General features: G+C 44.1%; 3 protein-coding genes and 1 long non-coding RNA gene across 10 annotated transcripts; 2 read left to right on the top strand and 2 right to left on the bottom strand.

Moving 5' to 3' along the window:
- Positions 1-2872: 2872 nt before the first annotated feature.
- Positions 2873-60818, bottom strand: LOC110490373 (uncharacterized). 3 transcript variants are annotated; one of them, XR_016486807.1, is made up of 5 exons: positions 60552-60818; positions 13904-14059; positions 11218-11305; positions 3935-3986; positions 2873-3680 (listed from the first exon to the last, which is right to left on the bottom strand). It is a non-coding gene; the product is annotated as an uncharacterized LOC110490373 (long non-coding RNA). The 3 variants fall into 3 exon arrangements; XR_016486806.1 differs by having other exon boundaries at positions 3931-3986; positions 60552-60789; XR_005036135.2 differs by lacking the exon at positions 60552-60818 and adding an exon at positions 14166-14301 and having other exon boundaries at positions 3931-3986.
- Positions 60819-62015: 1197 nt separating this feature from the next.
- On the top strand, positions 62016-103983 carry LOC110490371 (muskelin). 4 transcript variants are annotated; one of them, XM_090200531.1, is made up of 18 exons: positions 62016-62183; positions 76137-76206; positions 79336-79478; positions 79581-79669; positions 79839-79948; positions 80598-80790; positions 81184-81318; positions 81523-81588; positions 85826-85938; positions 86334-86546; positions 86917-87138; positions 87520-87649; positions 97472-97619; positions 98366-98480; positions 98827-98966; positions 99274-99376; positions 100683-100737; positions 101126-103983. In XM_090200531.1, exons 3-18 carry the CDS (start codon positions 79342-79344, stop codon positions 101245-101247), a joined length of 2091 nt encoding a protein of 696 aa, XP_090056657.1. In that variant the 5' UTR covers positions 62016-62183; positions 76137-76206; positions 79336-79341; the 3' UTR covers positions 101248-103983. The 4 variants fall into 4 exon arrangements, with proteins under 4 accessions (XP_090056657.1, XP_090056658.1, XP_021419404.2 ...); XM_090200532.1 differs by having other exon boundaries at positions 62020-62183; positions 81184-81261; XM_021563729.3 differs by lacking the exon at positions 62016-62183 and adding an exon at positions 62609-62743 and having other exon boundaries at positions 81184-81261.
- Positions 103984-104091: 108 nt separating this feature from the next.
- podxl (podocalyxin-like) lies at positions 104092-121848 on the bottom strand. Of its 2 annotated transcripts, none has more exons than XM_021563731.3 (8): positions 121233-121848; positions 108280-108936; positions 107884-108080; positions 107745-107768; positions 106539-106671; positions 106285-106328; positions 106023-106145; positions 104092-105876 (listed from the first exon to the last, which is right to left on the bottom strand). In XM_021563731.3, the coding sequence occupies exons 1-8, from the start codon at positions 121273-121275 to the stop codon at positions 105682-105684; spliced, it is 1416 nt and encodes a 471-aa protein (XP_021419406.3). In that variant the 5' UTR covers positions 121276-121848; the 3' UTR covers positions 104092-105681. The 2 variants fall into 2 exon arrangements, with proteins under 2 accessions (XP_021419406.3, XP_021419407.3); XM_021563732.3 differs by having other exon boundaries at positions 107884-108077; positions 121233-121757.
- Positions 121849-133325: 11477 nt separating this feature from the next.
- Positions 133326-140885, top strand: LOC110490365 (histidine ammonia-lyase). Its single transcript, XM_021563714.3, has 18 exons — positions 133326-133607; positions 133865-133939; positions 134048-134120; positions 135937-136003; positions 136151-136188; positions 136560-136685; positions 136864-137003; positions 137174-137221; positions 137379-137526; positions 137705-137800; positions 137961-138019; positions 138120-138200; positions 138408-138473; positions 138653-138818; positions 138904-139038; positions 139143-139251; positions 139364-139433; positions 139543-140885. Exons 1-18 carry the CDS (start codon positions 133521-133523, stop codon positions 139618-139620), a joined length of 1662 nt encoding a protein of 553 aa, XP_021419389.2. The 5' UTR covers positions 133326-133520; the 3' UTR covers positions 139621-140885.
- The last annotated feature ends 3294 nt before the right edge of the window (positions 140886-144179 follow it).

The raw sequence follows: 144179 nt of genomic DNA, 5'->3' as shown, positions 1-144179 counted from the left end.
GGCCAAAGGAGGTGTTGGCTTTGGGGATGACCAGTGAGATTTACGTGCTGGAGCACGTGCTACGGGTGGGTGTTGTTATCATGACCAGTGAGCTGAGATAAGGCGGAGCTTTACCTATCATAGACTTATAGATGACCTGGAGCCAGTGGGTCTGGCGACGAATATGTAGCAAGGCCAGCCGACTAGAGCATACAGGTCGCAGTGGTGGGTGATATAAGGGGCTATGGTGACAAAACGGATGGCACTGTGATAGACTGCATCCAGTTTGCTGAGTAGAGTATTGGAAGCTATTTTGTAAATGACATCGCCGAAGTCAAGGATCGGTAGGATAGTCAGTTTTACGAGGGTATGTTTGGCAGCGCGAGTGAAGGAGGCTTTGTTGTGAAATAGGAAGCCGATTCTAGATGTAATTTTGGATTGGAGATGTTTAATATGAGTCTGGAAGGGGAGTACAGTCTAGCCAGACACCTAGATATTTCTAGTTGTCCACATATTCTAAGTCAGAACCGTCCAGAGTAGTGATGCTAGTTGGGCGGGCGGGTGTGGGCAGCAAATGGTTGAAGAGCATGCATTTAGTTTTACTAGCGTTTAAGAGCAGTTGGAGGCTACGGAAGGAGTGTTGTAGGGCATTGAAGCTTGTTTGGAGGTTAGTTAACACAGTGTCCAAAGAAGGGCCAGATGTATACAGAATGGTGTCATTTGCGTAGAGGTGGATCAGGGAATCACCCGCAGCAAGGGCGACATCGTTGATATATACAGAGAAAAGAGTCGGCCTAAGAATTTAACCCTATGGTACCCCCATAGAGACTGCCAGAGGTCCGGACATCAGGCCCTCCGATTTGACACACTGAACTCTGTCTGAGAAGTAGTTGGTGAACCAGGCGAGGCAGTCATTTGAGATACCAAGGCTGTTGAGTCTGCCGATAAGAATACAGTGATTGACAGAGTCGAAAGCCTTGGCCAGATCGATGAAGACTGCTGCACAGTACTGTCTTTTATCGATGGCGGTTATGATATCGTTTAGTACCGTGAGCATGGCTGAGGTGCACCCGTGACCAGCTCGGAAACGGATTGCACAGTGGAGAAGGTACGGTGGGATTCGAGATGGTCAGTGATCTGTTTATTAACTTGGCTTTCGAAGACTTTAGATAGGCAGGGCAGGATGGATATAGGTCTGTAACAGTTTGGGTCTAGGGTGTCACCCCCTTTGAAGAGGGAGATGACCGCGGCAGCTTTCCAATCTTTAGGGATCTCGGACGATACGAAAGAGAGGTTGAACAGACTGGTAATAGGGGTTGCAACAATGGCGGTGGATAATTTTAGAAAGAGAAGGTCCAGATTGTCTAGCCCAGCTGATTTGTACAGGTCCAGGTTTTGCAGCTCTTTCAGAACATCTGCTATCTGGATTTGGGTGAAGGAGAAGCTGGGGAAGCTTGGGCAAGTAGCTGCGGGGGGCGCAGAGCTGTTGGCGGGGTTGGGGTGGCCAGGAGGAAAGCATGGCCAGCCGTAGAGAAATGCTTATTGAAATTCTCGATTATCGAGGATTTATCAGTGGTAACAGTGTTTCCTAGCCTCAGTGCAGTGGAGGTGTTCTTATTCTCCATTGACTTTACAGTGTTCCAACATTTGGGGGAGTTTGAGCTACAGGATGCAAATTTCTGTTTGAAAAAGCTAGTCTTTGCTTTCCTGACTGACTGTGTGTATTGGTTCCTGACTCCCCTGAAAAGTTGCATATCGCAGGAACTATTCGATGCTAGTGCAGTCTGCCACAGGATGTTTTTGTGCTGGTCGAGGGCAGTCAGGTCTGGAGTGAACCAAGGGCTATATCTGTTCTTAGTTCTACATTTTTTGAAAGGGGCATGCTTATTTAAGATGGTGCGGAAATTACTTTTAAAGAACGACCAGGCGATGCTAGTTATCAACTAGAATAAACGTGAATCTGTTTAATTTTCATGAATACAACTTGTCCTTACCTATTTTGTCTTCAACCTAGCCAATACAGGCTCCACAGGAGGCTGGTGAGGGGAGAATGGCTCATAATACCACAGGTTTGATGTGTTTTTTACCGTTCATTCCATTCCAGCAATTACAATGAGCCTGTCCTCCCCAATTAGGTTCTAAAATAATGATATGATTTGAAATTGCATAGTATCTCAGCTAATAATCATGTACACAGAATGACCTCGGGTCCAAGTTGTACCTCTGTAGCGCTCGAATGTGGAGAGGCACTTATTTTTCTTCCTTTGCCTCCTCCTCTTCCTCTCCCAGTTCAACTGCATTCTCTGGGATGGTCTCCAAGTTCAACTCCATGATCATGTTCATGCTACCATGCTAACCACCATCAATGCCATCGCCCACACCTTTATCTACACCTAACAACACACCAAATGAATAGATACCGGTTGTGCACTGCATGTCTTGCCAGACCCGGAGAGTGACATGGTAACACAGGCGACAGAGACGCCGAGCAGAGACAAGATAAACTTCCACAACTTTAAAATCTTATTGAAAACATCAGGCTTCCTTGGAACTCATTCATCCCACATTACAGAACAGGAACCTTCCCGGTTTAACATTCTGTACTCAGTAGACGCCATCTTCTGTGGTTCTGTGCGGTGTCTGGTACAAGCCCAGCAATAAAAAGCCTTTCCTGTTTCCATGATCATGTTATAAAGAACGTGTTGGATTGTGTTGAGTGCTGCTAGGTATAACAGTGATTAAATCTGTTATGAGTGAGGGTATTGTGAAAAGACTTGTTATGATCCCTTGAGCTCTGATAAGTTTTATACATAGCAGAGCAGGGTTATATAGGGTTACATGCAGGTTCAGAACCACGGACACAAATATGATAACATACACACAGAAAAATGTATAAGTATGCACTATCAATTCAGTTTTATTGAACATTTATTCAATAAAAACTTTAAAACTGTCCCACTGGAAATGAGCTCCTGTCCAACTGTCCAATCTGTAGAGCAGACCCTGTGACACGTACAATATGAACATTCATCAAATTCATTTCCTGTCTGCTTGACTGTAGAGTTGACATGTAGACATCGTGAAGACATTGAGGCATTGATCCCCAGTCATTATAACCGATTTCAAATGGTGCTAGAAGGCTGTAAGGGGCTCTAAACACCAGAGGAAATCAGTCATCCTTTAAAGGGGAGAGAGAGAGAGAGGATGGCTCCAATAGACTGACTGACACTACCAGAGGCCCAGTGCTGTTCTCCTGTCCCCAAGAACACTGATTTCAAATGGTGCTAGACACTGGGAACATTAATCTAAACCACCATGTGAAACCAGCCTCTGGGGGAAGACTTTCCCTGCCGGACAATAGGGATGCAGTGGTTGCGTGGCAGCAGCAAAGATTTTGGAGGACACTTTGCTTATTTAGAAACTCTGTGCAGCAGTTGTGACATGGATGACAAGTAGATTTACAAAGACAGTCCACTCATTTGGCATAGCATTTCAATGCGTAACCTTACGCAAACACAATAATTATCCTTGTAAAGTGATCTGTCAGTACAGAAAGTGATCGTGACAGTGCTTTGCTTTTGCAGGAAGTCATTCTGATGAATGTCGTTGCCATGGTAGCCCAGCGATGAGGACAGCTGACGTGTGACATCATCCTCCACACTTTGGACACTGCCTCTTAACAGTAGAGCTGTGAAGAAGATCTGCAGCAACATTATAAGAATAATATCATATCTTTAGATACTATTCTCGTCACGTCAACATAAAGAAAACATAACACATATATTAGACAGTATAAGACAATGATACAATTTTGTATGCACAATTCATTACAGCAATCATTATCTATCAACAATAAATGACTGTAAGAAATAAGTAACAACATCTAATCAGTCTACTCGTCTTCTATTCTAGAACTCATCCAACAAACATGAGTGTTACAATGTTACTCACCCACCCAACTAACTGTTGTTCTCAGAGCTCAGCGACCTCTCTGCCTGCCAAAGGTCCTGGGAAAAACACATAGAAACACCACATGACCACAGAGTGTGTGTGAGTGAGTGAGTGAGTGTGTGTGTGTGTGTCTGTGTGTGTTTGGGCAAACACTCCACATCCATGAGTAACCAAACAAACTACTCTCACAGCCACTAAACACTAGTCGTGATATCTTACCTGTTTTACAGTGCTTGCCTCATAGCCTTACAATAGCTTCCTTATTGTGTCCTGCTTATTGTACCTGTCCTGCAGGTATCTATGGACACGGCAGGGCACAGTGACACACCGCTGTGCACCTTCCCAAACCCTATTTCTATTTACAATGGGGCTAGTGTTGACGATGACATCATGACCACCCACCACACACAAACACACACGTGTGTTTCACATAGGGCGTGGCAGGCTGCACACACACCTGTGTATCCCACCTGATCTTCATCATATCACATTCAGGTGGAGGAATGTACAGTGAGTGAACAGATCACAGCTGGGGTGTCCAGTGTCGGAGAAAATGACTGGGACACAAAGAGCTCTGTGCTGTGTGATTATGAGAACCAGGCCAAAACACTTACGTAACCATGGCGTCGCCATGACAACACAGCTTAATAGCAGTTGGTCACAGAGGTTCTCACAGTCAATCACAGGTGTCTGAATGCTGGGTGTTGGATGACCTATAATGGTCATATAGCATAGTGTATGTCAGAGCATGTTGTAAATAAGGAAAACACAGTTGGATGGAACAGTATCATCACAACGTGGCACTTTTCTACAATCCTGCCTTTGGACACTAGGGGGAGGCATAACATCTCATAAACCACACCATAAGTAGTCACCCACCAGCACGTAGCATGGTAGGGGAGAGGAAAGAGAGAAGCCAACCTCAAACCTAACAACAACAACACCCTGTGGGATGAATGCATACGTAAGAGACAGATTTCAACTCTACCGCTCCCTCCCCCCCATGTGAAAGGAGCCCTTGTGAGGTTTGGCCATTGTGCTTTCTGTTTCATTCTCTCCCAGGAAGTAACATGCAGAGATAGAGACTCCCACACACCAGCCCGGCAGGCCCTAGCTGCTGCGGGTGACGGTAATGTCCCCCTTCCTGCTGCTGCTCCTCCATTCCTTCACTCAGGGTATCAAAAAGATCAAGAGAGAGCAAGAAAGAGAGAGAGTGACGGTGGTGTGTTTATATAACAGCCTGGATGGTGGTGGAGAGGGGTGGGGGGGTAATTTTCCTGAAAATTATATGAGATTCCTTTTTCAGGGAGAGGCCGGCCTATTCCTATGCTGGGCAGAGTAGCATCTTTCTTTTGTCCAAACTTGTATGGGCACATCTGCCTTGCGGCACACCTCTTTAGTGAGATTAGACTTGATCTTATACTCATCCAAAAAAGTGACACACGGTTATTAATTTGTTAGTTTCAGAAAGGGGTGGAAACGGTATGTGCTGCAAGACGTCCACTCTGAGTTTCAAACACACATAAACGCCTCACACAAGAGGAGGAGACAGACAGAGCTCTGTGGATGTGGGGTGACTGCGAGAGGGTAGATTGTGGTCAAGGTGCATAAGAGGAGGATGATGGAGGGTTGACTCTGGAAAGGATGTTCTCGTCATTACACAGGAAGAATTACTCACTGCCAGTATGATAATCAGACGACAAGGTTACCCCTCCTGCCGGATATGGCGTTACTTACCTACGGGTTGTGTGTGTGTGTGTGTGTGTGTGTGTGTGTGTGTGTGTGTGTGTGTGTGTGTGTGTGTGTGTGTGTGTGTGTGTGTGTGTGTGTGTGTGTGTGTGTGTGTGTGTGTGTGTGTGAGTGGGAGGGTAAAGAGATTATGAGTCATCAGTCAGAGCATCTTTCCCACCATGACAACACATCTAATATAATGCGAATCAGTCATTTGATAAATGTGAGAAACACTGTTCTGATGGGACTCACTATAGCGGAATAGAGAGGACACACTGCTGAGGTGTTAAAACAGTGAGTCATCCAGAGCTTTATGAGGCCTGATGACTGACTCCTCTCTAAGTTCTCCTGTCTTCAACAGGCAGCACGTCAAACCCCTCTATCCCCCTGGGACAACATCATCACTGACCTGAGCGTATCCTTCATTCCCGTAAAGATAGCATCTGAGCCATTATATTGACATAACTGTTCCAGGAACTGTGTAGCGGAATGCAGTGCTGAAGAGGCTCAAATGAGTGACTGGCATTTCATCAGAGACAGTGAATCAGTGTTGACATACTACTGATTAATACCTTCCCTGCCAGTCTTTTCAGAACCCCTGGAAACTCTGGCTTAAGTCTCTTTATTGGATTCCTGATCAAGAAAGTCTATGGAAAGTCAATGGGAGAAGCTAAAGGAGGCGGTTGCACATTGAAACAGATCTTTCATGATAGAGTACACAGCCAACATGCACAGGTGTCCATGATGTGAATATTGGGTGTGTGTGTTTCTGTGTGTGCGCGTACGTGTCAATCTGCATAGGATGTTACAAAACAGGAGTGCCAACTGAGTAATGATAATGAAGGAGACTGCAGCCCCATCAAAGACCCTGTGCTGAATAGTATGTGAAACGTGACAGATGACGCCACACGTTCAGTACAGATGTGGTGATAAGGCATTAAACTGGATGATGGGGCCATTCTCTGAGGGCCATTCCAGGAGTTAACCAATAAAGACCCTCCATTACTGGATAAGTGTCTCTGTCAGTAGCCCTTTCCAGATAATGCGGTTAAGCCTAGCGTGTATCGCTGGGTTCATGTGTGTGTTAATGTGCATTAGCGCGAGAGCGCTAGCTGCGCTATGGGTTCATGCATGGGCCATGCAGAGCAATAGGCTGTACTGATGGCAGGTATTAGCCCACTGTGTGGAGCTATGCTAATGGCAGATCAGTCTGATGGAGGGAGAACAGAACATCCATCATGGTTCTGGAGTAAGTGGGGGCTTTTAATCAAATACTATCAAACATGCATCTATGCAGTAAGCGAGGAATACAGTACAGTACCAGACTTTTGAATGCCACACACACACACACACACACACACACACACACACACACACACACACACACACACACACACACACACACACACACACACACACACACACACACACACACACACACACGAAAATAAGCCCACATCATAAGATAAGATTTAAGAGTTCCTGGATTTTCAGAACACACACAAGGCAGGCTGACGTTTCTCCATAACCATCCAAAGTATTTTTCCACTGTCAGAGAAAAAGAGGACAATAACAAGTGCGTCTCCTCGCTTGCAAGAGAATCTTAAATATCTGGCTTTGTTTGGATCCAGTTCCGGGAATGGGACGAACGTTGCTCCATTTTCTGTGCCACTTTAAGCCGGGAGGACACGTCTTTCGCGGAAACAGATAAACAATCTTAACATCCGAATTGGAGCACGGTTAAAAAATAGCCCTTGTTTTTCTGCGTATGAGACTGAAAGGCTCTGGAAATGTGCGAGAGAGAAAAACAGAGACTCTCTTCACCTCCAGCTCAGGAGCAGGCTGCCAGGGAGCCAGAGAGGGATGAGTAGGCCATAGAGAGGGCGGGGGGGGGGGGGGGGGGGGGGGGCAAGCCAGGAAGAGGGGGTGTATTGTGGGGCTCTGGGTGACGTGTGTGACCCTCGGAGGGGCTAGATGACGGCAGGGTGAGTCACTAAACCTAGATGACGGTGGTAGCAGGAATGATGTGGCATTCAGGACTGCTGTGATCAGCCTCCTGTTTATCTCCACACCTCCCAACTGACAGGGTGTGTGTTTGTGTGTGTGTATTGCAAGAGAGGGGAAAGGGGGGAACCATCACCCTCCTTGGAATTAAGCTGAGACAAAACTCACACATCTTGACAAAGTGGTTCACGTTTACAGTAAACCAATTATACACAGATGTGCTATCGTAATTTGATCACTGTGTTGTCAGAGAATTTTGCAGTGCAACAGGAAATGCAAATTGTAGTGTATTTGAGGTTTAAAAAGGCTTCTTAAGTTAAATTTCCACTTTAAATTGTCAGACTTGATTAAAAACATATTTTTTTAAATGAATCAGCCCCTATAAAAACATCCATTATTTACAATCCACATAATAATTCACATTTCCTGTTCCTGCAGGATTATTTTCCTGCAGTGCGAAACTGGTCAAATTAAGATAGTATATCTGTACAGTACATTCTTAGTCTCTGACAAACATCTGCCACAGCAAACTGAGGACTGTTATTTTCTTACTAAAGCCCTAAAATCCATTTGAGATGGGACACATTTGCTTTTAATTTTGACACAGTTATCTGCAGCCCACAAACACTGAGTCACAACAACAACACACACACGCACACACACACGCACACACACATACATACACACAAAGCAGGCGGACTCCCTGTTGGCCCATCGCCAAGGCAACTTCCCAAAAAGAGAGCTCCTTTTTACCGTAAACTAATTTTCCAGAAAGCCCCAGCCGGCTTCAACAGCAGCCACGCTATGACTGTACAACATTGTTTATGAAGAGAGAAATCTTCACGTTTAGACATCTGATAGTACTGTGTAGGCGTGTGTTTGAGTGAGTGGGGAATGGTTGATGATTAGGCAAGAACTTTATGTCACGGTCTCCATAGAAGAATATATAATTTCTCTATCGTTGGATATGCAGATGGCAAATGAGCCAACTATTTCTGACCTCCCCCCAGCACCATAGCGGTTCTCCTCAAAGGCGCCCAGTGTTTGCTTGCTGGCTCACGGCCAGTCCAAAGCCCTCGGAGTCTGAGCACTTCTCTCTTCCACCTCTAAAATCAACGACTGTACATCTGAAGAGCATTCCTCAGGCTCCTCTCCTTCCCTACAAATCATTCCTCAGGCTCCTCTCCTTCCTTATAAATCATTCCTCAGGCTCCTCTCCTTCCCTATAAATCATTCATCAGGCACCTCTCCCTCCCTACAAATCATTCCTCAGGCTCCTCTCCCTCCCTACAAATCATTCCTCAGGCACCTCTCCCTCCCTACAAATCATTCCTCAGGCTCCTCTCCTTCCCTATAAATCATTCCTCAGGCACCTCTCCCTCCCTACAAATCATTCCTCAGGCACCTCTCCTTCCCTACAAATCATTCCTCAGGCACCTCTCCGTCCCTACAAATCAATAACTACAGGACGTTTTTGATCTCCGCCTGCCTCAATATCTAAAGGTTCAATCCCTCTGTGTCGCAGTGCCACTCCATAGAGAGAGAGAAAGAGCGAGAGAGAGAGAGCGAGAGAGAGCGACAGAAAGAGAGAGAGAGAGAGAGAGAGAGAGAGAGAGAGAGAGAGAGAGAGAGAGAGAGAGAGAAACTAGCCACAGGTGTAAGCATATCCACATGCCAGAATGTTATTTTTCCTGAATATATGTGTACGTGGTTCCCAGTATATGATAAGCTTTGTCATAATACCATCTTTATCTGATTATTCAGTTTATAGTGCACTGTAAGGACTATATAGGGCCACTCCTCTAACGGTCATTAGAGTACACAGGTAGTGTGACGCAGGTACTGCATGAAGCACAGGTACACGGCAGCACAGCCTGGTGGTGTCATAAATGTTCACGCGTGCTTTTCCAGTACTATGGTCATTTATCACCGCTGTTAACCTTGTCAAAAACATTTGTTACTGGGAAGAACTCTCACACTGCTTGTATCGATCACCACCCCTTGTGTTTACGGTGTGCCGTCTGATCAGAGAGGGAATAAGGAAAGAGGAAGCCTACTCTAAGACATGTAAACCCCTTCTTGGCAGTGAGCCAGAAGGAGAGGAGACGATCCATCATGCTCAGTGTCATATAGAACATCACGCCGGCTTCCTCATATCATAGAAGGACATAGATTCTCTATACATTAACGTATGTCATCAGCTGTGATGACGACATCCGACTACCATAGAAGAGTGTGTCATCACTTTGCGGAGGAAAACAGTGTGGAAATATTAAAGCCCATATCTATTTTCAGACTTGAGGCTATGTTCTGGAACAAAAGGCCAGAAGCACTGAGCTCTAGTCTCCCTCCAGTGTCCTCAACATTCTGCCGTTGCTAAGTGACCCCTGACCCTGTTGTCGCCAAGGGAACAATGACGCTAATGGGAGCTCTGACAGAGTGATAGCTACAGAGGGGTGCGTGTGTGTGTGTGTGTGTGTGGAACAGGCTGGCCTGGTTTCCCGCAACACTCAGGGCTTGATGTGTAGACACCCTTGGGACCAGCCAAACAGTGACCGTTCTCCAGCATGTGTGGGAGCGAGCTTCACCGCTTCAGAACTGTGTGTGTTCTGCTTCAACTGAGAAGTCGTCACAGGTGAATTTGACCCGTAAACATGGACTGCCACACATAAACACACCCGATGACATTAGCAAAACCGTTCCAACTGAAACAAACTGTTCTCGACCACCCCCACATGGAAGTGATGTCATAGTCAAATCAAGTCACTTCCTGTGCTATTGTGAGAACACTCAATTGACGCCCATTGATGCTTTGTGTCTCTGTGTAAGGCCCACAAAAAACATGTTTTCAGAAATCATCCCCTGGAGGTGTATTTATCAGAGGTAGGAGAAAAAGGAATTCCCTGTGTTTTACAGTTACAGACACCAGTATTGGAAAGGAGGGACACACAACTCATATTTAATATTCTGTTGACCTACCCTTTACCCTATCTACAGTACTGGATCCAACTCCATCTATCACAACTTAACAATCACCCCTCAATCTCTGTAACACCCCCTCCCACTGCTCTCCATCTCATTCCTTCTCTTTTTCTTTTTATTTCCCTCCCTCCCTCCCTCCCTCCCTCCCTCCCTCCCTCCCTCCTCCCTCCCTCCCTCCCTCCCTCCTCCCTCCCTCCCTCCCTCCCTCCCTCCGAGACGTAACAGGTATTCATTCCACTACAACAAAGCTGTGAGACGTGGCAGAGTGTGTGTGCATCACCAGAGGGGTGGGTCAGAGCAGGCCAGATTTGGTTACCATCCACTGACGCACATTCACACAGAGACACACAAAGATGTAAACAAATACACACACCCACAAAAACACAAACACGCATACTCTACACAATACTAACATACAATGAAGAAACGCAGGCACTGACAGACACACAAATAAAACAATTCTGAATGGAAATACGTCCGCACACACACACTAATTAGTCATTAACAGGACCATGACAAACAGGTCACGGCTTCCCGTATGGTCCTTAGTAAATAAATAGGTTTACTCACTGTCCCCTGTGGCGTACAGTAGAGCTGTCCAGTTAGTCTGCTGACTGAATGAGGGCTGTTTGTCATATCCTCCACAGCCTCCCATTTCCTGAGAAAGCACAAGAATACCAGCCGAGTCATCAACGTGTCACTATCTTTGATTTTTGCGATTGCAAGAATACGATGTCTGGCTATGCAAGACAAGGGGGTCAGTAGTGGGAAATATCAGAGTGACCTTCCTCCATGGGTGTCCCCCTCCGTCCACTCCTACCTCTGTCCACCTGGGTGAGTCTGTCCCCTCTCCTGTCCTCTCCTCTGACTCCTGCTCTACCAAACACAGAGGGTATGTCTTTCTCTCCTCTGACTCCTGCTCTACCAAACACAGAGGGTATGTCTTTCTCTCCTCTGACTCCTGCTCTACCAAACACAGAGGGTATGTCTTTCTCTCCTCTGACTCCTGCTCTACCAAACACAGAGGGTATGTCTTTCTCTCCTCTGACTCCTGCTCTACCAAACACAGAGGGTATGTCTTTCTCTCCTCTGACTCCTGCTCTACCAAACACAGAGGGTATGTCTTTCTCAGCGACCAACAAAAACTAGTAAAGAAAAGGAAGCCCACAACCATGTGAGAAAGTGTAGCACTGCTAAGTGGTGTGTGTGTGTGTGTGTGTTTGAGAGAGACAGTACCTTTACTCTACCTCCCCTGACACTCCCTCTCTCTCCCTCTCTCTCTCCCACACGCACACTTCATGCCCACAGGCATGGCTGCAATGTGTGTTCCTGGGCACGGTGTGATGCCAAACACTCCACTACAGGAAGCTGGAGAGGAGCCCAGCCAAGCCAGGAGGAGAACTGGGAATACCAGGAGAAATGGGAATAGCCACAGGCTTGGGCACTCCACAGGGCTGTTGACAAGCAAACAGCAGAGACCACCAACCAAAAGGTGAAGAGGAAGTTTAAACATCTACATATTATCCACAGATTATTGTCAATCCCATTTATCAGTTCCCAAGTGTTAGCTATTCCTTAAAGAGCATATTCCCTAGTAGGGCGGCGATCGTTGGTCAAGTGGGGCAATTCCAATGTAGCCCCAATTTAGTCTGTAAGTGATAACAAAATGAGAGGCCTGTTTCTGTGGTGATGTAGGAACAGAGGAGGGCTCCACCCCTGAGTGACCACGACTCATATCTCTGTACACACTTGGCATTGTGGGAAACCGGACCCAGTTCACATGCTCTCTCAGTGGTATCCAACTTTTTTTCTCTCTCTCTTTCTTTCTTTCTTTCTTTCTTTCTTTCTTTCTTTCTTTCTTTCTTTCTTTCTTTCTTTCTTTCTTTCTTTCTTTCTCTCTCACACACACACACACACACACACACACACACACACACACACACACACACACACACACACACACACACACACACACACACACACACACACACACACACACACACGTAAACAACCATGCCATTGACCCTGACCTGTCTACTAATCCTGAAGTGGAGACCCAAGCTGACCTGACTGAATCTGGGCCACTCTAGTGAGGCACAAAGACAGCTCCAGTCCCCATACATCCAGAGCCATGAGAACAGGAGCTTCATTTTCAAGTAGAGGGACATGATCTATGGCCACAAACACACTGCTAAGTCTGACCAGCAGAGATAAGCATGTGTGTGTGTGTGTGTGTGTGTGTGTGTGTGTCACCTGAGAGACAAGCAGGTTTTAAGCTCCCCCGGCCTCCCCCTACAGTGAATCAGTCATACTGACAGAATGAGGCCTTTCTATTACAGCAGACACACACACAGTAGGACAATCCAGGTGTGTTCACCTATCATCCGATAGGGAGAAGGAAGGAGCCCCTACCTGAATTAGTCCAGTATAAATCACAAACTTTGCCATGCCCTTACCTTCTATGTAAGAGTGTGCTTGTGTAGATACAGGTTTACGAGTGTGTGGGCGTTGCGGGTGTTAGGTCAAGGTACAGTGGTGCGTGCCACACCCACCCCTCCCAGCCATTCACACGCTGATTCCAAGAACATACGGAGGTGTGAGGAGGAGCCTCACAGAAACACAAAACCAGCTGAGTCAACAGCTATAGTTACCTCAGGTGTAGGTGTGTGTGTGTGTGTGTCTCTGTGAGATTGGTCTCAGAAACCGGAATGTTGCACAATAAATCTGATTCAAACACGCCTTGGAATGTCTTGTCCATTCTAATGTCCCTTGGAGTCCCTTTCTAATTGATATGGGCTCCTAACTGAGTTGACCCGTTCACAACCGTACAGTAGGTAGGTTAACTCCCTCTCTAGCCTCTTGTATTACACAGCAATCAACCAGCGTGATTAGAGGAGGAGGAGATATAACGGAGATAAATGACCTCAGTCATTACATGGAATAGACAGACTACATCATAGTTCCCTACTAATGACTAAGCACAGAGCTGCACCATATCATCACTAACCTAGCCAAAGGGTAGCCTAAAGCCAAGCTCTGGCAGTAGGTGAACAATGAGTTCTGAGAATAAGCGGCGGCATTTGAATAATCACGCATTCCACTTATTAAGATCATGATTTGAATCTCCTCTGAATCTGTCCTGGCTTGCAGTGATGTGTTCCAATATGACTCCATGTCCTTGGAACGAAAACACACTAACAAACTCCCTGTAATATATTATAAACACGAAAAAATTAAAATAGAAAAAGGAACCTACTGTTGCTGTGAGACTGTCAGCCACCTGCTCTCTTCACATCCTGTGTCCGTCCTGAGAAGGAGAGGAGAGAGGGAAAGAGACGGAAGGAGAGAGAGGGAAAGAGACGGAAGGAGAGAGTAGAAATAGAGAGATAATGGGAGAGAAAGGGGAGAGAGACTGAGTGAGAGGAAACAGACAAAAAGAGAAGGAGAGAAAAACAGAGTAAGTTCCAGTGAGCTCCAGAGGGGGGGTCCCTGCCTGTCTCTCTTCCCCAGCAGAGTACCTCTAAGTCCCTGAGGCTGTGCTGCGAGAGCAGCCTGTCCTGGAGCTCTCCACTCAGCGGGTGAGTGTGTCTGTGGTGAGAGAGTGCAAGAGAGAGAGAGAGCGTGTGTGAGAAAGAGAGAGTGTGCGCACTGCTCAGTCATACAGATCATGACCAGTCAAGTCATTCCTGCTCAGTGAGTCAACAGGCAGTGAGCCTCACTCTCTCTCTTCCTCTCCCCCTCATCCTCTTTTCTCTACAATTCCTTCTTTCTCTACCACTCTCCAAAACACTCTCTAAGATTCTCCCTTTACTCATCTCTGTATTTAGATTGGTTGTCTTCCTCTGTTGCAGTTCTTCTAACACACAGCAGTCGGTACTGTTTCCGACTGAAAACATCCTCGAACTGCCATGATTCACATTTGTAATGGTTAGTGTGACTGTTGTGTTGGGATTGTGTTATTGTGGTTGTGGTTATGACGGGCTGCCATTGTGTTGGAAACCTTGGAGGGTAGAAGGGGCAAAGGAATCCTCAGACTACAATCAAAAACAACTTGTTGAAAGGATTAAACAGATGTTTCATGAAAAAACAACAACATTTTGCTGGCCTTCAAAAGGTTGTAATCATGATGAGAGAGAGATATCTGCCCAAACTAGATGTTAAACACCATTTCACTTGAATGGAAACACATGGAGACACTACGTTTACATGCCATCACACACACACACACACACAGACAGTACACACACACAGTACACACACACACACACACACACACACACACACACACACACACACACACACACACACACACACACACACACACACACACACACACACACACACACACACACACACACACACACACACACGGAATGCCGTGGAGAATGCTAGGAAGTTGCCTGTGGTCCTTTCTCGTGGAGTATGTGTGGTGTGTGGCCTGCGGTGTGTGTGTGTGTGTTGAAGGTAACTCTCGGTTTCCCGCCAAAATAAATGAACCCTCACTGGTGGATTCCTCATTCCTGACTCACATCCCACTGTACGGGAACACCTGTCTCACACACACACAAAAGCACAGTCTTGTACAACTAACCTTGTGGGGACACAATATTCAGTCCCATTCAAAATCCTATTTTCCCCAACTCTAACCCTTACCTGACCCTAACCCTAACCTTAACCCTAACCCTAAACCTAACCCTAAAACTAACACCAGCTCCTAACACTAAAACCTAATTCTAACTCTAACCCTAACACTAATTCTAACCTTAACCATAAACCCCCTAGAAATAGCATTTGAACTTGTGGGGACTAACAAAATGTCCCCAGTTGATAACATTTTTGTTCATTTACTATTCTTATGGAGACTTCTGGTCCCCACAAGTATAGTTAAACATGTCCACATCCATGAACACATAAGTGCTCTGCCTCTATGGTTCCATAACTGGACTATGAGTCACTGAGGTTATCACTCTTGATGTTCTTCATCAGGCGCCAGCAGCCAGCACTGTCTATGTGTGTGTGTTTCAGTGTGTGTGTGTATATGTGTCACCACAGCCCCTTAACAGCCCCTGTCTTCCAGCCCATAACCCTTCACCTAGTTCTGCATCCCTTCCCAAGTCACCCGATACTCTGACCCTGTTCCTCTCACTACCCACAACCCCCAGCAGCTATCTGCCTCATACCACCTCCTTCCTCCACCTGTCTTCAATCTATCCCTCCCTCCATTTAATCATTCCCTCCAAACTTCCATGTACAGTGCCTTGCGAAAGTATTCGGCCCCCTTGAACTTTGCGACCTTTTGCCACATTTCAGGCTTCAAACATAAAGATATAAAACTGTATTTTTTTGTGAAGAATCAACAACAAGTGGGACACAATCATGAAGTGGAACGACATTTATTGGATATTTCAAACTTTTTTAACAAATCAAAAACTGAAAAATTGGGCGTGCAAAATTATTCAGCCCCTTTACTTTCAGTGCAGCAAACTCTCTCCAGAAGTTCAGTGAGGATCTCTGAATGATCCAATGTTGACCTAAATGACTAATGATGATAAATACAATCCACCTGTGTGTAATCAAGTCTCCGTATAAATGCACCTGCACTGTGATAGTCTCAGAGGTCCGTTAAAAGCGCAGAGAACATCATGAAGAACAAGGAACACACCAGGCAGGTCCGAGATACTGTTGTGAAGAAGTTTAAAGCTGGATTTGGATACAAAAATATTTCCCAAGCTTTAAACATCTCAAGGAGCACTGTGCAAGCGATAATATTGAAATGGAAGGAGTATCAGACCACTGCAAATCTACCAAGATTTTTGGCAACAATGCAAAACGTTATGTTTGGCGTAAAAGCAAGACCCTGAACACACCATCCCCACTGTCAAACATGGTGGTGGCAGCATCATGGTTTGGGCCTGCTTTTCTTCAGCAGGGACAGGGAAGATGGTTAAAATTGATGGGAAGATGGATGGAGCCAAATACAGGACCATTCTGGAAGAAAACCTGATGGAGTCTGCAGACTGGGACGGAGATTTGTCTTCCAACAAGACAATGATCCAAAACATAAAGCAAAATCTACAATGGAATGGTTCAAAAATAAACATATCCAGGTGTTAGAATGGCCAAGTCAAGGTCCAGACCTGAATCCAATCGAGAATCTGTGGAAAGAACTGAAAACTGCTGTTCACAAATGCTCTCCATCCAACCTCACAGAGCTCGAGCTGTTTTGCAAGGAGGAATGGGAAAAACATTTCAGTCTCTCAATGTGCAAAACTGATAGAGACATACCCCAAGCGACTTACAGCTGTAATCGCAGCAAAAGGTGGCGCTACAAAGTATTAACTTAAGGGGGCTGAATAATTTTGCACGCCCAATTTTTCAGTTTTTGATTTGTTAAAAAAGCTTGAAATATCCAATAAATGTCGTTCCACTTCATGATTGTGTCCCACTTGTTGTTGATTCTTCACAAAAAAATACAGTTTTATATCTTTATGTTTGAAGCCTGAAATGTGGCAAAAGGTCGCAAAGTTCAAGGGGGCCGAATTCTATCGCAAGGCACTGTATCTGTCAAAAACAGCATCCTCATACAGCACATCCTAGAACTAATAGTTGGGTATGTGAGGCAGAGTTCGTAGTGAAAGAAGTGGTGGTGGTGTGTATGGCCAGTCCAAAACACACACAACATGAACTTGCAAGATGCCCACACACACACACACACATTCTTTAAGTTCTCTGGCCAGGTAAACAATTAAGTAAAGAAAGAGAGGGGTTAGAATGTGCTCACACACACACACACACACACACACACACACACACACACACACACACACACACACACCGCCCAAGATTGACTTAGAAATGCCTTCAAAACCGTCCACTGGGGGAAACAGTGAGCGCAATTACCATCAAGTAGGCCTGGGTTTTGAGCAGAATCCCATGAATCCGGAAATAAGGGTCAAATAGGCTCAGCAGCGGTGCGTGGGTAAATTCCATATTACAACGTGATCATTTAGTTGTTTGCTCTATAACCTGTTAGTTCATATGCCTTGCCACCGTGATATTTGGGCCTAAAGGCCGAGACAACAAGAAGACACTATGGCAGAATAAATTCAACCACACCTTTGTTTCATCACAAAACCGGAGAGCACGCTCTGTCGGGTGAGGTCCAAAAACAATATTGCATGTAACAAACAGTTACATGACCTACAGCATGGTCAAGCAAGTTAATGTTTCTGACATTTTTAGGACTACTAAACAACTATTGATTTAGAACCACAGAGACTTATAGCAAGTCGCAAAGAAAACAGGAGCTGCCTCCACTATTCCAGCACCATTTCAACTTCATCAAATCACCTACGCTTAATCTAATACAGTGACAACTAAAAGACCAAAAACAATTCAGTCCAATCAACGTCAGCTAAATATGATGTGGCTGTCCATGGTACTGATTTCTGTATGCGTGTGTGAGTGTGTGTTTGCAAGTATAACAAAATGTTGACTCACCCTACTTGTGGAGAAACACCAATGGCATCCTCCTTTCTTTCATGTTGCCAAAACTGTCTATGACTCTGTCAGACAATACACACTTAGTTTTTGTTGTCCTAAACTACCTGGTTAAAATGTTTGCTCAATAACCTGACTTCCTTTCATGGGCAACGTTAGCTAGTTAACATTAGCCTTCTACATCGAGCTACATATTAAACTTCCTCTCAGGCCAGGGGTACAATGTATGAATTTATGGTTGGATCAGAATCATCATTACAATCACTGGTGAGTACGGAGAATTCAGTCCAAATCCCTGTCTCCATCCATGGCTAATATTAGGAAAGGGACAATTTTAGCTGGCCACTGGAGGACAACACAACGAGATGCAACAATTCAAGGTTATTCTGTCAATGACGTTTGGCTTTTGATGTGATTGGTGTGAAGCCAACTCCAACCTGGCTTCCCTTGACACTTTTTTTGGTGCGCCAGGACCATTCACAGTTAAGCTTGCTCAGTTTAGCTCAATGCTGATTGGCTATTATTTATATATATATTTTTAAGGGAGGCCAAATTCTCGCTGGCTTCCCTTGCATGCAATGCAATGGCGGCAACAATATCTTGCTCTTTTAGACCAGACAGCTTCAAATAGATGGGCTGCACATACAGAGACAGAAGGGCGCTGTTTTCCTCGCTCTAATGCTTTCATAGAAGAGATGCATAAAGCCTCCTCCGAATTGAAGGAAGATTATGAAACACAGAGAGACTAAATATTTAATTTTTGGGATTTTTTCTTGGTACATTTTTGGGGAAGCCTGGCTTCCCTTGGCATCCATGAATACATGCCACTGAGTAGGCTTTAATTTTGCTAGGGAGCTGCGGACAGGGGTGGTGAATGGGCGTAATTCCATGACTGCGGATCCAACCCTATCCCAAACCTTAACCCTTAACTTTGACAAAGCAACTTCGAAACGTTATGTTTGGAGAAACAGAATGATACTGAGCAGAAGAGGAATCTAGATTGTCAAAACCACTTAGAAATGTGACGTTTGGAGCAACTTGAGATTTTGTTTCACACACACACACACACACACACACACACAGTACACACACACACACACACACACACACACACACAGTACACACACAGTACACACACACACACACACACACACACACACACACACACACACACACACACACACACACACACACACACACAGTATACAGTACACACAGTACACAGTACACACACACACACAGTACACAGTATACACACTGTACACAGTACACACACACACCACGTCAACAGTGACCAAAAATACCCTCCGTCAACAACCACCCCACAAACATAAAACCTTCAACTTTGACCCCAAATACATATCATGTACAGATCCCAATCAACCACATACACCCCTAAGCACATACACACACATAAACACACACCTTTATGCATATATAACACATCAGTTACTGTACGTTACACACACAAAATGTACACAACGATTCAACATTCATCACCACACATAACAACACTGTGGACAGCATCAAGAGGAAAACTTTTTTTTGACTGCCTAGACGTTATCTGCATAGACGTTGTCTGCATATTCCACTCAAGGCCATAGAGGGAGAGACAGAGACAGACAAACAAAGAGAGAGAGAGCTCCTTATATAAGGTCCGTGTTATAAGGACATCATCTCTTTATTGCCTTTCTTTGCTGATAAATCTTCAACAAGCTTCTCAATCCCATCGAAGAGGCGGGGAGACATCTTACATAAACATTACTTAACAGTAAACACACACAAACACTCTCTCTCTCTAAGGCTGGACTTAACAGTAAACACACACAAACACTCTCTCTCTCTCTAAGCCTGGACTTAACAGTAAACACACACAAACACTCTCTCTTCTCTCTCTCTCTAAGGCTGGACTTAACAGTAAACACACACAAACACTCTCTCTTCTCTCTCTAAGGCTGGACTTAACAGTAAACACACACAAACACACTCTCTCTCCCCCTCTCTCTCTCTAAGGCTGGACTTAACAGTAAACACACACAAACACTCTCTCTCTCCCCCTCTCTAAGGCTGGACTGGGTGAGAGGGGCTAAACACTCTCACACATTGTTAGCAGCACACACATTGAGTCACATACAGCCTTGTTAGAGCTGCTGGGTCCAACACCCCAATGAGTACCTTTCCATCCTCCATCCTATATCCCAGCCCTACCACACACAGCCATACTACCATCTCCATCCTCTATCCCAGCCCAACCACACACAGCCATACTACCATCTCCATCCTCTATCCCAGCCCTACCACACATAGCCATACTACCATCTCCATCCTCTATACCAGCCCTACCACACACAGCCATACTACCATCTCCATCATCTATCCCAGCCATACTACCATCTCCATCCTCTATCCCCGCCCTACCACACACAGTCATACTACCATCTCCATCCTCTATCCCAGCCATACTACCATCTCCATCCTCTATCCCAGCCCTACCACACACAGCCATACCACCATCTCCATCCTCTATCCCAGCAATACTACCATCTCCATCCTCTATCCCAGCCCTACCACACACACAGCCATACTACCATCTCCATCCTCTATCCCAGCCCTACCACACACACAGCCATACTACCATCTCCATCCTCTATCCCAGCCATACGACCATCTCAATCCTCTATCCCAGCCCTACCACACACAGCCATACTACCATCTCCATCCTCTATCCCAGCCCTAACACACACAGCCATACGACCATCTCCATCCTCTATCCCAGCCCTACCACACACAGCCATACTACCATCTCCATCCTCTATCCCAGCCATACGACCATCTCCATCCTCTATCCCAGCAATACCACACACAGCCATACTACCATCTCCATCCTATATCCCAGCCCTACCACACACAGCCATACTACCATCTCCATCCTCTATCCCAGCCCTACAACACACAGCCATATTACCATCTCCATCCTATATCCCAGCCCAACCACACACAGCCATACTACCATCTCCATCCTCTATCCCAGCCCTACCACACATAGCCATACTACCATCTCCATCCTCTATACCAGCCCTACCACACACAGCCATACTACCATCTCCATCATCTATCCCAGCCATACTACCATCTCCATCCTCTATCCCCGCCCTACCACACACAGTCATACTACCATCTCCATCCTCTATCCCAGCCATACTACCATCTCCATCCTCTATCCCAGCCCTACCACACACAGCCATACCACCATCTCCATCCTCTATCCCAGAAATACTACCATCTCCATCCTCTATCCCAGCCCTACCACACACACAGCCATACTACCATCTCCATCCTCTATCCCAGCCCTACCACACACACAGCCATACTACCATCTCCATCCTCTATCCCAGCCATACGACCATCTCAATCCTCTATCCCAGCCCTACCACACACAGCCATACTACCATCTCCATCCTCTATCCCAGCCCTAACACACACAGCCATACGACCATCTCCATCCTCTATCCCAGCCCTACCACACACAGCCATACTACCATCTCCATCCTCTATCCCAGCCATACGACCATCTCCATCCTCTATCCCAGCAATACCACACACAGCCATACTACCATCTCCATCCTATATCCCAGCCCTACCACACACAGCCATACTACCATCTCCATCCTCTATCCCAGCCCAACCACACACAGCCATACTACCATCTCCATCCTCTATCCCAGCCCTACCACACATAGCCATACTACCATCTCCATCCTCTATACCAGCCCTACCACACACAGCCATACTACCATCTCCATCATCTATCCCAGCCATACTACCATCTCCATCCTCTATCCCCGCCCTACCACACACAGTCATACTACCATCTCCATCCTCTATCCCAGCCATACTACCATCTCCATCCTCTATCCCAGCCCTACCACACACAGCCATACCACCATCTCCATCCTCTATCCCAGCAATACTACCATCTCCATCCTCTATCCCAGCCCTACCACACACACAGCCATACTACCATCTCCATCCTCTATCCCAGCCCTACCACACACACAGCCATACTACCATCTCCATCCTCTATCCCAGCCATACGACCATCTCAATCCTCTATCCCAGCCCTACCACACACAGCCATACTACCATCTCCATCCTCTATCCCAGCCCTAACACACACAGCCATACGACCATCTCCATCCTCTATCCCAGCCCTACCACACACAGCCATACTACCATCTCCATCCTCTATCCCAGCCATACGACCATCTCCATCCTCTATCCCAGCAATACCACACACAGCCATACTACCATCTCCATCCTATATCCCAGCCCTACCACACACAGCCATACTACCATCTCCATCCTCTATCCCAGCCCTACAACACACAGCCATATTACCATCTCCATCCTATATCCCAGCCCAACCACACACAGCCATACTACCATCTCCATCCTCTATCCCAGCCCTACCACACATAGCCATACTACCATCTCCATCCTCTATACCAGCCCTACCACACACAGCCATACTACCATCTCCATCCTCTATCCCAGCCCTACCACACACAGCCATACTACCATATCCATTCTCTATCCCAGCCCTACCACACACAGCCATAGTACCATCTCCATCCTCTATCCCAGTCCTACAACACACAGACATACTGCCATCTCCATCCTCTAACCCAGCCCTACCACACACAGACATACTACCATCTCCATTCTCTATCCCAGCCCTACCACACACAGCCATACGACCATCTCCATCCTCTATCCCAGCCCTACCACACACAGCCATACTACCATCTCCATCCTCTATCCCAGCCATACGACCATCTCCATCCTCTATCCCAGCAATACCACACACAGCCATACTACCATCTCCATCCTATATCCCAGCCCTACCACACACAGCCATACTACCATCTCCATCCTCTATCCCAGCCCTACAACACACAGCCATATTACCATCTCCATCCTATATCCCAGCCCAACCACACACAGCCATACTACCATCTCCATCCTCTATCCCAGCCCTACCACACATAGCCATACTACCATCTCCATTCTCTATACCAGCCCTACCACACACAGCCATACTACCATCTCCATCCTCTATCCCAGCCCTACCACACACAGCCATACTACCATATCCATTCTCTATCCCAGCCCTACCACACACAGCCATAGTACCATCTCCATCCTCTATCCCAGTCCTACAACACACAGACATACTGCCATCTCCATCCTCTAACCCACCCCTACCACACACAGACATACTACCATCTCCATCCTCTAACCCAGCCCTACCACACACAGCCATACTACCATCTCCATTCTCTATCCCAGCCCTACCACACACAGCCATACTACCATCTCCATCCTATATCCCAGCCCTACTGCACACAGCCATACTACCATCTACATCCTCTATTCCAGCCCTACCACACACAGCCATACTACCATCTCCATCATCTATCCCAGCCCCACCACACACAGCCATACTACCATCTCCATCCTCTATTCCAGCCATACTACCATCTCCATCCTCTACCCCAGCCCTACCACACACAGCCATACTACCATCTCCATCCTCTATCCCAGCCATACTACCATCTCCATCCTCTATCCCAGCCCTACCACACACAGCCATACCAACATCTCCATCCTCTATCCCAGCCCTACCACACACAGCCATACTACCATCTCCATCATCTATCCCAGCCATACTACCATCTCCATCCTCTATCCCCGCCCTACCACACACAGTCATACTACCATCTCCATCCTCTATCCCAGCCATACTACCATCTCAATCCTCTATCCCAGCCCTACCACACACAGCCATACCACCATCTCCATCCTCTATCCCAGCAATACTACCATCTCCATCCTCTATCCCAGCCCTAACACACAGCCATACTACCATCTCCGTCCTCTATCCCAGCCCTACCACACACAGCCATACTACCATCTCCATCCTCTATCCCAGCCCTACCACACACAGCCATACTACCATCTCCATCCTCTATCCCAGCCCTACCACACACAGCCATACTACCATCTCCATCCTCTCTCCCAGCCATTCTACCATCTCCATCCTCTATCCCAGCCCTACCACACACAGCCATACTACCATCTCCATCCTATATCCCGGCCCTACCACACACAGCCATACTACCATCTCCATCCTCTATCCCAGCCCTACCACACACAGCCATACTACCATCTCCATCCTCTATCCCAGCCATACTACCATCTCCATCCTCTATCCCAGACCTACCCCACACAGCCATACTACCATCTCCATCCTATATCAAGGCCCTACCACACACAGCCATACTACCATCTCCATCCACTATCCCAGCCATACTACCATCTCCATCCTCTATCCCAGCCCTACCACACACAGCCATACTACCATCTCCATCCTCTATCCCAGCCCTACCACACACAGCCATAATACCATCTCCATCCTCTATCCCAGCCATACTACCATATCCATCCTCTATCCCAGCCCTACCACACACAGCCATACTACCATCTCCATCCTCTATCCCAGCCATACTACCATCTCCATCCTCTATCCCAGACCTACCACACACAGCCATACTACCATCTCTATCCTATATCCCGGCCCTACCACACACAGCCATACTACCATCTCCATCCTCTATCCCAGCCCTACCACACACAGCCATACTACCATCTCCATCCTCTATCCCAGCCCTACCACACACAGCCATACTACCATCTCCATCCTCTATCCCAGCCCTACCACACACAGCCATACTACCATCTCCATCCTCTATCCCAGCCCTACCACACACAGCCATACTACCATCTCCATCCTCTATCCCAGCCATTCTACCATCTCCATCCTCTATCCCAGCCCTACCACACACAGCCATACTACCATCTCCATCCTATATCCCGGCCCTACCACACACAGCCATACTACCATCTCCATCCTCTATCCCAGCCCTACCACACACAGCCATACTACCATCTCCATCCTCTATCCCAGCAATACTACCATCTCCATCCTCTATCCCAGACCTACCACACACAGCCATACTACCATCTCCATCCTATATCCTGGCCCTACCACACACAGCCATACTACCATCTCCATCCACTATCCCAGCCATACTACCATATCCATCCTCTATCCCAGCCCTACCACACACAGCCATACTACCATCTCCATCCTCTATCCCAGCTATACTACCATCTCCATCCTCTATCCCAGACCTACCACACACAGCCACACTACCATCTCCATCCTATATCCCAGCCCTACCACACACAGCCATACTACCATCTCCATCCTCTATCCCAGCCATACTACCATCTCCACCCTCTATCCCAGACCTACCACACACAGCCATACAACCATCTCCATCCTCTAACCCAGCCCTACCACACACAGCCATACTACCATCTCCATCCTCTATCTCAGCCCTACCACACACAGCCATATTACCATCTCCATCCTCTATCCCAGCCATACTACCATATCCATCCTCTATCCCAGCCCTACCACACACAGCCATACTACCATCTCCATTCTCTATCCCAGCCCTACCACACACAGCCATACTCACATCTCCATCCTCTATCCCAGTCCTACCAGACACAGCCATACTACCATCTCCAACCTCTATCCCAGCCATACTACCATCTCCATCCTCTATCCCAGCCCTACCACACACAGCCATACTACCATCTCCATCCTCTATCCCAGCCCTACCACACACAGCCATACTGCCATCTCCATCCTCTATCCCAGCCCTACCACACACAGCCATACTACCATCTCCATCCTCTATCCCAACCCTACTACCATCTCCATCCTCTATCCCAGCCCTACCACACACAGCCATACTACCATCTCCATCCTCTATCCCAGCCCTACCACACACAGCCATACTACCATCTCCATCCTCTATCCCAGCCCTACCCCACACAGCCATACTGCCATCTCCATCCTCTATCCCAGCCCTACCACACACAGCCATACTACCATCTCCATCCTCTATCCCAGCCCTACCACACACAGCCATACTACCATCTCCATCCTCTATCCCAGCCCTACCACACACAGCCATACTACCATCTCCATCCTCTATCCCAGCCATACTACCATCTCCATCCTCTATCCCAGCCCTACCACACACAGCCATACCACCATCTCCATCCTCTATCCCAGCCCTACCACACACAGCCATACTACCATCTCCATCCTCTATCCCAGCCCTACCACACACAGCCATACTACCATCTCCATCCTCTATCCCAGCCATACTACCATCTCCATCCTGTATCCCAGCCATACTACCATCTCCATCCTCTATCCTAGACCTACCACAAACAGCCATACTACCATCTCCATCCTCTATCCCAGCCATACTACCATCTCCATCCTGTATCCCAGCCATACTACCATCTCCATCCTCTATCCCAGACCTACCACACACAGCCATACTACCATCTCCATCCTCTATCCCAGCCCTATTACACACAGCCATACTACCATCTCCATCCTCTATCCCAGCCCTACCACACACAGCCATACTACCATCTCCATCCTCTATCCTTGCCAACCTACCATCTCCATCCTCTATCCCAGCCCTACCACACACAGCCATACTACCATCTCCATCCTCTATCCCAGCCCTACCACACACAGCCATACTACCATCTCCATCCTCTATCCCAGCCCTACCACACACAGCCATACTGCCATCTCCATCCTCTATCCAAGCCCTACCACACACAGCCATACTGCCATCTCCATCCTCTATCCCAGCCCTACCACACACAGCCATACTACCATCTCCATCCTCTATCCCAACCATACTACCATCTCCATCCTCTATCCCAGCCCTACCACACACAGCCATACCACCATCTCCATCCTCTATCCCAGCCCTACCACACACAGCCATACCGACATCTCTATCATCTATCCCAGCCTTACAACACACAGCCATACTACCATCTCCATCCTCTATCCCAGCCATACTACCATCTCCATCCTCTATCCCAGCCCTACCACACACAGCCATACTACCATCTCCATCCTCTATCCCAGCCATACTACTATCTCCATCCTCTATCCCAGACCTACCACACACAGCCATACTACCATCTCCATCCTATATCCCAGACCTACCACACACAGCCATACTACCATCTCCATCCTCTATCCCAGCCATACTACCATCTCCATCCTCTATCCCAGCCCTACCACACACAGCCATACTACCATCTCCATCCTCTATCCCAGCCATACTACCATCTCCGTCCTCTATCCCAGCCCTACCACACACAGCCATACTACCATCTTCATCCTCTATCCCAGCCCTACCACACACAGCCATACTGCCATCTCCATCCTATATCCCAGCCTTACCACACACAGCCATACTACCATCTCCATCCTCTATCCCAGCCCTACCACACACAGCCATACTGCCATCTCCATCCTCTATCCCAGCCATACTACCATCTCCATCCTCTATCCCAGCCCTACCACACACAGCCATACTACCATCTCCATCCTCTATCCCAGCCCTACCACACACAGCCATACTACCATCTCTATCCTCTATCCCAGCCATACTACCATCTCCATCCTCTATCCCAGCCCTACCACACACAGCCATACTACCATCTCCATCCTCTATCCCAGTCCTACCACACACATCCATACTACCATCTCCATCCTCTATCCCCGCCCTACCACACACAGCCATACTACCATCTCCATCCTCTATCCCAGCCATGCTACCATCTTCATCCTCTATCCCAGCCCTACCACACACAGCCATACTACCATCTTCATCCTTTATCCCAGCAAGTTAACAAATCAAGTCTGAGCTGGCAAAAAAATACAATACAGTCCAACACACACGGCTCTCTAGTGGACAAACAATACACCTGCATGTGACAATAGTTCTACCTGCCTCGTCACAAGACATCTAAATAAACTAATGAATTGCTATTGGAAGTCTGTCAAATCTCCATTTAATAAGACAAATGGATGCTCAGATGCTATAATTATGGCCATTTTATATAATTATCTGACAGCACGTTAGAGGAGCTGGCCGGATGTCTCAGCTCAGTCTCTTGGCTCTCCACTACCACACCCAGGGGAGACATCACCCATCTGTGGCTGACTGAGGGTGAGGGGAGCTCAGCCATGGATGGAGAGAGAGGCCCCTAGACTGGCACAGACCCCAGGAAGCCAGATACAGTGGTGGCGTTGTTCTCATTGCCCTTGGCATTGCAGGCAGAATAATAACTCTCATCTCCCCTCTGTTGGGCCAGGACCACAGCCAGGAGATTGAGTGGCCTATTGGCTGGAGGAAGTGTCAATCAATCACTCGGCAAAGTGGACCAAAAAAGAGGACAACTTCGCTAAATGACTGCTCCTGTAATGTTACAGTAATATTTCAACAGTAGTAATGCTTTTCCATTAGAGCTCAGCAGTTATCACATTGGTCTTGTTTAATCTAAGAGTGCTTCTTTGCTGCATCCAGCGTCCCGAACATTGTGTTCCTGAGTAGTGCTTTACAGCAGCCCTGTGCCCTGCCAAAGAATGTCATTTTTGGCACCAGCCGGAGAAACTGTCGGCCCATACCCAGATCCCCCCCCCCCCCCCCCCCCCTACCGGCTGCTGACCAATTCTCCCACGACCTGAAAACAGTTTCTGAACATCAGAACAGCGATCACTAACCTCGATTTGGACTAAAATGTCTACTTCAACGAGTTGGCAGCTCTGGCAAGCGAGCCGGCTCCCTGACGAGATTACGTGGGCAAAAACAAACTGGATGAGGTCCGTTTGAGACTATCTTATCAACGGGACATGAAAAACTGTAATATCCAATGTTTCTCAGAGTCATGGCTGAACGAGGACAGTACCAGTCAAAAGTTAGGACACACCTACTCATTAAAGGGTTTTTCTATATTTTTATCATTTTCTACATTGTAAAATTGACGACATCAAACTATGAAATAACACATGGAATCATGTAGTAACCAAAAAAAGTGTTTGGCGGGGCCTGGCGGATGCCAGGTTGCCAGGAGAACGTTACCTGCCCCAATACATAGTGTCAACTGTAAAGTTTGGTGGAGGAGGAATAATGGTCTGTGGCTGTTTTTAATGGTTCGGACTAGGCCCTTTAGTTCCAGTGAAGGAAAATCTTAACGCTACCAAGTTCCAAACTGCCCCTGGAAGCAACGTCAGCACAAAAACTGTTCGTCGGGAGCTTCATGAAATTGGTTTCCATGGCTGAGCAGCCACACAGAAGCCTAAGATCACCATGCGCAACGCCAAGCATCGGCTGGAGTGTAAAGCTCGCCGCCATTGGACTCTGGAGTAGTGGAAATGCTTTCTCTGGAATGATGAATCACGCTTCACCATCTGATGGATGAATCAGTGTTTGACGGATGCCAGGAGAAGGATATCTGCCCCAATGCATAGTGCCAACTGTAAAGTTTGGTGGAGGAGGAATAATGGTCTGGGACTGGTTTTCATAGTGCATCTCAATTACCTCATACCCCTGCACATTGACTCAGTACTGGTACTCCCTGTATATAGCCATGTTATTATTTACTAATATTATTTACTATTATTTGTTATTCACTGCATATTTATTCCTCATGTCACTATTTTTATTTTCATTTGATCTTTAACTCTGCATCTTTAACTCTGCATTGTTGGAAAGGAGCTCACAAATTCGATTTTTATTTTCTCCGACCTTCGTTGACAGGGCGAAAGCATCTCGAACGAAGAGTGAGGTACTCCCAACCTGCATACATCTAGAATTCTAATCATGTCTGACAGCGTATTCCATTTCCAAACAAATTCTCTTTTATACCCCCACTCATACTCAAGTTAAAATGTCATTTCCCTCTCCCGGGGGGGAAATATAGTTCTTACAGGGTTTTAAAGAGGGTTTTTCAAGTGAGTGAAGTGTAAATGGTGATAATGTCCGTTTGACAACCGTGTCACTTTTTGCTCTGTGAAAATGAGATGTCACAGTCATTCCTGCCCACAGCTCTGAAAGGCCCAGTTACAGTGACAATGTCAGTGTGATTTCCACAAAGTGAGAGAGAGTGAGAGAACACACATCTTATTCAAAGTGACTCTCTTGTATTTGTATTACCATAGCCTTGGGAACTGTGGTGTGTGTGTTCTTGAGAAAAGAGCACTGGCCTATAGCCTTAAACAAGCACATTGCTACTTTCAGGTGAAGTCCCCACAGGGGGTTTGAATCACTGGTTGGAATGAAGCCCTACCCTTTTCTCTGACTGACACATCATCCAATCAATCGGTGGCAAGTCATTTCAGAAACCAGTCATTCGCGACTGAGTCATTTCACAACTGCCCTATCGTAGTAGAGTAATCTGGGTAGTTCCTTCTTCACCACATATTAGCGTACCTTGCTGTCCCGTAGTGACTGTGAGGTCTATAATATAGAGCAACTAGACGCCTTGAAGAAAGATCCAACAAGATCTTACGGTTTGATCAATTTAACTTCAGGTTCAGATGTTTTTTCATGTTTCTTCAAATGTTTTGGACACCAAGAGTTGCTCCTACTGCAGCATCTGCATCTGGGGCTGCACCACTGCTGTCTCTCATTCTGAATGGTTAAGTTAAGAGTTAAGGGCTGGGATAGAGTTCAAACAAAAACAATAGTTAAAGGTTAAAATTCAAATAGATGGCCTAATTTAAGTTTGTGACAAAACAAGCAATTTAGCATAAACTGAAATTAAACTAACTATTTGAATTTTAGAAACCAGGAAATGGTGGAGCGATTTCTGCATATTTCACCTTTAACCGTATAGTGTAGAGAATAATTGTACCATTTAAAACGCTGTGACATATATTTTCAATAACCGAAAATATTGTATTTTCATCTGTTTGAAGTTGGTGTACAAAACCGAAGGTAAAAGACACAAAAACAAAACTTAAGAACAGGAAGCATAGAAATAGAGCATATGACAGAACTACTACTTCTTAGATTTGCTTTCAATGAAAATGACAGATCTAGAACTAACAAGGTTAAGGATAGGGTTAAAACAAATACATGTAAAACGACTGTTTAGCACTGGGTGGCTAACGCTCATTCACCATCTCCGTCCACAATGCCCTAGCAGGATTCTGAAGGCATCTCCAGACATCCTCGGGACATGGATTTACGTCCAATTTCAAAATGTATTTGGCTGCTAAATCTCAATACACAGCATGGCTGTACTGAAGCATGGATGTATCCTGTGTTACAATAACTCTGATTGTGAAGTGGTCATTCTGACAGTTTGACAACTCCTTGTTGACCAATCACCAGTAACACAGTGGAAAAATTACGTCTGTATCCACACTTCCATTCCACTATAGCCCATACCATCATAATACCTTGGAGGTGACTGAAATCAGTTCAAATATGAAAGTGTTGGAAGCTCAGGCAAGGATCATGGAATGAATGAAGCAACAACAGGGGCTTATAATGCAATTTACTGATATAAATGGTTGCAAAAACAACACCCCGGATCATCCTTGACCTCTGAACCATCTCCTCTCCCTGTCACACAAACACAACTACACTGGCAATAGGTCAGAACAACATCCACCAAGCACCAGCCAAGTCACTTTGGTCAAAAACACTGCCTCAAACAGTCTAAAAAAACACAAGATAATGGCATTCACAAGCTGAGTGTGTACTTACCCCTCTGTATGTCTCTCCAGCATGCTGTTGAGACAGGGACTACTTTATCAGAGTCTCTCTCTCTCTCTCTCTCTCTCTCTCTCTCTCTCTCTCAACAGTGTGGTGAGTATATCTGTAGTGTCTCTGTAGTGGTCCTTTGAACTGCAGCATTTTATGACCTGGGTGACTGCATGATTCATCTAACACAACACAGCCAAGGCAGAGCTTACCGCAGGCACACGCACCCTCATGTTCACACGGACAGCAGGACAAAGACACATCCTCTGCTCACTCCCACACAGTGGAGAAAGGAGGAAGAGAGAGATATGAATAATGCAATGTGACAACTACCTGTCTTGATATCTAAGTCCAGCCAAAGAGTGAGAAACCATCTCAACAGACTCATAAGCAGTAAGATTCCTATGAATATAAACTAAATTGCAACTCATGTTAGGGCAGTGTCTCTGTGACATGTCAATCATGTTACCCAACATGTTGTGCTTTGTAGAGGGATCGAGGATGGTGCAATCTAACATCGAATCCGAACAACAACAACAAAGCAAGAAAACGAGTGTGTGATAGAGGTCAAGCTATGAGTGTGTGAAATCAGAAACTAATTTTAGAACCTTCTAGAACTCCTCTGTCCCCTTCACACCATCGGATCACTGACCAGTTCAATGTTCATTCTCTAAGGGGAGTGTGAGACCAATCTGAAGCTCATGGGGATACATAGCCCAATCAAATTCATTTGATAAGAAGGTGGGTTGTGGGCTGCAGCATGGGTTGGGAAACAGTGCTGTCCCCTGTAAGTCTAATAGTGTGAGAGTATGTGTGTGTGGCTGAGTGTGCCTGCCCTGCAATAAACCTCTCAACGCTGGGAGTTAACAACAACCCAATCCCCCCGTCCCCCTCACAACTGCAGAGTCATCATGGCTGTACAGCTATCATTGTATTTTAAATACATACTTAATTTGCCTTGCTGGCATCGTCTTGTCTCCGTTTCTCTCCTCTCCTCTCCTCCCTATCTCACCTTTTCCTTTCCTTACTCATTTCTCCTTCCCTTTCTCTCCTCTCCTCCCTATCTCACCTTTTCCTTTCCTTACTCATTTCTCCTTCCCTTTCTCTCCTCTCCATCTCACCTTTTCCTTTCCTTACTCATTTCTCCTTCCCTTTCTCTCCTCTCCTCCCTATCTCACCTTTTCCTTTCCTTACTCATTTCTCCTTCCCTTTCTCTCCTCTCCTCTCTATCTCACCTTTTCCTTACCTTACTCATTTCTCCTTCCGTTTTTCTCCTCTCCTCCCTATCTCACCTTTTCCTTTCCTTACTCATTTCTCCTTCCCTTTCTCTCCTCTCCTCCCTATCTCTCCTTTTCCTTTCCTTACTCATTTCTCCTTCCCTTTCTCTCCTCTCCTCCCTATCTCACCTTTTCCTTTCCTTACTCATTTCTCCTTCCCTTTCTCTCCTCTCCTCTCTATCTCACCTTTTCCTTTGCTTACTCATTTCTCCTTCCCTTTCTCTCCTCTCCTCCCTATCTCACCTTTTCCTTTCCTTACTCATTTCTCCTTCCCTTTCTCTCCTCTCCATCTCACCTTTTCCTTTCCTTACTCATTTCTCCTTCCGTTTCTCTCCTCTCCTCCCTATCTCACCTTTTCCTTACCTTACTCATTTCTCCTTCCCTTTCTCTCCTCTCCTTCCTATCTCACCTTTTCCTTTCCTTACTCATTTCTCCTTCCCTTTCTCTCCTCTCCTCCCTATCTCACCTTTTCCTTTCCTTACTCATTTCTCCTTCCGTTTCTCTCCTCTCCTCCCTATCTCTCCTTTTCCTTTCCTTACTCATTTCTCCTTCCCTTTCTCTCCTCTCCTCTCTATCTCACCTTTTCCTTTCCTTACTCATTTCTCCTTCCCTTTCTTGATCACTCCATCTGTGCTCTGCTATGATTCATTGATCCAGATCTCTGCAGGCACAACATACAGACCATGCTATGCTTCCGACCCCTACAACACGCCATACATACAAAGTATGAGGATACAACATAGAGCACTTCATCATTCCTACAGACATGCTTCATGCTAGAGCAAGACCTTGGTGAAGGGCTTTCTCATTGTTGAACTGAACCTGCCAGGGTGGGGTCACACAACCGTCAAGAGGGTTTGGCGAGTTTCGTCTGGGAGGAAATGAAACGTTCACTTAAAAGGGAGGCAACAGAAAACAGTGACATCAGGAGATAATACTGATAATAAATGGTTTATATTCCAAGAATTCCCTGAGAAATGCCTTCATCTAATAACTAATCACCAACGTTTCGGCATCACTGTGCCTTATGGAGTGTGTGACTCTATTTTTATAGTTTATTCGCCATTAGTCAGCACCTCCACACAAAATCATTTTTCTGGGTGTGCGCCAGCTCATGTTTTTTTATTCCGATTTTTAAAAATAATAACACACCAAACTAAGACATCAGCAATGACCAATGAGGGAGGTTTGTTTGAAACTAACGGTGCTGATCTCTGATTCAAATCTCAACAGTTGATGATGTGTTTTGATCTGAAAGAACAGCCAAATAAGGCTGTCTCAGTTCCACTCTATTGAATGCTTTTGGTTGGCACACTAATTTCACTCTGTCAAAGACAGCAGGTACTTTTCCTATTGAATGAATAAACTGTCATTGACTGTGCTGGTGTGGTTTGATGGTTAGCTACCAACTGTGAGATGAGAGTATCGTATGAGAAATGTTGGGTTTCTGATTGAGTGGCCCCATAAGAGACACACTGAGACTAGGCCACAGCCTAAGGAGGCTTAGTGATCTGATATCTTGTGATTAACTGCAAAATGTGCATATTATATGTTGAAATGACCTGACTTCTGGCAATACAGTGCACTTACTTGCCTCTGAAGTAACCCATTTTTAAAATATTTTTTTATCTGATCAGGATTTGAAAAGGAGGATGATACCTAATCACTTGCATAACAATGCATTCAACCCAACCCTCTCTGAATCAGAGAGGTGCGGGGAGCTGCCTTGATTGGCGTCCAAGGCGCCCAGAGAGCAGTGGTTGTTGGGAGTTAACTGCCTTGCTCAAGGGCAGATTTTTTCCACCTTGCCAGCTCGGGGATTCAAACCAGCAACCTTTTGGTTACTGGCCTAATACTCTTAACCACTAGGCTACCTGCCGCTCTCTGCCTCTCCCACTCTGGGGATGTCAGACCGCCACATTTCTTTCCAGGAATGAACCCAACGTATCACCAAGGTGACAGCCTTTTCCTGCTAAGAGGCACAGGAGCCATTAACCTACACCTCATGACCAAAAGTATGTGGACACCTGCTCTTTGAACATCTCATTCCAAAATCATTGGCATTAATATGGAGTTGGTCCCCCCTTTGCTGCTAGAACAGCCTCCACTGTTCTGGGAAAGCTTTCCACTAGATGTTGGACAATTGCTGCCGGGACTTGCTTCTATTCAGCCACAAGAGCATTAGTGGGGTCTGGCATTGATGTTTGGTGATTAGGCTTGGCTCGCAGACGGTGTTTCAATTTATCCCAAAGGTATTCGATGGGGTTGAGGTCAGGGCTCTGTGCAGGCTAGTCAAGTTCTTCCATACAGATCTCGACAAATCATGGAGCTCAGTTTGTGCACGGGGGCATTGTCATGCTGAAACACGAAAGGGCCTTCACCAAACTGTTGTCACAAAGTTGGAAGCACAGAATCATCTAGAATGTATGCTGTAGCGTTAAAATCACTTCACTGGAACTAAGGGGCATAGTTCGAACCATGAAAAACAGTCCCAGACCATTATTCCTCCTCCACCAAACATTACAGTTGGCACTATGCATTGGGGCAGGTATCGTTCTCCTGGCATCCGCCAAACACAGATTCATCCATCAGACCGCCAGATGGTGAAGCGTGATTCATCATTCCAAAGAAAGCGTTTCCACTACTCCAGAGTCCAATGGCGGCGAGCTTTACACTCCAGCCGATGCTTGGCATTGCGCATGGTGATCTTAGGCTTGTGTGCGGCTGCTCAGCCATGGAAACCCATTTCATGAAGCTCCCGACGAACAGTTATTGTGCTGACGTTGCTTCCAAGGGGCAGTTTGGAACTTGGTAGTGAGTGTTGAAACTGAGGACAGACGATTTACACACGTTACACGCTTCAGCACTCTGCGGTCCCGTTCTGTGAGCTTGTGTGGCCTACCACTTCGCGGCTGAGCTGTTGTTGCTCCTAGACATTTCCACTTCACAATAATAGCCTTTACTGTAGACCGGGGCAGCTCTAGCAGGGCAGAAATGTGACGAACTGACTTGTTGGAAAGGTGGATACCACGTTGAAAGTCACTGAGCTCTTCAGTGTGGCCATTCTACTGCCAATGTTTGTCTATTGAGATTGCATGGCTGTGTGGTCGATTTTATACACCTGTCAATAATGTGTGTGGATGAAGTAGAGGAATCCACTAATTTGAAGGAGTGTAGACATACTTTTGTATATACTGTATAGTGTATATATGGTTTATGGCACAAACCAACACATGGAAAAGAGGAGCACCACACGCACACACCACAATCATCCAAAAGGCCTTGTATAACCACAGTGAACATAGTCACCTCTGTCCATTCATACCAGTCACTACAGTACTCCAGCTATGATTCAGTATGTCACAGTGCCTCTATCAGTAATTAGAATTGGATTATGTACTGGCTGATTGTTGTGTGGAGAAAATCCCCCGTTCCTATGAGACAACATAAGCCTCTCTTCCAGGAAATAGAATGGACGACTGGCTCTCAGCGCAAATTGGTCATTCTGAAACAGAGACTAACTGACAAACATACAAACAGGAAACTGACCACAGAGAGCGAGAGAAACAGAGAGAGAGAGGCAGAGAAAGGAGGAACGTCTCTTTAGGAGGCAGAGTGAAAGGGGGGAGAGAGGAGGGATAGAGAATAGAAAAGGTCCATTGATGACACATGCAGTAAAATAACAAGCTTGAGCAATGATCTTGCATGGTGGTGAGTGGAGGCAGAAGAGGCGGGGGGGGGGGAGTATATTGGTGAATAAGATGGTTACCTTTGCTCCCTTTGACAATAACAGAACATGTCTAAAGACCTTCTACACACAAACACCACCGAACACAAGAGACAGGAAACACGGCTACCGAAATAGTCAACATGTCAGCCTCTCTGTGTCTGTCACGCTGGTTCTTTTGTAGACAAAACTCTCATGTCGTCATTGAAAACGTCCCCACCTGGTCTTTGCAAAGTAGAAAGAATCTGTTGCGGTGTAAGACTGTGTAAAAACGTAGTGTTTAGGAGAAACAGATCCCTAATGGTCATATCAAACACAGCAGCAGACGAGTACAGTGGCACAGTCTGTTCCGACCCAAGCTGCTCTTCGTCAGGCAGGCGGCACACATCTCCTTTTAGTTATCACCTTTGTTGTGACGTCTGCTCTACTGCTTACTCGCTGGAGATGTAGCATCATCCCCACCCATTTGAGGGTTCATTTCAAGAAACCACCTCAAACATTGACAACAGTGAATCATTTAAAGGTTTAAAATGATCACAAGCCGTAAACAAATGCAAATACCAGCCTGCCACTTTTTCCATTCCCTCTCGCCTTATCTCCCTCTCTCTCATGAGTTTCCCTGTTTGAAAACTTTCCATTCTTTTTTCATAGCCAAGGATTAAACTGTGAACACATTGGGAACACAGTGGAAACAAATGCTTTTTTTTGCTATAGTAAGTTCCAGAAAATGGTCAACACTAACAAACGGGTATGAATGGTTCTTCTGGCTTAGGAGGTCACAGTGCAGTACAAAGTGTCAGCACACAACACTGCACTGCTACTACTTTGTGACCTGGTTTTACTTCCAGTGCTTAAACATTCCCACTGTACAATGGGTCAAGGACACAATAATAGGCCATGAAGACGAGGTCAGGGTATACATCCCTGGGATCAAGCCAGTAAAATGGAGAAGACGGCCATCATTTTGGAATTTCCTCTCTTGTAAAGCCTCCCCTCTTCACTCTGTTTGCCAAGCCTGGCTCATTTTCTCTCGCTTTTTATGTGCATCTCTCTTTCCCGCCCTGTTTTCGGTTCTCCCACTCTCCTTTTCACTCAATCACTTTCTCAGTCTCCCTCTCAGGGAGATTGTCAATTGGTTTATCTAACTCCTCCGTCCTCCATTCTCTCCCGCCTCTTTTTGAACAAGTTCAAAGGTAATCGAGGAGAAGATGGGAGGGGAGGCGAGGAAATGTGGAAACAAATGTGCTTGCATGAAATGAGACACTCTTCCACTCGCGCGTCTTCACGCAAATTACATTACATAATTGAATAACGGCTAGTTTTACATTTTTTAGATAAAAGGATAAGTAGCAAATAGTTTTTAAATGTGTGATTGCTTTTCTCTTTCTAGAAAACAACAGCTGATTCAAAGGGGGTGTAGCAAATTATAAAACACCTCCACACGACCTGCTGCAAGGATACTCTTGAGCATTTTCTGTTGAAGCAGTTAATCAGCAGCCTCCTTCTTTCACCTACTAAAGGTTTGACACCCCCCACTTAACGGTTTCCGGGTCACAGAGGTAAGAGAAAGGAGGAGTCAAGGAGAGGACAGTCTTTTGCCCAAATGATGATATTCTCTCACCACTCACAATGTCATCTATCTATCTATCTATCTGCCTATCTATCTGTCTGTGTGTGTGCATCGTCCAATAGATGAGTATTACACATGCATAAACACAAACTCTCTCTCTCTCTCTCTCTCTCTCTCTCTCTCTCTCTCTCTCTCTCTCTCTCTCTCTCTCTCTCTCTCTCTCTCTCTCTCTCTCTCTCTCTCTCTCTCTCTCTCTCTCTCTCTCTCTCTCTCTCTCTCTCTCTCTCTCTCTCTCTCTCTCTCTCTCTCTCTCTCTCTCTCTCTCTCTCTCTCTCTCTCTCTCTCTCCGTTTTGTTCGACTGTATTAGTTTAGGCATGTTTGCTGTTGCTCTGAGGACAGAGAGGGAGAGGAAAATAAATAGCGAGTGAAGAGATAGATAGAAAAACACTGTAAAGAGAGTTTTATTACAAAAGGAGTCATGCATGCTTTTCCAGCAACTGACCTCTACGCAGTTGCTATGGAAACACGTTGTGCAAAGTCCAGTCCCTTCCTGTTAGAATGGATGACCTGTGGCTCTCAGCCAATCACAGGCTTCCGTCAGAAGACCGTCAGCATTTATGCAGCTGAAGACGGAGTCTTAGAACCAATCAGAGAGTGAGACCTGAAGAAAATCAGCCAATGACGCATGCGATACCCAACACAAATATATGTTCCTCAGCAAATCATATGTGTATCATTGTCAGATGAACCCCTTATTCATAGGCAAATATAAACCCTGCCCCGCCACAACGAAGTTGATTGATTTAATAAATTACTGGAGGAAGGAAGTATGACCGGAAAATACATGGCTTTTCAAATCTATACTGTTCCACATAAACGGGAGTCTGCGGGAGTCTGCAACCCCCTCCACACACACTACATTAATACACACTTGTACATGTGTGAAATAGGACAAACATGAGCACCCACACACAGACGCAGCGTCATAATGACTAAGGCTCTTCAGCTAATAAGTTACTCTACTCTGATGGTATGAGGAAGTGACTGCATTTTGAACCTACTGCAACTGTACTATGAGCAGAAAAAAAATACAACATTGTCCCTGGATCAGTTCGGAAACCCAACATCAGGTAACAGAGTGGGAAGGGGAAAAGCTTATTTACATATCACCCACCGAAATGCCTCCCCAGTGTTGAGTCTGGGCTGTATTTGTAGAGCAGGGTTGGTGGTGTACTATATCAACAGGCCTAGTCACAGTGAGAGCAGCAGCACAGCACAGGTCGTAAAGACAAGAGAGGTAGAAGCTTTATTACAGTACATTGTCTCATTGTCGCATTACATATGCTGCTGTTCTGTCACGCCTGCAATGATGTCAGAGGGGAAAAAAACAGCGTTGGATGTTTGCAGTAACTTATTTGTTATTGTAATATTGCAAATGGATGTGGCAGTTTCACCATGAAGGATTCCAGCTTTAAACACTAGTCCTGAAGCTATTTGGATGATCTCAAACTCAACTAGTTAAAGAAAAACCTTGAGATGAAGTCAAATGATACGGGATTGTGACCAGTCAGAGAGGAAAAACCGAAGCAAGAGGCTCCACTCCCATCAAAAGCAATAATCAGACCAAGTGGGGATTTTTTATAAAGAGGTCTATGAGAGAGTGTTGGATTTGGTCAATAAAATGTTGTACTGCTAATTTGCTAAGTGAGGCTTATTTAATCGAATATAAGTTTCCTAATGTTAAGGTTGTTCTGAATGAATTGATATACACAGAGTGTACAAAACATTAGGAACACCTTCCTAATATTGAGTTACACACCTTTTGCCCTCATCACAGACCCAATTCGTCGGGGCATGGCCTCTACAAAGTGTTGAAAGCGTTCCACAGGGATGCTGGCCCATGTTGACTCCAGTGCTTCCCACAGGCTGGATGTCCTTTGGGTGGTGGACCATTCTTGATGCACACAGGAAACTGTTGTGCTTGAAAATCTCAGCAGCGTTGCAGTTCTTGACACACTCAAATCGGTGCACCTGGCACCTACTACTATACCCCGTTCAAAGGCACTTCAATATTTTGTCTTCCCCATTCATCCTCTGAATGGCACACATACACAATTCATGTCTCAATTGTCTCAAGGCTTAAAAATCTTTCTTTGACCTGTCTCCTCCCCTTTGTCTACATTGATTTGAAGTGACATCAGTAAGGGGTCATAGCTTTCACCTGGATTCACCTGGTCAGTCTATGTCATTGAAAGAGCAGGTGTTACTGATGTTCTGTACAATCAGTGTAAGTGAACACACGTGGCATCTCGGCAACTTTCAAAAAAATATTTGATATCGGAGTTGTGTCTGTTGTTCACACGATTATCTGCCCTAACAATGTGCTAGTCTACTGCTAGAATGTTCCCACCTGATCTCACCTCCTCCCATCTGCCTTTCCGTCTTTACGACAACGACTTCCACTGTTAGGGCAGAGACAAGAGCATTTCGACATTATATAGATTATCTCTTGTCCAGCTCTTCTCTGAAGTCACAGGAAATGAGGTCATCACTTCACTCTAGCCTGGTGGTGGAACAGTGTCTGCTGCTCCCTGCTCTAATTTTCAGCTATCCCTCATCATCCTGACACTCTCTCACCCATCAACAAGTCACACCACTACTGTAAGGAAGATAGCACTATTCCTCTCTTGTGTGAGGATTTAACATTCAGAGAGAGCGCGAAAGAGAGAGAGAGAGCGAGCGAGAGAACAGAATGTTTATGTATTACTTGCATTCTCTCTCATAAATAAGAAATGAGCTAAATTAGGCAGAGCTCACTCCAGTGCCGTGTGGGACTTGGTCTTGACATGCTCTTAATTGAAATGAACAGCAGCTATGCTCCTTTGGTGAGGTCTGACTAATGCCATTAGTGGATCTGAGGGCAGCACCCTCCACGTGTGTGTGTTTTTAGTTTTATTGTCCTTGTGGGAACCAGAAGTCCTCACAAGGACAGTATTCCCCACAAGGATAGTAAAACAAGGAACATTCGGACAAGTGGGGACATTTCGCCAGTCCCCACAAGGAAAAATGACATTTTAGGCGTAGAGGTTAGGTTTAGGGTTACAATTTGGGTTAGGAGTTAGGGTTAGAGGTTAAGGTTAGGTTTGGGGGTTAGGGAAAATCTGATTTCGAATGGGAATCAACTGTTTGGTCCCCACAAGGATAGTAAAACAAACATGTGGTTTGTGTGTGTGTGTGTGTGTGTGTGTGTGTGTGTGTGTGTGTGTGTGTGTGTGCGTGTGTGTGTAAGAGAGGACACTTCGATGCAATGTACCACTCCCACAGACGTACTTTGCACTGATTTCAATGCAGGACCCCTCACGGGGGGCAAAGAAAAACACTCATCCCCATTTATCATCACAGCAAGACAGTGGACACATACACACAAAACAGTAGAGTTCCAGGTAAATCTGCAAGTCTATAGAGTACCACAGTATGATTCATAATACCCATAAAACCTAGCAGTCAAACAGGGAAATGGTTCCAATCTTTTTTCCACCATTCATTTTCCCATAGGTAATTTTAGAAACATTTAAAATAAGGGCTGTGTTTCGTGTATGCTTACTCTGGCATGACGTTTTGATAATCGTGTAAATCTCCCTAGAACAAGGTGACTTTTATCAATATATTCACCTATATCCCCCCCTCCCCCCAAATGAAATGCTTATTATCTGCTAATGTGGCTATCATAAAGAACTACAAATGTCATCTTGATCTGGACGAGAATACCGGATTAAGGCAAAGTTAAGAATCTCTGGATTAACTATCTAATGTTAGCTGAATGTAGTAATGAATAAATTGACTACATTTCTTTAAATGGACAATTCTGTGAACTGTTTTGTGCAAGTTTTAAATTGACACAATATCTGTTAGCAAACGTGTAAGCTAGACATGACATGCGGGAGCTTGCAGGGATTTGTAGTCTTGCATGATGTCTACTTTGATGCTAATTATCATTTTTGAATCTGAGAGTAAATAGAGCTGAATATAAGTCACCTTGTCCGAGAGAGATTTACATAGTTATCAACACATCACGGTAAGCCTGCACGAAACACAGCCCTTATTTCAAGTGTTTCTAAAATCCACTATGAGAAAGATGAATGGTGGAATAACATTTGGAACCATTTTCATGTTTGACCGCTAGGTTTTCTGGCTATTATGACACCCCCACTGTGGGGCTCTATGGTGAGTGTCTGTGTTGTGCTCCTTTGAACACACACAGGGCAGTAGGAGGGTGAAACCTGAAGAAAGTGAGGATCAGTAGCACTAACCTCTTTAACTCACTATGTAAAATCATGTTTTGTACATGTTATGAACCACAGCGCCGGTATTTCGGAGCAAACTAGATTAACAGAAAGTGCATCAGTGCTGAGGTGGTAGGGACACCTAGTGGAGGCAAAGTGTACAACTGCCAAATTACCTATTAAATTATGCATGAACACATTCAGTAAACACCATGCATGACGCAGTAACACATATATATAAAATATAAAATTAAGCGTCAACATTACTGATAAATAATATAAGAAATATGGCCTTGGCTCTTAAGTATGATCAGGGCAACAATGTGTGTTGTGTTTTATTCTTCTGCTCAGCAGTAACCATGACACCACTATTACTGCCAGTGTCAAGCATGATGAATTTTGATCATTTTTGAATTTTGACATAAATGTATACCAGACATCCCTTTGGGAAAGTGTTAAAGAAAAGAGGGGGATGTGAGAGAGAGAGAGTGTGTGTGTGTCAGTTTGTGTTTATGCATGTGTGATACTCATCTATTGGACGATGCACACACACACAAACACAGACAGACAGATAGACAGATAGATAGATAGATAGATAGATAGATAGATAGATAGATAGATAGATAGATAGATAGATGACATTGTGAGTGGTGAGGGTGATAAGTCTGTCCCAGAGTGCTCGAGGTCTGCCCCCGGCTCTATCATGATCCAGCTCAGTGGAGGCCAGTGGGGCATGACAACAAGGGCATGACAACACCAGGAACAAAGTCACAAATAACTTCCTCCTCCACCCACACAGGTACAGGCACAGTGTAAACATAGCATGTGACATTACTTTGTGCGTGACATGACATGTGACATGTTTTTGTCCACACATACTGTTATACATTGGTAATATAATGTTTATTGCATATACACGTGTCTATGTACATTTGTGTGCGTGTGTGTGTGGGTGTGTGTGACGTTGAGCTGCTCTGACTCTGTTTTCCAGCCAGCTGCCCACGTGTCTGGCGCTGGTTGCTGTGGAGTCAAAGCAAAGGCCTTGAGCTAAAGAAAAGTCTGGAAGCAGCACAGTCAGTGCCATAGAGATACAACCTATAGAATATAATCAGCTCTTCATTCCACATAAAACATATAGAAAATGTACAGTACCAGTCAAACATTTGGACACACGTACTCATTCAAGGGTTTTTGTTGATTTTCACTATTTTCTGCATTGTAGAATAATAGTGAAGACATCAAAACTATGAAATAACACATGGAATCATGTAGTAACCAAAAAACTGTTAAACAAATCAAAATATATTTTAGATTTTAGATTCTTCAAAGACACCCTTTGCCTTCATGACACCTTTGCACACCCTTAACCAGCTTCACCTGTAATGATTTCCAACAGTCTTGAAAGAGTTCCCACATATGCTGAGCACTTGTTGACGGCTTTCCTGGTCACTCAATCACTCTCCTTCTTGGTCAAATACCACTTACATGTGTCTGTTACTTAAACTCTCTGAAGCATTTATTTGGGCTGCAATTTCTGAGGCTGGTAATTCTAATGAACTTCTCCTCTGCAGAAGAGGTAACTCTGGGTCTTTCTTTCCTGTGGCGGTCCTCACGAGAGCCAGTTTCATTACAGTGTTTGATGTTTTTTGCGACTACACTTGAAGAAACTTTCAAAGTTCTTGACATTTTGCAGATTGACTGACCTTCATGTCTTATAGTAATGATGGACTGTCATTTCTCTTAGCTTGTTTGAGCAGGTTATTGCCATAATATGGACTTGTTTTTTACCAAATAGGGCTATCTTCTGTATACCAACCCTACCTTGTCACAACACAACTGAATGGCTCAAACGCATTAAGAAGGAAAGAAATTCGACAAATGAACTTTTAACAAGGCACACCTGTTAATTGAAATGCATTCCAGGTGACTTGAGAGAATGCCAAGAGTGTGCAAAGCTGTCATCAAGGCAAAGGGTGGCAACTTTGAAGAATCTGAAATATATTTTGATTTGTTTAGCACTTTCTTTAGTTACTACATGATTCCATGTTTAATTTCATAGCTTTGATGTCTTCACTATTATTCTACAATGTAGAAAATAGTACAAATAAAGTAAAATACTGGAATGAGTAGGTGTCCAAACTTTTGACTGGTACTGCATATGCACAAAAGTGATCCTGTATCCCACTGTCACGTTCTGACCTTAGTTCTTTTATTATGTCTTTGTTTTAGTATGGTCAAGGCGTGAGTTGGGTGGGTTGTCTATGTTCGTTTTTCTATGTTGTGTTTTGCGTTTGGCCTGGTATGGTTCTCAATCAGAGGCAGGTGTCGTTAGTTGTCTCTGATTGAGAATCATACTTAGGTAGCCTTTTTTCACCTGTGTTTTGTGGGTGATTATTTTCTGTTTTGTGTCTGCACCAGCCAGTACTGTTTTCGGGTGTTCTCTTTGTTAGTTTTGTTATTTCTGTGTTCATTTAATAAATATGGACACATATCACGCTGCACCTTGGTCCTCCTCTTCTTCCACCAACGACGGCCGTTACACCCACATTATATATTTGGCACAAAACATCAAACAACCTTGTAAAGCTAAGCCAAATATAATTTCATAGACTTGCACATAGCACTTATGGTTAGACTCAGTGGAACTTTTTGGAAAACCTTGCTTGGGTAGAAGCAGAGGAAAGTCTTAAAACGGTAAGTGTTCCAGGTCCATTTTCATCAATCTAGGCCAGTCACTCACCAATCTAGGCCAGTTACGCCTGGAAATGGGTGGGACGAATGTAATGATCCTGGGTTTGAGGAAATGTGTGAGTGTGTTTGTGTGTGTGTGAGAGACCAACTATCACCATCAATTAGTCCAGAACAAGAGTTTAATACATATTCCTGGGAATCCTAATCCTCAGTGTACCAGTTTCTATCCCCATGTAACCCTGTTTCCATCTCATACTGAGAACCAAAGTCCTCCACAGTCATCACGTTTCATGTAGTCACTGGGAGACGACACAGCTCCGTGGAGAGAGAACGAGAGTGAGAGCGAGCGAATCAGAGAGAGAGAGAATCAGAGAGAGAGAATCAGAAAGAGAGAGAGAGAGGCCTCCTCCAGTCAGACAAAGACAGATGACAGCCTGGGGGTCAATCTACCAGCAGCAGCAGTAGCACTCAAGAGACGGGTGCTCACAGAGACAGAACAGGGAATAAATGCAAATACAAGCCCTGTCTGTTGACAGCAGGGGCCCCAAAATGGGCTTCCATCAATTTGTTGCTTTATTTGGTTGTGCTCTGTCTCTTTCCTGTTCCCTCGCTCTCCCTCTGTGTGTGTGTGTGTGTGTGTGTGTGTGTGTGTGTGTCTCTCTCTCTCTCTTTCTCTCTACCTCTGGATGTTAAATCCTCACAGAAGAGAGGGATAGTGCTATCTTCCTTACAGTAGTGGTGTGACTTGTTGATGGGTGAGAGAGTGTCAGGGTGGTGAGGGATAGCTGAAAATTAGAGCAGGGAGCACTATTTCACCACCAGGCTAGAGTGAAGTGATGACCTCATTTCCTGTGACTTCAGATAACAACTGGACCAGAGATAATCTATATAATGTCAAAATGGTCTTGTCTCTCCCCTAACAATGTAAGTCGTTGTCAGAAAGGTAGGTGGGAGGAGGTGAGATCAGGTGGGAACATTCTAGCACATTGTTTGGCCAGACACTCGTGTGAACAAAAGACAACTCCAATATCAAATATTTGAGTGTACAAAACATCAGTAAAACCCGCTTTTTCAATGACATAGACTGACCAGGTGAAAGCTATGATCCCTTACTGATGTCACTTCAAATCAATGTAGACAAAGGGGAGGAGACAGGTCAAAGAAAGATTTTTAAGCCTTGAGACAATTGAGACATGGAATATGTGCCATTCAGAGGGTTAATTGACAAGACAAAATATTTAAGTGCCTTTGAACAGGGTATGGTTGTAGGTTCCAGGTGCACCAGTTTGAGTGTGTCAAGAACTGCAACGCTGCTGGGTTTTTCACGCTCATCAGTTTCCTGTGTGTATCAAGAATGGTCCACCACCCAAAGGACATCCAGCCAACTTGACACAACTTTGGGAAGCATGGGAGTCAACATGGGCCAGCATCCCTGTGGAACGCTTTCGATACCTTGTAGAGTCCATGCCCCGACAAATTGTGAGGGCAAAAGGGGGTGCAACTCAATATTAGTGTTTTGTACACTCAGTGTATATCAATACATTCGGAACAACCTTAACATTACAAAAACTTTTATTGGATTAAATAAGTCTCACTTAGCAAATTAACAATACAACATTTTATTGACCAAATCCAACCCTCTCTCATAGACCTCTATACAAGAAATCCCCACTTGGTCTGCTTATTGCTGTATTCTCACGTAGACAGATTTTGATGGGAACGGAGCCTCTTCCTCTCTGACTGGACACAATCCCTTAACATTTGATTTCTTCTCAGGGATTTTTCTGTATTTTAACTAGGTGAGTTAGAGAGATCATCAACCTGTGTTTAAAACTGCAATCCTTTTACCATGATGCTTCCCAGCTCTGCTTTGACAACAAAAAAAAAACAAAAAGCCGTGGGTGGCGGCACCGTTTCCCCTACTGTGGATTTCCTCTTTAAGGAAACAATAGTACGTCCACTTCTGTGTAGTGGTTATTGAGATCCAATGGTCATGTGGTCATGGGGGGGGTCGTCAAGGAAACATCTGAATTTTCCTTTGCTTTTTAAAAATCAAATAACCAAAGTTTGACTGTCGATATTTGTCTTTCACAGGATATTGGAAGCTCTGACGTAGCTAGTCACTGCCCTGCTTTTCCATATATAGCCAACCCCATTAGGTCTAATGTACAGTAAATGATGACACATTCTCTTCCACTCTGTGGTAACACATACACTAGAGAATGGCTAACGCTGCAGCAGCGTTCATGTGACAGTCGCTGTGCCTGTGGCCTACTTAGCTAGCCGTAGCATTCTGCACTTCCCCTCTAACTCGCATTCTGGGTTGAATGAGGCTCCATGCTTTCTCTGGCTCTCTCTTTTGACGACTGCTCCACTTCCTCATGGCAGGCCAGGATCCGGGATGGGTTCCGGAATGAGAACGTCTTGTTCTCCCGGACAGAATCAAAGCAAATAGTGGCTGCCAAGTACAGCTCATGTGATTGCTGTGTGAAAATGCATCTCAGTCGCTACCCAAACCACCCCTCTGCCGGTCAGCTTGACAACCAACCCTCTCACTCATTCGCTCGCTCTTTCTTTCACCTCTCTTTATTCATCTCTCGGTCTCTTTCTCCCTCTCCCTCCCTCTCTCATCCAAATTCCAGTATGCTTAATTGGCGAGCCCACACATTCAGACAGCCTTGCCAGAGTTGTTTTATAATTTTCACATAACATTTACCCGCTGACAAAGACCCTAATGCAACTGCAGTTATTGTCAGAATGATAAATAACTGATATGGAATGTAAAGGAAGGGAGATCTATAAAGGCAATTTGTAGACGTCTAATTTTCATAAAATAAAGGTGTGGGCAGGAGTTTTCCCCTTGTTTGCCAGTACCCTACTGAGGTTTCATTTCACACCCTCCCCAGGCCACCCCTGTGCCAACTCTGCCAGCCCAGACACACTGACAATGCATACCTATCCACCAGACTGCTCGGCTCTGGAATCAACCTGCTCAAGACTAGAGCCTGCTGCTCACCTCAGGGCTAAAACCCTTCCATTCTAGAACAGTCTAGATCAGTGTTCAAGAGAGACTTAGAACTGTGTTAGAGCTGTTATAGCTCTGGCAACAGTAGAGTTTGCTGAGAGCAGAAACCGGGAGGGCTCTGGTGAAACAAATGCCATGCCACGTTAACATCTTGTTATCAAACGCATACACACATGCACAGTCACACACTCAAACAGACACGCACTCAAACAGACACTAAACTTGTCTTCGTCTGTTTCTTGTGAGCAAATGATGGAGCATTTCAGCAGTGCTGCACGTACAGCTAGTTTCTCTCTCCACCTGTCTCCCTCTTTCTCCCTCCGTTTCTCTGCAGCAGTGTATCCTAATGTCTGCAGCTCGTTCTTCTGCTGCTTCCTGCGTCACTTCCTCTCCTAGTCCATCCATGCTCATTTGCATGAGTGCACACACACACACACACACACACACACACACACACACACACAGTCGCACACACAAGTCACAAGGGAGTTGTTAATCACAACCACAAGCACCAAGCGGAAATAAAACTTTAACAGCTGGTTTAAAAACCATCTGTCTCCCACTCACAGGCACACAGATACAAACAGAGAGATATGTATAACTAGAAACACACACAAACACTCTGACTACAACACACCTGCCTGAGGAAATGCAATAATTCAATACATCCCACACACAGCGAAACCACCAACCTCAGTGATCTCTGTACTCAAATCAGTCTGCAATCCAAGTGTTTTCAAGTAACATGCTACTGTTGACTCACCAGCAGTGATGGCGTATGGAGAGGGAGGAAGAGAGGGAGGGGAAAGAGGAAAGGAATTAAATTGCAGTCTGCTGCAAATTACCAAGACGCAGGAGCTGTCTGCGTGCTTCAACTTTAAATACAGCTGTGGCTTTAAAAGACAAACACAACAACATATCATTCAATGAAATCGTCTGTTGTAATGGACAAGAACAGACCCATTTGGACAGTAACAGGGAGACTGTCAACACTGGACTTCATACATGGCCTGTGACGCAGACTGCGATGTCGGTTTCAGCATGGACGTACACCAGACACACACACACACAAACACTTGGGTGACAGTACTTGAGTGACACTCTAGCCATTTTAAACATGTCACTAATCTCGCTGCTTCCTCTGTAGTGTAGTGCAGCGCGTAGTTTAGCTAAGTCATGCACCCTCCAGAGGAAACAACTGCTTATATCCCTGAACCTCTCCTGTGAAATCGGTGTTAGAATATCCCCACACTCAATCTCACTCAATGCTTTGGAATGTCAATCCTGCTCAAACTCAAACATACTTCATTCACATTTCTTCTGATTGTTGTTGACCACTGTTTATTTGGGGTTTTATATTAGGATCCCCATTAGCTGTTTTGATAGTAGCAAGTACTCTTCCTGGGGTCCACATAAAACATGAAACCTGACATAATACAGAATATTAATAGACAAGAACAGAACTACATACATTTTACACATCCCACATAACCTACATTTCAGTACATCCATGGAGGCAGCTGAGGGGAGGACGGCTCATAATAATGGCTGGAACGGTACAGTACAGTACAGTACAATACAGTACAGACTCATAAAATATCTAGGTCAAATAGGGGAGAGGCGTGTTGCTTTATTCGTTTTTTTTAGACCAGGTTTGCTGTTCACTGGAGCAATCTGAGATGGGAGTTCCATGGAATCAAGGCTCTTTATAATACTGTACGTTTTTTTGAATTTGGGGACTGTGAAAAGACCCCTGGTTGCATGTCTGGTACGGTAAGTGTGTGTGTCAGTTCTATGTGTATGTTGACTATGCAAACAATTTTGAATTTTGAACACGTTTCTTATAAAAACAGGAAGTGATGCAGTCAGTATACTTTTAGCCAAGAAAGACTGGCATGCATAGTATTGATATTAGCCCTCTGATTACAGTGAAGAGCAAGACGTGCTGCTCTGTTCTGGGACAGCTGCAGTTTTTCTAGGTCCTTCTTTGCCGCAACTGACCATATGACTGTGCAATAATCAAGATAAGATAAAAACTAGAGCCTGCAGGACTTGCTTTGTGGAGTGTGGTGTCAAAAAGCAGAGCATCTCTTCATCAATTACAGACCGCTCCCCATCTTCACAACAATTGAGCCAATATGTTTTGACCATGACAGTTTACTATCCAAGGTGACACCAAGTAATTTAGTCTCTTCAACTTGCTCAATAGCTAGATTATTCATTATCAGATTGAGCTGTGGTCCAGAATTTAGGCCAATGTGGCACTTTGTTGAAAAATGACATGAGGAGCAAAAATAAAATCCCTCAGAATTAATTAAATGCAGGGCCAACACAAGATTAAAGGAAACACATTAAAAGGAGAAAATGAGCCGGCTGAGACCTCCCCGGTTGCCTCGGTCGAGGCACGGGAACATATCGAACCCGCTGAGGTATGGAAACCCGGGTTGCTCCGGTTTTGACACCCGGACCCGATATCACTTCAGAATGGCCTTTGGTGAGGCATTATTCTGTAACGATGTGCGCTGAAAGTCGGGAAGCAAGTTCAGGGAGTGTTTTTTTTAATAAACAAATTAACAAAACAAGTAACACGAACAATGCACAGACAAGAAACAGAGACAATGACACTTGGGGAAGGATCCAAAGGGAGTGACATATATAGGGCAGGTAATCAAGGAGGTGATGAGTCAAGGTGAGTGTCATAATGCGCGTAACGATGTGTGCCATAACGAGCAGCCTGGTGACCTAGAGGCCGGAGAGGGAGCACACCCCAAAGTACCCCAAAGCTCAATCCTAGGCTCCACACTCTTCTCAGTTTACATCAACAACATATCTCAGGCAGTAGGAAGCTCTCTCATCCATTTATATGGAGATGATAGTTTTATTCTCAGCAGGCTCCCCGGATATTGTGTTAAATGCTCTACAACAAAGCTTTCTTAGTGTCCAACAACCTTTCTCTACCAAAAACCTTGTTCTGAACACCTCCAAAACAAAGGTCATGTGGTTTGGTAAGAAGAATGCCCCTCTCCCCGCAGGTGTGATTACTACCTCTGAGAGTTTAGAGCTTGAGGTAGTCACCTTATCAAATCAAACTTTGTCACATGCACCGTATAGAACAAGTGTTGACCTTACCGTGAAATGCTTACTTACAAGCCCTTAACCAACAGTGCAGTTCAAGAAGAGTTAAGAAAATATTTACCAAATAGACTGAAGTAAAAAATAAGAATAAAAAGTAACACAATAAGAATAACAATAACGAGGCTATATGCAGGGGTCACCGGTACCGAGTCAGTGTGCAGGGGTGTGAGTTGAGGTAATTTGTACATGTAGGTAGGGTGAAGTGACTATTCATAGATAATGAACAACGATTAGCAGCAGTGTACAAAAGGGAGGGAAGGGGGGCGGGGGTCAATGTTAATAGTCCGATGGTGATTTTATTAATTGTTCAGCAGTCTTATGGCTTGGGGGTAGAAGCTGTTGGGGAGCCTTTTGGTCCTAGTCTTGGCGCTACGGTACCGCTTGCCGTGAAGTAGCAGAGAAAACAGTCTATAACTTGGGTGACTGGAGTTTCCTCTGACACCGCCTATTATATAGGTCCTGGATGGCAGGAAGTTTGGCTCCAGTGATGTACTGGGCCGTACGTACTACCCTCTGTAGCGCCTTACCGTCAGATGCCAAGCAGTTGCCATACCAGGCAGTGATGCAACCGGTGAGGATGCTCTCGATGGTGCAGCTGTAGAACCTTTTGAGGATCTGGGGACCCATGCCAAATCTTTTCAGTCTCCTGAGGGGGAAAAGGTTTTGTCGTGCCCTCTTCACGACTGTATTGGTATGTTTGGACCATGATAGTTCGTTGGTGATGTGGACACCAAGGAACTTGAAACTCTCGACCCTCTCCACTACAGCCACGTCAATGTTAATGGGGGCCTGTTTGGACGGCCTTTTTCCTGTAGTCCACGATCAGCTCTTTTGTCTTGATCACATTGAGGGAGAGGTTGTTGTCCTGACACCACACTGCCAGTTCTCTGACCTCCTCCCTATAGGCCATCTCATCGTTGTCGGTGATCAGGCCTACCACTTGTGTCATCAGCAAACTTAATGATGGTGTTGGAGTTGTGTTTGGCCACGCAGTCGTGGGAGAACAGCAGGGGACTAAGTACACACCCCTGAGGGACCCCATTGTTGAATATCAGCGTGGCAGACGTGTTGTTGCCTACTCTTACCACCTGGGGGCGGTCCGTCAGGAAGTCCAGGATGCAGTTGCAGGGGGAGGTTTGTAGTCCCTGAGTCCTTAGCTTAGTGATGAGCTTTGTGGGCATTATGGTGTTGAACGCTGAACTGTAGTCAATGAACAGCATTCTCACATACAGTGCCTTGCGAAAGTATTCTGCCCCCTTGAACTTTGCGACCTTTTGCCACATTTCAGGCTTCAAACATAAAGATATAAAACTGTATTTTTTTGTGAAGAATCAACAACAAGTGGGAAACAATCATGAAGTGGAACGACATTTATTGGATATTTCAAACTTTTTTAACAAATCAAAAACTGAAAGATTGGCCGTGCAAAATTATTCAACCCCCTTAAGTTAATACTTTGTAGCGCCACCTTTTGCTGTGATTACAGCTGTAAGTCGCTTGGGGTATGTCTCTATCAGTTTTGCACATCGAGAGACTGAAATGTTTTCCCATTCCTCCTTGCAAAACAGCTCGAGCTCAGTGAGGTTGGATGGAGAGCATTTGTGAACAGCAGTTTTCAGTTCTTTCCACAGATTCTCGATTGGATTCAGGTCTGGACTTTGACTTGGCCATTCTAACACCTGGATATGTTTATTTTTGAACCATTCCATTGTAGATTTTGCTTTATGTTTTGGATCATTGTCTTGTTGGAAGACAAATCTCCGTCCCAGTCTCAGGTCTTTTGCAGACTCCATCAGGTTTTCTTCCAGAATGGTCCTGTATTTGGCTCCATCCATCTTCCCATCAATTTTAACCATCTTCCCTGTCCCTGCTGAAGAAAAGCAGGCCCAAACCATGATGCTGCCACCACCATGTTTGACAGTGGGGATGGTGTGTTCAAGGTGATGAGCTGTGTTGCTTTTACGCCAAACATAACGTTTTGCATTGTTTCCAAAAAGTTCCATTTTGGTTTCATCTGACCAGAGCACCTTCTTCCACATGTTTGGTGTGTCTCCCAGGTGGCTTGTGGCAAACTTTAAACAACACTTTTTATGGATATCTTTAAGAAATGGCTTTCTTCTTGCCACTCTTCCATAAAGGCCAGATTTGCGCAATATACGACTGATTGTTGTCCTATGGACAGAGTCTCCCACCTCAGCTGTAGATCTCTGCAGTTCATCCAGAGTGATCATGGGCCTCTTGGCTGCATCTCTGATCAGTCTTCTCCTTGTATGAGCTGAAAGTTTAGAGGGACGGCCAGGTCTTGGTAGATTTGCAGTGGTCTGATACTCCTTCCATTTCAATATTATCGCTTGCACAGTGCTCCTTGGGATGTTTAAAGCTTGGGAAATCTTTTTGTATCCAAATCCGGCTTTAAACTTCTTCACAACAGTATCTCGGACCTGCCTGGTGTGTTCCTTGTTCTTCATGATGCTCTCTGCGCTTTTAACGGACCTCTGAGACTATCACAGTGCAGGTGCATTTATACGGAGACTTGATTACACACAGGTGGATTGTATTTATCATCATTAGTCATTTAGGTCAACATTGGATCATTCAGAGATCCTCACTGAACTTCTGGAGAGAGTTTGCTGCACTGAAAGTAAAGGGGCTGAATAATTTTGCACGCCCAATTTTTCAGTTTTTGATTTGTTAAAAAAGTTTGAAATATCCAATAAATGTCGTTCCACTTCATGATTGTGTCCCACTTGTTGTTGATTCTTCACAAAAAAATACAGTTTTATATCTTTATGTTTGAAGCCTGAAATGTGGCAAAAGGTCGCAAAGTTCAAGGGGGCCGAATACTTTCGCAAGGCACTGTAGGTGTTCCTTTTGTCCAGGTGGGAAAGGGCAGTGTTGAGTGCAATAGAGATTGCGTTATCTATGGATCTGTTGGGGCGGTATGCGAATTGGAGTGGGTCTAGGTTGTCCGGGAGGATGCTGTTGATGTGCGCCATGACCAGCCTTTCAAAGCACTTCAGGGCTACCGACCTGAGTGATTTGGGGCGGTAATCATTTAGGCAGGTTACCTTCACTTCCTTTGGCACAGGGACTATGGTGGTCTGCTTGAAACATATAGGTATTACAGACTCGGTCAGGGAGAGGTTGGAAATGTCAGTGAAGACACTTGGTCCGCACATGCTTTGAGTACACATCCTGGTAATTCGCCTGGCCCAGCGGTTATGTGAATGTTGACCTGTTTAAAGGTTTTGTTCACATCGGCTACCGAGAGCGTTATCAGTCATCCAAAACAGCTGGTGCTCTCGTGCATTTTTTTTTAACCTTTATTAAACTAGGCAAGTCAGTTGAGAACAAATTCTTATTTTCAATGACAGCCTAGGAACAATGGGTTAACTGCCTTGTTCAGGGGCAGAACGACAGATTTTTACCTTGTCAGCTCGGGGATTCGATATTGCAACCTTTCGGTTACTAATCCAATGCACTAACCACTAGGCTACCTGCCGCCCCATGCATGCTCAGTGTTGCTTGCCTCAAAACGAGCATAAAATACATTTTGCTTGTCTGGTAGGCTCACGTCACTGGACAGCTCGTGTCTGGGTTTCCCTTTGTAGTCCATAATAGTTTTCAAGTCCTGACACATCCGACGAGCGTCAGAGCTGGTGTAGTAGGATTCAATCTTAATCCTGTATTGACGCTTTGCTTGTTTGATGGTTCATCTGAGGGCATAGCGGGATTTCTTATAAGTGTCCGGATTAGTTTCTAGCTCCTTGAAAGCGGAAGCTCTATTCTTTAGCTCGATGCGGATGTTGCCTGTAATCCATGGCTTCTGGTTGGAATATGTACGTACGGTCACTGTGGGGACGATGTCGTCGATGCACTTATTGATGAAGCCGATGACTGAGGTGGTGTACTCCTCAATGTCATTGGATGAATCCCGGAACATATTCCAGTATGTGCTAGCAAAACAGTACTGTAGCGTAGCATCCGCGTCATCTGACCACTTCCGTATTGAGCAAGTCACTGGTACTCCCTGCTTTAGTTTTTGCTTGTAATCAGGAATCATGAGGATAGAATTACGGTCAGATTTGCCAAATTTAGGGCGAGGGAGAGCTTTGTATGCATCTCAGTGTATGGAGTAAAGGTGGTCTAGGATTTTTTTCCCCCTCTGGTTGCACATGTAACATGCTGGTAGAAATTTGGTAAAACTGATTTAAATTTGCCTGTATTAAAGTCCCTGGCCACTAGGAGCGCTGCTTCTGGGTGAGCATTTTCTTCTTTGCTTATGGCCTTATAGAGTTGGTTGAGAGCAGTCTTAGTGCCACTTTCGTTCTGTGGTGGTAAATAGATAGCTATGAATAATATAGATGAGAACTCTCTTGTTAGATAGTGTGGTCTTCAGCTTGTCATAAAGGTACTCTTCCTCAGGCGAGCAATACCTCGAGATTTCTTCAATATTAGACATCGCGCACCAGCTGTTATTGACAAACAAACACACAACCCACCTCTGGTGTTACCAGAGGTAGAGTCTCTGTTCTGCCGGTGCATGGAAAATCCTGCCAGCTCTTTAGTGAAACATGATATATCACTGTTTTTAATGTCCCATTGGTAGGATAATTTTAAATCGTAGGTCATCAATTTTATTTTCCAATGATTGAACATAGCAAGAAGAACGGATGTCAGTGGGAGCTTACTCGCTCGCCTACAGATTCTCAGAAGGCAGCCTGATCTGCGGTCCCTTTTCCTGCGTCTGTTCTTCAAGCAAATTACGGGGATCTGGGCCCGTTCCAGTGAAAGCAGTATGTTCTTTTCGTTGGACTTGTTAAAGGAAGTAATCACTGTTCTGATGTCCAGAAGTTATTTTCGGCCATAAAAGACGCTAGCAGCAACATTATGTACAAAATACATATTTTTTTTTAAAGTTACACAAAACACAAAAAAAATAACAAAATAGCACAATTGTTTTGGAGAATGTTAAACGTCAGCCATGTTCTTTGGCGCCATCTTTTAGCCGTACTTGGGAGTATGGCTAGATGGTACACTGTCCTTCTCTCATCACATATCAAAGCTGCAGGCTAAAGTTAAATCTAGACTTGGTTTCCTCTATCGTAATCACTCCTCTTTCACCCCAGCTTCCAAACTAACCCTGATTCAAGTGACCATCCTACCCATGCTAGATTACGGAGACATAATTAATAGATTGTTAGGTAAGGGCGCTCTCGCGCGGCTAGATGTTCTTTACTATTCGGACATCAGATTTGCCCCCAATGCTCCTTATAGGACCAATCACTGTACTCTATACTCCTCTGTAAACTGGTCATCTCTGTATACGTGTCACAAGACCCACTGGTTGATGCTTATTTATAAAATCCTCTTAGGCCTCACTCCTCCCTATTTGAGATATCTAGTGCAGCCCTCATCCTCCACATACAACACCCATTTTTCCAGTCACATTCTGTTAAAGGTCCCCAGAGCACACGCATCCCTGGGTTGATCGTCTTTTCAGTTCGCTGCAGCTAGCGACTGGAACGAGCCACAACAAACAGTCAAACTGGACAGTTTTATCTCAATCTCTTTATTCAAAGACTCAATCATGGACACTCTTACTGACAGTTGTGGCTGCTTTGTGTGATGTATTGTTGTCTCTACTTTCTTTCCCTTTGTGCTGTTGTCTGTGCCCAATAATGTTTGTACCATGTTTTGTGCTGCTACCATGTTGTGTACCACGTTGTTGTCATGTTGTGTTGTCATGTGTTGCTGCCTTGATAAGTTGTTGTCTTATGTCTCTCTTTATGTAGTGCTGTGTTGTCTCTCATCGTGATGTGTGTTTTGTCATCTATATATATATATATATATATATATATATATAGAATTTTATTTTAATCCCAGCCCCCATCACCACAGGAGGCCTTTTGGCAGGCTGTCATTGTCATCGGCAGACTCAACAGCCTTGGTTTCTCAAATGATTGCCTCGCCTGGTTCACCAACTACTTCTCCGACAGAGTTCAGTGTGTCAAATCTGAGGGCCTGTTGTCCGGGCCTCTGGCAGTCTCTATGGGGGTGCCACAGGGTTCAATTCTTGGGTCGATTCTCTTCTCTGAATGTATCAATGATGTCGCTCTTGCTGCTGGTGAGTCTCTGATCCACCTCTAAGCAGACGACACCATTCTGTATACATCTGGCCTTTTTTGGACACTGTGTTAACAACCCTCTAGACAAGCTTCAATGCATGTTCTTCAACCGATCGCTGCCTGCACCTGCCCGCCCGTCCAGCATCACTACTCTGGACGGTTCTGATTTAGAATATGTGGACAACTACAAATACCTAGGTGTCTGGCTAGACTATAAACTCTCCTTCCAGACTCACATTAAACATCTCCAATCCAAAATTAAATCTAGAAATGGCTTCCTATTTTGCAACAAAGCATCCTTCACTCATGCTGCCAAACATACCCTCGTAAAACTGACCATCTTACCGATCCTCGACTTTGGTGATGTCATTTACAGAATAGCCTCCAACACCCTACTCAACAAATTGGATGCAGTCTATCACAGTGCCATCCGTTTTGTCACCAAAGCCCCATATACTACCCACCACTGCGACCTGTACGCTCTCGTTGGCTGGCCCTCGCTTCATACTCGTCGCCAAACCCACTGGCTCCAGGTCATCTACAAGACCCTGCTAGGTAAAGTCCTGCCTTATCTCTGCTTGCCGCCTCTCCTTCCAGTTCTCTGCTGCCAATGACTGGAACAAACTACAAAAATCTCTGAAACTGGAAACACTTACCTCCCTCACTAGCTTTAAGCACCAGCTGTCAGAGCAGCTCACAGATCACTGCACATATCCATCTATAAATAGCCCAAACAACTACCTCTTCCCCTACTGTATTTATTTATTTTGTTCCTTTGCTCCCCAGTATTTCTACTTTGCACACTCATCTACTGTCAAATCTACCATTCCAGTGTTTTAATTGCTACATTGTATTTACTTCGCCACCATGGCCTATTTATTGCCTTTACCTCCCTTATCTCACCTCATTTGCTCATATTGTATATAGACTTATTTTTCTACTGTATTATTGACTGTATGTTTGTTTTACTCCATGTGTAACTCTGTGTTGTTATATGTGTCGAACTGCTTTGCTTTTTCTTGGCCAGATCGCAGTTGTAAATGAGAACTTGTTCTCAACTTGCTTAAATAAAGGTGAAATAAGGTGAAATAAATAAATATAAATAAAAATTGCAAATATTTTTTTTTTCTTAACTGACTTGCCTGGTTAAATAAAAGTTAAATAAAATAAAGAATATTCAGGTCGGAAAGTCGGAGGTCTAGGAATATGGAATTCCGAGTTGGATGAACTTTCAAAACGATTTCTTTCTGCCAGAGTTCGTTTTTTTTCTTCGAATCCCAGTTATCATGAACTTTAGAGATTTGCGAGTTCCTACCAGTTTTGAAAGCGCATTTGTCCCTGACACTACTACGACATACTTACTGTACAAGGCAGTGACGTCGCATGTTATTGCCACATTTCCCTAACATCCCGTTCTGGTCCGACAGAGGGACCGTAGAACATGTTGGTAAAGGATTTGGCCCCACCTGTAGGCTAACAGGGGGGTATAGGATGTAATCAAAGGCGGACGGTCCTACAGCTACGCAGTTTCCGATTTGACAGTAGAAATGTATCCATGTATCGGACATATAAAGGCTACCCCAATCATAATGCTGTAGCCTAGTATTTGGTTAATTCTATCACTTTACAATTATTTCACAGAAATACATTTTAACCAGGTTATGAATGATTTTGCTACCCAATATGTTACATCACAATAGGCTATAATTCATAAAGATGAGTAGTTATGTTCTGTTTATGTTGCGTAATGATGACGATTGGAGAGATCTGAACATCACAAATTATGAAAATGCCGCCCTCTCCGCTATCAGCGCAAGCTCCAAATAACCTGTCTTGACAACGCAAAATCAGACTATAGTAGCGACTTCAATTTTAGTTTAAACAAAACATTTTATTGCTTGTATTTTCTAGCCTTGGACCGGACAGCTGTCTATGTGTTGTTTCGGTGTCATCCTTCAAAATATGGGTGAGGTGGACGACTTTAGGCATTATTGTTTAAACAACATACATTCAATAGGCTAACAAATGTGTAGAAAGCAAAGACCCAGTTGTCGAGCTTACTTCAACTTCAATCTGCGCAACACAAACTGGAATGCGGACATTGGCAAAGCTATAGAGAAAAAACCCATCTGGCAGAAAATTTTTAAAAATCTGCTCAGCCACAAGAGCAGGGGCGAATTTTAGTTTCACGCACTTACAGAAAACAGAACACAATGCGATTCCTCCGCTGTGTCAACACCAGAAAGCCTAAATAACGCGCGGAAAGCAACTGCGGTAACGCGCAGAAATCAAATCAAATCAAATTTTATTTGTCACATACACATGGTTAGCAGATGTTAATGTGAGTGTAGCGAAATGCTTGTGCTTCTAGTTCCGACAATGCAGTAATAACCAACAAGTAATCTAGCTAACAATTCCAAAACTACTACCTTATAGACACAAGTGTAAGGGGATAAAGAATATGTACATAAAGATATATGAATGAGTGATGGTACAGAGCGGCATAGGCAAGATACAGTAGATGGTATTGAGTGCAGTATATACATATGAGATGAGTATGTAAACAAAGTGGCATAGTTAAAGTGGCTAGTGATACATGTATTACATAAAGATGCAGTAGATGATATAGAGTACAGTATATACATATGAGATGAATAATGTAGGGTATGTAAACATTATATTAGGTAGCATTATTTAAAGTGGCTAGTGATATATTTTACATCATTTCCCATCAATTCCCATTATTAAATGGGCAGAGCAGAGCATAGAGAAACAGTGTCTCTACCCAGCTGCGTATCAACCATCTGGGACATTATATAAATAAGTTCACTCACCTGAGATGCGCACCGATTCCACTCCCAGGTAGATGGATGGAATAAACACGTACTTAAAAGGGATCTTCCCCTTCAAAAAGTGCTTAATAGTTGCATGTACAATCGCGAATGTCCCGTCAGATGGGGACGTATTCTGGACCGCCCCTGTCCTCTACTTGGTCCCCAGTTGCACCGAGGCTATTGCGCGGGTGCTATTGCAGATGAGTGCGTATATTTTTTTATCAGCTCAGGGTACACTACGTCTCTGTTTTCCTGCTGTTTCATTATATCATGTCCATCATGTGACATGGCCAAGCCTCTCAATGGAAACTTAAAGGGACCTCCCACGTGATCCAGTCCATGCGCAGTCACTATGGGCAGGGGGAAGTCCACTGCGCTCGGTAAACAGCAATGAGCCATTAATCGTATAACAAGTTCTGGCCCATATAATATAAGCTAGCCTACATAATAGTATACGTCTCCAAAATATTCACATAGTGAGTTATTTCCCGCATAAATGAGCTCATGTGTGGGCTATAACATCGACATGACCATGACTCAGGAATGAGATGAGCAGGTGCATGTATTGCTATTATAGGACCAATGCAGTGTCTACTGACCTCTTGGTCCATAGGCCTATAGGTTAATATATGTTTTATCATGATAAACATGTAGCCTATATTTATTTTTTTACCGAAGTTCGAATACTTAAGTGAGTGCCTGAAAAATGAAACACAATAGTTTACAAAATGAGTCATAATTTAATATAGCCTATATTTCTCAATGTCACTCAATAATCCCTTGTCAACTGTGCTTTGGACCAAAAAAGTCACGAATAAAAAGTGCCTCTCCACTCCATTTAAGCTAAATTAAGAGGTTCCTGTGCCAAGTGCTGCTCGTGCACTTAGAAGAAATGTCATTTTCGTGCATTTCTTACATCAAGAAGCTTCCTGGCAATCCACTTGGAGATAATTCCCCGGTGTGCATTTGACACGGAGATGGTCCTTTAGAAAAATGGGATGATCAAAGCCTGGTTGACGCGCAGAAAGTCATGGCTGTTATTGTTATCAGTAATTTATACACAATTATGAGGCTTTATTTATAATAAGATTATTGTTATTGCAATTATATAATAGCCTAATAGTAAACCAAATAAAAATAGAATCCAAGTTTATTGGTCGCATACACAGATGTTATAGCGGGTGCAGCGAAATGCTTGTGTTACTAGCTCCTAACAGTGCAGAAAAATGTCAAACAACCAACACAAATAATCAAAAACAAGATCGAATCAGTACAGTCATTGCCCCATAGGTTGGACAGTCACAGAGAGAGAGAGAGAGAGAGAGAGAGAGAGAGAGAGAGAGAGAGAGAATGATAGAATGATAGAGAGGTGGGGGGGGGGGGCGGGGGGGGGGGCTTTTATGCTGACGGGAAAGGGTGATGAGGAGTAATGTGCCCTGTGACATACAGGCAGGAACTGAGATCATCAGGGAAGATGACATAAGAATGAAGCAGTGACTCTATTATCATGTGATATCCTCATCATTGGGAGTTTGGTGGGAAACAGGTTGGGAAGTCAAATTCATGGGCCTATGTTAAAAATGAATAAGGAAAACCAAACACAGAAGGAAACATCAGTCTTGCTTGTGTGAGGTAATACCGATTCCATATCTTTGAGAGATACAGTATTACAAACATATTCTAAATTATATTGATGCTATTCATTGTCTCAACGTGCAACAATTATGAGACATGCCTATACTCATGCCTATACTGAATAGTTTCTAAAAGTTTATAAACTATATTATTTCTGCAGATACAACAGGTGTCAGGAGAAACCTATTGCGATAACACACACACACACAAACGCAGGCAAGCACACACACACACACACACACACTAAGCCAAATGCATAACTAATGGCAGCAGCATGGTTGAAATAACTTGGTGCAAGTGTTCCATGCACATTTTCAGGGTCACTAATCAATATCATGTCCTCATAAATATTTTTGAACAGTTTTCTCTATTATTGAACTTAACCGATGTAACCAAAAGCATTAATCGAATTCAAGTGTATTGTCTCTTTAAGAGCTGTCACTCGAGCCTTTGCTGCTTGTCATTTTCTGCAACAAGATGGCGGTCGTTCCAGAGAATAGAGTCCTCTCCTTCAGTGTTTTTAAATGGAGCTCGTATTCCTCCACATATTTACCAGAGTGAGTAATGCACACATACGTTGACCACATGTATGTATTTGTTTTCGTTGCTGCAGGTCTCATTAACTGCCACAGTGCATCGAAATCGTGTCTCCGCGGCCTAGCTTGACTGCGAGCTAACTACTCCACCGTTAGGCAACAGGGATAACGTTAGCTAGTTAGATTTACTCGAGTAAACAAAATGCACGCATAGCCAGCTAAATTGATTATTTTTGTACTGTGTGACGTCTTTCCATGCACTGTAAAGCCGATACTAGTAATTATCTAACAGATGTACTAACGAGTTGGCAAAAAAGCTAGCTAGTTAAGTTAGCGAGCTCGCAAACTAGACGAGCATGCCACCACCACTAAGTTAGTAGCCAAAACCACTCATGACTTTTTATATTAGCTAGTAAGCTAAATAGTTAACTAATCATACAGATAACTATTTTTTTCTCCTACACTTTTTGTAGGCATGTTTAGTCTGATTGTTCTGTACCCGTTCGTGCAAGGCCAAAGGGTATAACCAGTTAATGTTAGGTAACGAGCTAGTATGTCTCTATGGTATTGCCTGGGTAACTTGACACCATAGGAAATGCCTGTACAGTCAGCTATTTATGGACCCTATTATCCCGCTCTTTTAAAAACAGTGGAATTGCTAGTTTCAGCACTAATTAGCTTGGAACTGGCTGAAAATGTTTACTGCTTTTATACAGGCAGCCCAATTTAGATTTTTTTTTTCTCCCGCAAATGGATCTTCTGTCCTTACCCACAGATATTTTTCAAAGCTGATCTGGTCGAAAGACCCATTAGTGAGACAAATATCAGAATTGGTCTGCCTTTGTAATTGCAGCCTTGAAGACAATAGTATCACTGCCTCTGTCACAATACCACCCCATGATTGCAATTTTTTTTATTTGACCTTTTATTTAACTAGGAAAGTCAGTTAAGAACAAATTCTTATTTTCAATGATGGCCTAGGAAAGGTGGGTTCCTTGTTCAGGGGCAGAACAACACATTTTTACTACCTTGTCAGCTCAGGGATTCGATCTTGCTACCTTTCGGTTACTAGTCCAATGCTCTAACCACTAGGCTAACTGACCACTAGATCAGTCATCAGTAGGCCTAACTTGCTCAGGCCAATGCCGGGCAATTTCCTGGGCAAATTAGGAACGCTGTTCAGGTCAGTCCATTTCGTTATTTAACAAGTCAAATAAGCTTATTGACCAATCAGGACTTGAATACGACTGCACATCACTTAATATTTTAACATGTACATTTTATATGTACTGATTACACTTACTTGTATTTCATATGTCACGGTGATTGCCGTTAACATGGCTGTATACAGGAAGTTTTCCCTCCACAAAAGGGCTTTATTACAGACAGGAATACTCGTTAGTTATCCGGGTGGCTGGTCTCAGACAATCCCGCAGGTGAAGAAGCCGGATGGGGAGATCCATGGCTGGCGTGGTTACACGTGGCCTGCGTTTTTGAGGCTGGTTGGACATATTACCAAATTCTCTAAAACGACATTGGAGGTGACTTATGGTAGAGAAATTAACATTAAATTATCTGTCAACAGCTCTGGTGGACTTTCCTGCAATCAGCATGCCACCTGTGGAATGATCATGCTGTTAAATCAGCTTCTTGATATGCCACACCTGTCAGGTGGATGGATTATCTTGGCAAAGGAGAAATGTTCACTAACAGGGTTGTAAACAAATGTGTGCACAATTTGAGAGAAGCTTTTTGTGTGTATGGAACAATTCTGGGATCACTTTACATGTTGTGTGTTATATTTTTGTTCAGTATAGTTAGCATTCTCTTTGATTTTGTTAGCATTCTGGTAAGTTATGTTTTTGGGGCTTTGAATATTAGGGCTATATAAATAACCCTCTAGTCAACTTGTGCAATAGATAACGCAGATCTCGTTCATCATTTTGCATGTTAGATCATTTTTCATTATGAAGCTTACCAGTATTAGTTTCGCAAAACAGGGGTTTGAGGCAGTCACGTGTGTTTGTTTATAAAGAAGCACAACGAGCAATATGGGAGCTTTGTAAGGTGAGTCACTCCTGCAGCGCAACTTAGTTGTGGTGATCAAGTTACACTTGTATGAAATCCACTACTAATGTTTTCCAGATATATATTATAACTATTCAATTAACTATTTAAGATGTGCCAAATTCTCTCCAGCTGGGTTTTGCTACGTAACCTGTGAATGTTGCTAACTTGCTAATGTTAACTAAGCTTGCAAGATCAAGCTTCTTAGTAACCACAGCAGAGAAAATCCTCTGCCTAATATTTGTTTTGTTGTGCGTGCTGCAAACTGCGTTTTGAGATACTTGCATAAGTTTATGAGCTGGGTTGTCTGTCCAAGTAATACATATTCGCATGCGCTCATTACCATTTACCTAGCATCCGCTATGAGAATTCTGTAGTATTTGTTAGCATTTTGATAGCATTCTGGTAAGTACATTCTTTGGGGCTTTTATTTCTGTTTGGAGAAATATATATATTTACTTGTGCACTACTAGTAATACCGTATATCCCAGGATGGCACAGGCAGGGTATGGAAATCTGGACACCGCTGAACCCTGATCATTGGTCTCTGATCTGTACTACATAGAAATGCGTAATTCTACACGAAGGTAGAAATATGCAGTATCATTCATTACATATAGGTATTATTCTACACACTGGCTATTCGAATGAGCTCTGCTCCCAAACATTATGAAATTTGGTTGGTTTGAACTGGATCAAATCTGATCGACTCATAGACTTCTATGTTTCACAAGTTTACACATCAAATTACAGTAGAGCTTAGTACAGTACATTACACTGTACTCTAGTGTGCTCTATGTTACTGAATTTGACTGAACTATACTCAACCTTTTGTTGTCCAGACTGTTTTCACGCTTTTGCTTTGGCAACCAGACGACAGAATAATGAAACAAATGAGCTGAACATAAGGGAGGACAGTAGGTGACCAAACTGTGGTTTGTCTACTCTGATTAAGTAACAGTATTAAATCAAATCAAATTTTATTGGTCAAATACACATGGTTAGCAGCTATTAATGTGAATGAAGCGAAATGCTTGTGCTTCTAGTTCTGACCGTGCAGTAATATCTAACAAGTAATCTAACAATTTCACAACTACCTTATACAAAGTAATGTAAAGGAATGAATATGTACAAGTATATTACAAGTTTTAATCAGTTAATTCATAGACAAATGTATTTCAGTAAAAACACCAACTAGCATAATTGGTAGGTCTACTTTTACTTGTTACTAATGTGAACTTTCATTATCCTCCCTCATGAGGGAGAGCAGGGCTCAACGTTTTTATTTATTTATTTATTTATTTCACCTTTATTTAACCAGGTAGGCAAGTTGAGAACAAGTTCTCATTTACAATTGCGACCTGGCCAAGATAAAGCAAAGCAGTTCGACACATACAACGACACAGAGTTACACATGGAGTAAAACAAACATACAGTCAATAATACAGTATAAACAAGTCTATATACGATGTGAGCAAATGAGGTGAGATAAGGGAGGTAAAGGCAAAAAAAGGCCATGGTGGCAAAGTAAATACAATATAGCAAGTAAAACACTGGAATGGTAGATTTGCAATGGAAGAATGTGCAAAGTAGAAATAAAAATGTGGTGCAAAGGAGCAAAATAAATAAATCATTTAAATACAGTAGGGAAAGAGGTAGTTGTTTGGGCTAAATTATAGGTGGGCTATGTACAGGTGCAGTAATCTGTGAGCTGCTCTGACAGTTGGTGCTTAAAGCTAGTGAGGGAGATAAGTGTTTCCAGTTTCAGAGATTTTTGTAGTTCGTTCCATTCATTGGCAGCAGAGAACTGGAAGGAGAGGCGGCCAAAGAAATGATTGGTTTTGGGGGTGACTAGAGAGATATACCTGCTGGAGCGTGTGCTACAGGTGGGAGATGCTATGGTGACCAGCGAGCTGAGATAAGGGGGGACTTTACTACCTAGCATGGTCTTGTAGATGACATGGAGCCAGTGGGTTTGGCGACGAGTATGAAGCGAGGGCCAGCCAACGAGAGCGTACAGGTCGCAATGGTGGGTAGTATATGGGGCTTTGGTGACAAAACGGATTGCACTGTGATAGACTGCATCCAATTTGTTGAGTAGGGTATTGGAGGCTATTTTGTAAATGACATCGCCAAAGTCGAGGATTGGCAGGATGGTCAGTTTTACAAGGGTATGTTTGGCAGCATGAGTGAAGGATGCTTTGTTGCGAAATAGGAAGCCAATTCTAGATTTAACTTTGGATTGGATATGCTTGATATGGGTCTGGAAGGAGAGTTTACAGTCTAACCAGGGGGGGTGCAGTGCTGTTGACCGGGGTAGGAGTAGCCAGGTGGAAAGCATGGCCAGCCGTAGAAAAATGCTTATTGAAATTCTCAATTATGGTGGATTTATCAGTGGTGATAAAGTGCAGTGGGCAGCTGGGAGGAGGTGTTCTTAATCTCCATGGACTTTACAGTGTCCCAGAACTTTTTTGAGTTAGTGTTGCAGGAAGCAAATTTCTGCTTGAAAAAGCGAGCCTTAGCTTTTCTAACTGACTGTGTATAATGGTTTCTAGCTTCCCTGAACAGCTGCATATCACGGGGGCTGTTCGATGCTAATGCAGAACGCCATAGGATGTTTTTGTGTTGGTTAAGGGCAGTCAGGTCTGGGGAGAACCAAGGGCTATATCTGTTCCTGGTTCTACATTTCTTGAATGGGGCATGTTTATTTATGATGGTTAGGAAGGCATTTAAAAAAAATATCCAGGCATCCTCTACTGACGGGATGAGATCAATATCCTTCCAGGATACCCCAGCCAGGTCGATTAGAAAGGCCTGCTCGCTGGCCTCCCGGGTGGCGCAGTGGTTAAGGGCGCTGTACTGCAGCACCAGCTGTGCCATCAGAGTCCCTGGATTCGCGCCCAGGCTCTGTCGTAACCGGCCACGACCGGGAGGTCCATGGGGCGACGCACAATTGGCCTAGCGTCGCCCGGGTTAGGGAGGGCTTGGTCGGTAGGGGTGTCCTTTCCTCATCGCGCACCAGCGACTCCTGTGGCGGGCTGGGCGCAGTGTGTGCTAACCAAGGTGGCCAGGTGCACGGTGTTTCCTCCGGCGCATTGGTGCGGCTGGCTTCCGGGTTGGATGCGTGCTGTGTTAAGAAGCAGTGCGGCTTGGTTGGGTTGTGTATCGGAGGACGCACGACTTTCAACCTTCGTCTCTCCCGAGCCCGTACGGGAGTTGTAGCGATGAGACAAGATAGTAGCTACTACAACAATTGGATACCACGAAAAAGGGGTAAAATAAAAAATAAAAAAAAAGGCCTGCTCGCTGAAGTGTTTCAGGGAGCGTTTGACAGTGAAGAGTGGAGGTCGTTTGACCGCTGACCCATTACGGATGCAGGCAATGAGGCAGTGATCGCTGAGATCTTGGTTGAAGACAGCAGAGGTGTATTTAGAGGGCAAGTTGGTTAGGATGATATCTATGAGGGTGCCCGTGTTTAAGGCTTTGGGGAGGTACCTGGTAGGTTCATTGATAATTTGTGTGAGATTGAGGGCATCAAGTTTAGATTGTAGGATGGCTGGGGTGTTAAGCATGTTCCAGTTTAGGTCGCCTAGCAGCACGAGCTCTGAAGATAGATGGGGGGGCAATCAGTTCACATATGGTGTCCAGAGCACAGCTGGGGGCAGAGGGTGGTCTATAGCAGGCGGCAACGGTGAGAGACTTGTTTTTAGAGAGGTGGATTTTTAAAGTAGAAGTTCAAATTGTTTGGGTACAGACCTGGATAGTAGGACAGAACTCTACAGGCTATCTTTGCAGTAGATTGCAACACCGCCCCCTTTGGCAGTTCTATCTTGTCTGAAAATGTTGTAGTTTGGGATTCAAATTTCAGAATTTTTGGTGGTTTTCCTAAGCCAGGATTCAGACACAGCTAGAACATCCGGGTTGGCAGAGTGTGCTAAAGCAGTGAATAGAACACATTGACATTAACTCTTGTCCACTCCCCAAATTTTATCAGCATATCGATTGCGCAACCAGGGGTGGAAAGACCTTGGATCATTGTTACTCTAACTTCCGCGACGCATATAAGGCCCTGCCCCGCCCCCCTTTCGGAAAAGCTGACCACGACTCCATTTTGTTGATCCCTGCCTACAGACAGAAACTAAAACAAGAGGCTCCCACGCTGAGGTCTGTCCAACGCTGGTCCGACCAAGCTGACTCCACACTCCAAGACTGCTTCCATCACGTGGACTGGGAGATGTTTCGTATTGCGTCAGATAACAACATTGACGAATACGCTGATTCGGTGTGCGAGTTCATTAGAACTTGCGTTGAAGATGTCGTTCCCATAGCAACGATTAAAACATTCCCTAACCAGAAACCGTGGATTGATGGCAGCATTCGTGTGAAACTGAAAGCGCGAACCACTGCTTTTAATCAGGGCAAGGTGTCTGGTAACATGACCGAATACAAACAGTGCAGCTATTCCCTCCGCAAGGCTATCAAACAAGCTAAGCGCCAGTACAGAGACAAAGTAGAATCTCAATTCAACGGCTCAGACACAAGAGGCATGTGGCAGGGTCTACAGTCAATCACGGACTACAGGAAGAAATCCAGCCCAGTCACGGACCAGGATGTCTTGCTCCCAGGCAGACTAAATAACTTTTTTGCCCGCTTTGAGGACAATACAGTGCCACTGACACGGCCTGCAACGAAAACATGCGGTCTCTCCTTCACTGCAGCCGAGGTGAGTAAGACATTTAAACGTGTTAACCCTCGCAAGGCTGCAGGCCCAGACGGCATCCCCAGCCGCGCCCTCAGAGCATGCGCAGACCAGCTGGCCGGTGTGTTTACGGACATATTCAATCAATCCCTATCCCAGTCTGCTGTTCCCACATGCTTCAAGAGGGCCACCATTGTTCCTGTTCCCAAGAAAGCTAAGGTAACTGAGCTAAACGACTACCGCCCCGTAGCACTCACATCCGTCATCATGAAGTGCTTTGAGAGACTAGTCAAGGACCATATCACCTCCACCCTACCTGACACCCTAGACCCACTCCAATTTGCTTACCGCCCAAATAGGTCCACAGACGATGCAATCTCAACCACACTGCACACTGCCCTAACCCATCTGGACAAGAGGAATACCTATGTGAGAATGCTGTTCATCGACTACAGCTCGGCATTCAACACCATAGTACCCTCCAAGCTCGTCATCAAGCTCGAGACCCTGGGTCTCGACCCCGCCCTGTGCAACTGGGTACTGGACTTCCTGACGGGCCGCCCCCAGGTGGTGAGGGTAGGCAACAACATCTCCTCCCCGCTGATCCTCAACACTGGGGCCCCACAAGGGTGCGTTCTGAGCCCCCTCCTGTACTCCCTGTTCACCCACGACTGCGTGGCCACGCACGCCTCCAACTCAATCATCAAGTTTGCGGACGACACAACAGTGGTAGGCTTGATTACCAACAACGATGAGACGGCCTACAGGGAGGAGGTGAGGGCCCTCGGAGTGTGGTGTCAGGAAAATAACCTCACACTCAACGTCAACAAAACTAAGGAGATGATTGTGGACTTCAGGAAACAGCAGAGGGAACACCCCCCTATCCACATCGATGGAACAGTAGTGGAGAGGGTAGCAAGTTTTAAGTTCCTCGGCATACACATCACAGACAAACTGAATTGGTCCACTCACACAGACAGCATCGTGAAGAAGGCGCAGCAGCGCCTCTTCAACCTCAGGAGGCTGAAGAAATTCGGCTTGTCACCAAAAGCACTCACAAACTTCTACAGATGCACAATCGAGAGCATCCTGGCGGGCTGTATCACCGCCTGGTATGGCAACTGCACCGCCCTCAACCGTAAGGCTCTCCAGAGGGTAGTGAGGTCTGCACAACGCATCACCGGGGGCAAACTACCTGCCCTCCAGGACACCTACACCACCTGATGTCACAGGAAGGCCATAAAGATCATCAAGGACATCAACCACCCGAGCCACTGCCTGTTCACCCCGCTATCATCCAGAAGGCGAGGTCAGTACAGGTGCATCAAAGCTGGGACCGAGAGACTGAAAAACAGCTTCTATCTCAAGGCCATCAGACTGTTAAACAGCCACCACTAACACTGACACTGACTCAACTCCAGCCACTTTAATAATGGGAATTGATGGGAAATGACGTAAATATATCACTAGCCACTTTAAACAATGCTACCTTATATAAATGTTACTTACCCTACATTATTCATCTCATATGCATACGTATATACTGTACTCTATATCATCGACGGTATCCTTATGTAATACATGTATCACTAGCCACTTTATACTATACTATGCCACTTTGTTTACATACTCATCTCATTTGTACATACTGTACTCGATACCATCTACTGTATCTTGCCTATGCTGCTCTGTACCATCACTCATTCATATATCCTTATGTACATATTCTTTATCCCCTTACACTGTGTACAAGACAGTAGTTTTGGAATTGTTAGTTAGATTACTTGTTATTACTGCATTGTCGGAACTAGAAGCACAAGCATTTTGCTACACTCGCACTAACATCTGCTAACCATGTGTATGTGACAAATAAAATTTGATTTGATTTGATGATTTGATTTGACTTGTCCGGGGCTAGTAATTTCCCCCCGGATGCAATGTGTTACCCACTGTCCTACAAATCTCTGCAGAACGCATCGGAGTATAATTATTGTAGGCCTACATTGACGGGCACGAGCTGTCTTTCAATCATGCAGTCACAAGATGCGTGTTTGAGATCAAAGTGACCCTAGCCACGTGTGCACATTGGTTGATATTCATTGTTTGTTAGTGAGTTATTTACACAGTTATAGCAGATTTGTGGTTGGCACTGAAAATCCTGGAAAAGTCATGGTGTGCATCACCTGCCTGTGCCAGTGGGCTGTTGCCAGAGGAGAGGGATGGATTTGCGCAGAAGGTAAATTAAAGATAATCAGCCGAACTACACCATGTTTTCAATTGGCTATCTCACTATTCAACTATTTAGCTATCAGCATGTATTAATGTCATGTTCGATGTCCTAAAATAACTTTCCAATGGCCCTCGTGTATAACTGCAAATAGCCGACACGCAGTTGATAGTTGATAAAACCAATACTGCATACTCCGGTTGTAAAACCGTATGTGTCTCAAGCCCTCAAAATTGGATAAGATTCTCCTCTGTTCAATACTGGCCATGTAATTCTGACAGGATATTCAAATAATATTTTTTAAACTAATTGACAAGTAGTCCATATGCTGTCAAGATCTCGCCTGAACACAGACTATTTTAACCTTACAAATAGATAAACATTTAGGTCTGCTACCTCACCCGCCTTAGCCATTTGATCCCTTGTTCATTGAATGAGGGATCTCTTTTATAAAAACGTAAAGTATTTGGTTGTAATTGTAATGTTGCAGGATGGTAAACCATCCTCTATGAAATTCCAGGAGAGCTACTGGGTTTGCAGGCTTTTGCTCAAGCCCTGCTCGAGCACACCACATTGTAAAATATCAGCTGCTCAACAGGACCTTGATATGCTGACTCTGGTTTGTTTGAGCAGGGTTGTCAAAAGCCTGGACACCCCAGTAGCTCTCCAGATGGAAGGTTGACGGACCACGTGTTTTATACATTAGCCTGTCTGCAGTATTTCACTTCGGGGGGGGGGGTGTTTAAGTCAATCAAATTAAATAAAATGTAATTATAAAGACCTTTTTTACATCAGCAGATGTCACAAGGTGCTTATACAGAAACCCAGCCTAAAACCCAAAAGCCAGCAATGCAGATGGCTAGGAAAAACTTCCTGGAAGGCAGGAACCTAGGAAGAAACCGAGGGAGGATCCAGGCTCTGAGGGGTGGCATGTCCTCTTCTGGCTGTGCCGGTTGGAGATTACAAGAGTAGATGGCCATTAAAGCCAGCTCAAGATGCAAGTGCCTTGGTTAAGGCCACAACAGCAAGAGATGCTGCATCAGTGCCGATTTTAGCATCTAAATTCAGGTGGGGCAACAAAAAGAAAGTGGGATGCATGCCAGCAAAGCCACTAAACAATATATTAATTATAATGGTGACATGGTGCCCACAAACTGTTAGGACCTACATAAAGCTGTCCCAACAGCAGTCCCAACACCTTACCACTGCTACATCTGGCTATCAGCGGAGCCTTGTCTGGCAGTGAAACAGTTCATTCAGCCTCATTTACTGGCTTTAAAAAAACATAGCTGATATGGCTGACTTGCTTAAACTAATGTGGTTTCTACTGATAATTGAGATGTACAAACTATGGCATAAGGGGTCGACAAGCGGATAAGAGGCAATCCGTAATTTAGATTAAGACATTCATGAGCAAGCTTGGACGGACGAAGTCAATAACTAGTTGCTCGGCACTTTTGTTATTTACAGAGACAGAATTCAGAACATGGGCCGTTCTTAGTGTTCTCCCTGTACACCAAGTCAACCGTAGTATAAATAACGGGGACATAGCTACAGTATACATACACAGTATACATATCTCCCTGGCATAATACATCATCTATGCAGCAGCATACAATACATTTTTGGACTCACCTTGATGTGCCTTGCGCACTTAAACAGGAAGGTGGTTCGGCGATCCTTCGTGGGTAAATTTTGTCATTAAAGTCTGGCATTCTCTGGATTTATGGTGCTTTCAAGACAACTGGGAACTCGGGGAAAGTTGTGAATCATGATGATGTCAGTGATCTTCAGGTCGTAGCTTTAGAAATAGTTCTGAATTTCACAATTCTGAGAGAGTTCCCAGTTGTCTTGAGCTCACTAAAGTCAGATTTTGCAGTTCAAGTGACTTGAGCTTTTGGACGAGTTCAAAAAAGCTTCTAATTTCTCTTCTGGGCTTGACATTAACATTTTTAGACATATCTTAAACATATGTGGGTTTTTGGTAACAGAATTACAAGTTTTAGATATAATTTCTTAACTTCACTATTATTGTGTTTTGATGTATTTTTAATACCTTTTAAAGACATGCTCCGGTACTTTGGCAACTACTTAAACCTCCTGCTTTGGGCTAGATGTGTCAATGTGTAGTTCATATACGCTTAATCTTTGAGCAGAATAACTGTGGTACTTCAATTAGCCACTAAATTCCTAGTTTGAAAGGAACTCTTTTTCTGGAAGCTGTGCTGCACCATTTTCCCCCACGTGAGCCAGCCCCCTAGCAATTAGTTAAACCAATGAGCTTTAGCCCCTTGCCATAAGCGAGACATCTAGCAAGATAACCACACAGCAGAGCGAATGAGAGCGCAGTGATGTGTTGCACATACAGTATCATCACATGTGACGTAATATGCAATTTTCAGGGGCCACTTTTGGCGCGTGAGTGCAATTTTCAGAACTACTGGCTAAAAACTATACAAAAGTACAGGAGAATCCATTTGACTTTTTCTGGTAAATGTTTTCTAAGACTTCTTTTCCTCCCGTTTGACCAGAAATCAAGGCTAGTACTTTTGCCTCAATTTTAAGATGGAAAATTTATAAAAAAATTATCTACAGTGCCTTGCGAAAGTATTCGGCCCCCTTGAACTTTGCGACCTTTTGCCACATTTCAGGCTTCAAACATAAAGATATAAAACTGTATGTTTTGTGAAGAATCAACAACAAGTGGGACACAATCATGAAGTGGAACGACATTTATTGGATATTTCAAACTTTTTTAACAAATCAAAAACTGAAAAATTGGGCGTGCAAAATTATTCAGCCCCCTTAAGTTAATACTTTGTAGCGCCACCTTTTGCTGCGATTACAGCTGTAAGTCGCTTGGGGTATGTCTCTATCAGTTTTGCACATCGAGAGACTGAAATTGTTTCCCATTCCTCCTTGCAAAACAGCTCGAGCTCAGTGAGGTGGGATGGAGAGCATTTGTGAACAGCAGTTTTCAGTTCTTTCCACAGATTCTCGATTGGATTCAGGTCTGGACTTTGACTTGGCCATTCTAACACCTGGATATGTTTATTTTTGAACCATTCCATTGTAGATTTTGCTTTATGTTTTGGATCATTGTCTTGTTGGAAGACAAATCTCCGTCCCAGTCTCAGGTCTTTTGCAGACTCCATCAGGTTTTCTTCCAGAATGGTCCTGTATTTGGCTCCATCCATCTTCCCATCAATTTTAACCATCTTCCCTGTCCCTGCTGAAGAAAAGCAGGCCCAAACCATGATGCTGCCACCACCATGTTTGACAGTGGGGATGGTGTGTTCAAGGTGATGAGCTGTGTTGCTTTTACGCCAAACATAACGTTTTGCATTGTTTCCAAAAAGTTCCATTTTGGTTTCATCTGACCAGAGCACCTTCTTCCACATGTTTGGTGTGTCTCCCAGGTGGCTTGTGGCAAACTTTAAACAACACTTTTTATGGATATCTTTAAGAAATGGCTTTCTTCTTGCCACTCTTCCATAAAGGCCAGATTTGCGCAATATACGACTGATTGTTGTCCTATGGACAGAGTCTCCCACCTCAGCTGTAGATCTCTGCAGTTCATCCAGAGTGATCATGGGCCTCTTGGCTGCATCTCTGATCAGTCTTCTCTTTGTATGAGCTGAAAGTTTAGAGTGACGGCCAGGTCTTGGTAGATTTGCAGTGGTCTGATACTCCTTCCATTTCAATATTATCGCTTGCACAGTGCTCCTTGGGATGTTTAAAGCTTGGGAAATATTTTTGTATCCAAATCCGGCTTTAAACTTCTTCACAACAGTATCTCGGACCTGCCTGGTGTGTTCCTTGTTCTTCACGATGCTCTCTGCGCTTTTAACGGACCTCTGAGACTATTACAGTGCAAGTGCATTTATACGGAGACTTGATTACACACAGGTGGATTGTATTTATCATCATTCGTCATTTAGGTCAACATTGGATCATTCAGAGATCCTCACTGAACTTCTGGAGAGAGTTTGCTGCACTGAAAGTAAAGGGGCTGAATAATTTTGCACGCCCAATTTTTCAGTTTTTGATTTGTTAAAAAGGTTTGAAATATCCAATAAATGTCGTTCCACTTCATGATTGTGTCCCACTTGTTGTTGATTCTTCACAAAAAAATACAGTTTTATATCTTTATGTTTGAAGCCTGAAATGTGGCAAAAGGTCGCAAAGTTCAAGGGGGCCGAATACTTTCGCAAGGCACTGTATGCCTTTATTTCCCCAAAATATACACTCTTAGCTTTTATTTGACTCCCAATTTGATATGCTGTTATGAACTCTCTGCACATGTGGTGCTCATGGGTCCTTTTACATGGATATTACCCTATCCCTTTGCTCACAACAAATGATGGTTGGATGTTGGCTGAAACATGTCCTTTCTCCCATCTTTCCCTTTCTGTGTGTAGAAACATCTTGGTGGACAAACCCAATGACCAGTCCTCCAGGTGGTCGTCTGAGAGCAACTACCCTCCACAGGTAACGTCTGCTGTGCTCCGCCCACATAGACACCTGTCTCATACTCAGGCCTACCTGTCACTCACACACCTTCCATGCCTTGTGCCTTACCTGTCTTGGGATGGGGCTCTTCCGTAGAGGGTCTGTGCCCAGTTGCATACAACACCTGTGTTCTCAATTCACTGGTGGCTGCTAAACAGGAGCACCTAATAGACGGGTTGGTTGTTTAGCAACAAAACCGACGCGCATTCAACTATGGGGCAAAAGACTGCGTTGACTTAGATTGTTGACAACATGTAAACTATATTTTGTCTCCAGCATTTATTGAAACATAAATACATTTGCACAAATAACACTTCTCAAATACATCGTTACACTTGTTTTTAGCTAGCTAGGGAATTTTAGCCTCTTTAGCATTGACATGAAATCAGTCTCAACACCTCGAACAAGACATGGTATAGTTCAAGAAAAATATTAAACTAGTTGAAACAAGTCACTTACGATTCCCCACATGGCAGTTTCTTGTCACTGTTGGTAGCTATCTGGCCATCCAGAATCATAAAGTCCACGGGCTTCTGCCCCATAGAAGCGTGCGTTGTCAGCTAACACATCTTTAGTATGCACTTCTTGACCCCAATGACTTGTACTTGCACTTTTGTGAGTAGGAAGTGGCCCAGCGTAGCGTGTTTGACTGTCTTGTGGTTATGGGCAGAGGAAATTGAAACTTTGTTTTTGCTGTAAGATGAAACTAAGCATGGCAGTCTTAACCACTCAAGCTAGACATTCAAGTGTGGCAGAGGCAAAACTCCACTGCATCTGTTTACGTCAAATACGTTACACTCTCTAAAAATGTTGAACTCTCATCAACTGCTTTTATCTTTTCAAAGAGAGGGAGGTTGTTGAGAGGTAGAGCCTTCAAAATAATTATACTGAACAAATGATAAAACCATACCCCATAAATCATAAATGAAGCCTGAGTCCTTTCATATAAATGTTTTATAATGGTTTCTATGACAACAAGAATCGACAAAGCATTGAGATACGGATCTTTCATTAGCAAGTGTGCCATGTTTTTAGGTGACAGGACTGTTTTGAAAAAGCAAGATCGATATACCCAAGCCTAGGAGTAATCCCTCTGTGTTAAATGTACCCTAGGCGATAACCTAATGAGATGCAATATATCTGCCTTATTATTGATGAAAACTGTTGAAGATGGAACCGTATCAGAGGACCCATTAGTAAGCCTAGCAGATGCACTCTGGTAGTGGATGGTTATTGCTCACTCACACAGCCATTTAAACCTACAGGATTTGAGGATCTGAGGACCCATGCCAAATCTTTTCAGTATCCTGAGGGGGAATAGGTTTTGTTGTGCCTGCTTCACGACTGTCATGGTGTGCTTAGACCATGTTAGTTTGTTGGTGATGTGGACACCAAGGAACTTGAAGCTCTCAACCTGCTCCACTGCAGCCCCGTCGATGAGAATGGGGGCGTGCTTGGTCCGCTTTTTTCTGTAGTCCACAATCATCTCCTTTTGTCTTGATCACGTTGAGGGAGAAGTTGTTGTCCTGGCACCACACGGCCAGGTCTCTGACGACCTCCCTATAGGCTGTCTCGTTGTTGTCGGTGATCAGGCCTACCACTGTTGTCATTGGCAAATTTAATGATGGTATTGGAGTCGTGCTTGGCCATGCAGTCATGAGTGAACAGGGAGTACAGGAGGGGGCTGAGCACGGGCCCCTGTGTTGAGGATCAGCGTGGCGTATGTGTTGTTACCTTCCCTTACCACCTGGGGGTGTCCCGCCAGGAAGTCCTGGATCCAGTTGCAGAGGGATGTGTTTAGGTTATTGATGATTTTTGAGGGCACTATGGTGTTGAACGCTGAGTCAATGAATAGCATTCTCACATAGGTGTTCCTTCTGTCCAGGTGGGAAAGGGCAGTGTGGAGTACAATAGAGACTGCATCATCTGTGGATCTGTTGGGGCGGTATGCAAATTGGAGTGGGTCTAGGGTTTCTGGGATGTTGGTGTTGATGTGAGTCATGAACAGCCTTTCAAAGCACTTCATGGCTACAGATGTGAGTGCTACGGGTCGGTAGTAATTTAGGCAGGTTACCTTAGTGTTCTTGGGCAAAGGCACTATGGTGGTCTGCTTAAAACATGTTGGTATTACAGACTCTGACAGGGAGAGGTTGAAAATGTCTGTCAAGCCACTTACGATTTAGTCAGTGCATGCTCGCAGTACACGTCCTGGTAATCCGTCTGGCCCTACGGCCTTGTGAATATTGACCTGTCTAAAAGTCTTACTCGCATCGGCTGTGGAGAGCGCGATCACACAGTCATCCGGTACAGCTGGTCCTCTCATGAATGTTTCAGTGGTATTTGCCTCGACGTGAGCATATAAGTAGTTTAGCCTGTCCGGTAGGCTCGTGTCACTGGCAGCTCTCGTAGTCTGTAATGGTTTGCAGGCCCTGCCACATTTGACGGGCGTCAGAGCCAGTGTAGTAAGACTATCTTAGTCCTGTATTGACGCTTTGTCTGTTTGATGGTTCGTCGGAGGGCATAGCGGGATTTCTTATAAGCTTCCGGGTTAGAGTCCCGCTCATTGAAAGCGGCAGCTCTAGCCTTTAGCTCAGTGAAGATGCTGCCTATAATCCATGGTTTCTGGTTGGGGTATGTACGTACGGTCACTGTGGGGATGACGTCATCGATGCACTTATTGATGAAGCCAATGACTGATGTGGTGCACTCCTCAATGCCATTGGAGAAATCCTGGAACATATTCCAGTCTGTGCTAGCAAAACAGTCCTGTAGCTTAGCATCTGCTTCATCTGAACACTTTTTTTTATTCATCTCGTTGTTGGTGCTTCCTGCTTTAATTGTAAGCAGGAATCAGGAGGATAGAGTTATGGTCAGACTTGCCAAATGGAGGGCGAGGGAGAGCTTTGTCCCATAGTTTGACTGTGCAGCAGCTCATATACACAGCACTTCTCCTCTGCTCTCTGTGCCATCTGCAGTGTTGTGAAACATGTTCGGAGAGCAGTAGAATGAAAACTGCAGTGTCATGTGTTGATAATATAGATCGGACACTGCATTATGAATTATTGTGAGAGACTGCTGATCAGGTTCTCCCCTCTATTTTCCCTCCAGTACTTAATGTTGAAATTGGAACGGCCATCAATCGTTCAGAGCATCACCTTTGGGAAGTATGAGAAGACTCACGTGTGTAACCTGAAGAAGTTCAAAGTGTTTGGTGGGATGAGTGAAGAGAACATGACAGAACTCCTGTCCAGGTGAGAGCAGAGGGACAGTGACGTGTACTTCTTTACTGTATAATTAACCTACCTTACTGTCTGTACCATATTTATTTAATTTGATCTTCTATTTCTCTGCAGTGGCCTGAAAAATGACTACAACAAGGAGACCTTCACCTTGAAGCACAAGATTGACGAACAGATGTTTCCCTGCAGATTTGTTAAAATAGGTGAGTTTGGAGATGGCTTGGGCCCAAGGCTTGGGCCTACGTGTTGTACTCAGTCCAGCTTGAAAATGGTTGTAGTGAAGGGATGCTACACGGCTGGAGATGGAAATAAGTCAAAATGGCAAAATAGTTGATGATTTAAATTATAGACCGTTCTCTCTGTCTCTCTCAGTGCCTCTGATGTCTTGGGGGCCCAGTTTTAACTTCAGTATCTGGTACATTGAGCTGCATGGCATAGAGGAACCTGACTTAGTGCAGCCCTGCCTTAACTGGTACAGCAAGGTGAGCCTGCCTCTGAGACGCACGCACTCACATACACAGTTGGGGTTAAGGGAGAGAATCCGTCTGAGTGGGTTACTTAAGCAATAAGGCCAGAGAGGGTGTGGTATTTGCGGAGTGCCTGGATACAGCCCTTCGTCGTGGTATATTGGCCATGTACTACAAACTCCAGAGGTGCCTTAATGATATTATAAACTGGTAACCAATGTAATTAGAGCAGTAACAATAATATTTTGTCATACCTATTGTATACGGTCTGATATACCACGGCTGTCAGCCAATCAGCATTCAGGACTTGAACCACCCAGTTTAAGCAATAAGGACCTAGGAGGTGCGGTATATGGACAATATACCACGGCTAAGGGCTGTTCTTATGTACGATGCAACTCGGAGTGCCTGGATACAGCCCTTAGCTGTGGTATATTGGCCATATATCACAAACCCCTGAGGTGCCTTATTGCTTTTATAAACTGGTTACCAATGTAATTAGAACAGTAAAAACATTTTTTTTTGTCATGCTCATGGTATACGGTCTGAAATACCACAGCTTTCAGCCAATCAGCATTCAGGGCTCGAACCACCTAGTTTATAATATGAAGTATAACATATGTGATGAAAAACATTGATCAAATATGGAGCTGTATTCCTCTAGTACCGGGAACAGGAAGCGATCCGCCTGTGCCTGAAGCACTTCCGGCAGCATAACTACACAGAAGCCTTTGAGTCGCTGCAGAAGAAGACACGCATCGCGTTGGAACACCAAATGCTGACACACCTCCATGACCGTCTGGTACTCCGGGGAGACTTTGATGCCTGTGAGGAGCTCATCGACAAAGCCGTCAAAGGTCCTGACACCCACACCTCCTCAGAAAGACCGATGAGGGCTGGACCTACTGCCCTGTACATATCAACTTCAATACAACTACATGACTTCAATCATCCTACTAACTACAGACCTCTACCATCCCATGACTGAGAACTTAAAACCTAGCTCGGCTTATATTTAGCTCATGAATTCAGTGGATGCCATAGTGATTCATTATTTACACTATAGATCCATGTATCTCTACATTACTTTTTAATTTTTATCAGATTGGTTTGCAACCACAGGGCATGGCAATGTCATCCTGACATCATCCTTTCTTTTTGAGATTGAAAAGGTAACAAAACTATTCACTTCTATCTCCTGGCTAAAATAATCTGGACAATCTTCCTGTGTTTGACATTTTCCTCTGTAGACGGTTTATTTAACCAGTACATCAGCCAGCAAGAGTACAAGCCAAGATGGAGTCAGATCATCCCTAAGAGTAACAAAGGTACAGCCTCGCAAGAGCCAAGCCCAGATGACATGAACAGTGAGACAAGCTACTCAAGTAGGAAATGTTTTTTCATTAACAAAATGCTGTGGTACGCTGTGCACTACCACTCTATAGCGATTCATTCATGTTTTTCCCTGTCTCCCTTTCTCTTCTGCTCCTTTTCCATTTTCCTTCAACACTCCATCCTTCTCCTACATTTGATTCCCTCCTTTCCCTCAACCCCTTTCTCGCGCTCTGCTGCTCCATCGCTCTCTCCAGGTAATGAGGACGACAACAGACCAGGGATGAGGGGAGGTCATCAGATGGTCATCGACGTTCAGACAGGTGAGGCATGCTAGCTAACACCACACCTAGACCCCCCCCTCTATAATGTCACCTATAACTTCAACTGGATTTCTCCTCTTCCAAATCTTTTATTTAACTATAGCGGAAATTGACGTTTAGGTTCCACCTCCGAAGAGTGACACAGGCTGCTAATACATATTTACGAATTGGGGATGGGAACACCATGGGTGCTTTCCATGTGGAGTGGACAAATAACAACAAGTAGGGCACCGACAGCTGTCAGTGTAGCTAGCTTGCATGCTAACCTTATCTGGCTAACTAATATTATCCATTGCTACGCTGTATTCAAAATATTAGTCAGCTAGGCTATGGCTGGTTCTGGAGATGGATTTGTCATAAGCGTGTAGGGAGAACTTTGCCACAGATGGACCGGGGAAACCAGTCCACAGTTTTGGCATCGTCCATAAATTGTGACTGGGAATCTGCCATAGAAATGGGAAGAATAATATTGGGGGGGGGGGGGTGTTCCAAAATGCAATCTTAGCACACACAATTTTAAACAAGTGCAACTTGACAAATTATCCAATGAATTATGATAATTTGCTGGTAAAACAAATTTGCACCCCCTATTTTAATTTGCGCCATGGCTCAGGCAGCAAAGTGCAGGTGTTTCTGATTAATAAACAATGCCATGCTGGTGGGTGGTACCATTTGATGTAAAACCCAGCCCTGAAACGAAATATAAGCTAAAAAGAATTTGCACGTCATTTCATAGGAAAAGACACAGCATTGGCACGAAGTTGCACAAAGTGGGTAGTTCGGGGTTGTCACTTCAAGCACAAATATATTCTACTTTGACTTAAACAATTACTTATTGACTTAAATCATTGTGTAACATCGTGGGTAAGCTCTGGCCATCGTCTTTCAGTGGATTTCTACTGTCGTCTTTTAAAGCTGTTTTGCAGAGGACGTTGGTTATTTTAGTGCTGTAATGTTCTGGTGGCTTACTCGCCTGCAGGCGTTTGTAAAGACAAAGGCTTGTATTGTGCGCGTGTGTATACAGGCTGTGAGAAGCCTTGCATCTAGCTGGTCTGTCTCTCAGGCCCCCAGACACTGAGAACTGTCTTGTTGGTCAATCCAGATGACCTAGAGTAACCCCCCCCCCCCCAACCAACCTACAAAAACCTCCACAGTCTGCACGCCATGCAGACATTACCCCTGTGTGCTGCTCTGCTGATTTGCCATGGTTACGGCCCATTGAACCTGTCCACCTCTGTGTCAATAATGCACTCATGCTACTCAATTCATGGGTTCTTCAGGACTTCTTCAGGACTTATGGAATGGAACTGTTCTTTCTGCAATTGAAGTGATGATTTCCCCCAATATTCTCATGGTTGCACTCAGTATGTAGTGTAAGTGTTTATCTTGAATAGCCTTTTTCTACTCGTTAACCCTTTACACCCATGGAACTTAGCCTCTGGATACGGCTACATTGAAATGTTTGAAGAAACATACAGTTGAAGTCGGAAGTTTACATAACTTAGGTTGGCGTCATTTAAAACTCGTTTTTCAACCACTCCACACATTTCTTGTTAACAAACTATAGTCGGTTAGGACATTACTTTCTTCATGGCACAAGTAATTTTTCCAACAATTGTTTACAGACAGATTATTTCACATATCATTCACTGTATCACAATTCCAGTGGGTCAGAAGTTTACATACACTAAGTTGACTGTGCCTTTAAACCGCTTGGTAATTTCCAGAAAATGTCATGGCTTTAGAAGCTTCTGATATGCTAAGAGAGATCATACTTTTTGGAGAAATTACCTCTGGTCTGATGAAACACAAATAGACCTGTTTGGCCATAATGACCATCATTATGTTTGGAGGAAAAAGGGGGAGGCTTGCAAGCCGAAGAACACCATCCCAACCGTGAAGCACGGGGTGGAAGCATCATGTTGTGGGGGTGTTTTGCTGCAGGAGGTACTGGTGCACTTCACAAAATAGATGGCATCATGAGGAAAGGAAATTATGTGGATATATTGAAGCAACATCTCAAGACATCAGTCAGGAAGTTAAAGCTTGGTCGCAAATGGGTCTTCCAAATGGACAATGACCCTAAGCATACTTCCAAAGTTGTGGCAAAATGGCTTAAGGACAACAAAGTCAAGGTATTGGAGTGGCCATCACAAAGCCCTGACCTCAATCCTATAGAACATTTGTGGGCAGAACTGAAAAAGCGTGTGCGAGCAAGGAGGCCTAAAAACCTGACTCAGTTACACAAGCTCTGTCAGTAGGAATGGCCAAAATTCGCCCAACTTATTGTGGAAGGCTACCTGAAACGTTTGACCCAAGTTAAACCATTTAAAAGACAATGCTACCAAATACTAATTGAGTGTATGTACATTTCTGACCCACTGGGAATGTGATGAAAGCTGAAATAAATCATTCTCTACTATTATTCTGACATTTCACATTCTTAAAATAAAGTGGTGATCCTAACTGACCTAAGACAGGGAATTTTTACTAGGATTTAATGTCAGGAATTGTGAAACTGAGTTTAAATGTATTTGGCTACGGTGTATGTAAACTTCTGACTTCAACTGTATGCATAACCATGGTAGCAATTGAAAGGGACCACTTCATAATATGGGGAAATTATCGGACCAAAGTTGAGGACACAACAGTCAAGCGTTAGATTAAGAGCTCTAACTTGTGTATCAAAGTGGCCACACACCTCTCCGACGTGTGCACAGTTACATTTCAATTCACTTTTATGGCTCAAGGAAAGAGCTTTCAATGATTAGGTGCCTTTTAAATTTGTTTTATTTAGCTGTACTGTTGAATTGAAGCAAGCACACTTTTTATTTATTTTGTATTTTTTGGAACACAGCCCTGCATCCCCATCACACAATTGTTTTCGCAATCCAAAATTGGTCCATTTATAAATTGCGTTCTGGGTTAGGTGGGCACAATTTGAAAGCTTATTCTCTTGCCAACATGACTCCTAAGTTATAAAATACAGTGTTAGTGTTAGACTTTCAGAAGGCCCTTCAGAGAAAATGATACTCATTTTGGCGTGCATAGAATGGATTAATGAGTGCATTCAGCTGCAAAGTTTCTTCACAATGCGACAAACAGGCTCCTTCTGTTTAAAAAAAAAAAAAAATACAAAATCATAATTTTGCCATGTCATCCTTGTACATGTACATCAAATATTGCGATCATAAATGTTGATGATGTAAAGGACATGAGTTTCATCATATTGAAAACCAAAGCGCACATTTGGACTCGTGGGTGTGTGGTTTGCAGTATTTATTATAATCGTCTCATCTTTCAAAACAGAGTCCTCTTGATCTACAATATTCCCCTCTTTGACAAAACGTGCAAAAGTAGCCCAATTAGTGGGAGGGACGAGTGGGGTGTGTGTCTATCTTCTTGTTGCGCTTAGTACTGCTGTTTACGCCTGTCCAGTTGAATCCTATACATCTCTGTAGGGGAGATCCTGAGTTCTGACGTCTTGTATGGCATGTTACTGTATGGTTGCTGGATCGAATCCCAGAGCTGACAAGGTCGTTCTGCCCCTGAACAATGGCAGTTAACCCACTGTTCCCCGGTAGGCTGTCATTGTAAATAAGAATTTGTTCTTAACTGACTTTCCTAGTTCAAAAAATAATGATTTGCCACTGCGTTCTGATAACGCTTATCAGTGACCAAATCTGCCATTTTCAACCAGTATACAGGTTTGAGTGTGACGGGATAGTTTCAGGGCCATTGTGCTTTACTGTAGTCTTCTTGGTGTTTCAGTATAGGCACCAGAGTAGTTCATTGATGTTGAATGCATCCAGCTGTCAGAGAAGATCACTGCACCTGTAAATAGCCCATCCAACTACCTCATTCCCTTACTTTATTTATTTATCTTGCTCCTTTGCACCCCAGTATCTCCACTTGCACATTCTTCTTCTGCACATCTATCACTCCAGTGTTTTAATGTTGTATATTGTAATTACTTCGCCACCATGGCCTATTTATTGCCTTAGCTTACCTCATTTGCAAACACTGTATATATACTTTTTCTACTGTGTTATTGACTGTATGTTTGTTTATTCCATGTGTAACTCTGTATGTGTCAAACTGCTTTGCTTTATCTTGGCCAGGTCGCAGTTGTAAATGAGAACTTGTTCTCAACTAGCCTACCTGGTTAAATAAAGGTGGAATATATATTTTTTTTAATCCCCGGTGTTGACCAGCGTTGGCTTCTTCTTTCCTACAGAGACGGTGTATCTTTTTGGGGGCTGGGACGGCACACAGGACCTGGCTGACTTCTGGGCCTACAGTGTTCAGGAGAACCAGTGGATCTGCATCTCCAGAGACACAGAGAAGGAGGTGAGAGAGCAAGATGTATGAAAGAGAGAAGCATGGTGGAAAAGAGGAGTTATTGTGACACAGAACAACACTGTTAAATGGTCCATACTGATTGTTACAGCTGCTTCATGAGCAGAACACTACATTATTTATAGGAATGATCAGGAATATGACTGCAGTTTTCTTTGGTCAAGGTGAAGGTAATGTCTAACAAATGATTATAATGAAGATAATAGTTATAAGCTTCACTATAGGAAAATATAACAAAGTTGTAATGTTATTGGGCAGGTACTGGATATCAACGAAGTTCAGTAAATGGTAGAAACACTGTCGCCACATGGGAGCAGGGGGCCGAGTCGTCTCCTTTTTTTATAGATATTTGGTGTGATGGCTTACCCCCCCGTGTCCTCTCCCAGAGTGGTCCCAGTGCGCGGTCCTGTCACAAGATGTGCATCGACAGTCAGCGGCGGCAGATCTACACACTCGGCCGCTACCTAGACTCCAGCGTCAGGAACAGCAAGTCTCTGAAGAGTGACTTCTACCGCTACGATGTCGACGCTAACACCTGGACACTGCTCAGCGAGGACACGTCAGCCGACGGCGGGCCCAAGCTCGTCTTTGACCACCAGGTAACCTCTTTATCACGCCCCTCAAAGAGCTGTATCGCACACGTCCAAACTGGACTAAACTGGCTACGAGGGAATTGAAACACTGTGGGCTTCATTAAAAATAGGTTACAGAGTTTTTGTTGGTTAAATAATTTGTCCATTCAGCCATCTGGAGGTGAGACCAGAGCACTGATGAAGGCTTAGCCGGCTATAGTCTTGACATATTTTCCTCTTTTCCCACTTTTTAAGCTAAAAATGGATCTGTAAATGCCAGGGATTTTTACATTTTTACACTGCTCAAAGCCCAACACTGAAATCCAAATGTTGAATCTCATGACTCTCTTCCGACCCAACCTTTCTCTTCTCTCACCCTTCCTCCTCCTCTTTATAGATGTGTATGGACTCGGAGAAGCACATGATCTATACGTTTGGCGGACGGATTCTGATGTGTAACGGCAGTGTGGAGGACAGCAGGACGTCCGAGCCCCAGTTCAGTGGGCTGTATGCCTTCCACTGCCAGGCCGGAACATGGAGCCTGCTCAGAGAAGACTCCTGCAACGCTGGGCCTGAGGATGTCCAGTCACGCATCGGACACTGCATGCTCTTCCATACTGTGAGTTATGGGAGTAGTAGCATGACTGGTGTTGATGTTAGGGTAATGTTGTCTGGATGTTACTGAACTGTGCTCATACACTCTCACACATATCAACACACAATGTGGCAACATTGCGGTGACATTCTTTATAGAATTCAGCACAAACACCAGAATGATTTATTGACAGAAAGCCAAAATGGCTTTCTGCTTTGTGTTTTTAGAGAAAGCCAATGACAGAACAAATATGCACCAATTTTACTCTCATTACTTTTATGAAGCCAAGGAAAATTGTTCAGACTATTATCTTGTTCCACAGAAGAATGTAAACCATTCAGTGTTGGCATGAATATGAAATAGATTTTGCTCTTCTCTCGCTCATCTCCCCCTCCCTTTCTCCAGAGGAATCGTTGTCTGTATGTGTTCGGAGGTCAAAGGTCAAAGACGTACCTGAATGACTTCTTCAGCTACGACGTGGACGGGGACCATGTGGAGATCATCTCAGACGGAACCAAGAAGGACTCCGGCATGGGTAAGACTGTCCACTTAGTCACTTAAGCCACCAGGGACAGTAACTCCATGGGTGGAGTAAAGTACAACCGACACCTTCATTGTTTAGTGCCAATGTTTTGTTCCAAATGGATCTGGTCAGGTCTAATGCCAAGGGTGTTGCAAGGCTAACCTAAATGAGTTTAGCCTTCATGTAAAAGTCCCCTCACTGCTTTCAGCACGTTGTACTTGCACCCTGGGTTCCACCCGTTCTGCAGGGCAACAGAGAATCTAGTAGCGTGGCCGTAGTGCGTTTGTTTACAAAGTTGGAATTCATAATTGCTTGCTGTGATTAGAAAGCGAGAAGTTGATTTCATCAGCTTCTGAGAATAGCATTTTTGTCACGTGCAAATGGGGTTCTTAGAAATTCCCAGCCCGTATTATTGTGGTATTTAGCAAAACCTCACAGGAACATTTAATTAGAGTGCACTCTCACACCACACACACACACACACACACACACGGTTTCAATCTCTTACAATCTACTTTCTCTTTAATTTTTATTCTCACACTCTCACAGAACCATATTATTTTATCTTCTACTTTTTCTATTACACACACATGTTTGCAAAGCTACTGGTAATTTACCAACGTTACCAGAATCTTCAATAATTTTGGTAATTAACAGAAAACTTATGGTAACTTTGGTCATTTATACTTGAATAACGGTAAAGAATATTTTATTTATTGTTATATACACATACAGTGCCTTGCGAAAGTATTCGGCCCCCTTGAACTTTGCGACCTTTTGCCACATTTCAGGCTTCAAACATAAAGATATAAAACTGTATTTTTTTGTGAAGAATCAACAAGTGGGACACAATCATGAAGTGGAACGACATTTATTGGATATTTCAAACCTTTTTAACAAATCAAAAACGGAAAAATTGGGCGTGCAAAATTATTCAGCCCCTTTCAGTGCAGCAAACTCTCTCCAGAAGTTCAGTGAGGATCTCTGAATGATCCAATGTTGACCTAAATGACTAATGATGATAAATACAATCCACCTGTGTGTAATCAAGTCTCCGTATAAATGCACCTGCACTGTGATAGTCTCAGAGGTCCGTTAAAAGCGCAGAGAGCATCATGAAGAACAAGGAACACACCAGGCAGGTCCGAGATACTGTTGTGAAGAAGTTTAAAGCCGGATTTGGATACAAAAAGATTTCCCAAGCTTTAAACATCCCAAGGAGCACTGTGCAAGCGATAATATTGAAATGGAAGGAGTATCAGACCACTGCAAATCTACCAAGACCTGGCCGTTCCTCTAAACTTTCAGCTCATACAAGGAGAAGACTGATCAGAGATGCAGCCAAGAGGCCCATGATCACTCTGGATGAACTGCAGAGATCTACAGCTGAGGTGGGAGACTCTGTCCATAGGACAACAATCAGTCGTATATTGCACAAATCTGGCCTTTATGGAAGAGTGGTAAGAAGAAAGCCATTTCTTAAAGATATCCATAAAAAGTGTTGTTTAAAGTTTGCCCACAAGCCACCTGGGAGACACACCAAACATGTGGAAGAAGGTGCTCTGGTCAGATGAAACCAAAATGGAACTTTTTGGCAACAATGCAAAATGTTATGTTTGGCGTAAAAGCAACACAGCTGAACACACCATCCCCACTGTCAAACATGGTGGTGGCAGCATCATGGTTTGGGCCTGCTTTTCTTCAGCAGGGACAGGGAAGATGGTTAAAATTGATGGGAAGATGGATGGAGCCAAATGCAGGACCATTCTGGAAGAAAACCTGATGGAGTCTGCAAAAGACCTTAGACTGGGACGGAGATTTGTCTTCCAACAAGACAATGATCCAAAACATAAAGCAAAATCTACAATGGAATGGTTCAAAAATAAACATATCCAGGTGTTAGAATGGCCAAGTTAAAGTCCAGACCTGAATCCAATCGAGAATCCGTGGAAAGAACTGAAAACTGCTGTTCACAAATGCTCTCCATCCAACCTCACTGAGCTCGAGCTGTTTTGCAAGGAGGAATGGGAAAAAATGTCAGTCTCTCGATGTGCGAAACTGATAGACATACCCCAAGCGACTTACAGCTGTAATCGCAGAAAAAAGTGGCGCTACAAAGTATTAACTTAAGGGGGCTGAATAATTTTGCACGGCCAATTTTTCAGTTTTTGATTTGTTAAAAAAGTTTGAAATATCCAATAAATGTCGTTCCACTTCATGATTGTGTCCCACTTGTTGTTGATTCTTCACAAAAAAATACAGTTTTATATCTTTATGTTTGAAGCCTGAAATGTGGCAAAAGGTCGCAAAGTTCAAGGGGGCCGAATACTTTCGAAAGGCACTGTACATGTGCGTACACACACAGTACCAGTCAAATATTTAAACAAACCTACCCATTCAAAGGTTTTTCTTTATTTTTACATTGTAGAAAAATAGTAAAGACATCAAATTCATGAAATATCACACATGGAATCATTTAGAAACCAAAAAAAGTGTTAAAATAATCAAAATATATTTGAGATTCTTCAAAGTAGCCACCCTTTGCTTTGACGACAGCTTTTGCACGCTCTTGGCATTCTCTCAACCAGTTTCATGAGGAATGCTTTTCTAGCAGTTTTGAAGGAGTTCCCACATATGCTGAGCATTTGTTGGCTGCTTTTCCTTCACTCTGTGGTCCAACTCATCTCAAACCATCTCAATTGGGTTGAGGTCGGGTGATTATGGAGGCGAGGTCATGTTATGCAGCACTCCATCACTCTCCTTGGTTAAATAGCCCTTACACAGCCTGGAGGTGTGTTGGGTCATTGTCCTGTTGAAAAACAGATGATTGTCCCATGAAGCCCAAACCAGATTGGATGGCGTATCGCTGCAGAATGCTGTGGTAGCCATGCTGGTTAAGTGTGCCTTGAATTCAAAATAAATCACAGACAGTGTCACAAGCAAAGCACCATCACACCTCCATGCTTTACGGTGGGAACCACACATGTGGAGATCATCCGTTCACCTACACCGCATCTCGCAAAGACACGGCGGTTGGAACCAAAAATCTACAATTTGGACTCCAGCCCAAAGGACAGATTTCCACCGGTCTCATGTCCATTGCTCGTGTTTCTTGGTCCAAGCAAGTCTCATCTTCTTATTGGTGTCCTTTAGTAGTGGTTTCTTTGCAGCAATTCGGCCATGAAGGCCTGATTCACACAGTCTCCTCTGAACAGTTGATGTTGAGATGTCTGTTACTTGAACTCTGTGGGCCCACTCTGTGGGCTCTGTGGGCTGCAATTTCTGAGGCTGGTAATTCTAATGAACTTCTCCTCTGCAGCGGAGGTAACTCTGGTTCTTCCATTCCTGTGGCGGTCCTCATGAGACAGTTTCAAGTTCTTGACATTTCTATGTTTACTGACCGTCATGTCTTAAAGTAATGATGGACTGTTGTTTCTCTTTGCTTATTTGAGCTCTTCTTGCCATATGTACTTGTCTTTTACCAAATAGGGCAATATTCTGTATTCCCCCCTACCTTGTCACAACACAACTGATTGGCTCAAATGCATTAAGAAGGAAAGAAATTCCACAAATTAACTTTTTAACAAGGCATACCTGTTAATTGAAATGCATTCTAGGTGACTACCTCATAAAGATGGTTGAGAGAATGCCAAGAGTGTGCAAAGCTGTCATGGCAAAAGGTGGCTATTTGAAGAATCTCAAATATAAAATATATTTTGATTTGTTCAACACTTTTTGGTTACTACATGATTCCATATGTGTTATTTCATAGTTTTCATGTCTTCACTATAATTCTACAATGTAAAAAATAAAAACCCTGGAATGAGTACGTGTTCTAAAACTTTTGACCGGTACAATGTACATTTGAAATCGGATGTTAACATACATACACCGTAGCCAAATGCATTTAAACTCAGTTATTCACAATTCTTGACATTAAATCCTAGTAAAAATGCCCCGTCTTAGGTCAGTTAGGATCACCACTTTGCCTTGAGACTGAAATGTCAGAATAATACTAGAGTGATTTATTTATTTCATCACATTCCCAGTGGGTCAGAAGTTTACATGCACTCAATTAGTATTTGGTAGCATTGCCTTTTTAAATTGTTTAACTTGGATCAAATGTTTCAGGTAGTCTTCCACAAACTTCCCACAATAAGTTAAGTGAATTTTGGCCATTCCTACTGACAGAGCTTGTGTAACTGAGTCGTCTGTAGACCTCCTTGCTCACACTCTTTTTCAGTTCTTCCCACAAATGTTCAATAGGATTGAGGTCAGGGCTTTGTGATGGCCACTCCAATACCTTGACTTTGTTGTCCTTAGGCCATTTTGCCACAACTTTGGAAGTATGCTTAGGGTCATTGTCCATTTGGAAGACCCATTTGTGACCAAGCTTTAACTGACTGATGTCTGGAGATCCCTCTTGCAGCAAAACACCCCCACAACATGATGCTGCCACCCCCGTGTTTCAAGGTTGGGATGGCACTGCGTTTGAAGGTAGGCCTTGAAATACATCCACAGGTACACCTCCAATTGACTCAATTGATGTCAATTAGCCTATCAGACGCTTCTAAAGCCTTGACATCATTTTCTGGAATTGTCCAAGCTGTTCACAGTGCATGTAAACTTCTGACCCACTGGAATTGTGATACAGTGACATCTAAGTGAAATACTCTGCCTGTAAACAATTGTTTGAAAAATGACTATCATACACGAAGTAAATGTCCTAACCGATTTACCATAACTATGGTTTGTTAGTTCTAGTTTGTTGAGGTAATCTGAAGAGATTTTCACTTCCTGAAGCACCTCCCACAAGTTGGATTGGCTTGATTGGCACTTCTTACGTACCATATGGTCAAGCTGCTCCCACAACAGCTCAATAGGGTTGATCGGTGACTGTGCTGGCCACTCTATTATAGACAGAATACCAGCTGACTGCTTCTTCCCTAAATAGTTATTGCATAGTTTGGAGCTGTGCTTAGGATCATTGTCCTGTTGTAGGAGGATATTGGCTCCAATTAAGAGCTGTCCCCAGGGTATGGCATAGCCTTCCTTCAAGATCCCTTTTACCATGTACAAACCACTAAAGCACCCCCAGACCATCACATTGCCTCCACCATGCTTGGCAGATGGCGTCAAGCACTCCTCCAGCATCTTTTAATTTTTTCTGTGTCTCATGAATGTTCTTCTTTGTGATCTGAACACCTCAAACTTAGATTCGTCTGTCCTTAACTTCTTGGATATAGGGGGTGCTATTTTAATTTTTGGATGAAAAACGTTCCCGTTTTAAAAAGATATTTTGTCACAAAGATGCTCGACTATGCATATAATTGACAGCTTTGGAAAGAAAACACACACAAAACTGCAAAGATATTGTCTGTGAGTGCCACAGAACTGATGCTACAGGCGAAACCAAGATGAAATTTCAAACAGGAAGTGCCCCAGTTTTTGAAGGCGCTGTGTTCCAATGACTCCTTATATGGCTGTGAATGGGCCACGAATGAGCTTAGACTTTCTGTCGTTTCCCCAAGGTGTCTGCAGCATTGTGACGTATTTGTAGGCATATCATTGGAAGATTGACCATAAGACACTACATTTACCAGGTGATCGCTTGGTGTCCTCCGTCACAATTATTGTGTAATCTCCAGCTGCAGTACTTTTCCGTTTGCTACTGAGGAGAAACCCAACTGCCACGAATGATTTATCATCGAATAGATATGTGAAAAACACCTTGAGGATTGATTCTAAACAACGTTTGCCATGTTTCTGTCGATATTATGGAGTTAATTTGGAAAAAAGTTTGGCGTTGTAGTGACTGAATTTTCGGGGTTTTTTCTTAGCCAAACGTGATGAACAAAACGGAGCGATTTCTCCTACACAAATAATATTTTTGGAAAAAATGAACATTTGCTATCTAACTGAGAGTCTCCTCATTGAAAACATCCGAAGTTCTTCAAAGGTAAATAATTTTATTTGAATGCTTTTCTTGTTTTTGTGAAAATGTTGCCAGCTGAATGCTAGGCTAAATGCTATGCTAGGCTATCAATACTCTTACACAATGGTTGAAAAGCATATTTTGAAAATCTGAGATGACAGTGTTGTTAACGAAAGGCTAAGCTTGTGAGTGAATATATTTATTTCATTTCATTTGCGATTTTCATGAATAGTTAACGTTGCGTTATGGTAATGAGCTTGAGGCTATGATTACGCTCCCGGATACGGGATTGCTCGACGCTAGAGGTTAACACAGCGCGCATCCAACCCGGAAACCAGCCACACCAATGTGTCGGAGGAAACACCGTGCACCTGGCGACCTTGGTTAGCGTGCACTGCGCCCGGCCCGCCACAGGAGTCGCTGGTGCGCGATGAGACAAGGATATCCCTAAAAAAAAAGTGTTAAGAAGCAGTGCGGCATGGTTGGGTTGTGTATCGGAAGATGCATGACTTTTGACCTTCGTCTCTCCCGAGCCCGTACGGGAGTTGTAGCGATGAGACAAGATAGTAGCTACTAACAATTGGATACCACGAAATTGGGGAGAAAAGGGGGGTGAAAAAAAAAAATTATAATAAAAATAAATAAAAAAAAACTTTTTATTGGCCAATCTGAGATATGGCTTTTTCTTTGCAACTATGCCTTGAAGACCCAACATCCCGAAGTCGCCCCTTCACTGTTGACGTTGAGACTGGTGTTGTGCGGGTACTATTTAATGAAGCTGCCATTTTGAGGACTTGTGAGCCATCTGCTTCTCGAACTAGACCCTAATGTACTTGTCCTCTAGCTCAGTTGTGCACCGGTGCCTCCCACTCTTTCTATTCTGGTTAGAACCAGTTTGCGCTGTTCTGTGAAGGGAGTAGTACACAGCGTTGTACGAGATCTTCAGTTTCTTGGCAATTTCTTGCATTGAATAGCCTTAATTTCTCAAAACAAGAATAGACTGAGGAGTTTCAGAAGAAAGTTATTTGTTTCTGGCCATTTTGAGCCTGTAATCGAACCCACAAGTGCTGATGCTCCATATACTCAGCTAGCCTAAAGAAGGACAGTTTAAAAAAAAAAATGTATTGCTTCTTTAAATCAGCACAACAGTTTTTCAGCTGTGCTAACATAATTGCAAAAGGGGTTTCTAATGATCAATTAGCCTTTTTTTAAATTATAAACTTGGAACACAGGAGTGTGTTAGCTAATCCATGTGCCACTGGAACACAGGAGTGATGGTTGCTGATTATCTGTACGCCTATGTAGATATTCCATTTAAAATAAGCCGTTTCCAGGTACATTAGTCATTTTCAACATTAACAATGTCTACACTGTATTTCTGATCAACTTGATGTTATTTTAATGGACAAAAAATTTGCTTTTCTTTCAAAAACAAGGACCTTTTTAAGTGACCCCAAACGTTTGAAAAGCTCCGGAAAAAATTTGAGACCACTGCAAAATGATCAGTTTCTCTGGTTTTACTATTTGCTCTAAATGACTATTTTTATTTGGGAGAATGTTGTCAGTAGTTTATAGAATAAAACAAACATGTTAATTTTACCCAAACCAGAGAAACTGATCATTTTGCAGTGGTCTCTTCTTTTTTTCCAGAGCTGTGTATATGTTGTGTGTGTGTGTGTGTGTGTGTGTGTGTGTGTGTGTGTGTGTGTGTACAAACGCATCCAAATTAAACACCAATGGTATTCACTAAGTTGGTATTCACTAAGTTTATATTTAGGATTGTTTTACGGCTTTTGTCATTCATCATCTTTAGTTTTTTGTTTAAATCATCTTATTCATTATTTCATATGTTTTACATGTGATTAGGCCACACAGAGGGCCAGATGGTTACAGACACCTGTGATAATCTGAAGTACCCAAAATGGCCAGTAGATGTCTTGTGATAACTTTGGTATCTTTCAAGGATGTAATTTATGGTAGTTTGCTGGGAAACTTAGAACGTTTCCAGTAATGTACCCTCCCTTTGCAAACCTACACACACACACACACACAGTCTGAATGCTAACTTGAGCAAATCGCAACATTGCACTCCGTTTAGTCGCTATCAACTGATGCTTTTGGTCAGCAGCTGTGTGTGTGTGTGTAGCCTAATGTGTCTTTTTCCCGTTGAGCTTGTGACTCCGTGATACATGTGATGGGGAGAGTTCTGTAAATGTAGTATCTTCATCTACCCTTACACTAAAGAATGTAATAGAATCTGTGGTTTCAGATGCAATAGATGGCTGTAGGAGGAGATGCCGTCTCTTCTATTAAAGTGACATGTGACAGACTTTTCAGTGCAGCTCATTAAAAGGCACAGGGCAGCAGAGAGAAAGAGATGCTTGTTGTCCTGATAAACAGATTGTCTAAAGATCTCTGGCTGGACAGAGCAGAGCTGGACTGGCGTGATAATGGCAGAGTATTAATAGGACCTCAGTGTGCCTCTCGCATCTGTGTCATCCTGCAAGAACGAGAGAGGGAGGCAGAAGTAGAGAGATGGAGGGAGAGCGAGTAAAACCGAGACGAGGGAGAAACCGAAAGATGCAGAATGAGCAAGCTAGAGCGAAATAACAGAATATATTTTGGCAGGAAGGAAGTAGCAAGCCAAACAGTGCTCTTGTAATCATTCTCTAATGTTTATCGCCACCGCAGCTGCTCTGTGTTCTGCTCCGGCACCACAGAAACATCCCCCTGTTCATTTCCATTTCAGAACTTTGCTTTATTGAGCTCCATCTATCCCAAATGGCACCCTATTCCCTATATTGTGTACTACTTTTGACCAGGGCCCGTAGCGTCTGGTCAAAAGTAGTGCACTACACATGTGTTAAGGTGCTATTTGGGACGTAGGCTGTGTCTGAAGGGCAGAGCACAGTCTTTAGTGGCTCTGTCTTTCTGGTGTTTTCTTCTTGTTCTTCAAATAAACTTCTTTGTTTTGTTGATTCTCTAAAACCATCTGTACTCTCTACTCAAGTTACACAGGCTGGTTGACCTAGGGGCCTGTTTTGTTTATGCAGAAGTTAATGCCTTGGTTAATGTCTTGGAACAGGACATCGACGCATAATTCATGTTGTGTGATTGTCAAACTGTCTATGAAGCTTGTTTGAGAAATGGCCCTAATTTTCCTTGAAAGCATATGGTGGGTTCCATAAAAATGTATTAGTACAAGTTGGTAGTACTAAGTGATTTAAAATGTTTTAAAATGTCCTCCCAGCACCCAACAGTGTCTTTTGTTTTGACACTGTTCCTCAACTTACCATCATATATTTGATACACCATGTAGTCATTGCGAAAGCTTATACCTGCTTCTTACGTACAACTACTGAAATACATGACCACAAAGCGGAGGAACTTGGCCTGTATGTGTTCCATATTCCGCTATACGTATGAATAGTAGCATACTGTATATACTGACGTGTCATGACTACAAACACACGTGCAATCAGAGGATTACTTTAGACCAGCATTGTACGCAAATCTGGGTAAAACAACATGCATATGGATAGTTGCATACTGTTTACACTGGCCGCAAACACATCCTGTTCTGTCAGTAATGCAAATCGGTAGAAAGACAAACATACATTTGCGTTGTGTCCTGCTTGTTTCCAGCGAGTCTCGTTGCTATGTACGTTGCTATGTGAGCAGCCTTTTGCTTTCGTAGTCTCCCAGTTCTCAAATCTTTTAATCTTGGCCTCGATGGAAACAATGTGCAATGGTGTTAAATTACCATAGAGCCCAGAATTCTGTGACCAGGAAAAATGCTGAATCCCTGCTGTTATATCAATGTAGCCTGCTATTCTCTCTCATCTCAGAAGCACCAGTCTGTCTTTTAAACCTCTCTCTGATGTGTGTTTGTCCCTCAGTGCCGATGACGGGCTTCACCCAGAGGGCCACCATAGACCCAGAGCTGAATGAGATCCACGTCCTGTCTGGCCTCAGCAAGGATAAGGACAAACGAGAGGAGAACGTTCGTAACTCCTTCTGGATCTATGACATCGCACGCAACAACTGGTACGAAACACACACACACACGTGCAGTCTTGTATAACTAACCATGTGGGGGGGACACAATTCAATCCCATTCAACATATTTTCCCTAGCTCCTAACCCTAAAACCCTAGCTCCTAAACCTAATTCTAACCTTAACCCTAAACCCCCCCTTGAAATAGCATTTGACCTTGTGGGGACTAACAAAATGTTTTTTTTACTATTCTTGTGGAGACTTCTGGTCCCCACAAGTATAGTTGCACACGCCCACGCCCACGCACACAATAAGACACTTTGATACAATCATCAACCAGTAGTGTCATATTTCAAAGGCTTTCCTGAACTGAAAGGGAGTTTCATAATCTCTCTGCCCTTCAAAAGAGAACAAAATGTTTTTTTCAGGGGGTATGTTTCAGAGCGTGTGTGTGTTGTACCTCTGCACCTTCATGGAGAAAGTCTTTGTTTTCGCCTAGCTAATTTGGTCAGTTGAAACAGTGCTTGTGAGAAAACAGGCTGAAAGTGCTGCCTGCTGCTGGTTCCGGTACACTTCTTTCTCCAGCTGTTCTTTTTACTGAGTGTCCAGTAAATGAAGTCAATGTTTGTGTGTATGTGTGTTTCTCCGTAGGAGGCTGTCTAGAAGTGTGTTCCAGTATTTGCTTCGGGGTGTGTGGGCGTGTTTCCTTTTTAAGGTATAGAAACACAATGGGTGTTCCTCTTCAGGGTTAAGGCCATGTGCGTACTAACTGTTGTACTGTGTGCGCATGCTGCAGGTCGTGTGTGTATAAGAATGACCAGGCGGTGAAGGAGAACCCCAGTAAAGCTCTACAGGAGGAGGAGCCCTGTCCACGCTTCGCACACCAGCTGGTCTACGACGAAATGCACAAGGTCACGCGCACACACACTTAAAAACAAATATTTGACCTTTATTTGACCAGGTTAGTCTGGTTGAGAACATTTATTTTTCAAGAGAGACCTGAACCAAGACAGCAGCATCAACACATCAGTTTTAGACCGCCACATGACATCAACCAGACTAAGATACATCAATATAACAAGCAGCATGTCAGTGAAGAACATGGACACACACACACACACTTCTACAAAATGCTATAAGCATAAGGGCACAAAATTCTTAATGAAATACTGTTTCAGGATATCATTATGATCTGAGACCAGCTGCAGTTTTGAGGGTATTGATGGATAATATCGAATATATCCTCTTTGTGTCCAGGTACACTACCTGTTTGGAGGAAACCCAGGGAAGTCGTGCTCTCCTAAGATGCGTCTGGATGACTTCTGGTCCCTCAAGCTGTGTCGCCCCTCCAAGGAGTACCTGCTCCGACACTGCAGATACCTAATCAGGAAGTACAGGTACACAACCAGAGAATGGACTATACACCTGGAACTGAACCGTAACCTCTCTGTACCATATAGCAAAACAGTGGAGACAAATGTATAGGAGTTATGATACAATTCTAGTTTTGGGTTCTGCTTTGACACTGATTCCACCTAGTGGCCATGTCTTGCCACTGTAGGGAAGGATTATCTCCTCGTTCATTTTGCAGTCTTTGCAGTGATCTTTTTACCTTGTGTGGTACAGAGATTCTGTAGGTTAGGCTAAAGGATTTCCTAAAGCTCTCTGTGGGTATACCTGAAGATCTGTCGTGTGTGTTTTTAGGTTTGAGGAGAAGGCCCAGTCAGAGCCTCTGAATGCTCTGAAGTACCTGCAGAACGACCTCTCTCTGACCGTGGACCACACCAACCCTGATGAGACCAAAGAGGTGAGGGACATTGCAGTGTTATTTATTCAACTGTGCTTTTAGATCAAGTAAACTAGAGGTCGACCGATTTAAGATTTTTCAACGCCAATACCGATTTTTGGAGAACCAATAAAAGCAGATACAGACGATCTATCTATCTATCATCTATCTATCTATCATCTATCTATATATCATCTATCTATCTAAGTTTGGTTTAAATAATGCAAAAACACAGTGTTGGAGAAGAAAGTGCAATATGTGCCATGTGAAACGTTTTAAGTTCCTTGCTCAGAACATGAGAACATGTTCAATACTCCCAGTTAAGAAGTTTAAGGTTGCAATTATTATAGGACCATTTCTCTCTATACCATTTGTATTTCATAGACCTTTGACTGTTGGATGTTCTAATAGGTACTTTAGTATTGCCAGCCTAAACAGCGCTGTGCTTCAAGCATTGCCAAAAGCTACTGGCAAACGGAGGAAAGTGCTGTTTGAATGAATGCTTACGAGCCTGCTGCTGCCTACCACCACTCAGTCAGACTGCTCTATCAAATCATAGACTTATTATATAGTAAACACACAGAAATACCAGCCTTAGGTCATTAATATGGTCAAATCCGGAAACTATCATTTCGAAAACAAAACGTTTATTCTTTCAGTGAAATACAGAACCGTTCTGTATTTTATCGAATGGGTGCCAACCCTAAGTCTCTAAATATTGCTGTTACATAGCACAACTTTCAATGTTATGTCATAATTCAATGTTATGGAAAATTAATTACGGTATTTGTTAGGAAGAAATGGTCTTCACACAGTTCGCAACGAGCCAGGCGACCCAAACTGCTGCATATACCCTGACTTACACTGAACGCAAGAGAAGTGACACAATTTCAGGCACCGCATTGATTATATGCAATGCTGGGCAAGCTAGTTAAACTAGTAATATCATCAACCATGTGTAGTTAACTAGTGATTATGCTGAGATTGATTTTTTTCCTAAGATACGTTTAGTGCTAGCTAGCAATTTACCTTGGCTCCTTGCTGCCTACACTCGCGTAACAGGTGGTCGGCCTGCCACGCAGTCCCCTCGTGGATTGCAATATAATCGCCGATTACCGATTTGTTATGAAAACTTGAAATCGGCCCTAATTAATCGGTCACCTTTAAAATAAACATATGAAGTGGTTTGATAATGTAACATTCCAAGCCTGTGTTTTGATGTTCATTGTTGTTTATATTATTACCAGGAATAATGGAAGTGTATTTGTTGGCGGTGTTGCGTTAGTGTTCAGTGACTGAGATGTTGTGTTCCGATGTGACTGTTCAGTTCCAGCTCCTGCCCTCGGCTCTCTTCAAGTCTAGCTCTGACTTCATCCCTCTGGGTAAGAGCCTTCTGCATACTTCACTGGACACACAGTAGATGAAAACCAATGAACGCAACGATTATTCTTGCCCGCTTTCCCCCCCCCCCTTCGGCCCTTCTTTCTGACGTACTTTCATTTTGATCCTCCCACATGACCTTCTGAGCATGTATGTGACCTTTGAGCTCATAGGACTTCCTGTGGAGATTGAGCAATTGAAGTGAGTCTTTTCTTCCCACCACTCTCTCCCTTCACCATCTCTCTTGTCCCTCTTTCCCTCTCTCTATTCCTTTCCATCTCTCTTCCCCTCCCTGTTCTTCCTATCTCTTTCACACGCTCTTCCTCCCTCACTCATCTCTCCCCCTCTTCTGACCCCTCTCCTCTCTCGCCCTCTCACTCCTTCTCTCAGGTTTCTCAGACGTGGACCAGACGTATGCCCAGCGCACGCAGCTCTTTGACATGCTCGTCAACTTCTTCCCGGACACCATGACCCCACCCAAGGGTAACCTCGTTGACCTCATCACACTCTAGCCCCGCCCCACAACCCTATGCACCACCACCATAAGCCAATAAGACTCTGATTGGCCGGCCCAAAGCCAAACTTAATATTTTTCTACACTTGACCCTTCCAAATTCAGTGGTGCTCTGCTCGCGGACTGCACTTGTTGACCCCCTCTATAGGACGTTGGTTCTTCAACAACTAAAACGGAAAATGAGGGTCAGGCCACTTGTGATCTAAAGGGGTTGATACTGAATATCACTGTGTGAAAAATAAGAAAATAAACTCCTGATAGTCTTTGTTTAATAAACTGATTTAACAGGGCAAAAATACCCAGAATTCTGCCAAACATATCTGTGATAACTGATTTGATTTGTGAGGTTTACATTACTTTTACACGCTGCGTTTGAGTTTGCTTGGCATTAGTAGCCTGTTAGATCAAGGAGGAGTCTCTTATTTTCCGCTCGGTCTTGCATCCGTCTCTCTCTGACACTCACTCACACAAACCTGCTTGTGAAAGTAGTTGTTACGTAATGACACCCTGTCAGTGCGTTGTCCGTTGAATATACCGTCAACCAAGTTCATGCTTTTGTTTGCTTGCTCTGCCTGTATTATTGGTGGCCATATTATATACCCCATATTTATAATTGTCTGCCATGCTGTTTCACACTGTGTCAAAATGTTGATTGTGTTATATAGAAACAATAGAATAATGATCCTAAGAGACAATTTATATGTCAAATGAAGTTAAGTCAATTAAATCCTCTATCAATGTAAAATTCAGTCATGAGTTTGGGGGGAAAACATTGTCAAGTTGTCAAAAGCCTGGGATTCTGGTAATGGCTACTGTAGCTTTAGTGTGATGTAACCATGGTTCTGTCACTGAGGCATGGTGGGAAATGTAGTCTCCAAGTATGAATGTTATTTTTTAAACTCACTCCCCATCTTGTAAGAGAACTGCAACATGATGGTTCTGCTGTATCAGGGAGTTTTCTTAATGTACAAACACACATCTGTACACATATGATCTCATTGGCTGGGATGTATCTCACTTTGACGATGGAAGTTATTTTATGGAAGGAAGAATGAATGATTGCTTTCATTGAGGGAGAGCCCAGTCTCCCCCTTAAGAGATGGCCTGATTACTGGGTTCTCTCTGTTTCTCATGCAAACAGTGATGACAGGACATTCTTCATTTCTGACCTAAAGAAATACAGAACACTAGATTTCATTCTTACTCAGAATAAGGCGATAGGAGCATTTTACAAGTGATCTCTAACACCAAGTTATCAAATGGTATCTGTCTTGTGGCTCCAGCCAAAGTTTGAATGTACAGGAAATGTTTTTGATTGGTTCATAATCATTATGCTGGAACTGAGGATGCCCTTTGATATAGCTTGTGTGTGTTTGTCTCGGATCGCCAGGGTATTTTGTCTAGTCCACCTGTGTAACATAATACAAACATTTGCCTCATATTGTTCTTCCATTAATCTCAGTAGGAGAGATGATTGAAGTGATACCCTTTTCCCTCCTCAAGAATAGTAGCAGCCTAGTCTTCCATTAATCTCAGTAGGAGAGATGATTGAAGTGATCCCCTTTTCCCTCCTCAAGAATAGTAGCAGCCTAGTCTTCCATTATTCTCAGTAGGAGAGATGATTGAAGTGATCCCCTTTTCCCTCCTCAAGAATAGTAGCAGCCTAGTCTTCCATTACATTGTGTGTGTATTGTCTATATATTTAGCATTTTTCTGAGACGGCTGTACAGTATGCAGAGTACACTCTAGGCAAAGGCCTATGGAGTCTGTGAAATATCCATCCCCATTTGTTTCGAGATCAATCAACTCCACTATCAGATAACCAGAGAGGGAGGGACTATTCACATTCAAGGAGACAAACACTTAGTGCTTGAGTCCTGTCGGGTGGTAGAGCCAAACTTTAGACATGCTTTTTCTTGTCAAATCCTTGCAAAATCCTTGATCAAAATCCTAATCAAATTGGCAGATTGTACACTACGTCCCAATAGATTCATTACATCTGGTTCAAGACTTCTGATCTTATTGTTAGGTGAGTGATCAGATCCGATTTCTCTGTTCGTTTGCACTCATGTCCTCAGTAATCAGAATTAGATTAATTTGAATCACAATCATTTCTGTGTGCGTTTACTGCTTGTGTGCAGGGTGCACACCCCTGTATGCTTACAGTGTGTGTGTGTGTGTGTGTGTGTGTGTGTGTGTGTTTGTGCTTGTTTGTGTCTGTTTGCTAATGGTTGTCTTCTGCTGCCACCATATTAAGCTTAGTAGATATTAGCTCTCTGACCTGGGATCCAGAGAGAAAGTGTCATACTTACCATCAGATTTGTAATAAAACCTGTTATTTAGGCCGTACTCATTATTTATGGTCGTTGTCACAGAATAGAAGACTTTTGAGATTGACTTTTGCGGTGGTTTCTTTTTTTGTCAGAAATAAAAGATAAGCTTTAAGAAAACATGAAAGAAGCACCTTTGCAGAAAATATATATATCACAATGCCAAATACATTTTATTTTTGGGAGCGGAAGGAAATTATAATTTTCAGGTAAATGGAATGTTCTTCATCTGCACCCTCTTCTCCCCTACTGGGACTCATGAGTATGTGGGGTACTCTAGAGTGCGTGAATGAGCACTACTCTGTGGATAAAGTGAATGTGTAGAGAGCCTATTGTAGAATTGCATTGTATGTAATGTACATAACGAATAAAGATTGTATTTTGTTCAGGTTTTCTTAAATAAATGACTCCGGTCTTTTGATTTGTTTGTAACCAGTTGGGATGCAACTATACATTTTGTATTTGGATTGTTTCATCAATTTTCATCAAAGTTACAAAAAATACAACACCTGTTTGAAAGAAGTGTGTTTTATTGGCAAATCTTTATTGGCATAAGAAAACATGGCTGCCCTGGTCATGATAGACGAGGCACAGCTTCCAGTGTGTCAGACCCCCTGTTGTTTGGCTTCATCAGCAAACAAACCATAAATACATACAATAACTGCTAAATATTTTTGTGTAAAAGAAATAAAATATGAGTGAGCGACTGTACAGAACTAATGACAAACGACACAGGAATGTGTGGAATAAGTGGTGGATTGTTTGGTGTTGGTTGATTTTACAGCTTAAATATAATTGGGAATTATTGTTTCCATGTGAATTATACATGAATTGGAATACATTTAGCCAGATAATCACATGGATATTTAAATACCCTTTTTCGTCAAATCAACTGAATAGAAATGTAACAAACAACAAATAAAATGTGCAGAGGCCTATGTAACCTTCAACATCAGCAAACAAGAAAATATGTATCTTTAGGGGCCAGCTTCCCTGATACAGAGCAACCCCAGTCCTAGACTAAAAAGCCTAGTTGAAAGGGCTCTTAAGTCCAAGGGTCGGCTTTATCTATGTCCAGGAAACTGGTCCTAGGTCAAGTTCTTTAGAATTTTCAAACGACTATTGACAGTGTTTTTCCCCTTGACATCTTTAGGCCCTCCCGTCCCAGCAGCGTCTCCAGGGACCCCGTTGTTTCATTAGTGTGGTTCACTGTGCTCAGTTGAACCAGTATATGGCTTCTATACAGCAGCCAATGCCAGGTCGTCAGAGCTGAGATTCACTAGTAGTTTAATTCATTCACCAGGATGATTATTTCACTTTATCCTGAGGTCATTTTCTCTAAATCAATACTAATGAGATTTAACCATAAAGGCAGTGTTACAGTTTACAAAGTTTCAGCTTCCATTTTCTCTGAAAATATAAGAAAATACTATGTACAGGTGCTCAAGTGTACAATTCAATGCACTTTTGGGGATTACGTTGATTACAGCATAAAAAACATGCAGATTTTAGTTTAGACCGCTTCATAAACTCCACCCTGAAATAATGGTGGTTTGAGTGTTTGGTTTTCCCAATTAAATCAATAACTGTGTAGCGGTACATCAAGTACCTTAAATGCTCAATGGCTCTTAAAATGGGATTGTGTATGTTTGAGAGTTACATTTCCCAAATATTGAATATCTCCTAAAACTAGGCACAATGTTGCTTGGTGTAGTATCCACTACATGTCCTGTTACTTTTCCATGGCCACAGCGATGTGACTCTTGACACTCGTTTAGTCGGGATGGGTTTCCAGAATCTGTCATCTGGGTGTTTATTTTCTCCAGATTTGTCAGGTGGTGTCTGTCGTTGCCTTGGGTCTGGTTCAGTGGGGAGGAACATTAAAAGTGTTGCGGATAGAAATGCATTGCATAGAACTGTCACAATTGTGCAATTCCCAAATACCATTATTTAAAGTTGTATATATTCTATATAGAATACATTTCTACCTGCAACGTTTGGAGCTAGAACTCTACTAAACAGGGCCCTTGTAACGGTGCAGGGAAGGGAGAGTCAGTTGGTCGAGGGATTATAGTAGCCCTCCTGTCTGTTCCACTCCTCCTCTACAAGTGAGTGTCCTCCTCGTCTGGCACGTCCTCTTTGAGCAGGCTGTCGATGGGGACAATCCAGCTGTCGTTGAACTCTCCGTACAGGGCCACCTTCTTCTCCTGCATCTCCGGCTGCACCTCCATCACCTCCAATGTGGGGTTGTCATGGTAACCATCCTCCACCGTCTGCAGCTCCTCCGTCAGGTGTTGCTGTTGAGAGAAGATAAGGGGAGATTTCGGGTGAGGACCCTCAAAGCATAGCTCAACTATTATTAGGAAGTATTTTAGGAAGAATGTGGACATATTACAGACAGACATTATTGACTGTAGAGTAGTTTGATTTTCAAATTGTTTACTTGGAGGTTCTTCCGATAGGACTTGCGGTGGTATGAGGCGTAGATGGCGAAGCCTACAATCATGGCCAGCAGAGCTCCGCAGGATGCCAAGATGGCAATCAGGGTCATGTTGTCGCTTGGTTTCTGACAGAATAGATGAAAAAGTAAATAAGGACCCACTCTGGCACGCCTCCCTCCAAATACAACCTTTACATGTTCTCTAGTAGCCAGTTTATGATGACATTCAGGGAAATATGTAGTTCACAATGTTAATTAGACTTACTCTGGTGATTTCCTCGTAGTATTGCTGGACGACAGAGTTGTCCACTAAAAAAAATCAAAGGAAACTTTAATTTACAACAGTTCATTTCTGTTGCTTGACCTTGACAGCAATTGGCTCTAACCCTCTCAAATAGTATGTATTTATACACAATTCATACAACCAAGACTAGCATTAGGAAACGGGGTGCGTTAGGTGTGCTCTATTTAATTGCTTTGGAAGCTTCTGAATCGTGGGGACTGGATAGTTTTACTTACCTTTACCGGTCATTACCACGCTGTCAAAGGTAGTGTGTCCGTTGTTCTCTCTCACAGTCAGAGTACAGTTAGCGTCGTGCATCTGAGACATCAGCTGTCGACACAGCTCCTCCAGGTCCTTCCTCTCGTAATTCTGACGAGAGAAAAAAAAACGTTTGTAAGGCTCTAAGTTGCATCAAATGTTTCCATAGTTTATGAACGGGACAAAAAACAATCAACATGCCTTGTTGAGTGAATCTATCTAAAGAGTGGCAATTGCTGAGCTGATGTCATTTCACCATGATATCATTACAACCATCACTACAATGCTGGTTTTGGTGAGTCGAGGGAAAGGTCAAAGGTGGGACGTCAGCATTTCCCGCACAATGTGGTGTCAGTTATTCTTGGCCTTTCTGAAGCAGAGCAGCTGTTCATAGACAGCGAGGGAGAATGAGAGCGAGGAAGAACGTGAGAGAGGTGTGGGAAAAACGGAAACCAGCGAAAGGCAGGAAGGTTTCCCACTAAGACACTTTTTCCACCCAATGCCTGCGGAATCCTTTTTTAATAATATGATGCTCTACTTCCACTACTTCCTGTCCTGGCTTTGGAAACGAGTGTTCGCTCTGTGTTGAGAATAGACGGGTTGGTTGTTTAGCAACAAAACAGAAGCGTGTGCAACTATGGGGCAAAACAGATGGTTTACTTTGTTGTCAACATGTTAACTCTGTCTCCAAATGTTTATGGAAAACCTAAATACATTCGCACAATGAGCACTTTGTTGTCTTTCAAATAGATTGTTACAGTTGTTGGTTAGCTAGCTGGTAGATTTTTATATTAGCATAGAAATTATATCAGTCAAAATACCTCAAGACATGGTATCAATAACAAGATAAAAATGGCTGAAACGCACCACCTACGATTCCCCACATGGCAGCTTGTCATTGTTGCTAACCAACTGGCCATCCAGAACCACAACAACACACAGAATTCTGCCTCAGCATGCATATTGTTTTCAGGACGTTGTCAGCTAACCCATCTATAGGACCAGGGGAAGGGTAGAGGTCAGAGCAGGCTTTCACCATCCTGGTCTTTGAGGACCACTCTGTAAAGATGGTTCGAACTGCAACTGAGGATTTGTCATTACATTTGTCATTTGAAACCGAATGTAAACGCAGACCTAAACTCGTGAGCAAATCTAGGATGACAGTAGAAAGGAGAAACCCTTACCTCTCCATTTTGGGACTTGCCAAACTGTAAAAAGCAGGAAAAAAAGACACAGTTCAGGTCATATTTGTGTGCATTATGATTCAGAAGATTTTTCTTGAATCAGACTGACAAGTCTTATGTTAAACTTTTTCTGTCATACCGTAAAGCTCTTGGGAGGAGTTGTAGTCTCAGCTGTGGTTGTAGACACCATCCTTCCCTGTGTGCTGGTCGTGGTGGTAGCAAGACTGCTGCCTGAACCCACACGGCTGGATGTGGATGGGGGATGGGAAGGAAAGGACGATGCTGACCATGGGGTTGGGCCCACCGATGTTGTAGTTGAAACCTGTGTGACTTCTTCTAGAAGCATAAATAAGAGAATGGACAATTTTGTCTGTTGAATGTTCTCTCACTTCCATCGTGTAATCACACATGCCCGCATGGGATAAGAACTGTTCAGCTTTTAGGGTTTTAATTCCTTTGAGACTACAGCCAAACTCTATGCTGGGTGAGTGATAGGTGTTTTGAGGTGAAATGGTGTTGGGAGATAGACCCTCACCTGTAGTGTCCGGGGTGGTCTGAGTGAGGGTTCCTGAGGACCCAGAGGCCCCCGTTCCAGCAGTACCCACGGCAGTAACAATGCTGGTCCCGGGTGTGACGCCGGCTGTCGTGATTGTGGCTGTGTTAGAGGCTACACTAGTCACCTTGTGAGTTAGGGAGTTGGTGGCTGCTGTGACGCTGGCTGTCGGGATTGTGGCTGTGTTAGAGGCTACACTAGTCACCTTGTGAGTTAGGGAGTTGGTGGCTGCTGTGACGCTGGCTGTCGTGATTGTGGCTGTGTTAGAGGCTACACTAGTCACCTTGTGAGTTAGGGAGTTGGTGGCTGCTGTGACGCTGGCTGTTGTGATTGTGGCTGTGTTAGAGGCTACACTAGTCACCTTGTGAGTTAGGGAGTTGGCTGCTGTGACGCTGGCTGTTGTGATTGTGGCTGTGTTAGAGGCTACACTAGTCACCTTGTGAGTTAGGGAGTTGGTGGCTGCTGTGACGCTGGCTGTCGGGATTGTGGCGGTGTTAGAGGCTACACTAATCACCTGAGTTGATATCGGTGACGGGGTGGCTGTGACGCCAGCTGTAATTGTGGTGGGGATAGAGGCTATATATGAAGAGGATGAGGGTTGTTGCTTTGGATTAGCATCAGTACAGTGAAGTAGAAGACCTGGAGTGAACAAACACAAAACAGTGTTAACTGTTTAATCTGAAGCAAATATTACATAGGCCTAACTAAATGTAATCTACTTGGCTAAAGTTACATGGAAATAATGCCATCTCTAGTCTCTAGAACTTGGTCCCTGTGAGTTGCATACAGTTTTATAAATATCTTGTATTTCTAAGAGAATATTAGTGATGAGATATTGAGGAGGCTCTGTGGTGAACTCTGTGGTGAACTCTGTGGTAAACCTGCTGTTTTATTTCATTCTCTCTCTGTTTCTCTATTCATAGTAAACAGGACAGGATGCTCCAAACCCAGCCTATGGGCTTGCCCCAGCGCACCGTGAACAATCCTGGACCACGTTCTCAGGCTGGGACCCTAGGGATTTAGAACAATGGCTTCTATGGGATCCCCTCCCTCAACCCACACACACGTACCGCCATAGCATTAGGACTACTACTTGCTTCCTCATACTCAGTCCCGCACATACGTGGGTGCACAGTCACACACTAAAAACACTCATACCTCTCTTATCTCACATGTTCATATATCAGGCCGTATACCTACATTACTAACGCACTGCACTATAAATAACATGCATTTCAAAGGCTACATATGCTGTCAATTCATATAGGGCTGCATAATTAATCTAATTCACATCAAAATCGCAATATTGCCGTGCAATATTCATGTCGCAAGAAGATTCATATCGCATGCAATATTTTGAAACGCCTCTCAGCCATGTGTAGCGTCTGTTTTTATAGTTGTGGCTGCATCACACACGCTCAAGCCCAGCCCCATCAAGTAGCGCAGCTGCTCCTCTTTAGATTCACTATAAGTTTGCATGCTGTTCTGTTAGGTCAAATGCAGTCAACAGATTGTTCCAGACAACGATGACACTTTTTTTTTGCTTTTTAATATAAATCATTCTGTTTCTAGGATTCCAACAGTTCACCCAAGTGTTTTCATCTACAGGTAACTGCCAAAATAAAGGAAACACTTGAGTAAATGACCGATACAAAGTATGTGTAAAGCAGGTGCTTCCACACAGGTGTGGTTCCTGAGTTAATTAAGCAATTAACATCCCATCATGCTTAGGGTCATCAGAGAGGATTTTACTCCACCCAAAATCTGTCCACGAAAATAAGCCCATGAAGTGAGTCATTTTTGTATGGAGGTCAATGAGTGTGTTGAATTTGATCAACAAAAAATGTAATTGTAATGTGATACGTGAGGGTTATTTGATCTAATAAAAGTTTCGTAATGGTTAGATTGTTACGAATGCACTGATAAATGTGACATTTTGGCAACTTAAAAAAAAAAAATTGTATCTGAGTTGTGCCTGTTGTCATAGAGATACAGTGCATTCAGAAAGTATTCAGACTTTTGTTATGTTAGAGCCTTATTCTAAAATGTATCAAATATTTTTTCCCCTCATCAATCTACACACAATACCCCATAATGACAAAAAACTGTTTTTTAGACATTTTTGCAAATTACAAATTCAAAACATAAGTATTCAGACCCTTTGCTATAAGAATTGAAATTGAACTCAGGTGCATCCTTTTTCCATTGATCATCCTTAAGATGTTTCTACAACTTGATTGGAGTCCACCTGTGGTAAATTCAATTGATTGGACATGATTTGGAAAGGCACACACCTGTCTACATAAGGTCCCACATTTGACAGTGCATGTCAGAGCAAATACCAAACCATGAGGTCAAAGGAATCATCTGTAGAGTTCTGAGACCGGATTATGTCGAGGCACAGATCTGGGGAAGGGTACCAAAACATTTCTGCAACATTGAAGGTCTCCAAGAACAAAGTGACCTCCATCATTCTTCAATAGAAGAAGTTTGGAACCACCAAGACTCCTACTAGAGCTGGCCGCCTGGCCAAACTGAACAATCGGGGGAGAAAGGCATTGGTAACTGATAGAACTCCAGAATTAATCTGTGGAGATGGTTGTCCTTCTGGAAGGTTCTCCCATCTCTGCAGCACTCCACCAATCAGGCCTTTATGGTAGAGTGGCCAGACGGAAGCCACTCCTCAGTAAAAGGCACATGACAGCCCTCTTGGAGTTTGCCAAAAGGGACCTCGGACCATGAGAAACGAGATTCTCTGGTCTGATGAAACAATGATTGAACTCTTTGGCCTGAATGCCAAGCGTCATTTCTGGAGGAAACCTGGCACCATCCCTACAGTGAAGCATGGTGGTGGCAGCGTCATGCTGTGGGATGTTTATCGGCTGCAGGGACTGGGAAACTAGTCAGGATTGAGGGAAAGATGAACGGAGCAAAGTACAGAGAGATCTTTGATGAAAACCTGCTCCAGAGCGCTCAGGACTTCAAACTGGGGTGAAGGTTCACCTTCCAACAGGACAACAACCCTAAGCACGCAGCCAAGACGACACAGGAGTGGCTTCGGGACAAGTCCCTGAATGTCCTTGAGTGGCCCAGCCAAAGCCCGGATTTTAACCCAATCGAACATCTCAGGAGAGACCTGAAAATAGCTGTGCAGCGACTCTCCCCATCCAACCTGACAGAGCTCGAGAGGATCTGCAGAGAATAATGGGAGAAACTCCCTAAATACAGGTGTGCCAACCTTGTAGCGTCATACCCAAGAAGACTCGAGGCTGTAATCACTGCCAAATATGCTTCAACAAAGTACTGAGTAAAGGGTCTGAATACTTATGTAAATGCATTATTCCCATTATTATTTTTGCTAAAAATTCTGAAAACCTGTCTTTGCTTTGTCATTATGGGATATTGTGTGTATATTGATGAGGGGGGAAAACTATTTAATACATTTTAGAATAAGGCTGTAATGTAAATAAATGTGGAAAAAGTCATGGGATCTGAACACTTTCCAAATGCACTGTAAACGGATGACTCATCATCAACCTGTTTTAGCATGGACATTGCCATTGAACGCTTCCACCCTTTTAAAGTAGTCAACTGAATGGGGATTCCTATGAGTTGGGAGGAATCAGCCAATGAAGACGTTGACTACTTTAAAATGGAGATGGCCTCAATGGCGCTGCCCATGCTGTCACAGACGCTATAATTGCACAGATACAAAGATTAGTCCTCTATATCTCTATGGTCTGTTTTTCACGTGTATCTGCCCGCTCATTAGCTGGAATGGTCCCACCTGATCTCATCTACTGCCTGCCTGCCTTTTATCTTTGGGAACATGTATTTCCATTGTTAGAGCGGTCACTCGAATATCTTCTCAATATAATAGACAGTCTTTGGGTTGATGTATAAAAATGTCCAGTTGCCCATTATTTTGGCTACCATGGTTAAAAGAAAAGATCTGTGACGTTGAAAGAGGGGTCTCAAAGGAGCTTAGGGGGTTTACAGGGTGTGTGTGTGTGTGTGTGTGTCTCAATCACCAGATCTCAACCCAATTAAACAGTTATGGGAGATTCTGGAGTTGTTCCTGAGAGTGTTTTCCACCACCAACAAAACACCAAATTTTGAAATTTCTTGTGGAAGAATGGTGTTGCATCCCTCCAGTGAAGTTCCAGACACTTGTAGAATATATACCAAGGCACATTGAAGCTGTTCTGGCTGGTGGTGGCCCAACACCCTATTAAGACACTTTTATTTTGTTATTTCCTGTGTTTTGGCAGTTACCTGTATATTGCAAGTCAAATTACATATTTGGTTAAAAAAAAATCACCTTTTTTTTTTTTTTGCAGATATTGTGCAGCCCAAAATCTATACACATAGGACAACATTGTTTTTCAAACAGTGCTCAGTAATTGGATATTCCTGCCAAGGTTACAACCACAAACACAGGCCTACGATACAGGTAGTGGACATACTGTACATACACACCCATACACTCTCACCTCCCACTCCACATGTGCACTGTAGAATAAAGAGATGTGGGGGCTCTAATCGACTCTATTCAATCCAACCTCATAAGGTTTCTATACTACTTGAATCACCCTTACAACATTCCAACCAGATTGTCAATCTCCATATCAATACATATTTTCACACTCTAATAGTCATTGTATGTATGTTATTGAGTAGAGCCCCTCCTGTTGACCAGCTCGTTAAAAAGATGCTCAGCCAGGATGTAAAGATGTAAATCCAGACGTGGGGATTAATAGTGGTTGTCGGGGGCAACGAGGACATTGTCTAAAACAGCCTCTTATCAGTGTCTGTTTTAGAGGGGTGGTGGAAGAAGGGAGAGGTAAAACATTGTTGTCTCCATCTCTTCTCTTTGACAGGCAGCCAACACTGTGGCTGCTATCCCAAACTGCAGACACGCCAATTGTTATCAGGCTCCATTAAGCAGCCTAGTAGTCACTGAGGAGAGAACCCAGAGACACAGACAGCTCTATAGGAGGGGGAAACTCTGAATCCTCCCCCCGGGCCCAGCCTGTTTGTTTACACTCCTGCTAATGTCCCCTGGCAGCTAGTGAAAGGAAGTTGCTACAGCATTGGTAATGTCCCCAGGTAGCTAGTGAAATGAAGTTGCTACAGCATTGGTAATGTCCCCAGGTAGCTAGTGAAAGGAAGTTGCTACAGCATTGGTAATGTCCCCTGGTAGCTAGTGAAAGGAAGTTGCTACAGCATTGGTAATGTCCCCAGGTAGCTAGTGAAATGAAGTTGCTACAGCATTGGTAATGTCCCCAGGTAGCTAGTGAAAGGAAGTTGCTACAGCATTGGTAATGTCCCCAGGTAGCTAGTGAAAGGAAGTTGCTACAGCATTGGTAATGTCCCCTGGTAGCTAGTGAAAGGAAGTTGCTACAGCATTGGTAATGTCCCCAGGTAGCTAGTGAAATGAAGTTGCTACAGCATTGGTAATGTCCCCAGGTAGCTAGTGAAAGGAAGTTGCTACAGCATTGGTAATGTCCCCTGGTAGCTAGTGAAAGGAAGTTGCTACAGCATTGGTAATGTCCCCAGGTAGCTAGTGAAAGGAAGTTGCTACAGCATTGGTAATGTCCCCAGGTAGCTAGTGAAAGGAAGTTGCTACAGCATTGGTAATGTCCCCAGGTAGCTAGTGAAAGGAAGTTGCTACAGCATTGGCAATGTCCCCAGGTAGCTAGTGAAAGGAGGTGCTAAAACGACCAACCACCCTCTGCTCATTTTTGCATTAAGTAACCTTCTGTCTTATGTAACCATACCAAACTTGCCATATCATACTAATTTCAGTGTCCCGAATGTATATTTACTATGTTACGCGTGGTCTATGAGACCAGGCAGGGTAGCTTGAGAAAGGAGGCTGCTTCAACATTGTAGTCTAACAGGTGGAAGTATCCCAGCAGGACTGAATGACAATGAAAAAAAAAGTGTTTTACAGACAGTATTTCTTTGCTACATTTTAAGACAGCTTTTGGAAATGTGTAAGTCAGGAGTGATACAGTTCATTTCTGACATACTCTATGCAATGTCTTGAGAGAAGACTGTACTGATCATGCAGATATTCCATGTACAGTATGTATTTGACCTGGGACTGGTGAACTGCTCCTGTGATTTCCACACAGTGTTCTGCCTCTGAGACTCTGTGTTGTTGCGAGACGTGTGTCTCTATCTGTCTGCTCCACTATCTCCCCTCTTCTACCTCCTCTAGCTGTGGTGTCATATTTTGGGATGACCCTCTTTGACCCTGCCTGTCACCGGGTGTCTGTTTCTTAACAGGTGACAGCAGCAACCCTGATCCTGACATTATTAGCTGGGGCTGTTTTTACCTCAGAGACATTCCACCCCCCCCACAAACACACACTCTCACACACACACACACACACACACGGATAGCACCTGTAGTCTCTCCAAAAACACTCATTCCTTAAGATATGCCCCCCCTCCCTCCCAGAGAAAGGAAGGGGGGGGGGGGTAGGAGATGGAATGGAACATTCCATCTCCATAGCTTCCCTTTCCTCAGCCATAGGCTCCCTAGCTAGTAGCCATGATGCTTAGTAGTGAATAGGGAATGAAGCCTTGTTGTAACTCATAGATCACACCAGAGCAGGTTCCTGTATACCATAGTAAGATTACATTACTATCCCCATGAGTATTGGATGTCTGTCTGTGTGACTACACAGCATAACTGGGCCAACACAGACTGACCTGCAGCCAGGTCTTATTAGCCTCTTCCTCTACCAGGCTATTATTAAGATGGATCGCTAGGTCATTGGGTCCGGTTATGTCCTGTTGGGTCTGCTACTACAGTGTCTCTCTCCCACGGGGTGCGACCCGGTGTCCCGGACCCTCTCAGGGCCAGACGGTAGTCAGAGGGTGTGAGAACCGACCCCAAGGTCCTTCCTGTTAACTCTGTTATGCAATAAGATATGGGCTTCTTTGCTCTCTCACTGTGTGTGTGTGTGTGTGTGTGTGTGTGTGTGTGTGTAGCACATGGGGATGTGTGACTCAGTTGGTAGAGCATGGCGCTTGCAACGCCAGGGTTGAGGGTTTGAATCCCATAGGGGACCAGTAAGTGAGGGTGGTCACGTGTGCTAGCAAGGCAGAGGTCATGGTTTGAGCCGAATCAAGAAGAAGTGGTTCTCGCTAAGCAAGCAGCGTGACATTCTTCACGTGTGTGCATGACTTAAACACAGAGAGCATGAAACACCCTACACACACCCTGCTCTGACTCAAGACTAACAGAGACACAGTAAAATACAGTCAGTTACTTCCAGATCTTCAAGATGGAAATGCAACAAGATGATGATAAGGCCTCTAAATGCCATTTACCATAGGGTTGAGTTCTTCAACTTCCCCAGTGTTTGTGTTCCTAACTCATGCCTGTGACAGTGTTATGGCTTGGCCTGTCCCACTGTGACTAACGAGTCAGTAATGGGGTCAGAGGGGTGTCTCCCTCTCCCCTGCCCTCCCCACAGGGGGTCCTGTTATTGGGTCCCGGCGGGTGTCAAGCACAATCATGTTTAGTGTGAGAGCCTCCATCCGTACACAGTTAAAGCAGAATGACAATCGGCCTGGAGGGTGGAGACTTGTTGAATTGTCCTGCCTTCCTGCCAGCCATATTGTAAGAATAACCTCTGGGCCCCAGGCCCCACACAGACTACTACTGGTAGAGGGAGGGGAGCAGAGGCTTATGGCGACCAGCCTGGGCACCATCAGTTAACATCTTAAAAATAAAAAGAGCCTTTCTTTATGCTAAGTCCTAAGGGTGTGTGTCTGCCGGTCTACTTGTGTTCTGGCATGGGTATGTGATCCTGTCTAGCTGTGTGTGAATTCATCTCTGTCCCTGTATGTGTGCCAGCCAGGCCATCCCATAATATGGCCAGATTTATGTGCGTCTGAGCGTGAACATCCACCATGCACTGCCAGAGGTAGGAGAGTAAATAAATAAATGTAGCTATCCCTCTCCAGCCCCGGACACACAAAGTCACGCTGTTAGGTGGGTGACGGCCCACACAAAAGCCTGGCTTCCCCCGCGTGTGGCTATGCCAGGGGGGGTTACTCCCTCACCCCCGGCCCCCTGCTGCGGACCAAGCTTTTTAGGAGCCCAGTAGTCCCCCGCCTTCTTGGGGTGTCCCATTGAGAGGGGTAATTCAGAATTGGAACTGGGGGAGGAAAGGGGGGATGAAGGGGAGAGAGGAGGGAGGCAGTCTTTACACAGTACTTATCCAATAGGCTCCTCCATTAAGGAGAGGGGCTGTGAATGTAAAAACACTGTGTGAATAAAAGGGAGAGCAGAGAAAGAGTAGGGAGAAAGCGGGATTGGGGGAGGTGGGTAGAGGAGGATTGGGGGAGGTGGGTAGAGGAGGATTGGGGGAGGTGGGTAAGAGGAGGATTGGGGGAGGTGGGTAAGAGGAGGATTGGGGGAGGTGGGTAAGAGGAGGATTGGGGGAGGTGGGTAAGAGGAGGATTGGGGGAGGTGGGTAAGAGGAGGATTGGGGGAGGTGGGTAGAGGAGAGTGAGGGTGGAAAAAGGGTGTTGGTCTCTGTCTGATGGTGTAAATAAAAAATATTATTTAACTGTCTGTGACTACACAGCATAGCTGACAGGATGAAGATTAACAGCTGCCACACGGTGTGGGTCCACACACCCAAACACAACCACATTCCTAGTGCTGTGATGCCAGGTTTATGGGTGTGTTTGTGTCTATGTTGAGCTGTGGTGTGGTGTGCACTTATGGTCAAGTCCAGCGCTTCTACAGCACTTTAGTCTATAGAGGTCTGGGTCGTTCCAAGAAATGAGTCCTTTTTGGTTAGTGTAAAAAGTTTGATTTCACCTAATCTAACGTTCTGTCATGAACAGCAACTTAATAAAGATTTTTTTTTTTCCCATTTCAAGAAATATCTATAATAACAGCCTACTAAGTGCCAATTAAATTAACAGGGTAGACGATTCTGTCATAAATCAGCCATAAATCCCCTTGTGACAGGGTTGTTAAATTCTAGCCTGTCTATCTACGGGTAACCGGGTAGACATGTTATGCTCGACACGCTAAGTTTTCCACCAGAAAATGGCCAAAAAGAGTAGAACCAGTTCGTTCACCTGCTTATACACTATGATTTTACTCATGTTTATTTAGAAAATATAAGGGACAGGTTTTTTCCCCTTAAAATGAATCACTAATCACATGAAGAAATAATCATCTTCAGGAATGACTTGATCAAAGCAACAAAATAACTAGGGCTTTACAATAATGGTGAAGACTTGGACTATCCAAATAGTGTGACCCCATCTGTAGATTCTCTACAGATGGTCATACTATCAATAAACCATCTGTTGATAAGCAACTGCTTGTTAAGGTTACGGTTAGGGTATGGTTTAAAATAAGGGTTAGGGTTAGGAAGGGTTAGGACTTTATCCAAATAAAGAGTTACAAAGCTTGGAGAAATGTTGGGGTTAATCTTCCTAGATGTCACAGGGGGTGTACTGAGGGACATGTCACAGAGGGTGTACTGAGGGACATGTCACAGGGGGTGTACTGAGGGACATGTCACAGGGGGTGTACTGAGGGACATGTCACAGAGGGTGTACTGAGGGACATGTCACAGAGGGTGTACTGAGGGACATGTCACAGAGGGTGTACTGAGGGACATGTCACAGAGGGTGTACTGGGGGACATGTCACAGAGGGTGTACTGGGGGACATGTCACAGAGGGTGTACTGGGGGACATGTCACAGAGGGTGTACTGGGGGACATGTCACAGAGGGTGTACTGGGGGACATGTCACAGAGGGTGTACTGAGGGACATGTCACAGAGGGTGTACTGAGGGACATGTCACAGAGGGTGTACTGAGGACATGTCACAGAGGGTGTACTGAGGGACATGTCACAGAGGGTGTACTGAGGGACATGTCAAAATGCAGAATGTTGGTACTTTAGCAAGTCTTTATTCATAATAAAAATCTAATTAATTGAATGTTCCATGTGGTCTATATTAATAGGCACTACATTTAAAGAGGCTTTTACTACTTAAAATATCAAAGGAACCACAGCGTCATTCAATTCAAGATGGTTCATCGTATCCACTGGTCGGGGGCCAAACTTGGAAGAATATTCTCTGATTTTGATCCTACCTGTGTCAGATGTAAAGTGGAACCAGTCACACTGTTGCATATGTTTTGGGGCTGTCATAAACTGTCAGGTTTCTGGGAATTAACATTTAAATGTTTCTCTGATTATATATGACACTGTTATAGATCCGTCTCCCCTTACAGCCCTTTTTGGAGTACTGCCCATGGGTACCCCCCTGTCAAGAATCCAGTCGGACACTGTTGCTTATACAACTCATTTAGCTAGACGGCTTTATTTGTATTTTTATTCTAGTTGAGTATATTATTTATATTGCTGTGTGTGTGTGTGTGTGTGTGTGTGTGTGTGTGTGTAAAACTTAATAAACAGAGTTAAAAAAAAATAATATCAAAGGAACTCATTTTGTGGAATGACCAGTCTATTGTCTTTAATCCTGTGTGTTGGCTGGCTTTGAGCTAAACTAAGGAATGCAGCAAGGAATACTGTATGCTATTAATCTATTACCAGTAAATACATTAGGCAAGGAATGTTGGTAGACAACAGTGTGGAACAGTTGACATTATGGAGGAGATTGGAGTGATATAGTGGTCACCGACACTTAAGACCCAACTCTGACACACACACACACACACACACACGTTTTGTTTGCTTGGCTCTTATTAGGAAACATCCGCTCTCTGTTTTCTTAGAGGTAAAGTAGAAGGGAGTTCCCAGCCAGGGCAGAGAAAGGAGTGTGAGGAGAGAGTGAAGGTGGGAGGGAGAGACCTTGTACATGTGTGTGTTCCTGTATGTGTGATATGAGAGAGAGATGAAGCAGGGAGGCGGTAGAAGGGAGGAGGGGAGCTGAGTGAAGGTCTGTGATGCATGGTGCCAGCCACTGGCCTGATTAATGTCCACCTGGCCTGGACATGTAGGAGTGTAGACTGCTCTGGGGTGAAGATAGAGGTGGAGGGTGTGGTGGTGCTTTATCATCCACATCAGACAGTGATGAATCACAAGGCTTTACTACACTTACTCCCTAGAGGAACTGGAAGCCTCCCTATCCTGTACTGTTCCCCAACGCTGCTGTTTAAAACCCCAATCCCCTGAATGTCGATAGTGGATCTAAATCCCCTGGCTGCCTCTGAAATGGCACCCTATTCTCTTTATAGTGCACTATTGATCAGCGCTGTAATGGGCCCTGGCCACATTACAATGCACTACTTTTGCAGGGCCCATATGGCTCAGGTAAAAAAGTATGCCCTATAGAGGCAATGGAGTGTCATTGCAGATGCACAGCCTGTTTAATGTCCTGTTTCCCCTCACTTTTATTAGGGGAATTTCCAGGGGAGTGAAGGAGTGAGGACTCCGTCTCCCTGTCCTTGCATTTGAGTGAACCAGGCTGTGTGTGTGCGTGAGGAGACGGAGGGAGCTCATATATCCTCTCAGGATGGGAATCTGGTGCCACACCTTCCTTACGAACAGGGATGTTGTTAAAGGAGTTTTCCTATCTATTGTTCTCCGCTAGCGTTCTCCCATAGGCTGGGCCTAGGGAGGATGGCTGTGGGTGACAAGCCGCATGCCGATCATAAGAGATCCTGGCTGGGTTTACCTTTTAGGAAAACACACGACATGGCCTTCTTGACCCCAGATAGAGGATGAAAGGGACTGGGAAGTGGTGTGTGCGGGGTAGACTCTGGACGGATATGGTCTGGTCTGGGATATTTGACTTGTTCTTTTTAAAAGCACTATGGTTCGTTTGCAGATTCAAAATGTAAATGAATAGTTTGTGTTCTATCAAATGGTAATGGAGGTTGATTTGTATCCAAAGGAGGACATCGGTTTTTTTTTTTGTGCCTATATGCTTGTCAATAATGCTTGTCAAGTTAGTTTTAGGCCTAACTCCTTATGTGGTCTAAAACAGTTTTGGGGAAAGGGCTGACCGTGAACATCCAGTCTGTTTTTTCTCGGCGACAAAAAAACAAAAGCCTCCTCTACTTTTCATGAATTTATAGTGGCAAGAGGCAGGTGCGACCTGCGCGTAATTAAAGAATAACACTCCGCCTTACCATTTGGCATGAGGGTCGTCTCGAGCGGGTCACGGGGGCACTTCATTATGCGGTCCCGTTGTCTCCCTCCCGGGCTCCCGGCTCTTGAGCACAGTGTGAGAGGAGAGGACCCGGGCGTGAAGAGGGGGCAGATGTTTCAGCTGCGCGGCCCTGGCACTGACTCCCCGGTGCCACTCCCTCAGATGCCAGTCTCTGCCTCGCACTTACAGTGCAACTCCCCCTCACTCACTCCTCGATACCGAAATTAGAGCAGCATGTTGTGAAAGCGCGCAGCTGGTATAGATTCTCACTAGTATTAGTGGGATAGAGGGCTAATAAAATAACGGTTTAATAGGAATTATATTTTGTACCTTTGGATTACTGCCAAGCAACATGTTATTTTAGCACCGATGACTGAAAAAAATGACAATATGTCAATCATATAGACGGAGTAACGAAAACGATGTAATTTTTGATGGGAATTCCATTCTATTTTGTTTTACAGATTCACAGATTAGGCTACAAACTTCAGTGCATCATCAACTGTAAACTATTGATGTACGCACCTGTTGCTGAGGAGAAACACAACCTCTTATAATCAACATTGTTTTATTTAGTTGTTTTTCTTTTATTATGAATTGATAAATGATGATACCAAATGTGATCTCCTCCTATGTTAACTTCTCTCATTGAATGTCTTCAATAGCTCAAATAAAGGAAAGGTGATGATGGGGTCTTGTGGGTCCCCAAAAATAAAACCAACTTTGATCAAATTAAATAAAATACAAAGAATAGACACTTACCAAGTGGAAGAAGTGCCCACGTGATTCGCATTATCGTTTCCATTCTGTTTTTTTTTTACCCAACTTTGTTTCATTCAGTGTTGCTGCAGCACTCAATCCGTGGTTTTAGGTATTCCGAATCAGAATGTTGAATTACAAGCAGCGGATTCTTGCTGGAGACGCCGGTCCGTTACGCCTATCTCATTGAATTTGTATTTGAAGTAAATTATTTTCCCAAAGTTATTGTTTTGCTGAAAGCTAAGAACTCTTTTGTTTGGCGCTTCTCCCCTTCTTTTCTCCCCCTCTCTGAGTCGGGAATTTGGGGGAAAGTTTTTCTCCGGTCTCCTTGGCTGCGCTGATTGTGTAGCGTTGTTGCTGGCTCCTTCTCCCCGAGTGGCTTGAAAACGTATTGTGCTTTCAAAGCGCAAGCCCCGTGGCCAGTCCAGACCCCAGTCTTCTTTACAAGTGTTCAGCTGTTACTCACAGGCCCATGGCACTGCCCATTCCAGCTTGTCATGCGAGGCAAGGGGAGATCCAATAGAATGCATTTTTGGGCGGACTCTCAAGCTGACCAACACTGAAGAACAAAGGAAACGACTCCCAACGACTTTGTTCCTTCAGTTTGCCTTATTCCAATAATGGTCAATGATACAATAAATACAGTGGCTTGCGAAAATATCCCCCCCCCCTTGACATTTTTCCTAATTTGTTGCCTTACAACCTGGAATTAAAGTAGATTTTTGGGGGGGCTGTATAATTTGATTTATGCAACATGCCTACGATTTTGAAGATGCAAAATGTTTTTTTTTTACTGTGAAACAAACAAGAAATAAGACAAAAAAAAAGAATTTGAGCATGCATAAATATTAACCCCCCCAAAGTCAATACTTTGTAGAGCCACCTTTCCCAGGAATTACAGCTGCAAGCCTCTGTCTCTAAACCTGGCACATCTAGCCACTGGGATTTTTGCCCATTCTTCAAGGCAAAATGCTCCAGCTCCTTCAAGTTGTATGGGTTCCCCTGGTGTACATCAATCTTTAAGTCATACAACAGATTCTCAATTGGATTGAGGTCTGGGCTTTGACTAGGCATTTCCAAGGCATTTAAATGTCGACCCTTAAACCACTCGAGTGTTGCTTTAACAGCATGCTTAGGGTCATTGTCCTGCTGGAAGGTGAACCTCCGTCCCAGTCTCAAATCTCTGGAAGACTGAAACAGGTTTCCCTCAAGAATTACCCTGTATTTAGCGCTATCCATCATTCCTTAAATTCTGATCAGTTTCCCAGTCCCTGTTGATGAAAAACATGATGATGGCCTCGGGTGATGAGTAGTGTTGGGTTTTCGCCAGACATTGCGCTTTCCTTGATGGCCAAAAAGCTCAATTTTAGTCTCGGCTGACCAGAGTACCCCTTCTTCCATATGTTTGGGGAGTCTCCCACATGCTTTTGGCGAACACCAAACGTGTTTGCTTATTTTTTTCTTTAAGCAATGGCTTTTTTTCTGGACACTCTTCCGCAAAGCCCATCTCTGTGGAGTGTATGGCTTAAAGTGGTTCTATAGACAGATACTCCAATCTCCGCTGTGGAGCTTTGCAGCTCCTTCAGGGTTATCTTTGGTCTCTTTGTTTCCTCTCTGATTAATGCCCTCCTTGCCTGGTCTGTGAGTTTTGGTGCTGGATTTAATGGTGCTCCATGGGATGTTCAAAGTTTCAGATTTTTTTTTATAACCCAACCCTGATCTGTACTTCTCCACAACTTTGTCCCTGACCTGTTTGGAGAGCTCCTTGGTGTTCATGGTGCCGTTTGCTTGGTGGTGCCGTTTGCTTAGTGGTGTTGCAGGCTCTGAGGCCTTTCAGAACATGTGTATATCTACTGAGATCATGTGACAGATCATGTGACACTTAGATTGCACACAGGTGGACTTTATTTAACTAATCATGTGACTTCTGAAGGTAATTGGTTGCACCAGATCTTATTTAGGGGCTTCATAGCAAAGGGGGTGAATACATATGCACACACCACTTTTCCCTTTTTATTTTTTTTGAATTTTTTGAAACAAGTATTTTTTTTCATTTCACTTCACCAATTTGGACTATTTTCTGTATGTCCAGTACATGAAATCCAAATAAAAATCCATTTAAATTACAGGTTGTAATGCAACAAAATAGGAAAAACGCGAAGGGGGATGAATACTTTTGCAAGGCACTGTAACGGACATCGGTTTGAGGGGAAATTACAAGGACATGTGCTGGAGTGTTTTGCATTGATTAAGTCATCCAATTCAGTCCATTAAAATACCATGAGTGACTCTTAGCATGCTGCTTCCTTCAGACACACGGCATGGTAATACATGTTACCCAAATCATTCATATCTATAGTACTCCATTCATTCACCATATTAGCCAACAAATACAATATTAATTAGCTTGGGAAAGTGGCATGTAACCAGCAGGTGTTTATGTTTGTCTTTTGGATTTGGGGATCCAAGTCAGGCTGTTTGACCCTAAGGAGAGAGCTGAGTTCACAGGCTTTCCTGGAATTGCTTTGAAAGCACTTTTGATATGCCCTCTTCAAAGATCAGTCAGTCAAATATTTATTTTTTTGTGCAAAAATACTTGATTTGCCTCAACTGGCAGCTTCATGTGTTAGACAATATTGAATTAATATCTTGAATAACTTCTACATCAATCCCTATTTGTAATACATGTATCTTTGAAAGATGTAAGAGCCCCAGGCATGATGTCTGATATATAAGATCCAGTGGCTGGTCTGGTGATGGGAAATTAGGGCGTAAATAGTGGAGATAAGATCATGGGTGTGGAGGTTTCCCTGGGCGTTTCTCTGTACTGAAATAGTCGGTCATTATTAAGCTGTTTAGATGTGGAGCTTTCAAAGCTATACTAATGGTACTCCCTCCCATGGTCCATGTCAGTCTGGGTTATTCATTTACCTTCAACAATATACAACTTATTTGGTTGAAAGAACACTTAAGAGTTTAGTGTAGTTTATGAGTGTGGAGTGGTGTACATACACGCTGTGTGTGCCCTTGTTCATTTGTGATTGACTGTGTGTGCGTGTGGCAGAGAGAGTCGACAAGTGTTTTTACACATGTACAAACCTATGAGAGCTTGTGTATGTGTGAGTGAGTGAGGGAGCTGGTGTGTGACTGCCACCAATCATCCCTAGTACCAGCAGCTGGTCAGAGGAATTCTGTGTTGGTGTTAGGGATCCTCTAAACTCCTCAAATGTTACACCCTCCAGTACCATCATCTGACTGAGGGCTGATGCTGCACCTCACCTCACCAGGCTGGCCAGACACAGGGCTGGGAGGGGTATCACGGTGGGGCTGCTGACTGGGCTGTCATTTAACCATGAACTGTCATTTTTGGCTCTCAGCTCCCTTCAGTGCCAAGTTGCCCAGGGCTGTGAGCACCAATGGACAGTTAGTACATTGATTTCGTCTTTGTTTATTAAAGCTGTCATTATCTATTAATCTGCTTTACTTGGCCACTCCTATTGATGGTGTATTATAGAAATACTATATGAGTTGGCATACAAAACAAACTCAAATATATAACTTCTTCTAAAACTAGAATAAAATGAAAAAAGCTGTGTTCTACAACTTCTCAAAAGATCAGTTTGGCAGATTAGCCATGTGACTGTGTGTCTGTCCCAAGTGATGTATGTGATCGTTGGTACCAACATCTATCTCTATGTCACAAAGGGGAAGTTCGACCCAGAGACAATGCCCCCCCCCCCCCCCCCCCGTTGATGTGAACTCGTACACATTCCAAAGGCATGATTACTTAGCCACAATGAGTTGTACGTGTGTGTGAGAGAGCGATCTGCTGGCTCTGAGCCATGCTTTCTCATGTCCAGCGTTTGTCTCTCTCGCCCCGGCGCAGCGCTCATCCGCCTCATTAGCCTCTTACAATGGAGCGGGCATGGTTGGAAAGTGTGCATGTGTTCTCTCCTCAAACTCTCCCTCACACCTTCCTACAACCTTTCTCAATTCGGTACACCTCCCCCTTACATCCCATCTACTCCTCCCCAGTCCTCTCCTCCATCTGTACTCCTACACCTCCTTTAGTTCCTTCCTTCCTTACACCCCAAACGCCGCTACAACTCCCTAAGTCCGACTTACACCTACATCCCCCTACATTCCTCCTCATCCCCTAAACATCCCTCCATCTTCCTAGACCTCCTCAGTCTCTTCAGAGAGACACCGTGGGAGGTGCCTCTAGGTCTCCCTCTCACTTATCTCACCGACATTAACATCTCCCACGTCACAAACCCCCACTTAACCACAGTGCTCCCCTCATACACCCCTACCATATGAGTCCCCTCCTTGGACTCGCCAAACACAGAAAGTTCTAGGCCAGGTCCTCCCTTATATGATGAATTCCATGTTTGGAACCACAGGTTGGTTTATCAGGACATTTATGGCAGGGGTTAGTTACATCTGAGTGTATTGAAGGTGAATGATCCTGGTAGAACCATGTGAATATGGGTTTATCAGGGTTTATCAGGACATATGGCAGGGGTTAGTTACATCTGAGTGTATTGAAGGTGAATGATCCTGGTAGAACCATGTGAATATGGGTTTATCAGGACATATGGCAGGGGTTAGTTACATCTGAGTGTATTGAAGGTGAATTATCCTGGTAGAACCATGTGAATATGGGCTGCTGTGGTGGACACTGTTGCCCAGGTTTACTAAGTAAACAAAACATTGATTCAGTTACCGACTAACACTGAGTATCCACTGGTGATAGACATGAAATGAATCAGCCCATAAAGAGATAATTTTAAAACACTGACTGAGATTAGATTGCGCAACAGGTGCTTAACAACAATGGATTTATTTGGTAGCTTCTCCATCAACATGTTTCCCTATTCAATTTGCATTAGGACGTCTCCAATCCTAAAGTGATGGAACTCCCCCCTGATTTACATTCAGAAAACAAAGAAGGTGATCAAACAATCAGACTTGATGAAGACTTCAAGTACAGGAATTTCACTCTGTAATTGGGCACTGTGTCCTCTGCTGCGGTAACATCAAGGAGACTGAGGTATGTGTAGGAAGAAGTTTTGCTTTAGTCCATCATTTTCACTCACCTTCTCCTTCCATGGGTAGATGAATCCCAGAGCCTTGTGGGAAGACAGCATCTGTGGCCTACGTACTCCTAAAAGTATTCCACCTCTGCACCCTGCCTGAGCAGGTCAGGGGGAGAGCTGGGCTGGTATGGAGGGGGAGACACCCTGACACATAAAAATGTAACGATTTGTTAAGATATCTGCAACACGTCAAACACAACCTTTTACACAACACACACCCTTCTCTTCCAACCAAAACACGTCCTTTTTGGCTTGTAATTTGTGCTCCATTGAGTAACTCGTCTGTGTGTATCTGCCTTTCTGAGTACAAAAAAGCTGCTGGTACTTCATCCAGGAGGTTACATATTTAGTTTACATATAGCCGAAGGATTGCATGCAATATAAACTAGGTAAATGAAGAAAGAGGCGTTCCCAACGTCAACTATAAGGAAGTCCCCTTCTTTACTTACACACTGTATTCTCCAAATCAACGTTTATGAAATAGAAACAGGGAAGCTGTGTCTGTCGGCGATATCTTGATTGTGTGTGTGTGTGTGTGTGTGTGTGCGTGCGTGCGTGTTTGTGAGCTCGTAACGTAGTTGTGTGGAGGAGGTACACTACGGCTCAGTGACAAGACACAGAACACTCCACACCTCCTTATCAGAAGCCTGGTACCAACCGGAGCCGCTCCTGCTCTCTGCCTGTGTGTGTGTGTGTGTGTGTGTGTGTGTGTACATGTTCATGTGTGAGAGAATGTGTGAGGGAGGTTTTGTTTTTCAGCAAAGACTTTAAGCTGATTTCTAACTTTTGAACGCTATGTATCTCACCCTCCTCTCTTTCTCCTCACCTCTATCAGGCGGGGGGATGGAGGTAAGGATTTGACTTAGGATGACCCGGGTGACAAGTCGAGGGGTGAATCTGGGGCTGAGGAGTTGGGTTAGTAGTTTGGGGGTGGGTGACATATTTGTGGACCCCATGAAACATTCCCCAGACCTAGGGTCTGAGAGGAAGCTATCAAAGCTGAGGAGGTATCAGATGACCCCTACAGCCCCAGGGTTTATCTGGAGGTGCTACTGTATGCGAACATCACTACTGACACTACAGATAATAAACAGGACAGCCAGATCTACACCAGGTCCCCATTTGACTCAGCCTGTTATTGAAGATCCCTTTCTGGGTTGGGATTGTGGAGGAGAGGCTACACGCGAGCAGTCTCTGGATGTGTCTCGCTGAGAGGCCTGGACTAGGCTCCCCGCTGTGTGATGGATGGGATGGATGTAGTTTTGTTATTGTTTTGCATGAGGATGAACAGACAAAGTGGGGTGAAGCTGGGGAAAGGGTGTAGTTTGGTGTGTGTTTGTTTGAAAGATAGACACAGATAGGAGACATGGCAAGAGGGTCAGTGTGTGGGTGAGGGGGGGGGGGGGGGGGGGGGTAAGCAATGAGACACGCAGACACAGAAATGTTCTGTTTATTCACAGACTGGGAGCGGCACAGGAAGTGGCCAACCGGAGCTTCCCGGGGAAAAGCGAGGGGCGATCCCACGTTTCTATAGAAGGAAATGGGGCGTGTGGGAGAGTGCTTGACAGAGACCATTTCCAGTCTGGGAGCCGCAGAAAGGTTTGGAACACGGTCATGTTATCGTCATTCATAGGAGGTCATGGTCACTAAAAGTCATGGTCACAATAGAGGACTATAGTCATACTTATATTCATGATGTCATATCACCAGACTGTTTCAGCTTTAGCCATCTCTGGTTCCCTATTAGTAGCTATGGAGCTTGCCAGGCTAGCTATCTGTGTGTTAGTGCCTCAGGGCTGGGTGCATGGCTAAGGAATGGCAGTGGTGGTGAAGGAATGTCTGTCATCTCCTCTTTCATCTCCTCTTTCTCTCCTCTCCTCTTTCCTTCTCTCCAGTTGACAGGTGCACAGCTCTGGCCCCCTCAGCCCTTTGTACACTACCCAACCACACATGAGGACAGACCAGCCCAAATCCCTTTAACATTCTCATATACTTTCTCTCTTTTTCTTTCACTCTCTCCCACTCACACATACACCACTCTAAACCATTGCTCACTCTGCCCCCCCGTCTCTCTCTCTCTTACATACTCTCCCTATTTTCCCCCCTCTCCTCCCCCTCTGTCTCCTTCCCCCCTTCTCCTTCCCTCATCCTCTTGTTGTTCCTGACATTCCTCATGGTGGGTAACCCTGGCATTGATCTTCTCAGGTTTAATCTCCCACCTCCCCCTGCCCCTTGCCCTACCCAATGCATTCCTCACCCATCACCTCCCTCACACCTTATCAGAGATGGCCGTACGGGTGTCTGTGGTTTTAACCCATCAGCCTGCAAATCATGTGGAAGTATGAAGCTCAGACAGGGACAGTAGAGTCTGCTGGGGATGAGAGGTCAGAGGAATGGTTAGTGTAGGACAGCATCTCAGTTAGGGGGTCTACTATGGAGGGAGCTGTGGTGGTCCCAGTGTTTAGTAACACCCAGAGCAATGGCCCTGAGCTGATAGTGAGCACACTGTCCTGTGTGGGATTGGAGACTGTTTATGTCCTCTTAATTGTATGTTAAGGCTCACACACATCGCACAGAATGTGGATCTAGCGTTTAAATTTTTCACGTGATTCTATACGTAAAATTGGGGGGCACTCTGTTCTCAAATTTGTTTCAGAAGTGCTAACTACTCTCAGCCAGCAAATGTTATTGGTGTGTCTGAGTCCGTACAGGGATAATAGGCTTTGTCTTATACCTCCCACACTAGATGTTCCTACAACCTGAAGAGGTGTTTCTGTGTGTCTGTGTGTGTCTGTGTGTGTGTGTGTGTGTGTGTGTGTCTGTGTGCATGCGTGTATCTTAAAGGGCCAGGCACCCTGCCTGCGTCTCCGTGTCTTGTTCCAGCTCCAGTTCTCAATCTGACTGTTCTCTGATGCTGGAATGTTGCCTCTGGAATTCTGCAGTCATCGAGCCACTACGCTTTACCCTACTAACACTCTGCCTGGATACCATCCCATAGATACCATACAAAGCATTACACTATCTTTCTCATTTGGTCCTGCTGTACATGCCTACACGTACGCTACGGTCACATGACGCAGGCCTCCTTACTGTCCCTAGAATTTCTAAGCAAACAGCTGGAGGCAGGGCTTTCTTCTATAGAGCTCAATTTTTATGGAATGGTCTGCCTATCCATGTGAGAGACGCAGACTCAGTCTTGACCTTTAAGTCTTTACTGAAGACTCATCTCTTCAGTAGGTGTCACTCCCTGACCTTAGAGCTTTTATGTGTCTTATTTGGTTTGGTCAGGGTGTGATTTGGGTGGGCATTCTATGTTCTTTTTTCTATGTTTTTGTATTTCTTTGTGTTGGCCGGGTATGGTTCTCAATCAGGGACAGCTGTCTATTGTTGTTTCTGATTGGGAACCATACTTAGGTAGCTTTTTCCCACATGGTTTTTGTGGGTAGTTCATTTCTGTTTAGTGTTTTGCACCTTACAGGACTGTTTCGGTTATTCTCTTTGTTATTTTTGTTATAGTGTTCAGTTTTAATAAAGAAAGCATGAACACTTACCACGCTGCGCTTTGGTCCGATGATTCCTCATCTTCCGGCAACGAATACCGTGACAGTAGGTCCTGTGATTGAGTGTAGTCTGGCCCAGGAGTGTGAAGGTGAACGGAAAGACACTGGAGCAACGAACCGCCCTTGCTGTCTCTGCCTGGCCGGTTCCCCTCTTTCCACTGGGATTCTCTGCCTCAAACCCTATTACAGGGGCTGAGTCACTGGCTTACTGGTGCTCTTCCATGCCGTCCCTAGGAGGGGTGCGTCACTTGAATGGGTTGAGTCACTGACGTGATCTTCCTGTCTGGGTTGGTGCACCCCTTGGGTTCGTGCCGTGGGGGAGATCTTTGTGGGCTATACTCGGCCTTGTCACAGGATGGTAAGTCGGTGGTTGAAGATATCCCTCTAGTGGTGTGGGGGCTGTGCCTTGGCAAAGTGGGTGGGGTTGTATCCTTCCTGTTTGGCCCTGTCCGGGGGTATCGTCGGACGGGGCCACAGTGTCTCCCGACCCCTGCTGTCTCAGCCTCCAGTATTTATGCTGCAATAGTTTGTGTCGTGGGGCTAGGGTCAGTCTGTTATATCTGGAGTATTTCTCCTGTCCTACCCGATGTCCTGTGTGAATTTAAGTATGCTCTCTCTAATTCTCTCTTTTTTTCCCACTCTTCTCTCTCTCTCTCTCTCTCGCTCTCTCTCCCCCATTGGTTTATAGACCTCACATTTCATCATAAATGTCCCTCCTCCCCTCAGATACAATGGCAATATAGTTCACAAAGCTTCTCACATTGTCTGCCACCTGTTAAACAATCTACGACAAGCCCAAGGTCTGTCCCCTCCCTGGGTGGGGACAGAATGTCCTGTAAGGAACACAGTATTACAGCCGGTCTGACGATAGCTCCATTCGTTTACAACAAGGAACAGAAAGTCCTTGTTCTAATTCTTGACTAAAACTACACACCTTATATTCAGTATTATGATTATAATAAGATTCATACAGTAACAGAGTAGTATTCTGTTTAGTTATAATTCTAAGCTAAATGTAGACATAATTTAGTCATTATTCATAAAAATCCCATAACAAAAGCCAACTGACCTTTACTCCTGAGTTGCTGACCTGTTGCACCCTCTACACCCACTGTGATTATTATTATTTGACCCTGCTGGTCATCTATGAACATTTGACCATTTTGGCCATGTTCTGTTATAATCTCCACCCGGCACAGCCAGAAGAAGACTGGCCACCCCTCATAGCCTGGTTTCTTCCTAGGTTCTGGCCTTTCTAGGGAGTTTGTCCTAGCCACCGTGCTTCTACACCTGCATTGCTTGCTGTTTTGGGGTTTTAAGCTGGGTTTCTGTACAGCACTTTGTGACATCAGCTGATGTACGATGGGCTTTATAAATACATTTGATTGATTGATCCCATGGATACCATCCTATAGATACCATCCCATGGGTACCATCCCATAGATACCATCCTATAGATACCATCCCATGGATACCATCCTATAGATACCATCCCATGGATACCATCCTATAGATACCATTCCATGGGTACCATCCCATGGGCATGTCTGGAGTCACGGTTTCCACAGTCCGCTGTCCAGCCATATCTGCTGTTTTTTATGACCCTGATCAATGGCTGTTATGGTCAACCCCAAGATGAGATATTTCTCTGATACATCTCCTTTTATTAGGCTTTGACCCAAGTGTGGGCTGCAAGTGTTCAAGTGCCTTAAACACGCTGTTCTAATCTATATGAAATGTCCAAAACTGCCAAAGTTGCGCTCCTTCGTTACTTTCTCAGAAACGGATTTTAACAGAAAGTCAGACCCCCAGTTGCTGACAACTGGATCATCCCACATGTTCTATTACTGTTCAACACAGCTCCGCCATGTTTCTGTAGACACATGACAAATCAGCTGCTTTCTCCATTACATTTGTAGTTTGAGTACAAACAAGTACACTGCAATCTACCTGTCTGTCTTTACAGACAGATCTGTGTTTTTGCATGGTCCACATTGAGTATTTGCACAGATGATTATCCAACATGTTAAATAATCAGATTTATCATATCAGACTGCTATGGCTCATGACTGTTCACAACTAGCTTGGTGGGTCACATTCCAAATGACAATTCCCTCCCTTTACTGTACACAATCTGCTTGGTGGCTGGGTATAGTGGATCTATAATTGCACAAGCCTAGAATGAGGGCTGGGTAGGCTTTGGCTGGAACTTGACTGTGAAGCTGACCTTTTCCCATTAATACCGTTTCATCAATAAGATGCAGTATAAAGAGGGAACTGATTCATCTGCAGCATCACCTGAGGAGGCAGATGCTGGCTAACCAAGGAGTGGTAAAGGACTTGTGTTAAAAAAGTTGAATAAGCCTTCACACTTTAGTTTGATATTGTGTGTTTGTAAGGACTGATGCTGGAGTAGAGAAGCAGGTACAGGGAGTCAACGTTTAATAAGGAACAAGACAGGAACAGCGTCAGCAAACGGGTAAAACACAACCACATATGAACATTAATCCTGAAGCAGGGAACAGATAGATATAGTGGAGGTAATGGCACAGGTGATTAAGTCCAGGTGAGTCCAATAATTGCTGATGCGCGTGACTGGGGGAAGGCAGGTGTAATGATGGTGGCAGGTGTGCGTAATGATGGGGAGCCTGGCGCCGTTGAGAGCCAGGAAGGGGGAGCAGCAGTGAAAGTACCCCCCCCAAGACGCCTTGCGAGCCGGGAGGCGTAAAACCCTGGCGATCTGGCTGAGGCTTGACGTGGGCAAGAGCCAACCGAGCAAGAAAACCCTTGAGCCAGCTAGGGCGTGGAAGTTGGGCGAGCTGGCTTAGGCATCCCTGGTTCTATCGGCGTCACCACCAAGCGGAAAGCCAGCACTCCCCGATGCTTCGTTTGATGGCTTCAGGATTCTGTAAGGATGGACGCTGGAGTAGAGAAGCAGGTATGGGGAGTCAACGATTAATAAGGAACAAGACATACAAACATTAATCATGAAGCAAGGAACAGAGCTTGGGAACAGACAGATATAGGGGAGGTAATGACACAGGTGATTGATTCCAATAATTAGTGACGGGCGTGACGGGGGAAGGCAGCAGTGCGTAATAATGGTGGCAGGAGTGCGTAATAATGGTGGCAGGAGTGCGTAACGCTGGGGAGCCTGGCGCCGTTGGGCGCCAGGGAGGGGGAGCAGGAGTGAGTTTTATTGTCATTTTATTGAATACTGGGTGAAGTTTTTATTTTATTTTAATTAAATATGTATAGGTGTAGACACTTATGTACAAGGATATCTCACACAACTGTTACACTTCTCCACTAAACATTGGTGTACACTGACTGGGGACCAAGACAGGGACATAATGTGAGACAGAACTGTTAATGTACAGGGAGGGGGTGGTTTCACCAGTTACACATAAAAGAAGTTGGTATTATGTTTAATCGGTCGTAGAGTAACGACCAGGCACAAGCCTAACTGTGTTGCAACCAGCCCCGTGATGAGTAGACCAGTTAATGAATGAAAATGATCCTTTCCCCTGGCTTTATAAAGAATTGTCTCTGTCATTGTCACAGGTTGCTACCTGTCTTTAACCCTCTCTGATTGTATCTCTTTCTCTCTGATAGTTGTTCCCTCTCTCCTAATGGATGTGCAGGAGCACAATGACTTTGTCAACGTTGGTAAGGAAGAAACTGCCATTGGGAAACGCCAGTCTCTCGATCCCAAAAAGGTGAGTATCTGCATTCTGTTATTATACTCTGCTTGAACAATATTCTATTCATTGGCATAAATAAGAGGGTGGGGAGCAAAGTATGGGATACTTGACGGAGGAGCATAATTAATTAGTCAAACTTGTAATGGAATAGCAAATCGAATTTGACACGTTTCCCACAATGTAACCCTGTATAACAGCTGACTACATTGCTGTGTGTCTGCCTGTATGCCTGTCGTTGACGTTGTCTGTGTGTGTGACTTGTTGCGTTCCAGTACCTCTCTCTGGATGGGAACAGTCTGACCATAGCTGATCTGGTCCGTTTGGGGAAAGGCCTGTTCAACATCAAGGTATGATTAAAGAAGACCATGCTTCATCATAGTCCAATCAGACCGTTTTCAGCCGTGCTGGCCGACTACTGTCAGTTAACATTTCAACTCTTCTGTTTTGGCACCCAGCTGACCACCGAGGCTGAAGGGAAAATCAATGAAGCCAGAGAAGTGATAGAAACCATCATAAAAGAAAACCGAGGTATGCATAGATTAATAAAATAAATGGATAAATAGAATATATAGCTATAGATTAATAGAATATCTAGATATACAGTGCCTTGCGAAAGTATTCGGCCCCCTTGAACTTTGCAACCTTTTGCCACATTTCAGGCTTCAAACATAAAGATATAAAACTGTATTTTTTTGTGAAGAATCAACAACAAGTGGGACACAATCATGAAGTGGAACGACATTCATTGGATATTTCAAACTTTTTTTAACAAATCAAAAACTGAAAAATTGGCCGTGCAAAATTATTCAGCCCCCTTACGTTAATACTTTGTAGCACCACCTTTTGCTGCGATTACAGCTGTAAGTCGCTTGGGGTATGTCTCTATCAGTTTTGCACATCGAGAGACTGAAATGTTTTCCCATTCCTCCTTGCAAAACAGCTCGAGCTCAGTGAGGTTGGATGGAGAGCATTTGTGAACAGCAGTTTTCAGTTCTTTCCACAGATTCTCGATTGGATTCAGGTCTGGACTTTGACTTGGCCATTCTAACACCTGGGTATGTTTATTTTTGAACCATTCCATTGTAGATTTTGCTTTATGTTTTGGATCATTGTCTTGTTGGAAGACAAATCTCCTTCCCAATCTCAGGTCTTTTGCAGACTCCATCAGGTTTTCTTCCAGAATGGTCCTGTATTTGGCTCCATCCATCTTCCCATCAATTTTAACCATCTTCCCTGTCCCTGCTGAAGAAAAGCAGGCCCAAACCATGATGCTGCCACCACCATGTTTGACAGTGGGGATGGTGTGTTCAGGGTGATGAGCTGTGTTGCTTTTACGCCAAACATAAGGTTTTGCATTCTTGCCAAAAAGTTCAATTTTGGTTTCATCTGACCAGAGCACCTTCTTCCACATGTTTGGTGTGTCTCCCAGGTGGCTTGTGGCAAACTTTAAACAACACTTTTTATGGATATCTTTAAGAAATGGCTTTCTTCTTGCCACTCTTCCATAAAGGCCAGATTTGTGCAATATACGACTGATTGTTGTCCTATGGACAGAGTCTCCCACCTCAGATGTAGATCTCTGAAGTTCATCCAGAGTGATCATGGGCCTCTTGGCTACATCTCTGATCAGTCTTCTCCTTGAATGAGCTGAAAATTTAGAGGGACGGCCAGGTCTTGGTAGATTTGCAGTGGTCTGATACTCCTTCCATTTCAATATTATCGCTTGCACAGTGCTCCTTGGGATGTTTAAAGCTTGGGAAATCTTTTTGTATCCAAATCCGGCTTTAAACTTCTTCACAACAGTATCTCGGACCTGCCTGGTGTGTTCCTTGTTCTTCATGATGCTCTCTGCGCTTTTAACGGACCTCTGAGACTATCACAGTGCAGGTGCATTTATACGGAGACTTGATTACACACAGGTGGATTGTATTTATCATCATTAGTCATTTAGGTCAACATTGGATCATTCAGAGATCCTCACTGAACTTCTGGAGAGAGTTTGCTGCACTGAAAGTAAAGGGGCTGAATAATTTTGCACGCCCAATTTTTCAGTTTTTGATTTGTTAAAAAAGTTTGAAATATCCAATAAATGTCGTTCCACTTCATGATTGTGTCCCACTTGTTGTTGATTCTTCACAAAAAAATACAGTTTTATATCTTTATGTTTGAAGCCTGAAATGTGGCAAAAGGTCGCAAAGTTCAAGGGGGCCGAATACTTTCGCAAGGCACTGTATATTAATAGATTATATAGCTATAGAATATATAGCTATAGATTAATAGAATGTGTGATTCTACATGTGTTTATATGTCTCTTTATGTCTATCTATGTGTTCTTCCCCTGTAGTTGTCTATGGCGTCAACACAGGGTTTGGGAAATTTGCCCATATGCTCATTCCAAAGGATAAGCTCATGTAAGTTGTTTATTCACTAGCTGGGAAGAACTAGTCTTTTCCCATCTGAATAAACATTGTGAACTAGATCTGTTTGTCTATCGCTAACTGTCAGAATCATTTATTGACTGTGTGTGTGTGTGTGTGTGTGTGTGTGTTTGTCTTCAGGGAACTACAGATGAATCTGATTCGATCTCATAGTGCTGGTGGGTTACCATGCTTAAATAAACCCGTGCTTCTACACCTGCATTGCTTGCTGTTTGGGGTTTTAGGCTGTACAGCACTTTGAGATATCAGCTGATGTACGAAGTGCTATATAAATACATTTGATTTGAGTATATGTCATTATAGTACCTCTATGTCCAAGGGACAGATCAGGCCTGCCCTTGACTAAATTGCACCCCTGGTGTAATTGAAATACATATACACATATCGAAAAGTGTGTGTGTGTGTGTGTGTGTGTGTGTGTGTGTGTGTGTGTGTGTGTGTGTGTGTGTGTGTGTGTGTGTGTGTGTGTGTGTGTGTGTGTGTGTGTGTGTGTGTGTGTGTGTGTGTGTGTGTGTGTGTGTGTGTGTAGGAGTGGGCACCCCATTGAGTGTAGAGAGGACCCGTATGCTACTGGCTCTGAGGATTAACGTTCTGGCCAAAGGGTACAGTGGCGTCTCCATGGAAACGGTCCAGGCTATGGTCAAAGCCTTCAATGGTAAACCCAGTCTACAATAACAACATTCATTGAAATTCTGATTCAACAGTTTGACTAATAGCAAGCGTGAACTCTGTGTTTGTGCATGTGTACGTGCGTGATTGTGTGTATGCATGTCCTGTCCAGGTACATTGAGCTTGTGTGTGTGTGACAGATCTCTCTCTCTCTACTCCCCCAGCCTCCTGCCTGTCGTGGGTGCCAGAGAAGGGAACGGTAGGCGCTAGTGGAGACCTGGCCCCCCTGGCCCACCTCACCCTGGGCCTTATGGGAGAGGGCAGGATGTGGTCGCCTCAACGCGGCTGGGACCATGCCAAAACAGTTGGGTTACCCACAATGCCTCTCTCTCTCAACCCAAAGACACACCTCAGAGAACCAATGTGTTTTTGTTAGATGAATGACTGAGATAAAATGTATACATTAAGGCCCCTAACTCGTTTCCTTCGTCTTTCTTTCTCCTCTCCTTTATTCTTTCTTTCCTCCTTTTCCAGGTACTGGAATGTCATGGACTCACACCTTTGGTTCTGAAGCCTAAAGAGGTACAGTGCTAGAGCTGTAGTTTTTACTATTTGTTGGATTTTCTATCAGGCATTGATTAAGTTGTCTTGTATACTGATTATTGATAACTGGGGTTAGATGAATGTCATATCTGGGATATAATTGCAGTAGATAGTGTGATAGTGTTTTATCGTGCAGGGCATCGGTCTGATCAACGGGACTCAGATGATGTCATCTCTGGCGGCGGAGGCAGTGGAGCGAGCTGTGGGCGTGGCCAGGCAGGCTGACATCATCGCTGCCCTCAGTCTAGAGGCCCTGAGGGGCACCACCAAGGCCTTCCACAGCGGTCTGACACACACGCACACACACACACACACACACACACACACACACACACACACACACACACACACACACACACACACACACACACACACACACACATAGTGAATTCACTGTTGGAGCTTTGATAAAGCTATAAGAAGTTCCATTCCATTGTGTACTGATTTGTTCTGCCATTCCAGACGTCCATGCCGTGAGGCCACACCCTGGTCAGATAGAGGTGGCTCTGAGACTCCGCTCTCTACTCCACTCGGACGTCTTCCCCTCCCAGATCTCTGGTAAAGTCAGGCAGGCGAAACACACACACAGAAACACACACACTCAATTTTTCTGATGATTTTGTGTCCAAATAAAGACATTTACTCCTTTGGTGGGAATCTTAACAGTGCTGTTTGGTCATTTCCAGTCTCTGACTTCCTTTGTTGTGTTTTCCTGTAGATAGTCATAGGACATGTGACCGTGTCCAGGATGCATACACCCTCCGCTGTATCCCACAGGTAGTGTGTGTGCATGTGTGTGTGTTACAACTGCAGTGAAGGGCTGGAGTGAACTAACCCTAGTACCAGTGTTTATTTGTGTCTCTCTCCTCTCTTGTAGGTTCATGGGGTAGCTAACGACACCATAGCCTTTGTTAAGAGCATCCTCACCACTGAGCTCAACAGTGCCACTGACAACCCTGTATCCTCCCACTGAGTTACATTGTTATATTTACTTGAAGACGTCATGTCTTTCTTTGATCTCCTTTTAGACCCCTCCTGTGATTATAGAAGTTCACCACAAGGGGGAGCCCTTGGACTAGCCCACATGGGCTTTGGTTTCCTGTATACAGTTTATATTAGAGACTCATAATGTTGTCCCAAATATGAAACCTTAACTCTCCTCCAGCTGGTTTTTGCAGAGCGAGGTGAGACTATCTCTGGGGGTAATTTCCATGGAGAATACCCAGCCAAGGTAGAGTCACAGACAAACAGATTCACTCCATACCATAAACTCCTCGGTTCCTTCAGTACTGTTCCCCCTTTTTCCTAGACTGGTCATAGATATGTTTGTACTGCCTTACCAATGATCACAGGAGTTAGCAAGGCAGCACAAACTGATCTGGGACAAGGCTAACCCTCTCTCTCCCCCAGGCTCTAGACTACCTGGCCATCGGGGTCCATGAGCTGGCCAGTATGAGTGAGAGGAGGACAGAGAGGCTGGTCAACCCCTCCCTCAGTGAGCTGCCTGCCTTCCTGGTCCAAGATGGAGGCCTCAACTCTGGTTTCATGATTGCACACTGCACTGCTGCTGCCCTTGGTAGGTCTGTGTGTGTGTGTGTGTGTGTGTGTGTGTTTTCACACAGAAAACGTTAGTGTGTGTGTCTGTCTCTGCTCCCCCGCAGTATCTGAGAGCAAGGCGTTGTGCCACCCGTCCTCCGTGGACTCCCTGTCCACCAGCGCAGCCACTGAAGACCACGTCTCCATGGGGGGCTGGGCCGCTAGGAAGGCCCTGAGGGTGGTGGAACACGTAGAGCAAGGTAACTCGTAGAGTACAGTCACATGGCATTAGTGTGTGATCTGCTCGTCCCATCAAATATCATGCATACAGAGTTAACCATAAAAAGGCATCGCTGCTTTTCAGTTCTGGCCATAGAGCTGCTCGCTGCCTGTCAAGCCCTGGAGTTTCTCCGCCCGCTCAAGTCCACTACCCCTCTGGAGAAAGTCCATGAGCTAGTGCGTACTGTTGTCAGGTACGACCCATGAGAATGTGGATCTCTGATTCGAGGACTGCCCAATGTTGTTGTTCTGGAAAGGTGTGGGGAGAGTTCTACAGCACATCAGTTTATTCTTATTTCCCATCAGGCCTTGGGATCATGACCGTCAAATGAGTCCTGACATCGAGGCTGCTCACACGCTCCTCAGGGAGGAAAAGGCAAGAGACTCACCCCATCTCAATATTATATTTATCATTCCAGCTAATTGATAATGAGGCAGATAAAAATGAACTTCTCTGTTTGTTTCTCACCCGTGGCCTTCTCTAGGTGTGGGAGGCGGCTCGGCCATACATGGACCAATACCGAGACAGGCTCGGACTGAAACCACTCCCACTGGATGACTAGGATAGTGTATGAAAATGACTCAAGTATTTCATACTTCTACTGTATGATTCCAAATCCAAGATTCAAGTTTATTAAAGGTTATTAGAGATATACAGTGCAAACAATACATGAGCTTAAAAAAACAAAATGTTGCTTATATTATCTCATTATCAGAAATTCCTCAGAAATGTAACTCCCAGATATGAATCATACCTTATGAGCCTGGAGAGATCGTATATCTTCTTATGGCTTACAATGCTGGTGGACCCAAACAACCACCACCAGCAATTACATTACAGTGAAATATTCTCCCTGGTGTACTGTATGACGACAGGTTATGATTATTCTACATTTACTATATGTACTGGTCAATTAGTTCAGTTCAGAACTCAGTCTGGGTGATTGACAGGAGAGATGAACAGAAGGGAAGAGTTTTCACCTTCATCATTGCCAGGGCCAAGGAATGGATAGACTCTCAGTGAAGGTGTAGCCAGTGAAAGAGTAGATATGAGACCTGGCCTCCACATCATAAAAGGAGACCTGACCCTCCTCATAATCCACAAACACCCCCACCTTCTGGGGCTTCTCTCTCATGTATAAGGAGACACGGGGGGGGGGGGGGGGGGGGTACAGGCTGAGTACTTACTCTCATCCCTCAGGACCACAGACCAGTATCCATTTAATGGGCTATTTGTGATGTTCCCCTTCCTGTTGATGGACTCTCTGGCTACTCCTAAAGTCCACATGGTTTTCATCTGAACATTCACCTCATAGTAAAATCTCCCTGAGGAGAAACCCTCCTTTCCTAGGACATTAAAAACTTGATCAAACCTATTGGGATTATGTTATGGGATTTTTATGAATAATGACTAAATTATGTATACATTTAGCTTAGAATTATAACTAAACAGAATACTACTCTGTTACTGTATGAATGTATGAATCTTATTATAATCATAATACTGAATATAAGGTGTGTAGTTTTAGTCAAGAATTAGAACAAGGACTTTCTGTTCCTTGTTAGAAACGAATGGAGCTATCGTCAGACCGGCTGGAATACTGTGTTCCTTACAGGACATTCTGTCCCCACCCAGGGACGGGAGAGACCTTGGGCTTGTAGTAGATTGTTTAACAGGTGGCAGACAATGTGAGAAGCTTTGTGAACTATATTGCCCTTGTATCTGAGGGGAGGAGGGACATTTATGACGAAATGTGAGGTATATAAACCAATGTACATGGTATTATGACTCGAGCCCTAGGGAATAAACGCTATTGATTAATTTTGAGACTGATCTTCGTCTATTTTATGCAAATAAGAACCTTACAAATTCTTAGAAACTGACAAAGTGTTTTGCTTTGTTATAATTGAATTGGTTAATGAACATATAGGACTTAAATTCCTCTAACAGATGATAAGGTTTATTAAGCCGTGTGTTTCCATTTCTCACCTGTTTCCCATCCTCAGACATGATGAGACCATGATGTGCTGTATCAGGATCCAGAGTCACATCCACTACATACTGCTGAATCCTCTTCAACTAAGCATCACACAACATCTTCACTTCACTCAAAATGGTCTCCTCCACTTGAGACACAGCTCTCCTCCCAGTCCCCACACACATATCACTGTGAACACTGATCATATACCAGTCCTTGGTGGGTGGAGGGGTGCAGAGGGATGGACAGCTCTGTATGAGGTGGAGGTGGTCCTCAGTGTGTGAGTGCTCCAGCTCAGTGCTTCTCCTCTGTAGCTCAGTGATTTCCTGCTCCAGCTCTTTAATGAGCCCTTCAGCCTACCTCTCTGCTGCTTTCTGCTTCTCCTCAATCACCTCAATGAGCTCAGTCTGGCTTCTCTCAATGGAGCGAACCAGAGCATTGAAGACCTGTACACTGTCTGATACCTGTGGAATGTTGTGCCACTCTTCTTCAATGGCTGTGCAAAGTTCCTGGATATTGGCCGGAACTGGAACACGCTGTTGTGTACATTGATCCAGAGCATCCCAAACATGCTCAATGGATGTCTGGTGAGTATGCAGGCCATGGAAGAACTGGGCCATTTTCAGCTTTCAGGAATTATGTACAGATCCTTATGACATGTGGCCGTGCATTATCATGCTGAAACATGAGGTGATGAATGGCACAACAATAGGCCTCAGGATCTCGTCACGGTATCTCTGTGCATTCAAATTGCCATCAATAAAATGCCATTGTTGTCCTAAGCTTATGCCTGACCATACCATAACCCCACCGACACCATAAGGCACTCCGTTCACAACGTTGAATTCAGAAAACCGCTCGCGCACACAAAACTATACACGTGCTCTGCGGTTGTGAGGCTGATTGGACGTACTGCCAAATTCTTTAAAATGACATTGGAGGTGGATTATGGTAGATAAATTAACATAACATTATCTGGCAACAGCTCTGGTGGACATTCCTGCAGTCAGCATGCCAATTTGCATGCTCCCTCAACACTTGAGACATCTATGACATTCTGTTGTGTGACCAAACTTCACATTTTAGTGGTCTTTTATTGTCCCCAGCACAAGGGGCACCTGTGTAATGATCATGCTGTTTAATCGGTTTCTTGATATCCCACACCTGTCAGGTGGATAGATTAACTTGGGAAAGGAGAAATACTCACTAACAGGGATGTAAATACATTTGTATACCGATTTTGAGAGAAATGTGATTTTTGTGCATATGGAACATTTCTGGGATCTTTTATTTCAGCTCATGAAACATGGGACCAAAACTTTGTGTTGCATTTATATTTTTGTTCGGTGTAAATAAAAAAAGGAAATGTGAATGGTAAATAATGGAAATCTCATCTTCAACTTAATAATTCTTAAACTCTCTACTCACCTGTAAAGAATGTTTGTGGATAATTTCTCTGTCCATGCTGTCAAAGGGTAGGAGACTCAGTGTATAGTCTGAACGTATAGCTGTTTAAGGGATTTCTGAAGTTCTGGAGAGTGGTCCTGTACACAATATACTGTCTCTCTACGTTAGTTTCACTTCAGCAAAGTGATGTTGATATTTTTTTATATTTTTTTTATTTCACCTTTATTTAACCAGGTAGACTAGTTGAGAACAAGTTCTCATTTGCAACTGCGACCTGGCCAAGATAAAGCATAGACATTCGACACATACAACAACAGAGTTACACATGGAATAAACAAAACATACAGTCAATAATACAGTAGAAAAAAAGAAAACAAAAAGTCTATAAACAGTGAGTGCAAATAAGGTAAGATAAGGGAGTTAAGGCAATAAATAGGCCATGGTGGCAAAGTAATTACAATATAGCAATTAAACACTGGAATGGTAGATGTGCAGAAGATGAATGTGCAAGTAGATATACTGGGGTGCAAAGGAGCAAGATAAATAAATGAATACAGTATGGGAATGAGGTAGATAGATGGGCTGTTTACAGATGGGCTATGTACAGGTGCAGTGATCTGTGAGCTGCTCTGACAGCTGGTGAGGGAGATATGAGTCTACAGCTTCAGTGATTTTTGCAGTTCGTTCCAGTCATTGGCAGCAGAGAACTGGAAGATAAGGCGACCAAAGGAGGAATTGGCTTTGGGGGTGACCAATGAGATATACCTGCTGGAGTGCGTGCTACGAGTGGGTGCTGCTATGGTGACCAGTGAGCTGAGATAAGGCGGGGCTTTACCTAGCAGAGACTTGTAGATAACCTGTAGCCAGTGGGTTTGGCGACGAGTATGAAGCAAGGGCCAACCAACGAGAGCGTACAGGTCGCAGTGGTGGGTTGTGTATGGGGCTTTGGTGACAAAACGGATGGCACTGTGCTTCTACACCTGCATTGCTTGCTGTTTGGGGTTTTAGGCTGGGTTTCTGTTGGGTTTCTGTACAGCACTTAGAGATATCAGCTGATGTAAGAAGGGCTATATAAATCAATTTGATTTGATAGACTGCACCCAATTTGTTGAGTAGAGTGTTGGAGACTATTTTATAGATGACATCGCCGAAGTCGAGGATCGGTACGATGGTCAGTTTTATGAGGGTATGTTTGGCAGCATGAGTGAAGGATGCTTTGTTGTGATATAGGAAGCCGATTCTAGATTTCATTTTGGATTGGAGATGGAGATGCTTATTTGGTATGGTATTTGTAGTTGTCCACGTATTCTAAGTCAGAGCAGTCCAGAGTAGTGATGCTGGACGGGCGGGCAGGTGCGGGCAGTAATCGATTGAATAGCATGCATTTTGTTTTACTTGCATTTAACAGCAGTTGGAGGCCATGGAAGGAGAGTTGTATGGCATTGAAGCTCGTTTGGAGGTTAGTTAACACAGTGTCTAAAGAGGGGCCAGAAGTATACAGAATGGTGTCATCTGCGTAGAGGTGGATCAGAGAATCACCAGCAGCAAGAGGGACATCATTGATGTATACAGAGAAGAGAGTCGGCCAGAGAATTGAACCCTGTGGCACCCCTATAGTCCGGATAACAGGCCCTCCGATTTCACACACTGATCTCTATCAGAGAAGTAGTTGGTCAACCAGGCGAGGCAATCATTTGAGAAACCAAGGCTGTCGAGTCTGCCAATAAGAATGTGGT

This window comes from Oncorhynchus mykiss, chromosome 15 (assembly GCF_057628025.1).
Source record: "Oncorhynchus mykiss isolate SJ-2025 chromosome 15, ASM5762802v1, whole genome shotgun sequence".
Classification (NCBI taxonomy): domain Eukaryota; kingdom Metazoa; phylum Chordata; class Actinopteri; order Salmoniformes; family Salmonidae; genus Oncorhynchus; species Oncorhynchus mykiss.
The sequence above is the reverse complement of the archived record's forward strand: the minus strand, read 5'-3'. Positions and strand labels throughout refer to the sequence as shown.

What these genes read in the sequence shown, in the direction of transcription:
- LOC110490371 (XM_021563727.3), top strand. Translation starts at nt 62,664, where the DNA reads ATGGCGGTCGTTCCAGAGAATAGAGTCCTCTCCTTCAGTGTTTTTAAA. An exon ending in GGTCATCGACGTTCAGACAG is followed by an intron (nt 81,589 to 85,825) that starts GTGAGGCATGCT and finishes TCTTTCCTACAG; the next exon opens with AGACGGTGTATCTTTTTGGG. An exon ending in AGCTCGTCTTTGACCACCAG is followed by an intron (nt 86,547 to 86,916) that starts GTAACCTCTTTA and finishes TCCTCTTTATAG; the next exon opens with ATGTGTATGGACTCGGAGAA.
- podxl (XM_021563731.3), bottom strand. Translation starts at nt 121,275, where the DNA reads ATGGAAACGATAATGCGAATCACGTGGGCACTTCTTCCACTTG. An exon ending in GCAAGTCCCAAAATGGAGAG is followed by an intron (nt 106,672 to 107,744) that starts GTAAGGGTTTCT and finishes TTCTCTCGTCAG; the next exon opens with AATTACGAGAGGAAGGACCT. An exon ending in CGTGGTAATGACCGGTAAAG is followed by an intron (nt 106,329 to 106,538) that starts GTAAGTAAAACT and finishes GATTTTTTTTAG; the next exon opens with TGGACAACTCTGTCGTCCAG.
- LOC110490365 (XM_021563714.3), top strand. Translation starts at nt 133,521, where the DNA reads ATGGATGTGCAGGAGCACAATGACTTTGTCAACGTTGGTAAGGAAGAA. An exon ending in GCTGGGACCATGCCAAAACA is followed by an intron (nt 137,004 to 137,173) that starts GTTGGGTTACCC and finishes CTCCTTTTCCAG; the next exon opens with GTACTGGAATGTCATGGACT. An exon ending in CTAGTGCGTACTGTTGTCAG is followed by an intron (nt 139,252 to 139,363) that starts GTACGACCCATG and finishes ATTTCCCATCAG; the next exon opens with GCCTTGGGATCATGACCGTC.